This window comes from Chroicocephalus ridibundus, chromosome 8 (assembly GCF_963924245.1).
Source record: "Chroicocephalus ridibundus chromosome 8, bChrRid1.1, whole genome shotgun sequence".
NCBI lineage: Eukaryota > Metazoa > Chordata > Aves > Charadriiformes > Laridae > Chroicocephalus > Chroicocephalus ridibundus.
The window spans coordinates 53,673,921-53,781,527 of NC_086291.1; the positions used below are offsets into that span (position 1 = coordinate 53,673,921).

General features: G+C 49.6%; 3 protein-coding genes across 8 annotated transcripts; 1 reads left to right on the top strand and 2 right to left on the bottom strand.

The window, feature by feature from the left end:
• The first annotated feature begins 200 nt into the window (after positions 1 to 200).
• On the top strand, positions 201 to 27,348 carry RADIL (Rap associating with DIL domain). Of its 4 annotated transcripts, none has more exons than XM_063343332.1 (16): positions 201 to 300; positions 4,798 to 4,902; positions 7,961 to 8,519; positions 13,886 to 14,196; positions 15,274 to 15,939; positions 16,104 to 16,141; positions 17,255 to 17,415; positions 18,159 to 18,271; positions 19,192 to 19,429; positions 20,427 to 20,599; positions 20,855 to 21,005; positions 21,378 to 21,568; positions 22,425 to 22,824; positions 23,099 to 23,238; positions 24,014 to 24,153; positions 24,755 to 27,348. In XM_063343332.1, the coding sequence occupies exons 2-16, from the start codon at positions 4,867 to 4,869 to the stop codon at positions 24,858 to 24,860; spliced, it is 3,423 nt and encodes a 1,140-aa protein (XP_063199402.1). In that variant the 5' UTR covers positions 201 to 300; positions 4,798 to 4,866; the 3' UTR covers positions 24,861 to 27,348. The 4 variants fall into 4 exon arrangements, with proteins under 4 accessions (XP_063199402.1, XP_063199401.1, XP_063199403.1 ...); XM_063343331.1 differs by having other exon boundaries at positions 213 to 349; XM_063343333.1 differs by having other exon boundaries at positions 213 to 349; positions 15,274 to 15,933.
• A 100-nt stretch (positions 27,349 to 27,448) lies between these two features.
• Positions 27,449 to 37,974, bottom strand: AP5Z1 (adaptor related protein complex 5 subunit zeta 1). Of its 2 annotated transcripts, none has more exons than XM_063343336.1 (17): positions 37,837 to 37,974; positions 37,520 to 37,657; positions 36,955 to 37,141; positions 34,695 to 34,839; positions 33,860 to 33,972; positions 33,198 to 33,366; positions 32,614 to 32,754; positions 32,180 to 32,217; positions 31,938 to 32,100; positions 31,490 to 31,668; positions 30,829 to 30,971; positions 29,839 to 29,988; positions 29,499 to 29,610; positions 29,005 to 29,102; positions 28,608 to 28,740; positions 28,214 to 28,428; positions 27,449 to 27,884 (listed from the first exon to the last, which is right to left on the bottom strand). In XM_063343336.1, the coding sequence occupies exons 1-17, from the start codon at positions 37,875 to 37,877 to the stop codon at positions 27,614 to 27,616; spliced, it is 2,436 nt and encodes an 811-aa protein (XP_063199406.1). In that variant the 5' UTR covers positions 37,878 to 37,974; the 3' UTR covers positions 27,449 to 27,613. The 2 variants fall into 2 exon arrangements, with proteins under 2 accessions (XP_063199406.1, XP_063199407.1); XM_063343337.1 differs by having other exon boundaries at positions 37,454 to 37,657.
• Positions 37,975 to 38,966: 992 nt separating this feature from the next.
• On the bottom strand, positions 38,967 to 96,507 carry FOXK1 (forkhead box K1). Of its 2 annotated transcripts, none has more exons than XM_063343122.1 (9): positions 96,128 to 96,507; positions 69,998 to 70,195; positions 59,308 to 59,464; positions 57,948 to 58,094; positions 55,999 to 56,192; positions 54,702 to 54,868; positions 53,721 to 54,002; positions 51,584 to 51,808; positions 38,967 to 49,298 (listed from the first exon to the last, which is right to left on the bottom strand). In XM_063343122.1, exons 1-9 carry the CDS (start codon positions 96,505 to 96,507, stop codon positions 49,078 to 49,080), a joined length of 1,971 nt encoding a protein of 656 aa, XP_063199192.1. In that variant the 3' UTR covers positions 38,967 to 49,077. The 2 variants fall into 2 exon arrangements, with proteins under 2 accessions (XP_063199192.1, XP_063199191.1); XM_063343121.1 differs by having other exon boundaries at positions 51,584 to 51,811.
• Between the last annotated feature and the right edge of the window lie 11,100 nt (positions 96,508 to 107,607).

A 107,607-nucleotide genomic window follows, 5' to 3' on the forward strand; every position in this document is an offset into this window, starting at 1 on the left:
CCGGCGCAGCCCTGCCTCTCCCTCTCCCTGCCGTTTTAACCGGGCACCGGCGGGGAGAACCGGCCCGTTCACACCGACTGCCTCTCCCCCCCGCTACCCCGCCTCCCCCCGGCCCGTGTCGGGGTGCTCGGCGCTGCGCGTAGCGGCGGGCGGCCGCGGGGGGGCGCCCCATCGCCGCTGGGCTCCGCTCCGCCCCGGCGGCGGGACGGGACGGGACGGGACGCGCCGCGCAGCCCCGGCGGCTCCGGGCGCTGCAGCCGCCGGGGGCCGCGCCGAGGCCGCCCCGCCGAGCCCCGCACGGTGAGTACCGGCGGCGGGGGGCGCGCATCGCGGACGGACCCTACCCCAGGTAACACCCCCCCCCCCATATTTTTTTTTTTGGGGGGGGTGGTGGGGGTGGTGGTAGGGGGGCAGATCACCCCGGTAGCATCCCCGGGAGCCTCTCCAGGCCCCCCCCGCCTGCTGGGACGGGAATGTTTGTTTCTCGTTCCCTGGGGAAGGGGAGGCAGGAGAGAAGCGGCGGCGGGGGTTGAGGCTTCTCCCGTTGCCGTTGGAGACCCGACCTGCCCCGCAGCACCGGGCGGGCAGGGGGGGCTGCGCTGGGGAGAGGCAGCGCCTTGGGATCCCTGTCCCATTTCACACCCCTGGGGGGTCCTTGAGCCATTGCACGCCCCTTGGGATCCTTCTCCCCATGGTGTACAGCTTGGGATCCTTCTCCCCGTTGCATGCCCCTTGGCTCCTTGTCCCGTTGCACGCCCTTTGGAATCCTTCTCCCGATTCCGTACCCCTTGGGACCCTTCTCCCCATTGCACACCCCTTGGAATCCTTCTCCTTATTCCATACCCCTTGGATCCTTCTCCCCATAGCACACCCCTTGGATCCTTGTCCCGTTGCACACCCCTGAGGGTCCTTCTGCCCATTGCACGCCCCTTGGATCCTTGTCCCGTTGCATGCCCCTGGGGGTCCTTGTCCCATTGCACGCCCCTTGGGATCCTTCTCCTGATTCCATATCCCTTGGGATCCTTCTCCCCATAGCACACCCCTTGGATCCTTGTCCCATTGCACACCCCTGGGGATCCTTATCCCATTGCACACTCCTTAGGATCCTCATCCTCATTCCATACCCCTTGAGATCCTTGTCCCATTGCACAGTGCTTGGGATCATTCTACCCATGGCACATCCCTTGGGATCCTTCTCCTGATTCCATATCCCTTGGCATCCGTCTCCCCATTGCACGCCCCTTGGGATCCCGCTGCCATTCCACACACGCCATTTCACCTGTTTTCAGCTGCTTGTGATTGTCTTGGCATCCCAGGCCTTGGCAGGGAGGTGCTGGGATGCTCCGCATCCCCGCGGGGCTGGAGCAGTTTCATGCTGAGTTGTAACTTTAGCAGAGAAAACTCAGGGGAGTTTGCTACTTGCTCGGGAAGTGCTTATTTTCAGCACTCTCCAGGATCAGTTAATTATCGCTGAAAAAAAAAAAAAAAAGAAATTATTGCTAAGATCTTATAATTAGGCAGCCTACGGAGACTCTGCTGCTCGGAAGGCAGCAGAAAGCAAATGCTCTTTGTGAAGTGTTTCTTGCGTGTGTGTGTGTGAATAGAACTGCCGGGGCAGGGGGCTGGCGTTCCTACTTGCGCATTACCGGAGAGCTGATGCACGCTGGCGGCTCAAAAGACCTTGCAAAAATAACGAGAGGGGGGAAAAAAAAAAAGAAAAAAAAAAGCAAGAAAAGAAAACCTGTTAAAAGGACTCCTGTTGTCCTCGTAGAATTGGGTCCCGAATCATTATAATGTGTTTGTGGAGCTATAGCTGCCTTTAAGACAAACTGTTAGTCCATCTTTGCAGGACCGGGATTGCCTTTATGTCCGGTTTGAGCGGTCCCTGGGCCGTGGGGTCCAGGGCGCTACCTCAGGGTGCCTACTGCTAATAATAACGCGGTAAGGAGTTTACCCGCTCCAATCCGGCTAAAGACGGCGCCGAGGATGGCATCGACATTTGCAGCCTCCAATCTGTCCCTAGATTAGACGGATAAAACTCACACAAGAAAAGGTTGGGCTCTGAAGCAAGGATTTGATCCGGAATGGAAGGGAGTGGGGGGCTGTGGTTCAGAACGGAGGGGTCTGGGCTCTGCCCCGGCAGCCTGGGCGGAAGGGACGGGATGTGCAGAGGGGCAGGATTTGGAGGCGAGGAGCGCACGTCAAAGCCGCCGCGTCCAGGGTGTTCTCATTTCCTTTGCTCTCCCGCTTATAATTTGTTCCACATTGCAGTGCCGGGGCGGCCTCTCCCTCCGTGCGCAGCATCCAGGCTGCGCTCCTTGCCATTGCACCGAGGCTGCGACGCCAGTGCTTTCTGCCTCCCCCCCAGCCAAAAAAAAAAAAAAAAAAAAAAAAAGGGAATTCTTTCTTTCAAATAGAGGTCTGGGGAAATGGCTTTGCTTTTCTGGTTGCTGTTCTGGGACGGCTACAGCTGAAATCTCACCGCCCGGCCGTGCAGAGCTGCGTCTGCTCCGGGACGAGCCCTGGGGAAATTCCAGAAGATTAAAAAGGGTTTTAATAGCGTTGCTGCTCATCCCAAAAGGGAGTAAGATGACCTGGTAGCTACAGGTTGATTGGCTTGATAGCATCCCCCCGGGGAGAAGAGGGAGAAACCTGGCTCAGGCTTTAATTGATTAAAGACTTCACCAGGAATAAATCCCTGCCATCCAAGGCAGCTATATGGAAAATAACTCCTGGCAAGTCAAAATGATTTCAGCCTCTGATGCGAGAGGTGACTCTCTGGCTGTAATACACTTTTACAAAGCATTTGAGTTATGCGAGGTGATATTCTTGTAAAAATCTGCAGTTTCCAGTATTAAAAGAGTCAGTCCAGTCCAGTATTTAGTGCCGACGTTGTACAGTGTCAAGAAAGCTCGTATTAAATAAACCTGCTCCATTTCAAAGGCAGTTATCAGAGGAGATTATCACCGCTGGGCACTGCTAGCTGGTAGCGTGCCCTGGGTGTTTCAGTGCTTTTATCGCTAATCTGGAAGGAGATAGAAATGATTTCTGGAAAAACCTGGGGCTGACCCAGAGCTCGTACAAATCCGGCCGGTAAACCGGGCGAGCGAAAGGCATCCTAACTGGAACGGAATGGAAAATGGAAATCTTCTCGCACCCAAAAATAATAACTGGAGTTATACGTGTTTTCCTGTCCCTCATCCGGACGATAAACTGACCACGCACCGTTTTCGGCCGAAGCTGCTCGCAGACGCTGGGAGAGGCGGCGCAGGGGCTCACCGGCTCCCTTCTCCATCGGGAGCAGCCTTGGGGGAGACGGGGGGGCAGGCGGCTCCGTGTCTGCCCCCATTTCTGTGCTGGAGAATTGAAGACGTAACGGGAAATTTGGCGCCGGAAAAAAAATAGCAGTTATTCGCATTTTGAGTCAGGGCGCTCTCAGAACTGCATTTGGGCTCACAACAGCCAAACCCAGTCTCTCCGTGTCGGCGGCGGCGATGTGGGAACCGAGGGGAAGGGACGGAGAGGCTGCAGAAAATGTCTTAACGGCGAGAGAGGAGGTGGCCATCCAGTTATTCTGCTCATAAATCACCTCAAAGAGAAACAAGGGGTGGGGGGGCTTGGTTAAAGCGTCTAAATACTCTCGCAGAGGAGAAAAATACACGGTGGCCAAAAGCTCGTTAATTGAGCAGAGAAAAGCGTGACAAGAATCAATGTCTGGCAGCTGGAGCCAGACACATTGGAAATAAGGCATAAATATTTAACCGGCGGGAGCGATTAATCACTGGAAGAAGCGTGGAGCAGCGGAGGCGGCTTTAGCGTCCCTTTGCCTTTCGCACCACGACCCTGTTGCCCGGCAGAAAGTTTCCCCCGTAGCCCCAGCGCTGGGCCAGCGAGAGGGGCTGGACCCAGCCCACGCCGAGGCCCTGATTAGGTGATTTAATTAGGTGGCGTGTTTGCTTTTAATGGCGGTGGAGCCATGGAAAAGCGTATTTCTTGTGCCCTGCCGGCTCGTTCTGAGAGACGCCCGTGAAATCACCGCAGGCGCTTTGCGGGTGCTTCTTTGCTCTTTCGGTTATCGGTGGTCGTGTTCCCGCAGACCGGTGCCGGGAGGTTGAGGGGACGGTGCTTGGTGGCTCTCTGTGATATCCAGCAAAATAGACTGAGATTCAGGAAAAACAAATCTCGGTGAGCATCCCAGCGTGTTGCGGCTGCTGGGGGGAAGGAGTTGGTCTGGGACTTGCTGTCCACCCATGGGCGAGAGGGTCCCCAGCCTGGCATCCCCTGGGACACGTGCGCTTGGGAGACGGAGACGAAGGTCATGGGGTTGTTTCTGGTCCCATCTCCTCCCCTTTGCCTTTCCTTTCTGATAGCGTTTCTTTTCCTCTAGCTATTCTCTCCCTGCCCCTGTGCGATGGGGTAGGTGCTGTTGGTGGGCATCGCCGTGGCTGGCTTTGCTCCGTCTCCCCCATGAGGCTGCCGCATTCCTGCTGGGACGGAGCCTGGGCTTGGGGTTGGGCTGGTCATTCCCATCTACAGGCTGTGGCTGGATGAACACGTGCAAACATGCCCGTCACCAGCCACGCGTCCCCCGGGGGTCCCCAGGGGTCAGCAGCCCTCCATGTTTAGTCGGAGGCAGGGGGATATAGTGAGGTGCTGGGCTACAGGGGGCATCTATGTGGCTCGGTAGCCCGCATGTGAATGCGATGCACTTCGGGAGCGGAGTCGCAGCATCTCCGAGCCCTCCAAAGCCACCGCAGTGTGAACGGCCCAGGACTGCTCCTCCTCTTCCTCTTGCAGAGACGCAACAGACACCCACCTGGGATGATGCACGACAGAGGGGAAGGCCCGTTTTGAGGAAGACGATGAATGGAAGGAGAAAAGGCACGTGAGAAGGATGGCAAGGTAAGGGGAGGCTTTGCTTGGGCGGCTGGGTGGGGGCAGCGGGAAGGAGCTGCTCATCCGCCCTGGGAGCAGGAACCTCGGAGCCCGCAGGAAAGTCCCTGGCGGTCGCAGAGTCAGTTGTGGTGATGGAAGGACATGTGGTGGCCACGTGGATACCAAAAGCATTTGTCATAGCTCCGCAGAACGAATACAGACAGTGCCGGGCAGGGAAAATAGGTTTTGGTGTGGCCCGGCACAGCGTGCGAGGAGGTGGAGGAAACCTGATAGAGATCCCGCCAGGAGGCAATCACGGGGTTTTGGCTAATTCCTGTATAGTTGTTAGCGGAGAAGATGTGCTGAAGTGCTGAGTGCTGAAGAGAGGGATGCTTTGGCAAGTCTGGTTCATGTCTCCGTAGCCACAGGCGTTTGTCCTCCGATGGCACAGCCGGGGAGCTGGTCCAGGAGCATATGTCCCACCAACCTGCGGGAAGATGTGCCCAAACAGTCAACGCCTTTGCCGGCTTGTCCCCAGGTAGCCGGCTCCAGCTGGAGCATCCCCGCTCCCGCAGCAGGACCCAACAGCATCGCACCTACCACAGTTTTCTCTTCCGGCTCCTCGGAGATGCCGGTGACTGGTGTGCCCGAGCATACAGATGAGCCCGTCTTGTTACCGTCTTACCCCACCCATTCGAGTCCTCCACATTACGCTGTTTTTGGGATAAGGCTGCAATTTCTCAGGTGGCCTGGGCTGGTGCCTGGTGAAATCCCACCGGTGTTGCTCCAGATGTTGAATAACAGGGTGACCAGGTTAGAAGCGTCTCTCAATCCAGTGGTCTTATTTTCCCCCCCGCCCCAAGAAAAGCCTTTGCCCCGGCTCTCTGTAGAAGTTGCATTTGTTAGAAAGAGCAGGAAAATGGCTGAGCTATAAATAGCATATTCAAAACCAGGCAGGGACCTGCGAGAAGCGAGGATGGTGTCTCCGTCTGTGATGTGGGTTTGGAGGAACGATTTTACCAGCAGCAGACGTTTCCCTTTGTGCTGGAGGTTGTTCAGGGCGGAGGAGATTAAATCCGCGAGTTGAAAACAGTGATTTGATGACAAAGTTTCGTCTTTTGCATCCTTGATGGCGAGGTCTCGTAGGGACACTGGGGTAGTTTTTCGTCTGCCCGATGCTAATGAGGGCTGGCGGGGCCCTGCTGGCAGCCGGCGGAAGCCGTTCTTCAACCCGACTGTCTGCCAGTGCCCTGACCTGCTCCCCAGGTCGGGTCTGCCCGGCGCTCCTGGGAGATGTCACACAGCAGACGCAAAGGGTTGTCCCCAGGGATGTCCCCAGCAGCAGCGTGGGGGGGAGCTGGAGCCTCAACCCCATCCCTGCCTCAGTTTCCCCGGTTGCAAGGTGGGAGCAGGAGCAGCCTTCCCCAGACCCAGGGGGGTTTGGTGAAGCTGCTGGGGAGCCAACACTTGGCTCGGCTGGCTGGGTACAAAACATGAGCCGCTAAGCCCTGCTTTTTGGGCTAAGGCCGGTTTCAGCGATGTGCCAGGGCGGCTGCCGGCTCCCTCCCTGCCCCGCAGCGCCCAGACGGCCGCTGTGTCCTCGCTTTTGGAGCCAGCAGGTTGGCAAGAAGGACAAACCCCAGCATTGTCACAGTCCTGGTGGGAGCAAAACCCCCTGAAAAAGGGATGACTGGGGTACAGCAGGGTCGCACAGCTCCCAGGCACGGCCTGCAGCCTTAGCGCTTGCTGGTGCCTCAGTTTCCCCATCTGCGGCATCCAATGGGCCTCCAGTCCTGGCTGGGGAGGTGGGCACCCCGCAGACATCCCCCGTGCGCAGCAGGGAGGCTGTTTCTGGGTTAGGAGGTGACCTCTTCCATTAGCAGCAGGGACGCTTTTTCTTCCTGGATGAGATGGTGGTTTGGAGGCTTTCCAGGGCCGACATCATTCTGCCTGATGGCGCTGGGTTTGCTCCGGCGCCGAGATCCTGTCCGGGCGAGGTGGGGCTGCGGATGCGGAATGCTGCCGGCACCCCACGTCTCGCTGGCCACGCACAGCTGGATCACGCCGACCCCTGCCCCACGGCGCTCCCGTAGCTGCGGGCGGGACATTTTGGGGGTCCCCTGTGTATGCACCGAGTCGCTGCCTGTTCCCTGCACGCTATAAATCTGGAGGTGAGGGAAATCCGCGTCCTGTCCGAATCAGAAACGCTCAAATTCTCTTTCCGGACCTTCCCCGGCGGCGGTTCATAGCGCAGCCGGCGGCATTATCAGCGCCGTGCAAGCGCCGGGTGTTTGCGCATCCAGGATGCGATTTCACAGCCGGTCCCAGATGTCGGCGGTGACATCGGGCAGGACTACTATCCGTCTAAAGCCAGAAGAGCGTTGTGGTTTCCAGCCCGTTCCTGGCGACCAAGGTGTCGCACGGCCATGGCCACGTCTCCTCCGGTCACTGCCACCCCGAGCAGCCTTGGCCCTGGCTAACGCGACAAGGGCAGCGTTGTCAGCGATGCCACCGCGTGCTTTAACATCCTCCGCAAACTAGCAGCAGCCGAGAGATTTGCCAGAGTCAGGACATTTTTAGAAAGGCTAATTAAAGCCCATTTTCACCCTGTGCCTCTCGGTGAGCAAAAGCATTTAGCGGTGACCTCAGAGTGATTGAATTTGCACTTGAGCTTTCTGTTTCACCTCTAAAAAATGGGATTGCTCCGTAAACTCGTTAAGGAAAGTAACTCTTGATGCCTTGGCTCCTGACCAGGATGGGCCCCGCTGAGCTCTGCTCTCCTCCCGCTGCATTTTGCTTGGGTGAGAGGGGCCTCTTAATACACTTGATGGAGAAATTTGGGATCACTCCAGGCTCTGTTTTCAGGGACAAATCCATTCTGGGCTAACTGTGCTGATGCCAAGGAGCCCGGCTGAGCTCGGCTGGGTTGCACAAGGGAAGCAGCCCTCCCTCACTGCTGTCTCTTTCCACCTTGGAGGTGACAGTGGTTCCTCCACAGCCACCGGCTGGTTCCTGCTTGCACTTCCCTGCTGCACATCCGTCCTGCAAACTGCTGATCTTTCTCTTTGTCCTCTTCCCTGCCCAGCTGTGCCCCATGACGACCTCACGCACGATGTTTTATGGGTCCTCCTCCACCATGGCTCCACCATCCAAGAACCGGCTGAAGCGCCAGAGCCGAATTTTCTCCCAAGTCTTGTACCGGACGTTGAGCTACAAGGACCGGAGCTCGACCTCCGCTTCCCCGGCAGCTGGTGAGGATGACCCAGCCGAGCTCTCCACCCAGCTCTCGGCCCCTGGTGTCCTGAAGATCTTTGGGGGCAACATCTGCGCGGGCACCAACTACAAGAGCGTGTTGGCGACGGGCAGCTCGGGCGCGCGGGAGCTGGTGAAGGAGGCCCTGGAGCGCTACGGGCTGAGCCAGCTCAGCGCCGGGCAGTACGCCCTGTGCGATGTCATCGGGAAGTTCGAGGGCCCCGAGAAACGGTGGCAGACGGAGGGCCTGAGGGTCCTGGGTGACCACGAGAAGCCGCTGCTCATTCAGGACCTTTGGAAGCCCAGGGAGGGCTTCTCGCGGCGGCTGGAGCTGCGCAAGAGGGCAGAGGTGGAGGAGCTGGCGGCCAAGGATGTGGACACCACCACCGCAGGTCAGAGCCGGGCGCGGGGCAGGGAGAGGGTCTGGGGAGCTGCCACCCACCCCCCCCACCCCGAGTTGCCTGCGGGAGATGCACCCCACACCTTTTTTCCCCATGTTTTGGGCACGGGGTGCTGGTGCAAGCGCTGGGTGGGAGGAGAGCTGCGTTTTAGCTGCAGAGCTCTTGGGTAGAGTCGGTACTCAGTGCTCTCCTGCATAAATTTGGTACTTGTGACCTCAAATATTTACCCCAGCCAGTCTAAGGGTCCACACCAAATCCCCAGGTGCAGCTGGGCAGCAGCAGGCAAGACCACCGGTGTTGCCCGTTCCTCCCATTGCCATGAACCAGCATCCCAGCATCCCACGCCCCGGCGCAGCTTCGTGCCCGGCAGAGCACTGCCCTGCTGCCCCATCTCCCCAGGGGCGTCCCCCAGGCCAGACACCAGAAGCGATTAAGCAAAATGAAAAGCTAATGAAGAGAGAGCAATGTAGGGCAGGAGAGCCCCCCCTACCCGGAGGTGCCTGATGGAGTCCAGGGCTGGCAGGAGGAGATAAGTGCATCATTAGGAACCGGCAGGTTAATAAGTGACACCAGCGCAGAGTAATGAAGTTTCCCTCCTTCCACCTTCAGCTAAAAGCCCTGGGAGGACGAGGGCTGAAAGGTTTAAAACCAGGTTTTTAATTGCATGATGCCCTTGATGGGTCTGACCTGCTGATGGAAGGGTCTGTATCAGGCTCGGGAGGTGTCGGCCAGGGATGGGCACCAAGTGGTGGAAAGGGTTGTGATTGTCAAAAATAACCTGAAGAGAGTGCAGGATTACCCCAGGCGCTCTGCAAACAAGAGCCAAGGTTCCCCCATCGGCAGCAGAACAAATGACCTGACCTGTCCCATGCCCAGTGGGCTCCGTCTGCTTTAACGAGGGCTAGACGGCGTGAAGGAAACCAGCTGTGGGCATTTTGGGGGAAGGCAGAGGCTGCTGGAGCCCCACCAGCTGCAGTTCGCTGTTGCGATTTTGCCTGGGTGCCCCAGAATCTGAGCGTGGAGTTTGGTCCCCATCAGCGCGGGGAGCTGGGGCTGGGCTCACCTCCTGCCTGGAAATGGGAAGGATGGAGGAGCGGTGGAAAGCAGCCCCTGCCCTCATATTAACGCTGTGCAGGGTGGTCCACTGGCACCCGACGGTGAGACAGGGCACCCTCCATCCCTCGCCGTGTCCCATCCTTGTGTCTGCTCAGGGAGGGGACGCTGCAGGACCGGTCCCAGCTCGCTGCACGGGATGCAGAGACAGAGGGGCTCGGGCCAGGGAGGGAGCAGCGAAGGTGGATGCTCTGCTCGTCTCTTTGGCTTTCTCCAGCCGGGATCAGAGAGCAGTTAAGCGCGTTGGGAGAGAGGTGACTCTAAAAACAGCTTCTTTTGAACAGAGGAAAGGGCAAGAGCCAAGCGCGATGGTTATAGCACACGGCGGGGAGGGCCACGTGGCAGCTCCCTGCCTGAGCCCAAGGTCACTTCAGCTCTCAGCCTCAAATTCTTCCCCTCGGCTGCAACGAGCGGCGTTCCCACCCGGGGAACCTGGATCCTGGGTGGGCTGGCAGCCGTGGGGAGGGTGAGGCTCCCACCCAGCTCCAGGCTGCCCGGCGCGGGAGCCGGCAGTGCCAAGCCGGCCTGGGCTTGGCACCCTTCGGTGATTTCTGATGGAGGAGAAGTTCCTGACCGGATCGTGTGCCCTGGCGCTGGAAATAAGCCCATTACACTTTCAATGTGGATATCGCTTCATTTGTTTTAGCACTCCTGGGCGGGGTGGTGGAAATTCTCTATTTTTTTTTATTTTTTTTTTTTTTAAACCTTCAGGCATTTTCCATAGCTGACCAAGCTCTTCCGAGACAGAAAAACCTACACCCACGTTTGTTTAGGCTGTCTGCTCTGCAGACTACACAGCCCTCATTTGTCTCACCGTTTAGAAGCCGCACTCCCGCGGCCCTTTATTTTGGTGGCAGGCTCTGTCACCAGTCTCTCCTGGTGGCGGTGGCACTGCCCGGAGGGATGCTGCGGGGCTGGGACCACACTTTCCCACCCCATCCGCAAGATGCCGGAGATGGATAGGAGCAATGCAGAGCGTCTGGGGGAAGGCACCTGCTTCCCCCTCATCTAGCACCTCAAAGAAACACAAAACTCCTGGTGTGATGGGGACTGACTGCGAGTCCCCTCCACCGGGGTCACCCTTGTCACCAGCCTCGAGCTGGCAGAGGTCCCTTTGCCGAGCGTCAGCTGCCTGCCCAGGGTGGTGGGGCGCTGGTGTGGAAAAAATGCAGCATCTGTGCAAAAATAAAGGGACTTTGGGCTTGCAGCTCCCTAGCGGGGGAAGAAAAAAATAAATAAATAAATAAAAAAATGCACAGGGGTGCTGCAAAGCAGGATCCCCAGGGAAATACCTGCGGGGCCCTTCCTGGCGCAGGGCATCGCCGGAGCCGCACGGCTGGGACCGCTGGCGTCGCACAGGCTGGTGCGTCGCGGCCTGCCCCGCTGCTGAGCAGGAGGCGGGGGGAAAGGCTCCACAGCCACCCGTGACCTGTTAGCAAATAGCTTAGGAGTTTTATCTGCTCAGTTACCCATTATCCTAATTAGCTGATTAGCTGCTTCCCACTGGGGAGGAAGGCACTCGCCCCTCGTGCCACTAATCAGCAGCACAGGTAGAGCATCTCCGCAGTAAACGAGGCTGACGCCCTCTGTCACTGCTGCCCCTGGCCCCGCTCCTTTTCGGGAGCGACGAGGCAGCGACTGGGGAAAACACCCGCAAATTAAGAGGTGCTGGGAGACGGGTGCGGCACTTGGCATCTTTACGGCATTCAGCTTCCAAACCAGCCCCATTTCGCACCGTGTCCTGAGCTTGCAGGGCCTTTCCCGGGAGGCTGGAGGCTGAATCGCGTGCACGCCTTGAGAAACTTAGGAGTTAAGCTTATTGTAGCGAAAGATGCTCTGGCAGGTACCTCTGCGGGTCTGGCTTTGATATACCTTAGCACGACTGCATCCAGGGAGGACTCCCTGCGGGGCCTGCGTAGCAATTACATTAGGAAGCACTAGCCCGGCATTAGCCCCTCCTGGGTAAATTCAAAGCATTTCTCCTTTCCTGGGGCCTGGGGAGTTATTTATTGACTGATCTATTTCTCAACCAGGAAAAGGGAACCTTTTTCCTAGGCTGAAAAAGAAGCAGATCCCAGGTGCCAAAACTGGCAGGTTTCCCCCCCTGGGATGCAGGGTGGGTTTAGAGGCAGCAGCTCGGCCGGGGGACGTGCGATGTCCCTGCCTGGGGTGCCCAGCTCTCCCTACGGGACGGGGTGCGATCCTGCCCCGTTCCCATCCGCATCGCCATGTGGCTTCGGCAGCTGCCAGCTCTGCCCCGGCCGCGCTGTGTCGGGGACGCTCACGCAGCATTTTGGGTGGGATAACCTGCACACGCTCGGGAAGAGAAAACAGTACCAGCGGACTGAAAAAAAAAAATAACGCCGTTTTACGGAGGGACTTTGTTATGCTCAGGAAAAGAGCTGTGTTTATCTTTCCAGCGCAGCTCCGGGGTTAGCGGGGAGCTTGTGACGGGGGCTCTATCGGCAGTAAAAAAGCAGCTTTTTCCTCCACAAAATAAATACAGAAGCTTCCTTTCCCCTAGATAAGGGACCGCTGATGGCGTGTCTCTCGGACGGCGGGACCCCAGCCCCGCAGCTCCCGCTCCGTCCCAGTGCCATGAGCTCCAGTGGGAGCTACTCCCCAGGATCCGGCCCCTCTCTGCCCCCACTCCCGCGGGCCGGATCCCTCATCCCTTTGGCGCATTTCCATGCTGTGGGGTGGGGACAGGGCTCCTGGGGGGAGCCAAGGCCTCCTGCAGACGTGTTTGGGGTGGCTTTTGGCATCCCCAGTGGCACAGTTTGTGCGCTCCCCCCCCAAGCAGGCGTGTTGCACCCCCTGGATTTCACATCCGCGGGACGCAGGCGTCCTGTGCCATCTTGCTGGCCGCGATGGGGACGAGAGCGGGGCCGATTGCCTTTTTAAGAAGGACGCAGGGCACTGGACTGTTCGGGGCTGCTTGGCCGTGCCTTGCCCTAATCCCAAGGCATGTAAACAGGAGGGGCTATTTTCTCCCTCTCCCCATCCCCATCTCTTTTATTTTCCCAGCAAAGGAGCGCTTGACTTAAAACAAACAAACAAAAAAAAATGTATTTCAGAACCTGCAGCCCATTCCTCACCAAATAAGGCAGATGATGGTTTTTTTTGGGTCTGAGGTTGTGAGTGTCCCTTTAAGCAGCCCTGGGCACTGGGCTCTCCGCTCTGCCGTCCCCAAATCCCGCCAGCTGTCCCCAAATCCCGCCGGCCGAAGCCTGCTCTGCTCGCTGGCCGGCCGAGCCGTGAGGGGGGCTCTGCCTCCGTTCTGCACCGCCGCTGCCCCGCTGCTCCCGCAAGCAAAGCCTTTAGGGTTTGGGGTTTTTTTTTTTCTCCCCTTCTCTTCGTCCTCCCCGAATGCCAGCGACCTGCTCCCAGGAGGCTGCCCACCCGAGGTACGAGCATCGCCCGTCGCACCCGCAACTTCTTATTCCTCCTGCAGAGCTCAAGCCACGCTGGCAGCATGGAGGGGCCCGTGGGGACCCCCGCCTCCTCCGGGGCCGGGGATGCCGCAGCAGGGGCTGCTTTTGCAGCTCGGCCAGGCTTATCCGTTCGCTCCGGCTCCCCTTCATCTTGCGGACGGCTCTGCCCGAATTGATGCTTGGGAGAAGTTAATTCCAGCTTGCTCCTGCGGCAGGCGGGCTCCGCTGCAGCCCCCAGGCCTGGCTGATGATGCTGGGGAGGGGGGGGGGGGGGCCGGCGGTGGCTCCCGCTTGCTGCCGGTCACCGAGTGCTAAAGGCCTGAAGGCGGCATCCAAGCGCCCCCCCCCCCTTTTTTTTTTATTGCAAAGATTTCAAAGATTGAGCTGAATTTCTTTTTAGCAGCGATTTCCTCTTGCCCCCCCCCTCCCCCCCCCCCACTCCCCAGCCCCGGCAGCGTGGCCGGGGGCGGATGGGGGATGCTGCGGACGCTGAGCCCGGCTGCCCCCCGGTCAGTGGGGTTTGGGGGCTGGGGAGGGCTGGGGGACCCCCTTTTCGGCGGTGGCATTGGGGCACGAAACTCCCCGCGTTGGTGTCCTGGCGTCACCTTTCGAGGAGGGCAGGGGACCGCGTAGTCCCGTGGAGCGGGGAGGGGGGGGGGGGGACGGGTTCAGCCGCTCCATCCCCTCTCCCTCGCCGCAGCATCCCCCCAGCCGCGGGGCGCTGCGGCTGCGGGGGTCCCGGGGAGGCGGCGGGGGCTGAACGCTGCTCTTCCCCCCCCACACCCCCTCCCCAAAATCAATTCCCCGCAGGCATCAACGCCCAAGCGCGGAAGCTGCAGCGGCACCGGGCGCGGGGGGCCCGGCGGGCGCCGGCGGGGGCTGAGCGCCGCGGTCCCCCCCCGCCGCTCCTGCGGCGCAGCCTCAGCGAGACCAGCCTGGGCTGCCCGGTTCGGCGGGCCGGCAGCGGGCCCGGCAGCGGGGCCGGCAGCGGGGAAGGGCTCCAGCGGCACTGTTCCACCCTGCCCGGGAGCCCGGCGGCGGCGCGGAGCGGCGGCAGCATGCGGTACTCCCTCTACCAGTCCCCGCACCTCCTGCTCCTGCAGGGCTACAGCCAGCAGCATGTAAGCACCGCGCCGCCCCCCTGCTCACCCCCACACCGGCACACCCCCCCCCACCCCCGGCTTTCCTCCTGCTCCCCCTCCCCAAACCCCCGGGAAGGCGCGGGGGGGGGGAGCCGCTTGCATGGCCGGAGCTGCTGGGGTTGGGATGGGGGTGAGCGGCGTGGAAGAGCATCCTTTAGAAAATGAGCGGTGCCAGCTTGGGACTTGAAGCCTTGTCCCCAAGGCTGTCCCCAAGCACGGGGTTGGGGGGGGGGCGCGCGGAGCAAGGAGCTGTGACCCCCGGCACGGGGAAAGCCGCTGGTGCAGCATCCCTGCCTTGGCACAAGGGAGGCCCGGTTTTGCGGGTGATGGCTGAGCCACCCCGGCCACTGTCTGGCTGCTTCGTTAGTGGCAAACGCAATGGGAGGCAGCCAGGAGACAGCGCGTCTGGGAGCGCCTGCTCCCCAGTGCTGGAGGCACTTGGAGAACTGGAAAGGACTGGGACAGCTCTTAAGTTAATGGCTACCTTGTCCCCGTTGAGTATCTGGGTGTTCCAAGCTTTCCGGCAGGGTGGCACTGGCACTGGCACTGCAGCCGCCACCCGTTAGTACAGCTGGGGAAACTGAGGCACGGGGGGGCGTTATGTGAGCTGCCCCGGGGCATGCGGGCAGGTGGGGGGACAGGCAGGGCAGGGAGCTGCTGCTCTGCCCGGGGTCCCCCCGCCCTCCCCCGGGCAGGGGGCTGCGGGCACCCCTGCAGGCTCGGGGGAGAAGGTGGGAAGGAAAAGCAGCTGCGGGAAGAGGAGGGGGTGAGAGGTGGAGAGAGGGTTCCTTCTGCCTCTGCCCAAAGCAGCTCCGTTTACTGCATGTCCAAAGTTACTGTGCCCGTTTATTAGGGTGGCCAAAGCAGGGATCGCTGCTGTCCTGCTCGGCAGGAAGGAAAATAAAGGGAGGAAGGTGGTTTTGCCGTGCAAAGGTGCAGCAGGCGGGTGGGCGGCTTGGGGACACAGGAGGCTGCAGCACCCACTGCATGGCGGTGGGGAGGAGGGTCCCTTTTTTCCCCCCTCCGCGGTTCATGCCGCCTCTCCCCGCTCGGCAGGACAGCTTGGTTTACCTGCTGAACCGCGAGCAGCACACGGTGGGCCAGAGGACGCAGGCGAGCAGGCCCAGCATCAGCCTGTCGGCCCCCGACATCTTACCCCTGCACTGCACCATCAGGAAGCTCCGACCTTCCCGGCATCGCTCGGAGGAGAAGCTGGTGCTGGAGCCCATCGCCGGCGCTGGCATCTCCGTCAACTTCGCCGAGGTGGCCCGGACGGTCGTGCTGCGGCACGGGGACCTCCTCTCCCTCGGTCTCTACTACCTGCTCCTCTACAAGGACCCCATGAAGGCGCAGCCGCTGCCGGCGCAGACCCTGCTGAGGCTGCGAGCCCTGCACCCCACCGTCCCCGAGGGCCCCCCCGTCTGTGGGGCGTGCGGCAGCCTGCTGAAGGAGAGGGACCCTGCCACCAAAAAGCACGGCCCCTCGCCCGCCGGCGGCCCCAGGGCACCCCGCAGAAAGCTGCTGCTGGAGTTCGAGCCGGCAGCCGAGGATGTGCTCCTGCGGCGCATCATGACCCTGATCGAGCCGGGGGGGGACGACCACAAGCTGACACCCGCCTTCCTGCTCTGCCTCTGCATCCAGCACTCGGCCACCAGCTTCGAGCCGGGCGACTTCGGGCAGCTGCTGCTCAAAGTGGCCAAAATGATCCAGAGGACGGTGTGGGTCAGTCGGCGGTGGGACGGGGGCGTTGGTGGGGCGGGGGTGTTGCTGGATCTCCCCCCGGCGGTTTCCCCCAGCCTGGCCCCCGCGGCAGGGAGTGCTGGTCGGGGTGATGCTCGTGCCACCCTCTTGGTTTTGATTTTGCTTTCCCTTCTCTTCCTGCCCAGGAGCGGACCCGGGAGCTGGCTGAGAAGCAGTCCCAGCAGTAAGTGCGACCTGCCCCCCTTCCTTGTTTTGCCCCAAAACGGGGAGAATTCAACCCAGTTTTTCTCTCCATGAGTGCGGGAAATCCGTGGCTGGCTAAAACCACCCTCCCAGCCTGGCACCAACGATACAGACTGGATTTTCCTGCTCAGTCCCGTGCATTCAGCTCTCTGGTCCATTCAGCACGGTGCCTGCAAGGCCGCTGCTTGGGAATGAGCGGGGCTGGAAAAGCAGGAGAGCTCGGGGGGGGGTGGAGCGAATAGGACCTGCAGCAGCTCTGGGGTCTTCTCCAATCCAGGACCAGGCCAAGGCTTTGCACATGTGGCTTCAGCATCCTCGAGGGATGTAGCGGGGATGTCCCCGGCGGTGGGGGGGGGTCGGGTCTCACCCCCTTCATGCTGAAGACCCCCCTGCGGAGCGCGGAGGGGGCTGGCGTTGCACGTGTGCATGCAGGGATGGTGGCACACGGCGTCCCAGGGTGGGCAGCACCACGCTGGGGCTGTCACAGCAGTAGCGGGGGGGGCTGGCTCCGGGCGGGGTGTGAGGCTGGCTTCCCAGCCGTTTCCAAAATCCAGGCTCCAAAGCAGCATCTGGAGAAACTGTTGGTGCTTGCTGTGAGCTCTCCTTTAGGACAAGTTCCGAGGATGCTTCCCAGGCCTTTCCTAGAGCGGGAAAAAGCAGTTCGGCAGTTGAGAAACTTCCCAGATGCTTTTTATTTATTTTGTTTTATTTTTGAACGGCCCAGCGCAGGCGGGCTGGATTTAACCGACCGGAGCTGGCAGGAGCAGCACATATTTCTCAGGGAAAGCTGCTCTTCAGCCACGAGTATTTACTGCAGTTCAGCTGCATCAGGGGTAATTCCCCCCCCCCAAAAAGTGGAACCCCGCAAAGGCCAGGTGGCCCTTGGCCAGCCCGGTCCCCGTAGGGTCCCCTCTGCCATCCCACAGAGCAGGAACCGCCAGATTTTTTGTTTACAAAGGGTCCTCCTAAGGGGGTGCTGGGCTTGGGGGTGAAGGGACGCCCCGGCATTGCCCCAGGATGGCTGTTCTCTCCCCAAAACCTTGAGTGGGGATGCCGAGGAGCAGCAGCCCTAACACCCGCTGTGTCTCCCCAGCCAGGACCCCGCCACCCTGTCCTGCTTCTCCATCACGGACCTTCTCCCGGACCTGCAGCACATCCTCTTCTGGATGGCCAACGCCATCGAGGTCCTCTACTTCATCCAGCAGAAGTCGCCCACCTACATCCAGAGCATGGAGGAGGAGCTGGATGTCAGAGGTAGGGCTGGAGGCAGCGCCCTGCTTGCTTCTCCGGCCGGAATGACTTTACTCCACTAACCCCTGCTCACAAGCCCCCCGAGATGCTCCTTTAACCCCCCCATAATCCCCATCAGCAGGGACATCTCTGGGGTAATCCGTGCGGGAGGAGCAGCCCCGCGCTGTGCCGTGGTGCTGCTCGGCGTCGGGGCAGGGCTGTGCTGCGTTGGCAGCTGAGCATTCCCTTTCCACGTCCCTTTTCCATCCCCTAACCACGGCAGCTCGCGGTTAATGCCTCGGGGGTGGCTTTTTGCCCCCCCCTCGGCTGCTGTGGGGGTGCTGGGATTTGCAGGCAGCCCTGCAGAATTGCTGGCTGGTGAGCTCGTGTTCGTGCCAGGAAAAAAAAAAAAAAAAAAAAAAAGGAAGGGGAAAAAAAAAAAAAAAGAAAAAAGGGATTAAATCAGCCCCAGAAACGTTCTGGTCTATGCAGCAGGTTAAAAAGTCCGTCGGCCAGAGGGGCTGCTGGAAGGAGGGGAGCAGCCGCGGGTGCCTGCGGGGCAGCAGAGCCCACCCTGTGAGCCCCGGGAGGCGGCAGGGGGGTGCTCCGGGATGGGGGGGAGCCTCCTGGCCCCTCCTGGGGCTGCCACGGTGGTGCTGCCAGCCCAGGAGCACTAATAACCCCCCCAACCCCGGGGATTTGGGGAGCGGTGAATTCGGCTTTGCTGCTGCAGGTTTGCTCCCCCCATCCTCCTCTCCACCCCGTAGGCTCCAAGGAGTCCCTGTTCTCCTCGACCATCACAGCCAGCGAGGAGGCGATGACGGTGCTGGAGGAGGTGGTCATGTACACCTTCCAGCAGTGCGTCTACTACATCTCCAAGGTACATGCTCCCCGGGAAGGGCGGCAGCATCCCATGGGGCCAGCACAAGCATCCCCAGCAGCGTTCTCGGGCCGTGCAGGAGGTTTTGGTTTTTTTTTTTTTTTTTTTTTTTAAGCTTTTACTTGTTGGCAGTTGCGTCACACCGAGGTGTTTTCCTTTGGGCTGAAGCGCCCCGATTTTTGGTCGCAGCCCAGGAGAAGTATTGAATTACTGCGGCGTGTTTCCCTGCCTGCAGTGCAGCGGCTCGTTTGGGGAGAGCTGCTTGGCTGCGGCCGGCGCGGCATAATGGTGCGATTCAGGGCGCGATGGAAAGGGGCCCCTGGAGCGTCGCCGTTGGACGGCGAGAGCTGGGCGGCATCGGGAGCGGGGAACAGAGCGGGCAGTGTGAGGCAGGAGAAAGGCTGCTGTGTGCGGGACGGACCTGCCCCTCCGCTGGCGTGTCGGGATGCAGGGACGCAGGGGATGCTCCCGCTTTGCCGGAGCGGCACCCGCCTCCCCGGCACCCTCGCCTCGGCGGAGGTGGGCGCCAGGAGCTGCTCTCCCGTTGAAGCGACAGGGAGAGGCCGTCCCCATCAGCCCTGGTTTTACTTACACCCTCGTGCCCAACCGAGCAGCATCGGTCAGGTCAGTTTTCAGATCCCTGAGCTGTCCCACGCCGTCACCTCCGGCTGCTAAAAGCGATGGGCACGTTCATATATATATATATATATATTTATTTATTTTTTTTTTTAAACACTTGCACAACACCGGAGCGCGTGGAGGCAGGGGGTAAGCAGGATCAGCCCCCTGCTGGAGCAGCGCCAGCGGGGTTTGCTGGGTCAGAAGGGTTTGGCTCATGGGAAAAAAAAAAAACCAACAAAAAACCAAAACACCCCCCCCCCCCCAATCAGTGTGCTGTGAAGTTGCTGCTCTCCCCGCAGTGTCTGTACGTGTCGCTCCCTGCCCTGCTGGAGTGCAACCCCTTCCAGAATGAGTGCCGGGAGAGCTGGCGGGCGTCCCCCCCGCTGCCCGAGGAGCTCCGCAGGGTCGTGCTCATCTACCAGGCGGCGCTGGACCTGCTCCGCCAGCACGAAGTGCACCCGGAGATCACCTCCCAGATGTTTGCCTACCTCTTCTTCTTCTCCAACACCCTGCTCTTCAACCAGCTCCTGGACAAGGGTCAGTCCTGCTCGAACACCAGCCCGGACTGGGTAACCCTCGGGGAGCTCCCCCGCTCCCCAGTCCATCCCAGTGCCACCTCGGGGGGGTACAGGAGGGAGGGGGCTTCAGGCAGCTTGAGGGGGCTGGAGGTGGGCAGGTCTCAGCACTGCTATGGGGGGGGCCAGGTGCAGACCCAGCTGCTGCCTCCGGGGTCCCCCATTGCCAGGAAGGGTTTAACCCCGCAAGTGTCCCATCCTCACCCCTGCGCGAGCACTGCCCTTGTGAGCCTGAGCAGAGGCGGCTGAGAGCAATTCAGAGGGGCAGCTCGTTAATAAACGAGTGCATCCTGCTTTGTAATTGAGGTGCTCGTTAGCCCTCATTAACTCAGTGGCCCCATTGCCTACTGTTAGTGCCAGGCGAAGTCCAGCCAATACCAGGGATTACAGCTACGGGATTATAGAATCCCAGAATGGTTTGGGTTGGAAGGGACCTTAAAGCCCACCCAGTGGCACCCCCTGCCCTGGGCAGGGACACCTCCCACCAGCCCAGGTTGCTCCAAGCCCCGTCCAACCTGGCCTTGAACCCCTCCAGGGATGGGGCAGCCACAGCTTCTCTGGGCAACCTGGGCCAGGGGCTCACCGCCCTCACAGCAAAGAATTTCTTCCTAATATCTCATCTAAATCTCCCCTCTTCCAGTTTAAAACCGTTCCCTCTTGTCCTATCACTCCCCTCCCTGCTCCAGAGTCCCTCCCCATCTCTCATGGAGCCCCTTTAGGGACTGGAAGGGGCTGGAAGGTCTCCCCGGAGCCTTCTCTTCTCCAGGCTGAACCCCTCCGGCTCTCTCAGCCTGTCCCCACAGCAGAGGGGCTCCAGCCCTCCCAGCATCTCCGTGGCCTGGGGACATTAACCTGGATCTATTTTGCTGCCCTGGGGCAGGGTCTGGGCTCCGGCTGGAGGATGGGGGGAGCAGGGGGCTGCTCCCCGGCACGTGCTGACGGGTGTTTTGCCTCCGCAGGCTCCTCTCTCGGCTGCTTCCACTGGTCGCAGGGGGTGAAGCTGCGGGCCAGCGTGCGGCTGCTCCTGGAGTGGCTGCGCGGCGCCGGCTTCGAGCAGCTGGCCCAGCAGTTCTTCGCCAAACTCGCCAGCGTGGCCAACCTGCTGGCCATGCCCGGCTCCCAGCTGGTCCAGGTGAGCGGTGCTGGGGGCTCGCGGTGTCGAGGCGGGGCACAGGCAGGAGAGACCCTGCTCAGCGTTTGGGGGTCCCTGCAGAATGGGGTCCTTCTTCTGCCACCTGTCACAGGGTGGTGGGTCCCTGAGTGGGCAGTACCAAGGGGATGCTCAGGCACACTCCGTCTTGCCCGGCTTCTCCCTCCCGTCCCCCTCGTGAGCCCCTTCCCCTCGGAGAAAGCGGCTGCTCGCCCCATGCTCTGTCTCCTCGCCCAGATGACCTGGCCGTCCCTGCGAGCCGAGTTCCCGGCGCTGAGCCCCGCGCAGCTCCACCGGGTGCTGAGCCAGTGCCAGGCGGTGATGGACATGGGCTGCATTGCAGCGTGGCAGCCCGGCGAGGAGGAGACCCCCGCCGCCTTCCAGCCCGGTGAGCCCCTGGCATCGCGCAAGGCGCTGCTCTGGTCACCACACTCTGGTCACCCACCGGCTCCCTCCAAGGTTTTTATGTACAAACCAAACCGGCAATTAATTCCCTTCCCCTCCCTGGGGCTCCTGGAGTAACTGCAGCAATGGGGAATAACCACGGCCCCGCCGTTCGGGTATGGCAGAGGATGCAAAGCGCGCTCAGAAGGGTTTGGGGCCATTTCTGTGTCCCCAAGTGAGGGATGCTGCTGCCTCGCAGCTCGCCGTGTCCCCTATCCTGGCTGGGAGACCGCACGTGGCCGAGAGACGGGGTGCAGGAGCGGGGTGTAGCCCGGGCCAGCGCTAGCCTCCATCCCTCCTTCCCTCCACCTTTCAGATGAGATGTTGGAGTCCTTCGACAACCACCCCCCCATCATCCTGCCCAGCGGGGGCTTCAAAGTGGACCTGGAGGTGGAGACGTTGGATGACAACATCTACCGGCACCTCCTTTACATCCGCCACTTCCTCTGGAGCCTGCAGAGCAAGAGCCCCCACGCCGGCGAGGGGCCGGGCTCAGCACCCCCAAAGGTAACCTGTACCCCACGGAGGGGCTGTTCCTCTCCTGGGTGGGCAGGAGGGTCTCGGGTCCCTCTGGAGCCCCTCCAAGCCTGGTGAGAAGGGCTCACCGCCCTCTCCTGCAGCCCGGGGCTGCGGCCATGCCCTCACGTCGAGCTGCTGGAAGGATTAGTGCTGCTAATCCCCCAGCCTGGGGGTGCGGGGAGGTGAGCGGGAAGGACAGGCTTGTCCCGGCAAATCTCGTTAGTGGGGAGGAGGGAGGAGAAGGGGATGGCGGCGGGCAGCGCTCCCCTTCTCCCCGCGCGTCCCACCGTCCTCCCTGCCCTGCGCCCTGCCCGCGTGGCCAGGCAGGCTCGCACTAAAGCACTAATTAGCTAATGCCTATAAAGCACAGGGAGGGCGAGACGTGCTGCGGGTGCCAAGCTCAGCTGCCGTCCGTCCCCAGCTCCCTGGGGAGGATGTCCCTTCAGCAGGGCCCCTTCTCTCCCGCCCTGTCCCCATCTGCCGCAGCACCCACAGGCACCGCTACCTCCTCCTGTCACCCTGGGGCCACGTCACCCAGCTCTGGGGCCACAGGAGGAGCCGTGCTCTCTCCGCGTCCCCCTCCAGTGACATTCCCCAGCAGGGACATGACCAGCAGTCCCCTCCTGGCTGGCTGTGACTGTCTCCAGCACGGCCCTGGCTGCAAACCTGGGGTGCGGGAGCTGTGATGGGAAGCCAGGACAAGCCCTGGTAGTGTCCCAATTTCCAAGGCTTTGGCTGGAGCTGGCAGCTGTCCTGCCCACGAAGCAGACGGGGTGGTGGGGTGCAGGCAGGGTGTGAAAGGCACCCGTTGGGGGTCCCACAGAGGATTTTTCTCCTTCTTAAGAAAGAGGCACGTGCAACGCCAGAAGCCTTGGAGGTGAGCGAGAGCCCGGCCGCTGCCCTGGGGAGCATCATCACCCAGGAGGACTTCTGCTCCCTGGGGGGCTGCGCCGAGCCGGAGGCAGAGGGGGCTCCCCCGCTCTGCTTGGCCACCAACGGCTGCCCCTGCGAGCCCCCCGCCGGCGAGCCCCAGCTCCAGGAGAAGCTCAAGCAGCTGCAGCTGGGCAGGGGTCCAGCCCCCAAGGCCGGCACGGCGCCCACAGACCCCTCCTGTCTGCTGACACCCCCCACCACCCCCCTGAACTTTGACTCCGGGAGCCCAGAGTCCCCGCAAGGCACTGGCAAGGGGCTGCAGGACCCCCGGAGGAACGGGATGAACGGCACCAAAGGCAGCACCCCTGAAGGTACCGAAAGCCAGTGCTGCCCTGCTTTGGGGGTGCAGGATTGGGGCAGGGGGGTGTTTGCTGCCGTTCCCCTGCGCAGCCCTCCCCGCACACACGGTTCCTGCAGGGGACGGGGCAGGTGAGAGCAAACAGAGCATCTCACCCACCTCCTGCCCCCGCAGAAAACCGGCTCTGGGTGGGCTTTGATGGGGTTTTGGGGGACAGCTTTCTGTGGGAGGTCGCGAGGCTGGGTTTGGGCGATGGCAGAGCGGTAAGCTGGTCTCCCCGCTGCCAGGATGCTCACCGACCCCCTACGACTACCCCACGCCAGAGTCTTCCAGCCGCAGCTCTGCCACTGATGACTTCTGCTACGTCTTCGTGGTGGAGCTGGAGAGAGGACCCATCGGGCTGGGGATGGGGCTGATCGACGGCTTGGTGAGTTCACATCGACTGCGGGACGGGGCTGATGCCCTTCCAAATAACTGGAGCGGGACGTGTTTTACACCCCAAGAAAAGCCGGCAAAGAAGCTGGTGGCTTCCCACGGGAGCTAGGCTGCTTCTCCCGGGGAACATGAGGCACAGTGATCTCTAGGGAGGAACAGATCCCCCGCTCCTGGGTGGTGTGCTGTGCACGCACAGCTGTCCTGCAGCTGGAGAGAACAGGCTCAGCGCTCTTGTGGAAGGAAAATGACTCAGCTGAGGTCTTCTCTCCACCCTTCGGCGGGTGGCAAGGGAAGCGGAGGGGAGCAGGGAGGCTCGCAGGGTGCCAGAACGGCTCCACCAGTGACGGCGCTTGCTTGGTGCGGTGGATCGTCCCACTGAGTGGCCTTTCACGGCAGCACGTTAGTCAGGAGGAAACAGGGCATCCCCCAGCCCCTGGGACAGCCGTGAGCAGGGCGCTCCCATCCCGAGACGGCTGCAGGCTAACACTGCTTTACTCTGAATGGAACTGAACGAGAAAAGATTGCCCCCACCTCTCCTTTCTGTGTATAAATAGATATAAAACTGAAGGTTTGCGTTTCCTTCCCGGTCCTGTTAGTGACACCGTCCCCAGCCGTCGTGTTCCCCAGGGTCCTGTCAGGCACCCGCTTGTCTGTGAGCCGCGGGGCAGTCGTCCTGCCTGGGGAGCTTGGCCCTTGGGAACCGCAAACCGTTCGTGTCCCCTCGCCCCAGCCCTGGCTGCTCGCTCACGGCCTTTCCCTGCCAACAGCACACTCCTCTCTGCTCCCCCGGGATCTACATCCGCACCCTGATCGAGGACAGCCCGGCGGCTGCCGACGGCAGGCTCTCCATCGGGGACCGCATCCTGGCTGTCAATGGCACCAGTCTCATCGGGGCAGACTACCAAAGGTGAGCGGCACCTCGCCGGAGGGCCCGGTCTGGTATCAGCACCGTGGGAGTTAATGTCAAGTCCAAGTTTTTAGCTGTTTGACAGCTAAAAAGAGCTGCACAGGGTCTCTGAGAGCCTGGTGCTACTCTCCTGGACAGTAATGCAGAGGATGCTGTGGTACGGGGGAAGCCACAGAGAGAGGAGGGACCTGCCCAGGCCACTGGAAACAGGGGGAAAGCAGCTGGGTGGAGGGGTTTGGAAGAGGGAGCAAAAGCTGGAGAGCATGTCTGGGAGACGTGCTCCTCTGGAAGGTGGCGGGATGGAGCAGCTCGCACCCTGCCTGGCTGCCCAGGGCAGAGCCCAGGTGCCCACGGGGCAGAGCTTGTTTGCCCTCGTCCTGGCAGCACTTGGGTGAAAGCCGGGCTCCCCAAAAAGCTACATGCAGGAGAGAAACAGCCCCCGCTTGTAACACCAAGCAGGCGCGGGGCAGAGGGTGCAGGTGTTTTGTAAATGGGGTTGTTTTGCAAAATGTCTGTGACCCGGCAAGGCTCCCATGGCGGGGGCTGCCAGCCCGTGGGGAGCCAGAATTCACCCCTCTGTCGCTGTTGCCGCTCTCTGCAGCGCGGTGGACCTCATCCGCTCCGGAGGGAAGAAGCTGCGGTTTCTGGTTGCCAAGTCGGACATGGAAATAGCCAAAAAAATCAGTTCCAGCTCCTCTTCCTCCTAGTCCTTGTGGTACAAGGGTCCTTCTGCAGCGGCTCGGGGGTGCAGCTCTGGTGAAGGCTGACCCCGGGGAGCCTGGAGCGCAAGAGGGAGGACCAGGACTCCGCAACCGCCCTCGGTTTGCTTTTCGACGCCTTGCCCCTGTGCTGCAGTGGATGAAAGGACATGGAAGGGTGGTGCACGCTTCTCCCACCGCACTGGCTGGGAGCATCATTCCCGACCAATTGCCCGGCCTCATCTTATACCCTGTGTCGTCCTTCCGAGGAGCTTTCCTGTTCCTTCATCCCCTCTGGCAGGGGGCAGGAAGGGGGTGCTCCCTCCGCGGGGGCTGTAGGCAGACTCCTCCGTTCCTCCAGGCCGGCAGCCCTGCGTGATCTCTCCCGTCGGCGGGCAGAAGGCTTGAAACACCTTTGGGATTTAAAGATGAGCGTGTGGGGCAGGCCTGGGCTTCGCTGTGGCAGCGGCCACCTGAGGTGCTGGCACATCAGGCTGGAAAAGGGGTGCCCAGCTCTGGGGGTGGTAGGCACAGCACAAGCACACCCAGGAGCGGGATTCCAAGTGGGATGCATTGCTAGGAGTGAAGTTCCCCGGTGCCATACCCTAAGTCAGGTGCCTTTCTGCTGCTGGGCTGCAAGCACGGTGCCCCCAGCCCTGCTTCAGGAGGGGAAACAGCCACAGCAAAGGGCCGACACCACCAGCAGTTCCCCGTAAGTCCTGGGGGGAGCCCCTTGAAGAAAAGGACTCTCTCGCCCTTGCTCATGCGGCAGATTTATTGCTTCGGCACCACCATCTTGGCAGAAGGCCCCAGGGCTGACCCAGCAGCGCGGGACGTTCACCAGCGGAGAATTCCCCCGCGCAGGAGCTTTGCCAGGCCATTGTACGGCTGCCCTCTTTCCTGCCCAGCTCAGAGCGGCTCAGAAGTCCGCGCTGCTGACGTGCCGACGGGTGATGACGGGCAGCAGAGGCTCCCTTTGGACGGTCAGGCTTCAACGTCCCAGAAAAAGCTCTGCCATCTCCTGCCAAAGGCAGCGGAGCCGAGCTGGCAGCTCCACCGTGCGGCTGGCCGTTCCCTGCACACCCGGCCTCCTGCCTGCACAGTCCTCCCTCTGCTTTTAGCAACATGAACGGGATAAAACCAACCTGATTTCCACATATAGAGAGATACCGAGACCTAGTTTAGCCAAACCCTATTAAAACAGCCTGCTGCAAAGCCCCACATCGCACCCTGCGCTTAAACCAGCACGGGCTAGGCTCTGGCAGCAAATCAGGTGTTCACACGGCATCTCAAAACAGCAGCGCTCCGAGGATTGTGATGCTAAAAAAAGGGATGCTTAACAGGGTTGGCCTTAATTAAACCTCGGATACTTCACTGCTGTAGTTTTGGTTTCTGTGCTTAAATCTTGCACTTTGCGGAAGGAGAGAGATGTCGGAATAATCCACGCAGGGGAAACACTCCGCTACTGGGTTTCCACGCAGCCTGGCTCGCCTTTTCCAGGGCAAGACAGACCTTCACCTGAGACACTAGTGCCTTGCTCCTCTGCTAGGCCGTGCTCACGCCAAGGGGCCTGGGGTGCCGCCCCAAGCAGGGACTGTAAACCACGCATCCCTCCCGCCACCGACTCGGCTGCACCAGGCAGGCCGGCAAAGGCTCAGGGCCCCACAGGGCTCCTGGGGATTCACTCCACTTTGAATCAAGTAGGTCCAGTGGCCTAACCATCCTCCATGGAGCTCGACGGGCTTGTAGGGCAGGAGGCTAGAGCCCCGTGGCGAACTGCAAGCCCTCCTCGCTCCCCTCTGCCCGGGAGCCAGGGCTCGGGGGAGGCTTGGTTTGCACTAGACAGTGTTGGGGCTGCACCCTGGCAAGTTCCAGAGGTACCAATGCTCCCCACTGCGCCCAACTCTCCAGGCACCCCTGGAGGTGGGAAACAGCCCCGGAGCTGTGCGTTGCTCACGGTGCAGTCAGGTATTGAAACAGGTTGTAAATAAATCCAGCTATTTACTAGTGTGCATGAGGGCTTGCTTCTCCTGGGAGGAGCAGTGGGACGTGTTTACTTGCCCCGTCTGTTAATACTTGTACAGCTCGAATGTGTATAAACTTCTCATGCAGATACAGAACACAGCATGGCGCCTGTTTGACACGGGGCTGATGTATGTTAAGAAACGCTCTTGGTGTCAAAAATAAACCGGATCAATAAATCTCTCTAAGCTCCCGTCTGGTAGCTGTCTCTTGGATCTCGACACGTTCGCTCTGATGGTAAGACAGAAGAGCGGCGAGGGCTCACAGCAGACTTAATGGAGTCGCTTCTGCTTTCTCCACCTCGCCCAGGCCTTTGCTTGGCTGATCCGCTGCGAGCAGAGAGGCAATAAAAGCAGCACATGCATAGCCAGGGCGTAGCGAGGGCAAAGGGGAGGGAAGAAGTACGTCTCCAAAGGGGCATGCTGTGCTGGCAGGGTATTAATGCATGCACTCACTCTCCCGTCACACTCACACAAATCCACTGGGATTTTCAATCCATACTGGCCAGGGAGAGAGAAGACAAGCTTAGGAGACAGAGAAGCAACGGGCGCAAGGAGACAGAAATACAAACGGCCTCAGACCAGAAGAGCTGCCTCAGCTCTACTTATTCCTGTTTTCTGCTTCATTCACACAACCACTTGTTCCTCATTTCCAGTTCAGAGCAGGGCCTCAGCCTTGAGCCATCAGCAGTGTCCAACGAGTTACAACAGAGGCTGGAGCCTCTCAGAAACCTCGTGCCCTCACCCTGGCACGAAGCCAGGGGCCGGCTCTAGGAGCCGGGTGACTATTCTCAGGGCAAAAGGGAGGGAATCATTCACCTCTCTCTGAAACCGTGTACTGGCCACGTCCACAGGCGGCGTGAACACAAACTGAGCCACACTCGGCATTTTCAGTAGGTTCATGAGCTCAGTTGCCCGGATAAGGATCTCCTCAAGGTCCTCCTTGGAGTAAACAGAGGTGACAGCAGGGCTCTGTACAAATGTCCTCATCTTGGACAGGAACATGGACACTCTGCAGGAGAGAAGGACATGGACAGCAGTTGGCAGGACCTCTTCATCCAGCAAGGTCACTACTTAAAGCCTATGTGCTCCAAAAGTCTCTGTTGTAGGTGAACACCAGATGCCACCCACCCCCTCCTCCTGATGCGCAGGGTGTTAGTCAGGAGATGAATCCCACTTCCCCAAACCGGGCTCCTCCACAGCTTGTTTCCTCTGTCCTGTTTCAGTTTCAGGTTCAATCGGCTGCCGAGGTTGATGATTTAACACTAGCAAACATCTGTGTTTGGAACCATGAGATCTGCACATTTCAGCCCTTTGCCCTTCCCCACCACCCCTCCTCACCTGGGGATCAAGTCCTGGCTGCGAGCTGCCAACTTGGTCAAGGTAGCCATAAGGACACTGATGGCACGGGGTGCGTAGCTGGGGGTGCTGGCTAGTGGCCGGAGCTGGGTGATTTCGAACAGCATGGCCTCTAGAGTCTCAAAGAACCGGCTGATCTGCTCCACAGTGCAGCGCTTGTCGTAGGACACAGACATGTACTCTCCAATAGCCCAGACCTGAAGCAAAAGCAGATGTGCTCAGGGCAAGCAGAAGGAAAGCGAATGGAATAATTTTTAGGGAACAGCAAATCAGATTAGCTAATACTAGGACAGAGGAGATGAGGAAAGGGAAGGTGACCAACAGATTGCACCGCAGTTGGAGCAACCTGTGGCAGAAGCAGGCAGGCCCCGCTTACCATGTGGGTGAAGATGGCCTCCTTGTTCTGGATGTTGCTGACTGCTCCCGAGAACTCCAAAATCTCTGTGGACAGTTCCACAACGAGCGCAGGGCGCAGCCTGCAGAGCATCACCAGCTGAGAGCTCAGCACCCTGAAGGAGAGAGATGGGCAGAGCTCAGACCACGGGCAAGGCGGTCGTCACCAAACCGAGGAGGTGCTGGCAGCACCCAGCCATTGGCACAGCGGCTGTAAACTCAGGATGCTTCCAGCAGGGCTGAAGGTGCAGTCCCCATTTTGTACCCTCCAAAGACCTGTTGCAGCAGGGACTGGGCCACAAATGAAAAGGCTCCTGGGCTGCCAGGCTGCAGCCAGCAGAAGGGCTGGGAGCTCGGCTGCGCCCTCTGTCCCGTCTCACCTGTACACGTCATCTTTAAATGCTGGGATCTCGTAGAGCTGGTCACTCCTCTGCAGCAGCAGCACCACCAGCTGGTTTATCAGCGTGCCATCTGCAAACTGAAACACAGCCCTTGCTTCAGCAACACCCGGGACTTCCAGCAGTCAAAACCCAAACTAACCAGCCAGATAAATCGCCTGGCGCAGAAACAGCCCGATCTGGCACAAGGGGAGCAGCGTACAAAGCAGGTATCAGGCACTCGTTCTGCTCTCACCCACCTGCTTTACAGATGGCTGAGAGGACAGTATGTGCCTTGACACTGCACCACGGAGCTTTTTTCTCCAGATGAAGTAGCCAGCTCAGCGCCGGTTCATGCCAGTATTAGACCATCCCACCCAATGCACCCCTCTGTTGAAGCTGCAGTGTCTTAACGCTTCTGCTTCTACGACTGTTCTTCACATAACAAGAGATCCCCATGGCACGATTGGGAGCCAAACTCCCCCCAGTGGGCCTACCTCTGCCACCACCCTGAAAAAGAGCTCCAGTAAGACAGGGACAGTCTCCGCACACTGCATGACCCTTGGGCTGCTGGCCAGGGATCCCAGCAGCTGCCGAAGTGGAATCAGCCTGCGGGCAACAGAAAAGTTACTGCTGAAGGCTTGTTCCCAGCTACTCTCCCGGCTGCCCTTCCCTATCCCTCCACCACAAGGCCTTTGAGCGCTTGGCAAAGCTAACACAGGGAAGATCAAATCCACCTCACCCCAGCTATGCCTTTCCCAGCAAGCCCAGTGCTGCCTCCCAGAGCTGGATGGCTGAACCAAACCGCCGTGGCAATCTCCTACAGCAGCCTCCTACCTCTCTGGGGCATCCTCGGGAGTAGACTTGGTACGGAGAAGATACTGGAACATGCTCTTGTATTTGGGATGGCGAAAGGCTTCCAGACAGGTGGTGGGCTTCACAGCTGGGTCGCAGGCAGCCCTCTCGGAGGTAGGAAGAGCAGCTGACCTAGCAGCAGGCACACACAGAACATGCTGTATTATGAGAATGGGCCAGGGCATAGTTGGAATCCTGAACAATGGAATAACTCCCTCTTCACTGAAACAGGGACAGCATGTTGATCTAATCCAGGTCCTCTGGAAGCCAGAGAACCAGGATGACAGAAACTGTAAACTCAGACCCCCTGGGCTCAGGCAATAGTTCCAGAATTGCTTCTGTATCACTCCTAGGAAAGGGGAAAATGGCACTCTCTATCCCTCCGTCACTGAAGTCTACCATCATCTTGCCTCTAGGATGACTCCCTTTACTATGCACTCCAGAAAAAGCTGCTAGTGTCTGCGAAGACAAGGAATAGCAGAGGTACAGCAGTGAGAGTCAGTCCCACTTGTGTCCCACCTTCCTGGAAACTCACAGTTCCTAAAGACCTCAGGAAGGAACCTCTGTATGCGTCCAGGAGAACAAAGTCAGAAAAGAGGAGTCAGACCAGGGAGGGAAGACCAGGTAGCCCACACCTCTGTGTTGCGGTGGTGGCTCACGGCAGACACTCCAGCACATGGCAACAGTTTGGAGCTGGATATGGAGAAGGGAACAACAACAGCTCCCTGAGCCCCAAAGACAGTCCAGTACTGAAGTGCAAGAGCCGGTCACCTTCTCTTCCCATGCACAGCACGCTACTAGAAAACTGGGCTGAGATCTGTGCAGCTTTGTGTTAATGTGGCTGTAGCAGATGTCTCTCACTCTGTGACAGCGGCAGCCAGAGGGCAGCTGAGGCTCAGAGAAGTGTGTACTAGGGTATGGTCAATGTCAAGACTCTGATTAGCAAACGAGAGGAAGGGAAGCTAGTGTTACCTCAGCTGGATGTCCAGAGCTGCTGTCAAACAGGGCAGGTCGAGCAGCAAATGGAAGATCTCAACGGCTGTGCCTGCATCCAGCAGAAATGGGAGAAGGTCCACAAACTCCGAGATAAGGGGTGGGCTGTTCCACGCCAGGAACTGCAAGGAACAAGCACAAACTGCTGTACTGTCCCTGCTACTCCACCACACACCCAGACAATTCTTACACCGTGCTCAAAAGGGACAGGGAAGGGAAAGTCACTTCTGAAAAGCAAAACCAGAGAAGTCTGAGGGTTTGGTCAAATCCTGGGAGGCTGCTTGGAAGCTCAACACAGGCATCTGGCAGCTGGTTCAGTGGCTGGCAAGCTGCAACTTATTAAAGTTTTCCAGAAACAAAGTGCTGTGTTCACTGTGCTTCCCAACCCACTGGCAGTAACACTAATGCAGACTCTCCTCTACTGGCAGTGCTAATCACACTCAGAACCCTCCTCCCTCGTCAAACACACCTGCTTTTATAACAGTCCTTCTCGCCCATCCTTCTTGCCTATGCTCTCCCTAGCACTGCCATGGAGGGACACGGAGGGCTCTGGGGTGCACTGAAAGGCAAACAGAAGGTTCTGGGGCACAGAAAGGAACACGCAGCAGGCTCTCGCCTGTGCTGCTCCAACAAGCTGTACCTTGAAGAGATTTGGGAAGCTCTGCCTGAATATGCTGGAGGTCTCGGTGAAGAGCTGGGTGTTGTCTTTGCAGAACTGGACAAATTCAAAGGCCAGTGACGGGTTGTGGAAGAGCTGAGCCGGGATATCAGTGAGTAAGTGTTTGTAGATTGCATCGGAGTCCACAGCTGCCATTTTGCCTGGGACGACACAGCACGTTGCTGAATGCAGCCCACGCAGGAGCCCCACCAACAGGGGCTCCAGGGGCTAAGCTAAATCTGGGCTATATTTTTCTAAAAAGCACAGGACAGCCCAGCTCCTGGCTGCCCTGGAGCGGGATCACCCATCCTAGAATACAGCCGATGCTGAATTACCAACTCAGGCAGCCAGCAAACTGCCAGGACAAAATGCTGTGCTCAGAGTATGCAAGGCTAGACCACGGAGGAGGGGGCGAGAGCCGATGACTTACCGTGGTTCACAAAGAACTGGGCAATGGGCAGGAGTGCCCTGGCATAAGTGGCATCCCCACTGATTCTCCCGTGCAGGATTTTCAGGAAGGAGACTGCGCGGTACACGTAGGAGGAGTCCTGTTTGCAAATGACGTCCATGATTGTCACCGCCTCAATGAGACACTGCAGGAGAGCAGAGAGTCAGATCAGAGTGGGGGAAGCCACAACTCCCAGAGCTTCAGCCCCACCTCTGTGCACTTACAGCTTTCTGCAGGTCTCCATCATCTTTCTTCAGGGGTCCTGCCAGAGAAAGGAGTCCAAGTTAAACTTTGAGCCCAAACAGGAACATTAGGCTGTCAGTTTGAGCACTAACCCAGATTTCAGGATAGGTGGGAACACATACTGATCCCGATTTCATGCTAATGAGAACCAGGTTCCACAGCCCCCCCTGCAAACCAAGGGTAGGAAGCAGAACACGGGCATTGCCTCCAAATCACTCCCAACACAAGGGAGCGTGTGGGATTGACCAGCTCGAGACTGGTCAACGACTTGCACCAGCAGCTGCGACAGGTCCCATGCATAGAGCCTGACTTGCGGACTCTAGAGAGTGAGATCCCAGCCCAAAGAGGCAGTGAATCAGGAACATTTTCAAGAGTGCTACCAAGAGGGCTCCAAGGAGTTCATGGCAAGACTCACGCCGGTTGCTCTGCTCAATAAGCCGCTGGCAGTACTCGAAGGCTTTCTCCCGCAGACGGTCCTTTGGGGGAAGCAGGCGACCAGGTGTGGATGTAGTTGAGACCATGGCCATAACAGACCTGTCCGTTCCTGATTTGTTATCTACAGAATAAAGTTCACCACATATCAGCTCATGGCATAGGCAGTGTAGCCCAGGCAGCTGCCCAGCAACAGCAAGGGAGCTGTCTGTCCCCAGGCGCACTGCGAAGAGAAAGAGTCTGGGGAAGACGGGAGTGTTACAAGAACACTAAGGAGATGCTGTCTCCCACCACCCAGGCCTTTTTTCTCAGGGATCCATGGGGTTTAGCCTGAAACCAGGGGACTCAGTGAACATATAATTCCTCATGGAAGGGTCAGTAAGGATAAGTCAGGAGCTTTTGTGAAATTCCCTCCCAAAGTTTCCTGCTCCTAGTCCAAGAGCTCTGAACTCTTGCCCATATTCCTGCCACTTCTTGGGCTGCTGGTCCAGCCACCTAATCATCTCGGAGCACACCCCCCCTCTTGGGGGTGCAGCCCACACTGGCCTGCAGCTCTTCAGTTCGTACCCGAATTAGGCGCCTTCAAGCCCTTGGCCCCATAGCACAGCAGCCAATTTCGCAGCATGGAGAAGGCTTGCATGTTGAGCCACTGGTCCTCTGTGTAGTACTGGCCCACTGAGAGCACTGTGAAGAAGTCTGTGGCAATGGCACCATCTATCTCTGTGACAGGACCAGGCTGTGAGAAAAGATGCAGCAGGTCAGATCCCCAGGGAGAAGCTAAGTGAGAAGGCAAGGAAAACTCCACTGAGACAAGTAGCCCTTGTTTATATGGGGCCTGCAAGTGGACAGTCATCCAGAGAGAGAAAAGCCAACTGTGTTGGGTCCTTTTCCCCAGCTTTCCCACACTCCAAGCTTTCCCCTCCTCTCTCTGACACAGCACTCACTTGCAATCAGCTTTTACTCCGAGATACGTGGTCACTAAAAGACTCTCCCCCACAAAATTACTTCAAGGATCAAAGCTCTGGCTTTACAGCAGAAGTCCTAAATCTTGGAGCTATAAATCCCCCTACTTTGCTTTCCTATGTGTCTTGACCACTTATCCACAAAGTGACAAAGAACAGCAGCCTTTCTAGGTTACCATTTCCCAAAAAAAGCTGACTCTGGGAACCTGAAACAGCAGGCAACTAACAAATGCCCCTGTGAGATGACGATGGCAACTCAGCACTCACCTGTCTGGTCCTGGGATTGGAGAAGAAGCCTCCAGAGGGTTGAGCGACTCCTTGTTGAGTACTCGCATACCTCAGCCAGTCGGCCATCTTCTTACTGACGACACTGGTCTGCTCTGTACAAGGCAAGCCTCAGGGTCATTGCTGGACCAGGCAGAGAAGCAGCCTCTGCGACACAGCCCTGCTGCCCCTCAGCTGTGGTGCTTTTCCTCCAGCCTATATCACTGGATCCAGCAGCCAGCAAAGAAATGGGCACCCCAAGGTGAGTGCCCTGCCCTCCTCATACTACTTCAGAGTCCAAGGTTGCTCACACTCATTTCAGAGCTCTGCGTGCTTTTCTCACTCCTAGCCGCTGCGTCAGGCTTGTTACTGTTTTGCCTTTTATGTTTCCTCAGACATAAAGTCAAGGAGCGAGTGCTAGAACCAAGGACTTCTGGTACCAGATCAGTCCAGATCTCTGGTTTTGCTGCTCTCTTGAACACATCCACAGGCACATCTCTGGTTCCATCTCTCACTTCGCTTGATGCCCTTCAGGACAGCTACAATTTCACGCTCTTGCTGCACGTGCAAACCTTAGCTCGGGTACATTTTACTGTGATCCAAATCCATACAGAACAGAGACTCTGGCCCCCAGAAGGGGTCAAAGCAGCCAAAGGCCTAGTTCCATTTTTGAGTGGTGAAATATATCTCGCCCAGTAAGTTCATATTCCCTGTGGCAAAGATGTCACTTTTAACAGCAGTTTCCAAGTCCTACACCTAGTCAAAGCCTTCAGAGAGCCTTCTGATCACTATATGGCTCACAGCGAGACGGTAATCTCACACCTTCCTGTATATTTACCTTCAGTTAGAGATTCTGGAGAAAGACTGATGACATTTGACAGGATGGGAAGAAGGTACCGAGCACTCTGACTCTCAGGCACTCTTCTTTCAAGGACTTTTACAATACGCTGCCCCACAGCAGACACTTCACCCTTCTTATTTCCCTTAAAAACAAAGCAGAGGTGAAGATAGGCCGATAATCTTCTATTAATGCTAGAGACCAATACCATACAAACTCTTCCATCAGGCATCAATAGCAATGTCAAACATACAGAGAACTCGCAGCACGGGCTATTTTACCACATTTCACAGAGGTCTTCCGCAATGTGAATTCAAAGACCCCAGGAGGGGTCGACTACTCTGATGGAGCAACAGGTTTGTGAACAGCCATCACCTGAAGTAGAAATTAACAACTGCAATAGATGTCTTCAAATTAAACACTAAAATCCATGAATTCTAGAGCAGAAAGTACTAGGACTAAGTACCCGCCATGTGGTCAGTTTGCTAGCTCAATTGTTAAATTAGAAATTTATGAACAAACTGTTGTAACTCGTTCTAGGATTCTCTGGTTAGTCCATATCCTCCCAACGTGGAAAATAAAGCAGTTTCCTCTTTGGGAGGCTGTTATAGCTGTGGCTCTGAGATGCTGCCAAATCCTCCTGTCCAAGACAACTTCGTTAAAGACGACAGGTGGACCCAGACTTTTGACAGGTTTTCTTTCCCCATGAATGTCGTCATGCCAAGAAAAAGCAAACCTTCTCTGCTGCTCACAGTTTTGCACAGCTGGCTGCTGAAAGCAGCGAACAAACACCAATCTCTGACACCCCACATCTAATAGTCAGATTTGCACCAGATCACTAGAAGCAATCAGGTGAGCTTCCAGTGAGGAATTTCATACAGGAACCTCACCCGTGACTGGGGCTGCTTTCTGTGCTTCTCTCGTGGGCAGATGTGGATAAATTGACCAAAGCAACATACAGAACAAGGACGTTAAGGTTTGGGGATGTGGATATGTGCAGTGAAGGAAAATGGAAGAGACAACCCCGCTGCAAACGATGGGGCTGCTTACGTGTGTTGCTGACACCTCTCCTGTTGCCCAGACTGAACTCAAATCAACGGCAGGTTTCCAGCTCCTAATGCAACACCAAAGGCTGTGTTTTCCAGAAAGCCAAAAGCTTTACATAAAGAACATCATCTTTGCAGAACCAAGCCCCCCCTTGCTTCCCTGCAGGGGAGGCAAAGAGAGAAGGAGGATGATTTCCACCAAAGCGGCGACAAATGAAAATACGCAGAAGATGTTTTTAAAGGCTCTGCTGAAGTGTGGCTGCTGCTTGTTGTACCCCGTGTTACAGAAGTGATACTGAAATGGCTGAAATATAACAAGTTTTAGCAACATCAAAAATTGATGAAAATCTCTTCACAGCTTTAGCTGTGATCTGACAAAAATTAACACACAGAGTATGTTTTTGCATTGTAGAACTGCGAGACAGTCTCAGGGCTGGATATGGGAGAGAGGTGCCTTGTAAGGCAGCACGTAAGTAATATGTCACTGTTTTCTGTTTCTGTTTTTCGTTTCCTCTAGCTAAGTAAGACTCAGAGGAGTAATCAGAAATGTAGGAGGCATTTCTAAGCACACAGTGAAACTCAGAATGAGAAGTTTCAGAAGGGCTCAGAAAAGTATTTTATCTTTAATAGGCACTATAATAGTAAAAGAAGAAGTAGAAGGGAAAAAAAGTTTCCAGCTTACTCCCCAGAGGGCAGTCAATGCAGGCTGCACTCAAAACAGGAAGGTCCTCGTATTTTCTTCTCCAGGGAGAATCTAGATCTTGGAAGCCCCATCCACATTTATAGCCCCATATGTTTTATAGGTTCTGTGTATATTTTTTTACATTTGAACTTGAAAACCGGTACCATAAAGAGTAGTAATAGTAAATTCACTCTCACATCTTTTGCTCTACAGTTTCCAGCAGCACTGACTTGAAGCCTGTTGTAGCAGCTAGCTCTAAAATGTTCCTTTCTACCTGCAGGCCCTCAGTGTGTACACAGCACAATTTTAAGCAGTCTTTGTTATCAAACACTAAACAGAAACAAGTTACCTTTTTTTCCTACAGAAAGCAGAATAATTAGGTCCCTTAAACAGAAAACAAAAGAAATGCTTCTGTTTTTTTCCTAGATACTTTCAATTGACTTTCACTCTCCTTGAGCTCAGCAAACAGGGAACAATCAGAAAGCAAACCCATATCAACAAGGGAAGATTTCTGACTCGACATGTCATTTACCTGAGCCAAAAGGACGGAGGATACCAGGCTCAGGAGTTTTGCATCTTGAATCTCATCACAGGAGAGGATCAGATCGTTGCAAGGCGACATCTCTCTCAGGATGGCAGCACATAACAGCTGGATCTGCTCAGGGCACTTGGGTGAACACAGCAGGGTCTGCAACAGTTCCACGAACTTGCCATCTAGCCTGCAAGAGTCACAGTAAAGCATCACTGCAAGGCAAGAAAAGGTTCCAACATTTATTTCCTTGGTCTTGGGATGATCTCCCTTGACAGTGACCCTGACTAAGGCCATCTTATCGTCTCCACTTCTGAATTTTCTTCTTTAGCGCAGCTTGAAAGGGCGCTCAGTGACACAAACACCCGTCACCCTCGCTGCAAAAGGAGGCAGGCATCATCTGCTTAGGGGGAAAAAAGGCAAAGAGGGGCTTTACATTTATATCAAGCTCAATGTTTTCAAAAGAGGGTGTTATTTTAAAGCGCTAAGCCCCAGCCCTTGCCCTCTCACCCCCAAGAAAGTAACGCTTTGCTTCTTGCCAACATCAGAGAGACACAAGGCCACTCACTTGCGGGGGTACTTGGTGGCGGCGACGGTGAGGTGCAGCCTCTGGAGACAGTCGGCGGCCTCGGGGCCCAGCTCCGGGCCCTGCAGGACGGCGGCGACGCGGGAGACGAATCTCCGCAGCTCCTCCTCCTGGATCTCCCTGCCCGGGGAAAGAGGGGAAACAGCAGACGTCGGGACCCCGCTGAGGCGGCACCGGGGCCCAGCTTCCCCCTCTGCCCCGGCCCTAGCCGCGACAGGCCCGGTACGTCCCACAGGCCGCCGGCCCGCCCCAGGGGGCCCTGCCGCCCTCCCCCGGTACCCCAGCCCTCCTCCCGGTACCTCGCCTGCTTGAGGAAGCTCTCGGCCGTCGCCGTGAACATGCCGAAGGCTCCGCCGCTCGGCGCGCGGCCAAAGCGGCCCCCCTGAGGCGCGCGGTCCGGCCGCGGCGGCCCGGGGGGACGCGGCTGCTGCGGCACCAAGGTTCCGGCCGCCGGGAAGTTCCGGAGGGGGAAAGCCGGGCAGAGCCCCCGGGAAACTAGGCCCGACCCTGTCCGCGGAGAGGAGGGGAAAAGGGGTAAGGGCAAAATCCCCTCCATTAACAGTTCACTGATTATTTGAGACGTTAGTGCTTCTATTCTCCACGTCAGGGCCCTGCTCGGGAGGTGAAGCCTGGCTCTAAGGGCAGCCCGTGGGGCGCAGGCGAGAGCCCCGCTCGGGACTCACCACTGAGCCGCGGCCCCATGGCGGAGTGGGGACATTAAGGCCAGGTGGTAGAAGATGTCCTTAGCCTCTCCTGGGACTTCTTCAGAACCAAAAGGGCAAGAGGTGTTAGAAATACCTGCTCGGCCGACGGTCTCCAGCACTTCCAAAAGCTTAAAAAGGGATTAACGTTTCCCCATCAGAAATGTCGCTCCTCCTGAAGACCTTCCTGCCGTGCATCACCCCGCAGCGTGGAGAAGATGCCACGGGATTCTTGGCACATCACACCCTTTGGTACTGCTCTGCCCTATGCCCCCCCGGCATTAAAGTTCATTAAGAGCGTGCCTTGGCAATTAGCCACAGAGCTAATCTGCCCTCCGAAGGGGCAGCAGCGTCCGTCACCTCAGCCGTCAGCACTCAGAGCTACCGCAGGCAGCAGAGGGACCAAGCATCCAAGCACGGCCATCGCCATTTTTCCCTGCACGCCTTCTCCTCTGGCTGCGTCACAAAACACGCACGGGGGGAGCCAAAGGGACAGCAATTCTAAAAGATGCCAAAAAAAATATATATATATTAAGATGGCCCTGGCTGAATATCTTTGCTACACTGTGTACGATTTCATTATTGTTTCTCAGTTTTAGTTTCGCTTAGTTAGTCAAATACAGCTACTTTATGTCAACTGAGGTCTTAAAAGGTGCCGCAATTCAGTTCTGGAGCTCAGAATGACTTTGTTTAGTCAAAATAAACCCTAAGCTTAAATTGTAGCTCTGTTAGGAGGACAAGGGAGGAAAAACCTGCACTATAGGGCAGGTGGATAAAGAACTCTTTTCTGACCTCATATGCTTAAATGAAACAATTATTATAAATTACGGGGAAATACCCTGAAATAGTTTATCTTTCAAAATAACAATGTTTCTCTTCATGACAAAATGAAAGCTAGGGCTGGAGGAAGAGTTTATAGAGCCCAGGGGAAGCGTTACGCCTCTCAAACATACACATGCACATATGTTCACTCTGGTGCGAGTTAACAGCTGCCCGAAGAACTGAGAAGGGATCCAAAGTGGGATATCTGCGAACTCTAAAACAAACAGCGCAAGGTGTCCAGATATATATTTCCCTCCTACAGCATTTAAAGAAAATAATAAAAAGGGAAAAAATACTAAACCACCCTGTCCCCTCACATTCTAAGGAGGGGTAGGCTGTACAACACAAACTGCTGCAGGAATATTAACCCCCCTACGATACTACACCGAAGAACACAAGTCTGTCACTCAAAAGCAGCAAGCGATTTCAGGGAATTTTCTCTTTCATATATAATTTTATTTCTGGTTATAGAAACAAATGCTAAGAGGAGAAGCAACATTCCCCAACCACATACATCAAATTAAGGTAACAGAACAGAACAGTTAAAATAAATGAAAAAAAAAAATAGTAGAAATTTAAAACTTTGTTATAGCTTTAAAATATTAACGTTCTTGATACATTAGAAATCACATTCAGATCTCAAATTACTTAAAAAAAAAAAAAGTATGGCTCCGTATTAAAAAACAAACAAACCCACTGTATCCCATTTGATGTGGAAATGCAGGTCCTGCTCCTCGAATGCTCATATTTTGCCGTCTCCCCTGGTGGGCAGCCGCCTCCCCCGCGGGACCAGGACACGCTCCCAGCCCTCGTGGGATTCCCGGGCTGCCTGTGCAGCGAAGCATCCAGCAGGAGCGGGGCTGCAACACGGCCAGGTAAAGGTGATGAACTTCACATCCCTCGTCCCAGATGGAGCTTTCCCCACTGGGATACACACCTGCTTTTTAAAAAGCACTGATAATGAAAACGAGTCACAAAAAATACTTTTGATATCAGCTGTAAAAAAAAAAACAAAAACAAAAACAAAAAAACAAAACCCAACAACCAACCACGAAACCCAGAACATCTGGCTGGAGGTGTCTTGTACAGGCAACACCAGGAACTGAAATGCAAGCATGGCTTTAGTTCCCCCCTCCATCCCCATCTTTAAATTAAGTGCCAAATCCAGGTGAAAGGGGTAAGGCTCCTCCAGGTCTCTGTAGCAAAACACTTCTGTCAAGCCATTGAGGTATTTCAGGTCCTCGTCTCACTGCAGCCTTCCCCCAAGGATGCCGTGGGAACGCATATATGCGGAACAGGGGGAGATACAGAGTCTTTTTTTTTTTTTTTTTTTAAAGCAAATATTCGGCATTGGATTTGAATTTCCAGCTTTTCATTGCTCACATACACCTTTTGATTTATCTCTAAACCAGCTTTTAACAGCCCTTTGGGTAGCTACAGAATCCTACACGCTCTTTTAGGCTCCGCGGAGGTTGGCCGCCAGCCTCGACAAGGCCAGTCTCACCACGGTACCAACGGCACGTCCAGAACCCAAGACAATATACGGTCTCATAAGATTTTTGTATTTTCACGCCATTCTGTTCTCCATATCACTATATTTGAATGAGATTTTTTTTTTTTTTTTTTTTTTTTTTTTTTTTTTTTTTTTTTTTTACATTCTCTGTTTTCTTTTCCATTCAAGACAATAAGATCTTGCAAACAACAATACTCTGGTTCCCTCCCTCCACTTCAAGCCCATTTGGGGGAGAAAAAAAAAAGAAAAAGCTAAAGCGAGTTTAGGTTTACAGCAATTCCTTTGCTACGGAGCCAACTTGCCTACTTAGCAGCCTGTCCACCCCCGAAGAGCGGCACAGCAATCAGCAGAACATCAGGATGTTCTGCACCAGACTTTTAGCAGCAAGGCAGTGACACAGAAGGAAATTTCACTTTTTCTGCTCCATTTAAGTCTCATTTTTCTTCAGCTAACAGACATTTCTCCTCAATGTCGCCCTTCGCTTTAAGTAAGGCTCCATTTCGGACTGCTTGAAGTGAAACTGAGGTGGGGTAGAAGCAGGACTGGAAGGTCTAGATCACGGCAGAAATGCCACAGCCTGGGCTATCGGATGCATTGCTTAACTCAGCAGCGGACACAAAGCAGTAACCAAATGCTAGGGGAAGCCTGGTTTTCACAAGGGCTGTTTTCTGCTGAGGAGGAAAGCTGTTTCCTTTCACCGCTCCTGCTCTGGTTATTCTTCTTACCACCAATCTTGTCCTCCCTTAAGCATCAAAGCCCGACCACCGGACAGTAAGCAGAAACCACGGTGAAGGGTTCACTCGGGTCCTTACGGAGAAAGGCATTTCTACTTCTGGAAGAGCAATTAGGATTAGGAAGCCAAGTATCACCTGCTTTTAAGATTAACTCGCAAAAGGCCCAAGTAGCTCAAAACACAGGCTTCTGTGGATTTAGTGATCCTTGTGGACTTAAACCACCGCTGAAATTTGGCCCGTCAGGTAAAATTTACTCCCTGTGAATGGGAGCATTAGAAAAACACTTACGCATTTGTTTTCAAGGGGATATACACACCTCGCACCCCATGAAGAGACAGAAGCATCATAAAAGGAGAATAACCTCACCACAGAGGAAAAGAAACTACTTCACGGTGCCCCAGTGTTAGCTCAGCCACCTGACGGCCAGCCAGGAATTTCTCAACCTTACAGCATCCTCACGGACCCTCCATTAGCCTCCTCTGTTATAGAATGAGGTCCCATGACTTACAGAGCAGCATCTCTAAAGTACTCCCTGATACCGCATCCAGAGATAATCTGAGGCGAGAAAGGATTCCAGCTTTCATTAGTGCCACCTGGGGGATTTTCTTGCCAGAAAAGCAGCACGGGCCGGGGTCGCTGAAAGCGTGACAAAGGCAGAAGCAGGGCTCCTACGCAAGGAAGATGCAAGTACCAAGTCGTCTCTTCTGCTCTGCGAGAGGAATGAAAGCAATCACTGAAGTAAAGCTGCTTCTACCGGCTGCCCACATTCGTTACAAAAATAGGTACATCGGTCTTTCAGAATCAGTGCCCGGTGAGGGAATTTACCAACTTGCTGTATAAAAGTCTGTGTAAAGTACCATTTAAGAGAAAGAAATAGTCATGGACCATTTATATATCTATATTTACACACACACTCACTCACACACACATTAATAAATATAAATTTTATGTTTACACAGATCTAATTTAATATTCTCTGGAAAAAAAAAAAATATTTAAAGGGTTTCTTCCTTAGCTGCCACCCATGAATTGTCAATGGTTTCTTCCACCTTGAGAGCCAAGGGGTAGATTTGGCACAACTACCCTCAGGCTCCGAACCTTAAAGTGACACGTAAGGAGAGGACCAGCCATACATTCTGAAGGGTTTTAATTCAGTGTTGGTAAATTGAAAAAGGTATCAAAAGAGTTTTCCGAACATATAAATACAAAGGTTAAAAGTCGATTAAAAATTTGGAATTTAAATATAGTGCTCCAGGAAAACCAAGTATTTTTCGAAACGTCTTGCTCAGTCCAAAGCAAAACGCTCGCTGCTGCGTTACTGCCCTGGGAAAGACAGCCCAACGGAGAAAGCCCACCATCGCAGCTAGGTGTTTCCCACCGATTGTTTTACACGCATATACCCACCGCTGCGTGCACAAACACGTGCACTGTCCTGCAAATAACCCACCCAGCAGAGAGAGAGACGCTGATCTGACTAATCGCAGCCGCAGAGAGGGGAGCGCTCCAGCACGAAGCCACAGCCACGTTTTGATCGGGTCCGGATCAAAATGCAAGAAGGCACCACTTCCCAATCCCACCGGTTCCAGCAATCCGGATGACCTTGTAGTGTCACTGTTTTCTGCAGCACAGCTGGCTCCATTGTAAGCTACACTTCACAACAGTAGTGTATGCTATAGTAGTAGCAGCTTTGGCATAATTTTTCACCCAGAAGGAAACAAAAAGTTCCACGACTGAACAATCTGTTGTATAACTGCAAGCTAACAGACTGATTCTCACCAGATGCAGACCTTCGAGCAATGGCATTAAATTAGGAGCTGGATTAAAGGGCTCTGGAATTGACAGAAACGGCTACAGAGGGGAAAATCCGTGATGGGGAGCAGAAACAGGAGCTGCCCCAGAGACCGGCTGGCAAGGGAAGACGGATCATTTGCTGCAGGATGGCATTTGCAAACTCAAAAGCTCAGAGTGCAGCAAGGGCAAAATTATGAAGCTAGTCATGTTCCTTTGGAGGCTGACTCCTAATGCCCAAGTCCAACTTAATAGCAGCAGGACTAAAAAACCTGAAAGATTTTTGTATCGACGTAGAAATTCAAGGTAAATTCCACTTTGGATTGAAACTATCATTTGATAAGGTAAAGCACAGCTATTTTTAAAAGTAATGAGGATCATTCAGCCCTGTCTCCTGTTCAAAAAGCTACAAGACCCAATCTGGCGCTCTTCCTTGGGAGAGGGGGACAAGATGGCTGCATACGTACGAATGCAATCCAGAGTATTTCTAGTTCACTTTGCTAGTGAACCAGAACTTTGCTCCAGGTTCTCACACTATACTCCAGACGAGCCAGTAGCGCTTCTTGCAGTAAAAGAGACCAGAGAGGTACTGGGCTGTGCTTGCCAAGTGTAGCCAGCAGGCCAAGGAAAGTGATTCTTCTCCCACTCCATCCAGCATTTGTCAGATCGTATCTGCAGTATGTTGTGTTCAATTTTGGGCTCCCCAGCACAAGACGGTGAGGGACCTTCTGCAGCAATTCCACCTGAAGCCCTGGGAGCTTGAGCACGTGATATACAAGAGGAGACCAAGACAAACAGGTTGGTTCAGCCTTAAGAAAACGAAGCAAAATGGTGAAAATCTTACTGGTGTCTTCAACTACCTATTTGGAAGATACAGAGAAGGCAGAGCTAGGCTCTTCTTGGAGATGTGATGTGACAGGACAAGAGGCAATGAGCACATGCAGCTGCATGAGAAATGCTCCTTAGATAGCTGTGAAAGTGTTTTCACCTCAGGGGTGGTCAGAATGGACCAGGGACCAGAGTCATGGAACCTCTATCTCGTGAGACATTCAAAGCTCATCTGGACAAGGTCACAACAATGTGGCCTAGCTGGATCTGCTCTCAGCAGAAGGTTACAGCAGAGACTTCCAAAGGTTTCTTCCAACCCAAGTTGTTCTAAACAGCTACAGCTGGCCAGTGGCAAAGACAACAAATAAAGACTTGATCTTTCCTAGTACTGCAGTTTTATGTGATTTATGTTTATCATAGTGATAAACTATAATTTGTAAGTCATAGTTTAAACTTCAGAAACAAAGAAGGAACAACCAACCAGCTGGAACTTAATCCTTGGATGCAGTAAGCTTGAAGAAACGGCTTTTGATCCTCTGTGGGAAAGTACAGAACTGTATAGAACTATTGCTAGATTAAATCCTGGTCATCCAAGATCCCCAAATCTAGGTATAGCAGGGGAACGTTCCTCCTTTCACCCTACATTTTCACATCTGTTTACATGCTAGCACACATCAGAGCTATACCAAATATCTCACTGGAAAACCCCTTTGCTAACACAGATGAAAAGCTCTAACATCAATTTAACATCCCCAGCAGACAGTGAAAAGCGTCCACACCACATTGTATGAAAGCTCAGGTCAGATGCTCTCACTTGCTTAGATATAGGTCCCTAGCCTTCTGTGCTTCAAGTTTTATTTTACTGCTGGCATTCCCCTACTGAAAAAGGGGAAAAATGTGGAAGTTAATTCTGAATGACAGTTCTAAGTCAGTACACAAGACAGATGTCTAAAACACGCAAAACCAAGTTTACTCCCCGCTAAAACCTGAAGCCAGACCATGGCATTGATTGCAGAGGCACTGTAAAGGCTTCAGCTGTTATTTAACTATTTCTTTCCTCTTACAAAGCTTTAATACGTCTCTGAAAACACACTCCTGAACAAACTGTGGCCAACAGTAGCATGTCTAAAACACAGCATGAAAATGAAATACAGGGTGACCAAATGGGCCTTTCTCAACCTGCTCTGGAGCCTCATGTATCCCACAGGTATTTTCATCCTTGAGTCCCTGGGCAGAGCTTAGTGCAAGGTGCCGCTTCCATCAGTGGATAAAAATGGCTGGATATGCTACAGGGGACAGCCGTCATGGTACGGGGGAGGGATACGGGAAGAAAAAGGAGTTGAAAAGAATACATGAACTAATCATGAACTTCAATTCCGTGCTCAGCACTGTGTTGTGTTATCACTAAATCAGATGAAATTGATCTCACTGTAAAAAGCTTCCTGTTTCACAAGAGCCAAGGTCAAGCCAAAACAATAACTAAAGAATTCCAGCGGAATAAACCCAAGAACAACTGCATTCAGCTTTTGCAAACCGAGGCAACAAAAGTTGCTATAAACTGACTGCGATCAAAGTAAAATTAGCCTCTGTCATTGCCTAAGATAAAAAAAATAAATCAATAGGGAATGGTGAAAAGTGAATTCACACATTAAGAGCTTAAAGTTTTCCCAGGTCTAAGTTATAGCAGGTTAAATATTCAACATGCCTTGACCTCTGTTATACAGACAGCAGAAGAGGCAATGAAGCATCCTACTCCTCTCCCCCTCAAACCTCCCTCAGTTAATATAACTAATTAAGGACATGAGATGCAACTTTCTGGACAATAAGAACAAGCTAGGTGATCAATTTAAAAATAATCTGAGTTCTGCATATAACCGTTAAGGTAATATTTTCTTTCTAGTTGAAGGCTTAATTCTACCATCACATTAATTTTCATTCCTCTGCAGTTCTCAAAACTGCAAGCCTGGGGAATCAGGACTGATGGAAAAAGAGCGGTGCTGTCTCCCAGACTGAGCAGCGTGTTGAAAGATTTGATCTGGAGGCCTGAAACAAGATGTCCCCGATCTCATGTGTTCCAGATGAAGACCACATTTTTGCAGAGCGCTCTCAACAGGATTGAGTAAGAACCATTATTTTACCTCGTATCAGCCAATGATACAGGCAAACCTAAAAAAAAAAAAAAGTAAAAAATTCAAGTGCTGCTTCCTACAGTAACAGGGGATGCAGCAGACTGATAAAGCAAAAATCCCGATAGGATGAACTGACAAGTCCCAGACACCTCAAGCAGAAGGGGTGAACACGTCAAAGATATTTGCTTATCCTCAACTCACATTTTAACCAGCAGGCATCGTGTGCCACAAAAGGAAGAGTGGGAAAGTGTTACTCTGTTCTAAATAGTGAAGAGGCAGATCTATGCACACAACCTGAGGATGCACTTTCAAGAGGTATCTATAAAGCAGCAACTGGTGTGTGAAAACAGTCATTCAGCTGATGTATTTCTATAGTGCTGGACTCCTTTACAGAAGTTTAGGGCCTGATTATTTAGACTTTCCAAGAGAAAAGCAGCAGTAAAGAAAAACCCACAAAACTTTGGCAGCTTCGCACCCTGAACAGTATTCTTGTTGGTTGCTCATCTTACGCTGACTCACCCAACGTCCTGGAAACCTAAAGAGTCCTCTGCTTCAGAAAGCTCCGTGGCCTCAGGGCTTTCAGAGGCGTGCCTGTATCTGAACCAGCAGTCACCCGAAAGTAATGACTAACAGATAAACTAGCTGCACTCTCACTTGTGCGTTCTTCCTTGAAGTCCATTTTATTGAATTCTGGCTTTGAAAAGGCTACAGAAAACAGAGCTAATCCGAGCGCTTTTCCGCTATGCCGCACCTAGCGGGAAAAGTGACAGCTGGAGGTCGGCCTGCTTCAATTACTTTGTGGTCTGTAACAATCCTCCTTCTCAAAATCATTTCAAAGTACTAAAAATCCAATCTAATAACTTGTCACCAAAGGGACACCCCTAAATTAAGAAAGCCTAGCTGTAGATAAATGAACTGTCCTGAATAGTCTGTGTGCCTCTAACTGCAGAGCCCAACCGCAAATCACGAGACCAAGAAATTCTTTCCTTCTTTCAGAAATATTTCTCACAAAACAATCGGCTGGAGAATAAAACACGGCTGGGTTTTATTCAAGCGGCGGGACTTGGCTATTGAATAGGATTTGGCAAAGAGAAAGGAAAGCTAGAAGGGAACAAGTGATGCCAGCTGTTACCTTGCTGATTTCCTCCCCCTCCCCAAATTCCAGCAGACATTGAACGGTTGTGCTTTACCCCTTAATCCCCACGGACATACTGACAGTATCATTTACTGCACAGTGGGGAAATCTTTTTCCAACATGTTTATGCAGTGGGTTTGCCTCTCTGTTCCGCGATAGCCCCGTCAGACCGTACAAGACGGCAACCTGACAATAAATCAGTACAGACAGGGATAACTACCACAGGCATATCCCAGCCCTCTTAAGTCTCTTTTGCCATTACAAAAACCATAACATTTCCTAAATTAAAAGATGTCTGCTGTGCTGCCAGAAGACATGTTAGCCAAGGGGATTGCAAACAGGCATAAAACCAAAGGGGTTAGCTGGAGGCTACGCAGAGGATGATTTCTTTGCTAGTCACAAGGTGTCACACCCCCCCCGCCCCCCAACTGCTCCGCGTGGCTGAAGTGACTCAAACCTGCGTTACTCGTACTTGGAGTACACGAAGAGCCTGGAATACAGTCTGAATAGAGGCCTCTTCCTACTGGGCAGCCCAAATGGTCCTCAAGGGAGGAGAGATGGGAGAGGGAGCCAGGCAATGGAAGGAAACCTCCAAATTCCTTTTGGAAAACCTGTTTTAAGACCTCCAGTGACTTTTGCCACATAGAAAATAAAAGGTCTCTTTTGCCTTGGTCTCTACACCCTCACAGAATTTGTATTAAACACTGTATGAACTCTGCTGCCTCTCACCCCAGCTCTCAGCTCCCCTCAGAAGAATAACACAGCAGCTTTGCTGTCAGCCATGGCCGAGGGTCAGTGACAGACCCAGCCCTGGCCTCCTGACCATTGTCCATCTAGTTGAGGGCCACACTACCAACCGGAGGTGAAGGCAGACTGCTTTAGTGCAGAACACCAACGAGTATTTTTCTCAAGTTCACAGAGACAGTGGCAGTATCTTCACCTACGGTGCTATTTTGAACAAAACCTGGTGCTCCAGCACAGGATGTGATCAATCAAATGCACACAGAACCTTTTGGAGACACCCTTCCCCATGTGATCCTCAGTCATCAAGATACTTTGGCTGTTGTCCAGAGCAAGCGATGAATAATTGTAAGAAATCACTGAAGGTACAAAACCCTTTGTTTTTAATATCTTTACAGGAACCAAATTAATACCGTTCCTCTGTTATCTTATCCTCCCTCAGAGGGAATGGAGAGAAATTGCATCTGGAAATCCAGGTGGTTGAGTCCTGTAACTCTTCCTCCTGAATCCCCACATAAATAAACATTCGTTCATATTCAGAATTTTTCTATTTTAAAAAACAAAATCATTTGCCTTTTTCTTTAAGCTTGGTACCATGTTTCTTTAATGCTGTTGTTATGAGATACTGCACCCATCTTTCAGCATTTGATTGCCTTAGGAGGCCTTTTAAAAACGGTCCTATGGTTCAAAGCTCTGAGAAGCACAGTATTAAGGCATAGAAAATGAGGAGTTTTCTTTCCAGGGAGCAGACTGTATTTGTGTTACATTCCTTTAGATGCTGAACTGCAAATCCCATCCCCTTGGAGCCAAAAGGGGAAGAGACAGTTAAAAATATCCCAGCAGTCATACAATCAGTTGTCTGTATTTTTTTGAATATTTTTAAAAAAAAAAAAAGGAAAAAATATCCCATAGGTAAAGACAGAACAGAGTTCCAGGTATGGGTTCTTGGGAGGGGTTTTCCATTCTTTTTGGCACCTTGTGATTCTATCAGCTGTTGATCTCCCATTTAAAAATCTGACTTAAAAGAGAGCTCTTTATCCGCTATGTTTTGAGCTGTTACAGTTGTGGTTTGTTTTCTTTGAAAGCTGCTTTAGGGCTCCTGCCATCCCATGCCCACCCCACATCACTCCAGCTCCTCCCACTGGTTCTTCATTCACTGGTTGCCTGTCCTTGTGGCATCGTAGACGTGATGACTCCAGTTTGGGCTGGAACCGCTCCACTGGCCTCTTCTATCCGGGGTCTTTTGACTTCAGGTTCACTGGAAGAGGTTGCTGCTGTCTCTTCGGTCCCCGTCTCACATACCCGGCTGACTACAACAGGAGTGGATGAGCTGGCCTGGGCTGCAAGAAGCTGCAATGGATTTGTAAGAGCTGGGAAGGAGGATGAGAGAGAGAGAGAGAGAGAGAGAATTAACGAGATGAAGTAGCACAAGTGTTTTGATATTCCACAAAACAAGAAAACAAACCAGTCAAATGCGATAATTGGCACGTATTCAAGTGTTGTTTTCAAGTCCACTTTGTAAGGCTTGCACAAAGCTGCGATTGTGGGAGGAGAGGGAGAGACACGGCTAGCAAGTTCACCAAACTGGTAATAACCCCTTTCATGGGAGAACTTCCTTCTTCCTATCTGTTGTCAAACAAGGCATTGGCAGCTAAGCATTCATCTCCAGAAGGGGAGGATCCATCCCCTGTTAAAATTACAGTACACCTCCTCTTTGAGAGGTCATTCTCTGGCCACCTACAGTCAGAACTTCTTGGAAGCTACAACATCTGTGTGCTTTGCCTTCAATTTAGAGGGCCCTCTTTAGCCCTGCTTGCACAGTAAGAACAGCCAGTCTGTTGGGAAACTAGATTACAATCCAAATATTGTGTGTACTGACATCTCACTTGTAAAATGGGCAGGAAAGAGCTTACCCCAGACGAACCAAACGTGTTCCCATCAGAACTGTGATCAGACCGTAGGAATTTCTGGCTCCCAATCTTGTATTCCAACACTGACAAAAAGCTCTCACCCTCCCATTAATAAAAGTGGTGAGAAAAAAAGACGATTTAAGTAGCAACTCTCCATAAAAATGTCTACAATTCCTAGTTCCAGACAGAGAATGTGCTTACACACTGGCTTTGGCATACAACACTGCTTGGAAAACAAAACACATGCAGTTTTTGGACTCTGCATCAATCAGAGAGGCAGCCAAAGGGGACTCAGGAGACAGCACATCCTCTGCCCTCCAGACTGATTTGCAAAGGATGGAATGACAGAACATTAGTGGTGTGCTCACTGCTAAATGCATCAAAAAGGAGCCCTAGGATAAATAAACAAAGCAAACAGAACAAAGGCCCTCAAAGCCCAGTAACTCCTACCAAGGCATGGGAAGGAGGCTGCAGAGCATCAAGAGGATGAAGGAAAAAACAGGGCAAGGATAAGGGCAGTCTCCAGTTACAGTTCAGTGACTTCGAGAACCTAAACCATGCGGTTAAGAGAAGCTAACTTCATTCAGACGAGAGTCAAGAGACCTGGGCTCTGTTTTGCCAACCAGAAAACTCACTACCACTTGCAAAAAAACTCAGATGCAACTGGAATATTTTCCAATTTGCCGAGAGAGCTAGAAAAGTTTCGGTGAGATTAGAGTATCTTAACATAAAACTGTTAAATAAAAACCTGTCTGATTCTCCATGAGACGAACGCTACTGTTGGGTAGCAGCAAGTCCACCTCTCTGATCTATTTCACATCGTAATAGCTTAGTTACGTAAAACCCTTATTGTTATCATTTTTTCATTCTTGCAATTCATTTGCAAGCCAGGCGATACTGTGAATAGACATGGCAGAAAATTGTGTAGAAACATTCCTATTTTTCTTCATGAAAGCTATCAAAATCCCACCAGTGTCCTTCATTTCGAACTCCCTGTAAGCACTGGTCTGGACAGCAGAGGTGCTTAGCATCTCATTGAAAAGGGCTGTAAGAAACCCGGATTTCCATCGCGTCGTCATCCTTAACTGGACAAAACCTGGAGGTGCTGAGCAAGCAGTAAGAGGAGGCTGCCAAGACATAGCTAGCATGGGATTTTAGAAGTCAGGCTTGACAAATGGCTGTAACACATCCCGCATATAAAAGAATCCTACATTCTTTCACCTGATGAAATAGATCTTATCCTTCTCAGGCTCTAAGACCTTAAGATGGGAAAGTATGTTATTTTCTTAATACTCTATGGAGCCATATTTCACAAGATCTAAAGAGCGCCATGGAAATTTCATTATTTGGCATGCTGAAAGCAAAGGCTGTCTGTCAGAGGAAAAGAAATGAAAAAAGAGGCTCAACACAAGAATCACTGACACTTTCAACAAGTAACCCTCAAAAGGTAGACACTGGAAGTAGTAATAAACGCATAGCCAAGGACAAAGGAAAGACACTAGACGTTTCAGACGCAATGGTAGATAGCAAAACTTTTCCACTAGGGGAAGGGAGCAGAGGTGGACAGGGAGATATCTACCACTGACATTTACAGCCACAAAAGTTGAGGAATTCACATACCTTTGCAATTGGACACATGGAATAACTTCATATATAACTAAGAAGTGAAAACCCTTACAGCCTTACGACCTAACTGCTAAGCTCAGAAAGCAATCAAAGACCAGAAAGTGACGAGAACAGCCTACCATAAGCGCTGCCAGTGATGCTGTTGGTGGGCACAGCATGTTTCCCGTTCTGAGTGACTGCGCGCACAGGAAGCTGATGCTGCCCAATGGTCACTGGAGCTGCCTGCTGAAGGATCGTGACCGTCTGTCCTGGAACACCCTGTGCCATTTGACTGGCGACTGTCTGAATAACACGGCTGGCTGTAGGTATCGTGGCAAATGCGATCGTTGGCTTTTCATCCATGCCTGCTTAAAAGTAGAACAGACAAAAATCATTTACTACCTTGGCTTAGGAGCAGGCTTTATTCTCATTAACATTTTAGCAGTGATACATACCCCAGCCTTACAAATGTGAAAATACCTCAGCACCGCAGAAGGTCAGGGATGAATATTTGAAACCACTAAAATATTCTCTATCGCACATATACTCTATTGCATATATACTCTATCAATATTTAGAATATTTTTCTTATAGCATAAGCCACTCGATTATAAACTTGACCCTTTGTCCTAAAAAGGCATCATCTCCCTTACTGGCACATTATAGCTGTGATATGGACAGCAATCACTGCAAATCTCATAGATTATTTTGTAATTAGAGGCGAATTGGCCTAACTCTCAATACCACACAGCAGGAGAAGGCATTAACATCTTTCACAATGCCTGGAGCCAAAAGTCTGCAACAGCTTGCTGTCAGGCCTGCACGTAGGTTGATTTACAAGGAGGTCTTCCCAAAATTGCAAGATTTTGCCAGCTACGGAAGTATAGGAAGAAAACATGAGGCAGGAAAACAAAATAAAAAAGGAAGGCTGCGTTCCTGCATCAAGATAACTGAAAGCACTCAACCACCGCTCTCGCAAGCGAGGGGTCAATTCAGCAGGTATGAAGAAATATGGGACAGCCTCCTGCTGGGCATGCAGGAGAGGACAGCCACCCTCTTCCAGGGGCTCTGTGGGTCTGAATGCGGAGCAGGTGGGCAGGAAGCACAAAAACTCATCAGTCCTGTAGGAAGAGAGGGCTTCTCTCATTTTAGCATTAGAAGACAACAAGTGTGGAGTTGGATGGGACACAAGCACTGAGCTGAGACCTGCAGGCAGGCTGATGGGAAGCAGGGAGAGAAAAGGCAAGGGAAGCTGGGAGATTAGGAAAGAAAATGGAGCAACCAGGAAAAACAAAGGGAAGGTAGAGACCATAAAAGGATAAGAGTGGGAATAAGAGAGGCACAAGTAGGGAAAGAACAAGTGACAGCAAGAACTAGTGAATGAAAGAAGGGAGCAGGTGACAGATAGGCAGCTGCAAATGCAAGTGCTTCAGGAACATGTATGGGATCCAGACAGGAATTTCTAGAGAATGTGAGTGAAACTCAAGCAGGATAACCAGAGCTGAACTAAAAATGGCAGTGGTCCTCCTATTGCTATAGGGGAAGGTTTTTGTCATTTTTTTCTTTCCCTTAGAGAAGAACCATTGCCCCACTGCCCACATAAAAGCAATCGGAGTAACTAGTCTTGCTGCTGGTCCAACACCCATCTATCTAGCAGCACCAAGCCCTTCTGAAATGGTGAGCAGACAAGGTGTTGTCTAGATCACAGCAAGAGAACGTTTAACTCACTAAATCCCCCAAGGCTGGAATTTCCAGCTTAGGAAAAAACGAGGCCTTTGATGTAACTGGTTTTTGAAGATTGCGCTAATGGGACACTGCCTGCCCTTTCAGAAGCACATGCTTTCTCTAGGAATCCAGGCCTGTGGAAAAGAAGGGCTCAATCATTTACTTACACAGCCCTCCTGAAGCAGAGAGTTTCAGCCTTTCCCAGGCCATCTCTTTGGCTAGAAAGAGCACACATTTCCATAGCACATCCAGCTGACCAATACACTGGCATGGCACTGATAATACAGTGGGGATAATACAAATATTTAAAGCACTGCATTTTTTTTCAGCTTCCAAAGTCTGTTAGGTTTGTTCCCCACAGGAGACAAGGGAGCACAGTTGTCCTGCTCACCGGTGGAGACATCAAATGGATGAACTCTTACTTGGTTTAAGTTTTACCTAGAGAAACATCTTTTAATAAGGGCTAAGCACCCGATGAGTGAAATGGTATTTGACCACCCACTTCCCCAGGCCTGCTCAAGACTTATTAAAGGAATAGCAAGGAAAAGCTACCTCTGTGGTCACCAGCTAAATCCAACACTGCTCCTGCAGCTTCATGAGCTCCTCCTGCTGTGCCCTGATTTGTGAGGATGTATCCGTTTGCAGAGTTTGCAGAGGAGGTCACAACTCGGACCATTGTAACAGTCGGAGCTTGTTGAACTACGTGAATTGCATGACATGAAGGCTGTTGAGAAGTCACTATTGATGCTGGCATGTACGCGACTGGTTTTGCCACCAGAGTAGATGGTCGGGGAGGAACAGCCATAATCACTGGCTGGGCACTGACTGGAGATCCTAAATGGAAAAGAGAAGCATGCATTAATAGGAGAGGCAAAAAGGCCTCTGCTCATTTCACCTATGCGCTTCTAATCTGCAATACTCAGTCCTTCAGCACTGGCAGGAGTAGGGAACAAAACATAAGGCTTCAAAAATACCACCTTCAATCTTTCCTAACTTACTAAAACCTTACGTGCCATCTGAGCACATTTCTGTGAACAAAACCCACCATAAGCATAAAAAAAATGAAGCTTCACTTAATGAGTTTTGCCTTCCAGCTTCACCAGGAACACTCTATACATCAGGCCAGTTACAGCACAGCTGACAAGCAGATACTCACCAGGGCTTAAATTACCAAGGCCCCGGCCACAGCACCGCAGAGCTCAGCGTGGCCAAGCTGATCTTATCCAGAAGGCCAGTAAATTAGCGCAAGTGAGCTACGCACTGTCATGGCTACTTTGCTGTCAGTTCTTTAGAGCCATCTAATTCAAGGTTAGCTCATGTGTTTCTACACACTCCTTCATCACCTGCCCCCTCATCCAAAGACTAGCAGGAAAAATGGTCTGAAGTTGCATATGCATCATCAGGCTCTAACAACAAAGTGGGAAGAGATCTAGATCCTCCTGTAACACACCGGCAGAAGCATCCCTGCTGCATCCTCAGGACGGCACTTGGTGCAAGTGAACGGTCACCCTCTGTGAAACAAGAGCTACTCACCAGGTGCACTCTGTGAATACCGATACTCCGGAACTGAGGCTAACTTTGACCCAAAGTCGTGATCGTGCGGAATGGGTGAGCCCTCCCGTGACAGGCACTCTGGAGTCTGTAGGCCACTAGAGTGAGGGGACAGCAGGCCAGGGTGAGTAGGGGAGGCAGGAGCACTCCTGAAACACCAGAACGTAGTGTTGGAAAGTGTAGATGCATTTCAACCACAAGACAGCAGCAGAGACCAAAAGTTATCTCCAGTATAGGATTCCCGAGGAGAAGTACAGCCTTTCTTCCACACTACCCACTACAGTCTTGCCGGGAAGAGTCAAAAGGTACACCGTAACCTCACAAATGCTCTAGCACCAAATACTGTCATATTATTCCTTGCTGGAGGAAACTGGAACCTTCAGAGTATGCTTTACATTTCATTTGAAGGCCCAGTGCTGACAAAGAAGCTGTTAAGTACCTCATATTCAGATCAGTTTATGACTTTAGGCCATTCTCAAGGATCTTTGTCAGTGTTTGAGAGAGACGGGGAGAGGAAGAGGAAGAAAGATGCAATGTAGATGCAAGCGTCTGGCCCTGCATATGCTTACAGAGTACTTGCTCCCCCTTGTCCCCACTGCCTCCCTCCCCAGCCGCTTGGTTCTTCAATGACGAACAAGATACAGAAGCTGATCAGTGAAAAAACCTCTCTTCCTGTTTCTCCCCCATTTTAAGAGACAGAAAAGAGGGGGTGTGGGAGGAATGTGACACGAAACTGCTCCAGCGAGTGTTGGATTGCAAATCTTATCCTAACAGCTACAGGGCTTGGAGAAAGCTGTCACTGCACACAGCTCTTTTGCAGTTACATCGCTGACTGGACCGGCTACAGAGAACATCCCCCATTGCTTCACTGCTGACAACCATGATCAACCTGATCTTCCCTATAGGAGAGTGTTTTAAATACCACAAAAGTTATTTCCACTACAATCTAAGCCACATTTAAACACAGCTTTCCTGAAATGAGAGATTGGCATCTGAAAACACTCACTCCAGTGATAACTGCTTTGAATTTCTTTGAAATGATGCCAAAAGAGATATATCATTTGATGCATTTTTGTAGTTTGGTTCTGGATTTTTTTTTTTTTTGGGTAAACACTTAATAAGTCACAATAATTTTCAGATTATGCCTCAGGACTATCTAACTGTATTACCTCTCAAACTATAAACTGAAGTAAAGTTTGCTCGCTGTACTTCAGGAGAAGTTTTTGTTTGTTTTTTTGGTAATGAGATTGGCAGAGAGATTAGAGGAAGCTGAAGTTACCTGGAGGAGAGAGGCCCAAAAGGTGTTCGGAAGCAGGACACTCCTCTTTGCCTTCGTTTTCTAAATGCTTGCTCTACTAGTTTGGCTTCAGAGGCAGGGTCAATCCGCCAAAAGGAGCCCTTTCCAGGCTCCTCCTGGGAGCGTGGGACTTTAATAAAGTAACGGTTCAAGGAGAGGTTGTGCCGAATGGAATTCTGCAGGAAGGAGAGGAATGAGATGATTATTTTGCCATGAGGAAGCACATAACAAAGACGAATGGGTTTTGCCACACAGCTTAGAAAAATAAAATCCACACCGTCAGAATCAGCGTTGAACACAGAAACAAGTCACTCAAGTCACACAGTTCCAAAGTCACGGGAGAGCTGCAAGAGAAAACCTGGGGAAACGTGTCAGATTTGCTGCTAACCATGCTGAAAGATGGGTTTGCTTGGCACTGCACCATCACTTAAATACATCTGGAGCCAGGCAGTGCAGAGACTTTTCTGTGGAAAGCAATGAAAGCAGATCTTTTGCTGAGGCACAGGGAAATCACTGTAAACCACATCAGAACTCTGTCAAAAGACGGGCTTTATTCTAGGCAAGCGGAAAAAATTGCCTGAGCCTGTGCTAACTGCTTACCTGCCAAACAATCACCGGGGTGCCCAAACATGCCCTGAAGGACACTGCACCTCATGTAATCATAATGCAAACCAGCCAACATGCCCTCAGACAGCTGTCTCTGAGAAGAATCCACTAGCTATGTGGCACTAGTCTAGCACTGCACGGCTCTCCAGACGTTGACAAAACTATGTACCCTTTTCATTGCAAAAGCCCACCTCGTACTGGGTGTAGTGCTGTCTTCTGGGCTTGGGGAAAGGCTCGGTAAGCCCAGGTGTGCACAAGCTCATTCCTCTTCCACTTTCAAAACAAAACGAGAGCTTTTGTAGATGAGCTCTTCACAAATAAAGCCTTACAATGCCACTGGTAGGGAAGGGGAAAAGGCAACTTCACCCTCCACTGAAATGCAGCTCTCTTTGAAGCAGGACGCAGCAACTGGTTCACAAAGCACGGTTCTGCCGAGCAGGTTAAGGCAGGAAGTGAATTCCACAACTAATTACAACTGCAGGGAAAAGCCAGGGAGGCAGAAATGTATTTATTCCAACTGTACTCAAAGTGCACCAAGCAGTACTGCTCCTGCCAGTTGAACACAATGAAATCAGCAGCTGCAAGAGTCTTTCCAGCTGCATTAGTGTATTATATTCAAATGACAACACCCGTTTCAGAGGTGTGATGCCAAGAAAAAGTCTGAATGCAGGTGGAGCTGAGGTTTCTGGAACTTTGAAAGCAGCCCTTGAGTGAACATTTAAGCTTGATTTAGCATGTGTTAACTACATCCAAACTCTCCGATGAAGCTGGTCAGATTTCCTTTAATACCACAAAGAAGGCACAGACTCGAAGTTCCCATTCTGAGATTCAAAACATGCAAACTGTGACTTAGGCAATGCAGTTGATAATCTGGGGAAACAAAACATCTGTGATGACTTAAAGTATTACTACGATTAAAAACTGGGACCTTAGTTTTAGGCTTGACATCTTCCGCTTGGGCAGATCATGCCAAAAAAGACAAGGTGAAGGATAAAGCAAAATTCAGGCAAGCATCTGGGCAGAGGAGTGTCTGATAGCAAGAATGTGGAAGAATAAAACCAAACAAATATGAAAGACACATGACTACGGAATTAAAAAGGTTTCAGAAACCAGCGAGCCCAATGGTAACACGCTACATCGCCCTAGAAAGTATTTCAAAAAACTAATCACCCACAAACAAACTAGTCAGCTTATGTTAAACAAATTCACTCTGGGAATAGTCAAAGCAGCTCTATTCCTAGTGCCCCAAATCTTTAATAAAAGCATTTCAAAGCAGATAAGCCCTGTCAAAGCAGTTTAAAAGCTTGTCAGTGTCAAGAACTCACCTGCCAGCCTTTGTCAGCAGTCCTGTAATATGGATAATGCTTGGTAATGTGGGCATAGATCCCACTTAGTGTTAATTGCCTGTCCTGTGCTGAAGATATAGCCTGCACAATTAGCTGAGCATAAGAATAGGGTGGCTTGGACTCATCCTAAGGAAAAAAAAAACACCAAAACAGAAATTTAGTTACTAACAAAGAATTTCTACGCTAGAGCGTACTAACAACCCAAGCTAAAAGAGGAAATTGGGCTGTAGTTTTACAAATGCTAAGAGAGCATAAGAGCAGCATCACCCTCTTCCCTTTCACTCCTGTTTTATCCATATTAAAGTATCTGCTTCCCTCTCCCCACAAACACACACAAAAAAGCTAACTTTAATCTGGTTCCGTTCACCCCTGAATTTACCACACGTGCTTATACCAGCACAGGAAAACAATCCAGGACAAGCAATTGGAAGCAAAGAGTTAGAGGGTGCAGGGTACGTTCACTGCTTTCAGTGTTCATGAAACCAAAGCCTTCAATTCTGCCCAGCTACGACTAAACTTTGTTAGAAAGGTTTCATGCAAGTATGCTACCAGCTCTCCTCCCAGCAACAAGCCCAATATGAAACTTGATCCTGTTCCTTCCCCTCTCCAGCAGGATTTGTTTCATTCTAGGAACTTTAATTTGTTTGCCAGATCTCATATTCCCAGCTCTTCATATTACTCCACCAAGAACAGCCCTTCCTGTCTCAAGGGAGAATTCAACCTACAAAAAAAGCCATTTAGTATTGTGTTCCTCCACCCAATCCCAAATCAGGTGGTTTTGGATCTAGACCTTTAACTTTGATCTGAAGATCAGCTCACCAAAATTAAATTTTATCATTATAACCAAGTTATTTTTTAATCTAAATTCCACTTGCTACTCTCCTCATTTAACACTCGCTTGACAGGCCTTTGTTTTAAAGTCAGACTACAGATTTCTCATGGCAAGGATCTGGTTTCTACCCCTGCTTCCCCTTTCTCCAACGGTGTTTTGCAAAATAGTATTAATTAACAGGAGAAAACAAGACTCCAAATTTTAATGCACCTCTTCTTTATGGGTTCTTGATTTAACAAACAAGCAGAAAAATTCTGCTCACTTAACGCTTTTAGTGAATGACTTGAATACATTTTGGGTAGCTAAGCAAGCAGATTTGTCTTCTACCGCTAATAAGATGCTGGTTTTAAGGCATGGTCTCAAAATCCTGGAAAACACTGCATACGGCGCCCTTACGGCCAGGGTATTCTTACACCCCTTTTAACTAAATCCAGCACTTGTGATAAACTGCCAGGTCTTAATAAGCCTCCCAACGAGCACTGCTGGGTAAGTAATGTTTCTCTGAACCTTTGGGCTGTCCCCGCCAGATGCATCTGCCTGCTGTTCTGATGCTGCTTTTGCAGCATACTCTGCTGCCAGCTGCAGATCCGAGGTAATATTGTGAACAAAACGATATCCTGAGGATCCAGCACCACGCGGACTGGCCGGGCAAGAGTTGGGAACACTGGAGAGGCAAAAAAGAAATACAGTTATTCGTTACTTCATTTATTAACAAGACACATAGTTCTTATTCTCTAAGGTACAGTAAAGCTCCCAGGTCACTGAGAAGCAGAAATGCATTGGACTTATTTTTGCCCCTGCGGCTTACCCAAAGCCCAGACAGATTGAGAAAAAAACCATCAGAGATAAAATTGGAATTTCTACAAAATCCTGACACCCCTCCCACTTTCCACAATCGCAAGACAGTAAAATCTCAAAGTATTAAACAGCTCCTCTGTGATTAGAGAAGCACGTAAAACAACACACACTGTGTCTGGGATGAATACTTAACTAAATAAATAGCCTGCTGTTGTAACTTGTGAATGAATGAACAACGCCCCACTCTCCTTATAACACAGGTAATACTTAATTAATCCTTTTAACAGATACAGGTTACGTTCTTTTACAGTGCCATGGTTAAAGCACCCAGTGCAGGCATCTGCCATGAGGGTCCCTTTCTATCCCAACACCCGAGCTTCAGAAGATCATACCCTGACCAGTGTCACACAGTTAGAGACAGGGATTTCCTTGACTCACCAGCACACAAACGCAGCTACCAAAAGGGAGCTGCCATCACTAGCATACCACACAGAATGCAGCTCATCAGCTCTGGCTGGCATGGGGAAAAAGACACGTTTAGAGTCCCAGGGCCACCACAAGATGGCATTACAGGCACAAGCACTGAGCAGGAAACCCATGCTAAAGCTGATTAAAAGCTACAAACAAATAAAAGGTCGCTATAATTTGCAGCACCACTCAGGCACACAGAAGCGAGTGCTACAAGATGGGAACTAATCAGAAAGGCTTGTCTAGGGATCACACATCCTTGATTTGCGGGGTCGGGAAGACGGGAGGAGAGGGATGAGTCTGGGAATCTGAAGTTCCCTTTTTCTGTCTCTGCTCAGCGTTGAGGGGTGCAAGGTCAGAGCGGCATGAGGCAGAGCCAAATCCCAGGATTACATATGTCTTATGTGAGAGCAGAGAAACAGTGAACAAGAAAACAAAACAATACACAGAAGATTCACACAGCCAAACATCAGTTCAAATGGTACGAAGATGCAAATGGAAGCCCACAGCTGGGAACCAGAATTCAGTAGAACTGGCATAAACAATCCCCCGACCAGTTGAATGCCCGATGGCAGTGCTAACCCTGACACAAATAAACGCAGTAACCGACACTCATCTAAATGCTGCACCAAAGAACACAGAGCACAGTCCCTTCCTCAAAAAGACGATGGTCTAAATAGCTTCCCCCGCACGCATGTGCACACGCAGACGGAGAGGAAATAGTGAGACAAGCCTTGTTTGCTCAATGGGCAATACCTTCAGCGCGCAAGCCATCTGACAGCATAAGGAATGACCGTTTCCTACCGCAGTCCCGCCTGTAAACTGAGAAGTGCTGCTTCTCCTTGTGGCTGTCTTTGCAAATGGCTGCAGTGCTGAGCTCAGCACAACCCGGACTGGTTTCTTTTAAAAGTGAATTACAGGATGGGGGGGCCGGGGCAGAGGGGAAAAGGCAACAGAAATACCCAGCCACAACAAACCCTTGCAATCGGAAACCCAAGCTCAGCCATCTCCCATAGACCAGCCACGCAAAGTGTTGCTCAGTGCTTGCTCATATTTTCCGCACCCACCGACAGTCCTTTGCATTAATGGGTGATGCTATTTAGAGGCGCAGCAGGAGGTGAAGCTTTCAGGAGGTGCAAGGTATATAACGTTGGTAAGCCCATACCTATAAAACTCCCTTTGCCAGAGATAGAGGCATTTCTTACCTAGTCTTTCAAAAAGCAGAGACCTGTTTGTACAGGAAAATGAATCAAAGTTCGCTATTCCACGCTTTGAGCCTGCTTGGGAAATGGATAATGCTAAACCACAGAAGACACTCTTGATGTCTTACTGTTCACATGGGGAGCTGCTGTGAATTTAATTATTCCATTGTCATTTTTCAATAGCTTCTCCACATACGCACTTCTTATAATGTGTAGATAATTACAAATTAAAGCCATTTTCATACATGAAACAATGACAAACCAAAAACACAGCAGTTTTATCTTTGTGTTTGGCACCCGAGCAATTATTGTAACGCATGGACTAGGAATGGAATAGGATGAAATAGAGTTTTCTGATTTTATTCTTCGTCTGCAGAAATGCATGAACAGCAAACCACAGAGACAGCAGCCAAAATGCAGGTCAAAGATACGGACGAGAGAAAAGTTATCCAGTTAATCCATGCTCTGCACAGAGCTGTATTTTTTTGGTTTGTTTTTGGTTTTTAACAAATGAATTAATTAATTAATTAGCATGGCCTCAAAGATTGTTCCATCCAGTTCAGATACAAGAATTGATTTGATTCTTCAAGACCAGCAGAACAAGTAGCCCAGTTTTTGCTGTTCAAATTTTAGCTTCTGAGGCTGATAATGAGTTTTAAGTACCATCTCTTGCCTTTATTTTTTTTTTTTTTTTTTTTTTTTTTTTACAAACAAACAAACAAACAAAAAGGCACAAATCCTTATCCTGCAGGGCTGTGATTCTCTTGAGTGCCGACAAAGCTCCTCCAACCTCAAGTGCTGTTAACTTTTAGAAAAGCCGGTCTCTCCCAGCAGATAGTCACTGAAGAACGTGACAGCCCCCTAAAGCAGCAGCTGCCCCGTGGGACAGCCACAGCAGTAGCTGAAGATTTGGAAGAGGTATTATTCTTCTACCAACATGGAGCACTTCTGCGCAGGCAGACCTCCTTCCTTTCAGCCTGGATCAATGATCAAATCAAGAGATGTGGGTGCAGAACAAACACCATGAACTTTTAGCTGCTCCCTGTGAAGAGACAGGCTAAAATGTGCTGCGAAGTGTCCAAGCTCTCAGTCAATCATCAGAGCGCTCTTCAGAGGGAAGGGAGAAAGAGCTGACTACTGGGAAAAACAAGGAGGTACAATCTGTTCCCCCCCCCCAACATGGGACGGGAGGAGTGAAGAAACAGTTTTACTAAAAATACCCCTCTGAGGGTTAAGTTAAAATTAAACATTAGTGCAGTCAAAAGAAAACAAGCAAACACAATGCAGTGACATCAGTTTCCTGTAGTTCCTGGAATTCTCCTCGCCATGCAGAGCCGGGGGCTGGCCGGGGACGCTTGCACTCACACCCCCCTTAAAAATATTACGGAACAAAAAGACATTTCCCTACAAACACTTGTTTGTGCTATAAAACAAAAATCAAGAGTGCAGACAGTGATTACGATTTGTTAGATACTAATATTGCATCAATACTCGGGAGATAACTTGATCCATTTTGATACTATAACCTTTTACTGAGAAAAGCACAGCTAGGTCTGCAATTTCACCCAGCTCTTGGTCATCCTAACTTACTGCTGTGATCCGTGCTTACTGTCCATGCAGGCAATCTCAGCTTACAAGGAATCCAAGCTAATTTGGGTTAAGCTTGACTGTTATGGAAGAGAGCATTCTGCAGAGGAAGCAAGTGTTCTATACCATTGAAAAACACACAGAGCACGTAAGGAAACCAGCTGCAGTTACCTACAGTCTCAATCCTGCGGCACCACGGTTAATGCCGCAAGTCCCAGAGATCTTGGATATCCACTGAGGATTCAGCATCTCAACTTGAAACACTGACTGCAGGCAGCCATTGAGCCACAGTTCCCCAAATACCACACTGAGACTCAGCTTTAGAATCAGACTACAACCACGTGCTGAATCACGTCGGTCCTTTGCAGCACATTTTCCATTTAATACTTAACCCTGCTTTGGCTGGAAGGCCAGAAAGGTGAGGGCTGAACGCAACGCCTGTAATACACTCACCGTGTAATGAGCAGAAAGCCTTTTAAACACAGGGCTTACTTCTGGCTATTGAGAACGTAAGAGGTCTTGTAGCATCACGATTCACTTTCAACTCCTGCCAACAAGAACCTAGCCTCTCCAGTTCACAGCACTTTCTAGCAACAATTAAGTCTTTCAATGCCAGCTATTGGGGATGTACATCTTACTGCATTTCTGCTGGAATGTCCAAGATCAGTTTGCTTCAACTGAAGAATCAGAGTGCAAAAATAGGATGGACCACCATGTGCATGGTGTGTCCACGGCCAGGACACTGTGTGTTGCTCTTCTCATTTCAAAAAAAGAAGGATAGAGCAGATCCAGAGAAGGTACTGATGGGGGTAACCAGGATGATCAGAAATAAGGAACGGATTTCATACAGGAAACAAATAGTTTAAGACTATTTGTCTTAAGGTGCAAGGTGACAGAGCCTATAAAAATAAAGGCAAGAGAAGGTGTTCAGCTCCTGGCCTCTTCCAATAAGGGAACTAGTGAACACAAAACAAAAGTCAGCGGCATGTCCAAAACAAGACAAAGTGTTTCTATGTTTGTAGTTACACTATGGAACGACACACTGTAAGACAGGGCTGATGCTCAAAGTCTGTGTGAATGCAAAAGGCCGTTATACAAGTTCTTGGGGAAAGGAGGAAGACAAGGAATCCATCAGGGGCTTTATTGTACAGATGGTCAGGAAGTCCCTGCTCTGAGGCAGCCTCTGATCCAAGAAAATGGTGGAGGCAGACTGCACGTTAGTTAGCATTACTTTATATTTTCTGTGTTCATATACTACCCCAAAGACACCTGTCTGAGGCAGAATATGGGGCTAGAGGGGTCTGTTGCCTGAGCGCATACAGCGATTCTTATGTAAAAATCTCCAGACTCTCTCAATACCAGCCACATTTTACAGACTGGGAGAAGAAATATAAAAACGAAGCAACAAGTGGTTAAATGATTTATTTATGGTCATATTACAAGCCTATGAACAAACTGGGAACAGGAACACTCACAGACTCCAGTGCCAATTTCCCCAGAAGGAGAAGCAGGACGAGAACGCGGGAAAGCTGCCCTATCACTTAATTTCATTCGTTTCTGCAAGAAAGATATCTGTAGGGATCAAGCTATAGAGGCTCAAATTAAGCCAGGTATATGGAATGGATAAAGCCCCTACCCTCTCCATGCGAAAGAGGAAAGATTACCTGGGATCCCACATAAAATTCTTCACCTGACTTGGAATCTGCATTACTAAAGAGGAAAAACCCCATCTCTTCCACGTTGCGGTTTAGGAAATGGTATGCACATGGGCAGGGCCTTTGAAAAATGCCTAAGTGCACTTTTGCGAAGGGGGTACAAAAGACATAGCAGTGATAAGAGCTACAACCTTGGCCACACTGCTGATATACAGACTCCTGTCCAAGTAGGCAATTCTTTTAAGCCCCTATTGAGTAAAAAGGAAGAACCCCTGTTTCTTAACAAAATCTTCCCCAGTCTTCTCTTAAAATGCACGCTGGAGGTGCGTTGCCCTGCACACAGTAACTATGGTTAGAAAAATGCCACAAACCTCAGAATACCCCTATATTTCATTTCGCGAGCCTGCAAAAAGGGGCACCAAAAAATACAGGGACGCTTTTTACATGCAATAAGCAAGAATCAGGTCAAAGTACAGCACTCTGGCTTGCGAAACGGGCATTTCCCCGATACACCAATCAGCAATAATGGGTGAGAATCCTCTGCCGCTCGCTCCTTCCCCAGCCTAGCCCAAAAAACATAACTCAAAGAAAGGCAAGTCCTTGCACGTTGCGTGTTTCAGACGGGTTTCAGAAACAATCACAAGTGGTGAGGCTGCCAAACCAAGCCAGATTTTGATGTGAAAGGAGAAATCTGAGAGCTACCCTGCCTACTTAATGCTGAAGAAAAACAAAGCTGTCGAACAAGCCACAGCGAGAGAAAGTCAGCTCTCCGCAAAAGTTGAAGTTCTTATTACTTGTCTCTGCTCCAGTGGTTCCCCTCTTCGAAAGGAAGTGAGCTTACTCCGACCGTGGACTCGGTGAACGTTTTATGCTGATCAGGGGAAGAGGAAGTGCTTGTGTAGCTGGTGACATCTGCAACCTTTCCTCCAGCACATGGCTTGGCACAGCTCCTCTAGCACATGGTCCATTATCTGAATTAAACATGCGTAGGAACTCCCAAGCCCAGTATAGATTGTTGCTTTTCTTACACGATGCATATGCATCACACTAGTTGGCTTGTGGTTTGGAGACAAGGGTGATTAAAAATAATCACCGGTCTGTCCAATTGTGGGAGTCACCTGAGCTGTATATTCTGCCCGAATGCAGGAAGTAATGGATAACCAAGACAATGCAAAAGAGCCTGGAAAAAACCTGCCTCGGAGCTTTTCACCGGCTTTTCAGCTAGACGGCTAATAGTGCTATAGGAAGAAGGAAAGCCTGAATGAAATGGAGCAGACAATATTTATGCATCCTGTTCCAGTGAGGGAATGCAGCCACCGAAGTCAGGGTTCATTCAGCTTCCCACTACATCCCTTAGAGGAAACGTGGAAATTCAACATTAAATCCTGAGTGTTCTGAAACGGTGTTGTACAGCTGTCCTCAAGTCTTAATTAGAAAGCACTCCCTTTTTCCTAGCCAAGCCTGAATCAAAGCACAGCCAGCATTTGCACGCCTACTATAACGTGGCTCACACGCACTCTTCTGTTATGCTTTACGGAATGAGAGCTCAATACATAATTTATCTACTTCACGCTCTTGGAAAGTAGTAATTACACTATACATGCATAAAAATCAGACAGTGTATTTAAATGACGTCTTAAAGGCCACAAAACAAGTTGGTGGCTAAGCCAAGACAACTGCAGTTCCTGGAGTGCAGGCCTCTGAGTAATCCGCTATCAGAACATGCAACGTGTTACTGAGCTAATTTTGCTTAGCAAAAATATGGGAAAAAAGGAAATAAGGTTTAAAATATATAGCTTCTGAAACCATGGCAATTCAGCTTACATCTTCTGGTTTAGTAATCAAGCTTATAAAACAAAAGATGCAGAAGGATACCAGCTGATCTTCCATTATTCACGCCACTAACTTCATTATAAAATAGGTATTGACCCTTCTAACAATGGCCGAACATGGGCAGGCTCGTTAAGTACTAACAATTCTCTAAAACACAAATTTGGGTCCACACACAAATATGAACCAGTTTCACAGCACAGAACCTCAGCAGACGCTTTTCAAGCAGTGGTTCTCACAGGGCTCTAAGGGCTTTTCCTCCTACACGTGAAAGAATTTTTATACCGATAAAGACTGTGGATGTGAGCTAACTACCCATGCCCTTTCAGTGAAAAAACAAACAAGTACAAGACAAAGTGTTCAAGCCCACAGTGATTCTGCTCCAGAGATAAGCCAGAAGTAGCAGCTGTAAAATATGAATAACGATACTGACCTCTGTAGTACAGCAGCTGATATTTCTTTACTGTAGCTTTTTAGAAAATATACATCAGTGAGAACATAATTGCTGTTTAGAATAGGGAAGCACGTAGAGAGAAATAATTTCATTTTCATAAATACTAAAAAACCCAACCCTGAGGGGCAGTGCCAGAGCGAGATGCTATTTGGAAAACAGAGCTAAGATACTAATACAGGGTCATTAACAGCAAGTGGATGATAATAAAAGGAAAACTAAAACTCCCAACTCAGCATGACCTTGAGACCAGGAATAGGCTCCTACATCACACCTTGTCTCTGTGCAACTGTTTATAACCCAAACACAAGCCACTCTGGGGACTAGATTACAGCACATATACAGAGTCACATTCATGGAGGTATCACGGATTTTCCAGCAAAACCAGGCAAAGCTAAGTCTTTGCAGCACAGGTGAGGAACTTCACGTCACCAGTAAGGATGTCACCCAAAGAGGATCCTCCAAGTGCAAGCTGCATAACCTTAAAGCCACGTACCAAAAGATCGTCCCTTAACTCCTGAAATCGTGAATCAGTTCTATCTCTCAACAGGCCCAGCTGAATTTAACCAAACTACACATGTTTTTCACACAGCTTTTCGATGCCTTGAATCTGCTGAGAAAAGATTTGGTGCTGCTCTGCCCTTTCTTATGTTGTGTAAAACGGACAGGCTGCTTCTACCAATTTCTTAGAACCACAGTGGCCTTTTCCTTTTTGGAACACGCAAGTCTGACTTTTTTAAAAGGAATTTTGAACTCAAAGCAGGAAGAAATAAGCCATGCCTATGTGTAAGCCTCACAGCATGCTGCCAACCAACATTTTCCCTTAAAGCTGTACAACAGCATTGAAAACCCATCTACAAACGGCCCCTCCTGGAGATAAACCACCTAGCTAAGAAAACAGTGGACACATTTCTCCCTAGGAGTAAGCAGGAATCTTGCTTTGCAAAGCTGCTGAGGGTGGCGGGTTTGGTTTTGTTTAACTAAAACTCATTCCCTCTCTAGGCGGTGCAGTTCACAGAGGGAAAATAAATAGGCTGAGAAAAAAAAAAAACCCAGAAGCTTGCAGGGGGGAACCTGCAGGGAACCAAGCTGCAATGTAAACAGGGAGGCAGAGCAGGGCTGGGGGTCAGGAGGGCAGGGCTGGAGCTGGCGGTGGGAGCGCAGGTACGGCCCCTGCCCCGCAGTGGGGCGGAGGCAGGAAAAGGGGGCCAGGAGCCACTTTTCCAAAAAGGAAATTTCACCCTGCCCAGGATTTCCAAACTGCAATAATTTTCCACGGGCCAATCAGGGAGGAGCGAGGCAAACGCACCAAATTAGGAAAGTAAATACTGGAAGGGGGAGAGGAAGGAGGAGGAGGAGGAGAGCCCAGCTCATGCAACCACCTCCCAAAGGCACCGATGGGAGAGGGGTGTGGGTCCCATGCTGAGCCCCTGCCAGCCCTCCCGGACCTGCCCTCGGCAAAGGGGAGAGGACACTGTGCCAGCCTCACCCACCACTGTGAAGCCACCAAGATAGCAGAGAGCTGCCTGGAAAGCCAGATGGCCACAACGCATAGCTACACGCGCCCTAAAGAGCATTCCCTTTCTCAGCCAGAAACACCCAAATCACTCCCTAAAGCATGGCCCGCAGGGTATGAGAGCTTCGAGACCCTGTGGAGGGAGAGGGGAAGGTCGAAGGGGCTGAGCAGGGATGTTTACAAATGTGTCAGCCCCTCCTCTGTAAGAGGAACTCGGAAACGAAAGGGGTTTGGCAAGTGAAACCTCAGATGTCTTTTGAGGTTTTCTGAAGACTTGGCTGGATTAGCTTCTGCTCAAGACAAACGGATGCAATCATTAATCATCCTTAGTAAACACTCCGTTAGGGGCCGAGCACAATTCAACACTACTATTTCCACTTTCTCCTTATGCAAAAGAAACATTCTCGGGGAGTCAAATATCAGTTGCAGGCATATGCCAGAGTCAAAAGATACAGCCTCTGTTAGTAACACAAACCACACTGTGCTGCTTTGCGCAAGATGACTGAATGGAAACTAACTACCATATGTTGGCAAAGAAACCATCCCCCTCCCCTCCCAGCAACAAGCTTCATCTAAAAAGAGAAGGTTAAATATAAACTAAAAGCAGTGCCTGAACAGAGGACTAAAACCACAGCTACCTCCAGCCCCCTCTTTCTAGAATATCTGCACTGCACATCTGTGCAGCTCTGCAAGACCGGGGGAAAAACCCAAACAAGCAAGCGCCTCCAGATCTATGCAAAACCAAACTGGCTTCACTGTGACACTGAAGCCGTTCTCAGCCATGTAAATTTGAATACTACTCACTGAATTAGCGCTAACTGTCAGAAGATGTTTGGGTATTATACCTTTTTACAAACGTACAGACAAGAAAACAAACCAAAGGCTATTACTGTTACCAGGTACACTATTGCTACACTGAGGCACGTTTTAAAACTCTAATGCATCATCCTATACCACGAGACTACTTCACTTTATAAAATTTATTATACTTCAATAACAGCTTTAATGTAAAAAGAGATTACACTGCAACTCCGTAACATCAACTCTTTACTGAGAAGAAAGAAAATATTCCAGACAGTAACTTGATGTGCAGGTTATTTGTACTGCACATTCATGAATCAGATAATTTACAAAACAGGATACTCGCACAGATGTACATTCAGATTGCTACAGCCCCTCAGTACACGGTCAGCATCCTACCCTCATTTCCTTCTATTCCCAGGAAACCACGTGCCAATGGCCACCCTTGTCCCTAACTTCAGATAACACCGGCACCACCCAGCAACAACAGAATATTATTGAGATAAAAATAAAACAGGCAGTCCTAACATAGAAAATATTTACCTGCTTTCTTTTCTCCATGCTCTTGATAGATATTTCTAATTCCACTGCCAAAGATAGACTAGTAACTCTATAGTTATAGAGTTATATATATAGTTATAGTCAAACTAATACTCAAGTTCCCCCCCCGAATCCTTTGAGCTCTTAAACAAAACCCTTCTGCCTTACTTCCAGCTACCATAACACTGATCTTATCAGTCTTCCATCATTCTGAACATGAGATATTTAACTAGTTATTTTTAAGACGGCATGTCATGCACCATATATACCGAACAAAACAGGGCTGACAGACTGGTGTCGGAGAACATGGAGTTTCCAGAAAGCAGACTTTGGATAGTTAACGTCTTACCTGATAGTGCCTGTGGGGGACGGGAGGGGACTGACCACGCTCCGGAGATCCGGCTCCGGGATGTGGATCTTCAGAGGCGATATTTGAGGGTAAAGTGGCCGAAGGGGAGGCGATGAGGCTTCCTCTTTTGCTTCCTCTTTATGGTATAAAGATGTGAACTGGATCTTTATAACCGTGCTAGGGAATCGGAAAGTACATCTGTAAGGAAAAGAAAGGGAAAGTCAGTTTCATACATAGTACTAAACATAGTTAAGTGTTCTTGTATGCAATTGGCGAGTCATTAATTCATTCATAACATAGCCCACCATTCTCTGTCACATCTTTCTGTCCAGTGTCCTGGGCAGAATTACTGATCATTTATAAATCCCTGTAAATGTATCATATTGTATCATGTATCCCTTCCAGATTAGATGCAGGCTGAAGGTTTGGGTAAGTCGAGTGATTTCCCCAAGGCCATGTATTCATTCAATGACTAACCAAGATGCAGAACTATACTGACAAACTCTTGGGTTCCTGCTATACCAAGGATTAGGATTTACCTTTTATTAGTTGCATGCACATAACTCAGGAAGATATAAGTTACTAGAAACTATCAAACCACAAGCAACATGGACCAAAGAGCCATAAAATCCAGACAGAGCAACAAACAGCCTCCAGGTAAGACCAGTCAGCACTATTTAAAGACTGGCCTCTACATATTGTATAACTAATACCCATTTATATCTCTGCACATGATGTTAAAGGACATGAGGTCTAGCAGGTTTCAGATTAGAATACATTCATTTAGAAGCGCCTCCCTTTAGACAGCATGGGTTATAGCTGACAGGGCCCCTGCAAGCCTACAGGGCCTCATTTCTTCTCTAAATAACACTTCTTTCCAATTGTTATTTAGGGAAAAAAAAAATAATCCCACATCTACAAGTGTAGCCTTCAGGAGATGCTGGGAAATTCAAAAGGAAATAAGCACTGACATTTTCCATATTTGAACAGAAAGCTTTCTAATTTATAGTGTCTACAATAGGCACAGGGCTGTAAGAGCGAGTGTTCTGCAATTCTTCTCATTGCGCTTTAATTAGACAATAATGTGCAATCAATACAAGCTTTCCAGGGATCATTTCACTGATAGTAAGGTTAAAGCAGCAGGAAATAAAAACCAGGTTTCACCGTGGGAAAGGCCAGCAGAGCACAGTAATTGTGCTGCCTTCCAGCATCTTGCCTGTAGAAGGAAATGAAGGGACTCGGGCAGTGTCGTTCCAGCAGTAAGTGCCGGTGTAGGCTGAATGTAATTCTTTTAACCACCGTGTTATTGAATCCTGCCAGGCGGCAGGCAAGTAAATATGTATTTGTGACCACCTTATCTTAATGCCGCTATCGATAGAAATGCAGAGAAACATCCTATCACAGCTCTAAAGACATACTCCCTTGCTCTTGATTCTTCCCGCATAAGCTAGTTCTGCTGCAAGGTAGCGTTCAGAAACCTGCCGTGAAGAATGCAAAATTATCATTCAGGCATGGGAAGCTCATTCCCATCTCCCACCTCACCTCTCAAATGAGCTGGCTCAGCATTTAGCGGCTTGGACTCACAACGGCTCTGCAACATACAGCCGGAGTTTGCATTGCATTTCATTCACTTCAGAGGTCCTGCCACCTGCACTCATTAATGCATTAAATAAGAACATCGTTGCTGGCAATGCAGCCTAATTGCGTTTATCTAACCCTTCTAAACATGGGTCCCTGCAGACTCAATCCAAATGCACAATTCAAAATAGCAGAGTGTCCGTGCCTTGCAATGCCTGCCGGCAGCAGGCACGCAGCTTACCGAGACGAACCTGAAACAAGGCCGTTGAACCGCTACCCTGGATTTTAAGCTTTCACACTGCTACATAGATTTGCTCATAGAAAAAAGCAGAGAATGCACAATTTTGCACCGAGCATCACATGGACTAAGGATCAATACCAGTATGAGCAAAGCCTCATCATTTCTCAAGCCCTTACTGGGGAAAAGCCGAGCTTTCTTTCACAGGGGGATGGAACTCCCTGCTGTAACAGTAGGTGCTCAGCATTTTTCAACATTTGAGTCGAGGACAAATCAGTCCTTGTTTAACGGCGTTCAATGCAATCCCAACCTGCTGCTGATCTCAACAGCCCTGGCTGCACAGAGCCCCGAGGCAGTTTTGCGGCACCGTTGAGGCCAGAAGATCCCCACTGTAGCTTCATACCAGTAAGGAGCTCTGTCCCATTGCCATTAAGTCTTCCTTTTCAGAAGGACCCAGTAATTCAAGATCCACATCTCCTACACGTTACTGCTTCCAGGTGATGGTGCAACTAACTCCTCAGCTCTATCTGATGCTGTAAAGATAAGAAGCTTATACCAGCACCCAAAACACTGTAAGGCAGAACCATCAGTCTGCGAGCATGGGCAATTTTAACAAAATCTGCTACTTTTCCAAAAACATGAGTCAACCTGAAATATGAAGTCTAAACTAACACAGTAAATGTGGGCTGAAAAGGCCCGTTTAACATTGCTTTTCCTTGAGAGCCTCCCCAAAGCTATCCCCTTCAGCCACGGGACTTACCCGCAATCTCAGACTGCAAGAAGGGAAGAGAATCAGAAAGGCTGGGCTGACTACACAAGCAAACCATTTGTTGTCTGCTGTGATTTCATTTTTAGAAAGACAGGCTTCCCAAGCCCCTGAAACAGAACCCAGGACATACAACTAGCTTTTACACATTACGCTGGCTAGCACGTACATGGCCGTTTCGCTAGGAGCCAGTCCCAGAAAAATCAGAGTGGATATATGCAAGGGTGCTCACAGTCTGTCCCAGCTTCCAGTATTGACACAGCCCGCAAAGCCGGGGTGGGGGTAATTTATCCAAATTGATAATTTTACTGCTGTAAAAACCTGGGACCCAAGAAATGGAAATACAATGGAAAATAGATGGTAAATTCCTGCAGGACTCCTCCCCTCCCTCAGGGATGAGAAGGTGCCTGGATTTAACACTATTGTTCCCGTCCCTATCACAACTACCACACTAATGCCACTGCTTCAAATCAGCACACACGCACTAATACTGGGGCACTGTGTCAAGGAGAAATCAGAAAAAGCATTTCTGAATCATCTTGTCACAGGAAGATCACTTTTCATTACACTGAAGCTGAATGCAGTTTTAATGAGCTTTTTCTAATTGTTCCCTTAATTAACCTCCTTCCGACCAAAAGAGGATAAACTCAAATTACATCAGGTAGTCCTGTTTAGGAGCGAGGCCCATGAGTGCAGGATTTAAGCATGTGAGAATTGCACTTCTACAGAAGACAGACAGCCCAAGCTGTACTGAGCATGCGTTCCTTAAGATTCCTGTATATATTTCAAGTTATTTAAACTGAGTGATAGCGTTTGATTCATGTTGCATGATTCCTATCAAAGATGCAAAGCAATTACTACTACTGCTTAACAGTTCCATCATGAGAGAAAGATCAATCTGAAAGCACAGATTAGACTCAACATAAAAAGCATAATAAAGTTAACTGGTATTTCCAAGGGTGCCCAAGGGACGACTCTTAAGCACCTCTGAAATTTCCAGCTGATTACAAGGGGTAAATTAATGGTCTGCAGAATTTCTTGATCTTGTTACAGACAGGAAGCAACCTGCTTCAATGAAAGAACCGCCGAGTTTTACCTGATAACCTGCTACAGAGAGGTACATCCTGCAATCCCTGGCCATAAACCCCATAAATATTGTACTCATACCCAGTTGCAGCATGTTGCATACATCTCAATTCCTTGTGGGAAAGGATTCCTATTTCTCTAGGATGCCTTGCAAGGCAGAGGGAATAGAAAGTTTTTTTATAGCTTGTGTTCAAACCGAAAACACACGCACAGGCCCCCCAACCTCCATAAACTGCATAGAAACAATTCTTGCCTTATGAGATTACAGGCAGGAGAAAGTCAAAGAAAATGGATTGCTGGCTCCCTGCTGCATGCTCCAGCTCAGACTCCACAGCGCTCGCTGAATGCGTGCTGTATATACACCCGAGACCAAGGGGAGGAGGAGGAGTGCACATGCCACACATGGTTACAGTGATATGAAAGACGTTGCTAGAAGTTTTGTTTGCTTGTTGGTTTGTTTTAAATAAGACACGTTTTCCAAAAATTTCCTGGACGAGCTCCTCACGCTGACAACACAGCGCCCATGCTATTAGGCATCCTTCCCTGTGGTGAACCAGTGACAGTGACCACAAGCATTTCATCTACGTAAGGTCTGCAAATAAATGGCTAGGGAACACTAGACTTTACATGAACAGTCACCCTCAAAGCAGACTTCAGGAAAGACGGTTAGGTAAAAAACCTAACCAAACGACTCCATACCCTGTGTGACTATAAAAAGCAGACATACTCTCCCACTCCTCAAAGCACCTTTTACTCACGGATGCAAAGGAAACGGAGATGCATTTGCCAAAACACAGTACCAGCTTCAACAGAAGCCATTACAGCCACCGATTTCTTTCTTCGAGCACCCTGAGTGCCGTTCAACACCAACTGACTCCTGCTAAGATCTGCTGCGTAACAGCAAGAAAAAGGTAATTAAAGATTGTAAAAGGAGACAGGAAACTGTGCTGGATTTGTGTTTTTACATTTACGCTGTGGAAAAGCACACCGACAAAATGGAGAAGACAAATCATGAAAAAGCCAAGGTGAAACATATATATATAAATATACAAAAATGTATATATGAAACCTGGGACGATATTTATGTGTATTATGCAATATATATAAACAGAACATAAAATATCATATGTTATGCCATATATAAACATCATTCCAGTTTATTATGCAAAAGGGAATAACCAGAAAAGTAAGTTGGAAGACTGTTATACATGAGTTGTCATCAACAAGTTGGTACTATCTTTGTCTACTTTATCTTGCCATACTTTATGAAATCCTGTTATTCCTGAATGTTGCAGGTATAAATGCACCAGTAGCATCTGCTTTACAACAGTTCCGAGACACAGGTTGGGTGAGGAACATTTTATGAAATGCTTTGTTAAAAATAACACTTTTCATCATTTGGATCAGAACAGTAACACAGTAATTAAGTTAAGCAGGATTGTCTCCCTCTGTTGCAAACGCCGTTTGTTTTTAAACTTGCAGGTAGTGTTACCACACCAGTGACTCTCAGTATCTAAATCTTTCCCTCTGCCACATGATGCGAGGGGACAGTAGCCCAGCTCTTAAGGATGAGGCGATTATCTCTACAATCAGTAAATTCCTTGGATTCAGCAAACACGGACAGGCAGGGCTCTAGTTACAGCAGCACATGTTGCGATAAAACAGAACTATGTCATTACTAGCTAAAGTTTGACCAAGGATGCCCACAAAAGCACACAGAAAAGAGAAAAAAAAAATCCCAAACAAGCCCCATGCAATAGCTGTTCCTCTATCTCCTATAACTTCTCTGAAATCAATTTCTTTGTGTCAATTACATATAATTCACCCGGCAGAAAACGGTATTATTCCCATGCACAGAGTTCCAAAACCATGTTGGGTTTCTCAGCTCAAGTGAGAATTTGCCGTCAGTCATCTTTGTCAGGCTATTACCATTACCAGTTATTTCAAGGTACTTGACATGATTTTACCAGAGGGCAAGGTGGGTACTTTTCACTCTTTCAGTCAAGGTGTAGGATAAATACTAAAATTCCAGGCCACGATCAGTGGGCAGGTACTGTACTGTGGCAGCCGTTACAGAAAAGCGCCCCAATTACCTCCTGTAGCTAATTTTCTTCGTCTTCTGTAATCAGCTGAGAACCACATGCCTCTACCTATGAAAATCAAGTTCCCATTAAGTCATAACTCCACTCCCTATTCCCATAATACTTTGAAGCAGCCTGAAAGGAGGTGGTGTTGACAACATAAAAGACTCACTGGGAAAGTTTAGGCACCAGTGCACCCAATATCAAAATAAATTTGGTTAGAAAAAGATAAGAGTTTGCTTCACTTAACTATATCTAAGCCCTGAAGGTCTGCCCAGGGAGAGATAAGCAAAGTGAGACAAGAACAACTACCTCAGATTCCCATTTCTTCAAAAACAAGGCTCTGATAATTGCCGTGGCCACTGGAAAACAGCTGAGCTGGGAACATTTATTGACCAAGATTTGTTGCTTTGTGATGCTGGGGGACGGCAACACTCTTCCAACCTTCAGCTTTTCTACAGCAAGGCTCACTGCACTGCCCAGCGCGAAACGAAACACTTCAACTGCAAAATATTTAGAAGAATATCCCCCCATTTCAGTAACTAAAACAACCAAATCAATTCTCTCCATCTTCACAAAAATAAACTGGACCCTTACCTTCCTGAAAAATTATTATTTTCTGGAAGTACGGCTGTCTGAAGCAGCAAGGTAGGCAAAAACATGAGTAGCAAAGCCACCTTTCAAACACAAGGGAACTGAAATAAATATTAGTTTGAACGAATGTCATAAAACCGTACAAGCAGCTCTGAAAGCTGTCTGAGCTGTCACAGGAGATTAGGTACAATTCACCCCTCCTTTATAATAAAATAATAATAATAAAATCATCTAACATTTCCTGTTCCACTCCCTACCCTAGAATTTTTTTCCCCTAAATAACAGTTTGTAAGCAATACCAATAAGAAACCAGTTATATCATCCACTTGGCTAGTGCTATCTGCATTCCAAATGAAAAAGTTAATTGTGCCGAGACTGCAGAAAGAGTTCTGGAGGAAATAAGACAAATACACGTTATTCTCTTAAGTCTAAATACACATTACAAAACAAGCATGCACCTATCACCATGGTAATTTGAGAGTCATTATAATTCTTTGCTTTGCACATCTCTTTAGACTAAGAGACACAGGCAGCATAACTGCCATGTTTTTAAGAGTGCTTGGTTCGTTTTGGAAGTTACCGGTCTTAAAGTAATTAGTTTTCAGCATTTGCTAGTTCCTTTTCAATTGTTCTATTTAACACAGAAATCCTATTGAAGGCCTACCCATATAGTCCTTTATCAAACACACATCAGAGAAATGGCTGTAACGTGATGGTAAAATCATTTGTTGCATTCAAGAACAGATAAGCAAAGGGTCTGCAAGTAAATGGTGACGCTCAAAAACCACAATTGTTCTTCCTGGAATGAATCAACTCAATCTGGAGACAAGCACATTGTCAGACAGCAAGGACAAGGAAATAAACTGCAGAGTTCCCTGCAAAAACACCTCTGGTATTAGCCACTATCGTTTAATTCAAGGAAAAGCTATAAAAGTCAGCATTAGCGTTTTTAACATAACTGGATAAAAACTAGATTTAGAAAGTATTGAGTTTATCAGTAAATAAAGGAGTATAGAGGTCGCTGTCACTGCTGAACAGACAGAGCAACCCACTGCAACGTTTGGTCACAATTATTCTGGAAGTCCCAACACGGGTTTAGATCAGGAGGACTGGTTTCTAACCTCACAGTTACCCTGAGCTCACAAATCACTTGCCCTGCGTGCTTTGTAACACAATTTAAGATATACCGTCACGCTTAACATTACAGATATACAAAGAAGCACATGTATCAGCTGGGACTGAACTATAACTGTCTGTGCGCAGATGCGAGCGAGCACAGGTTTGAAATAAGTAGTCAAATTCGCGAGAGGGTGGTCTTACTTCTACTTTTTTCTTCTGTTGGGAACATTTTCCAGAAAAAGTACCAGCAACTATTTCCATTGCGCTGTTACGCCAGATGCAGAAGCAGCTCAACTCGAGTGCTCTGGGGTCCCTGGCATTCACGGCTGCGTAGGTATCCTTCCTGCACTAGAGCGAGCATAAACCTGGCTTTAGCAAAGGCAAATGCACACTAGAATTCCTCATACCTGATCCAGTGGAATTAGTATCAATTAGCCTATAATTCCAGATTACTGGAATGATTTTTTGTCTTTCCCCTGAAATGCATCCCACTTAGCTGGAAATCCTCCTCTTTCCATGGTCAACCTGGACTTGCTGGGATAAGTAGCTGGACAAGCGGGTAAAATTCTCCAGCTCACGTGGATGGCCCGCTGGTTTCTTCTGCCTTAAAAATAACCTTTTCCCCAAAGAGATATCAACTATACCACTCAATCTTATGCAGATTTATTTTAACACAACCTAAATCTGTTTCTCTGCTTAAGAGGCACTTCCCTTACCCCCCCCACCATTCCTTACCCCTAGCTGTTTCCTCTCAATGTCACCCTCCTGCCAACAGTCCGACCAACTGCACAGCAAGTCAAACCAGGTAGCTGAAATAATAATTAATTTCTTTTTCTGTTGGAGTAAGTTATCAGGCAGATCAGTTCCCTGATCTTGCCCTCCATGGCAACACAAGCACCAACACAGAGGCGGCGGAGGGGACAAGTATCACGGGGAGGAAGGAAAGGAGGAGGTACCAGCAGAAATATTGCAGATTTATGACAGATCATAAAGAAAAAAAAGAGCATGTAACCACAGCCTCAGATTTAAGCATCACATGATGCAAACTTCTCCTTTCAGAAAATGAAATGCAATTCATTCATTTTGAGAAAAGCTCTGGCCTTTATCAGGTAAGTCACATCAGCCACCACGCCGACGCTCTGAGGCTGGAAATTTTCAAAACTTCCTGAAACAGAAAAGTCACGATTTTCTTTGATTCAGCTTAATTATTTCATACCTAAAGTCACTTGGCTGTATGCAAGATGACCAAACAAAGACCGAAAATGTTTTCTGCATTACAACAAGTGCTTCCTGCGGCCCCATACCCATGGCAATTTTCCCACAGCAACCGGCAGGTCACGTCTGCAGGAGCAGGAGTGGGTTTGTGGTCATCTAAGATGGGATATGCTGCAAAATAAGTGCTTTTTATTACCTTTGTGCTTCCAGAGTTTATTCACTGATTGTCCTTGAGAAAAGCAAGTGCAGTAAAATGGCTGAACAAGGACAACACTTCAGAAAAAATTAAAATTGCGATTTCTCTTTGTCACAGACAAGACCTTTTCCTTATGCTCTTTGCCGCTGTTCAGCTGGAACCATACACATGGTCAGGGATTTTTTTCCCTTAATGAGAAGGCACCACAGGTTACATTGGGATTTGCCTAACACTGCATATTACCATGTTTAAAACAAGGTTTCCAACACAGCCAGACAAGATTTCAGATGGGCAAAGAGCGTGTGCAGGCAAGTATATCTATTTAAAACAAATACTACCAGCAGCATCAGGCAAAACCACAACTTATGAATAGCTATGTCTCTTAAAAGCACCAAGTAAATTAGCTGTAATGAATGTTTCTATTGAGCTCGGTTGCACAGGGCTTCCCTTTATGCCATTTCATCAAGGTTCAAACACATTGAGAAACACTTCCACACACCGGCAGATTTTCAAATAAGTATTTTAGCAAACTCCTTTGAAGCCAGCAATATTCACAGGAAAGTTTGGGCAAACTCTGGGATTCCTCTCCCTGCCAGCACCATGCACACACACACATACACAAAAGTTATTTTTGTTTCTTCAGTCCCTCCGGTCTCCGCAGACATCCCACCTCGGCCACTGCCCGTCCCGGGAAAAGGCAGGGAGGGAAACTGAGCCAAGCAGGTGGTGGAGGGGGAAGAGCGTCAACACTCCCAGGCTGATCAGGAAGGCTAAAAAGGAAAAGAGATACCAGAAGCCCAACCCAAAGAACATCAAAATGCTGCTTTGGTTCATAAATATATTTTTAAAAAGTGCACAGGAGAAGGTGAGCGCTGGTTTTTTTCGGGGTTTTTTTTTTTTTTTAGGCTCCAACAACTAGGTATTGAAAGTAAAACCTTCAGGAGAGTTTACACTACAATACCATGCTGTAAAACTTCATCATTTTATTCTAAACATCTTCCGTACAATTTCTCATCTAGCGAGCCTTTTAATTGCTGTCACAGAGCAAACCGATAAATCCAGCAACACAGCCGACGCAAACGGTGGCAGTTAATTTTTCATGCAAGTGAGAACATTCGAGGCTGTTTCACGCTGAAGAATTAGTAGTGAAGAATCAAGAGCTGTATTTTTATTTTTACATTCCTTACATCTCTTTAATAGCATTTTGATTTTACTCTTTGAAAATTATTTGAGACATCTTGCACAGCTTCCCCTCCAGATGCTCCCCTTTGAGGAGTAAAGCACAGTGCAGGAAAGGAGAACACACCACCTAAGATAGTGTAGTCGACATTTTTTCAGTAATGAAATACCACAGCAAGGTCAGGGAATAAGTTCACGGAGTATCAAAATAGCATCTCGTAGAGGAGCAGGAAAGAACATCACCGAAACTGCTGAGAAGGGTGTTTCCATCAGCTAATGGAGAGCCAGCAGGAACGGCAGGAGGTTTCCTCTGGAGTCACCACCCTGCCTGGGAAGTTCACATTATGGATGGGTCTTTTCCAGATTCTACTATCCCCAGCTTTGCAGGATGGGTCTTACAGTAATCCTGCTCAGCCTGATGCCAAAACACCTACCAGAAGCTGCTCCAGTCTCCTACAGAAAGCTATCAGAGAGCAAAGAGCCAGGAATGTGCGGTTTCAAAAACGATCTTTCTGGAACTTTTCCAGAAAAAACCACTGGAAGCCAGCTAGTAGACTCTCTTCAGTCACTTCAACGCCTGCAAAAAAAGCTGCAGGATATTCTTGAAGTACCATCGTTATCATTACGTATTTACCAACTCAGTGGAACACCAGTCAATCTGCACCTGACTAGGGATGAATTCACTTATCGATTTAAAACAAAGAAAATCCCAACTATAAACACTTACATTAAAATTAATCCAGAAAAATCCTGACAATTATTTCCAGATGGATTATAAATATGTCAGATGATCTCAGAAACCAAGCCTTGGTATAATCAAAAGAATATCAGTAACCAGCTTTTATAACAAATACCATTAAGGCAGATTTTTGGGACTTGGGTCAGAGACTCTGTTAAAGCCCACCACAAAGACCACCTTGTTAAATATGTATGCTAAGAACCACCTCATTAAATATGTACGCTAAGACAAGATGGTAGTTACTTGGTGCCCATCCACCAGGCACTGAGAAACAAAAAGGTGGTGCTATAATTGTACCTCAGTTAGTTTCACATTTCAAAACATTGGAGTCAGCTTCAAAATATGCCATTCACTCCAAAGCAGAAGTGCTGGGCACAGGGCTCGCTATCAGAAGACAAAGCCCTCTTCCCCTCCTAAGTGCTCCTATTCCTTTAAAAACAAGCAAGCTGCAGTTCAGCAGCAGGAGGGCAGATTACACCGAGTCCAGCCAGCCTGAAGCATCGCAAGATCTAACTCCAGCCTGCCAACGCGCCCAACATCTGAGCCTAGAAGGACTTACCTACACCCACAAAAAATCAGATGCGATTTTACATCAATAGAAATTAATCCACAGCATCAGTGATCTGTCTTTTAATCAATACTGGTTGAGGGTTTTCGTTGTCTGATTTTTTTTTTTTAATTAAAGTCTCCCGAGGGTGAATTCTACCACAGCATTACAGAAGCTGCTCTGTTCCCTTGTGTAGTCCTTAGTGTAAACAACTTCATGTCTCTGAGCAAACTGTTAAGATACAGTGAACTTTCTTCTGTGTGTTGTATGGTAAGCCGCGTCTTAACCCAACGCTACTCTGCCAGTCAATTAAAATCACTTATCATGCCTCTCAGTGTAACGACAACGGAGAAAAACTTTGCAGTTGCGTTCCCAGGGACGTCAACAGCTCGCTACCTGCGGAGAACATTTAGTAAGCGGTCCTTAAAAATCTAAGATTAACCATAAAGCTGCTATTTATTTTGAAGCTTGGGAATCAGGAGGTGTTCTGAGTGTCAGAATGAGTGGCCTGACATTAAAAACTTGATATGAAAGTTTGCCACCGAAGAAGTGGGCTGGCACAAGGAGCCGACGATGCTTTTATTTAAATGAGGTTGGCTGCCAGCACCAGAAAGTTTCGCTATCAGCACTGCAGACGCCTGATATCATCTGTAACACATGGCAAGCCTGTTATGTTATTTTGGTGTGTGTGTGGTTGTATACATAAAAATAACGATAGTTAAGAGGCTGTATATAACACACAACAGCCTGTGTACCACTGCTGCTCTAATCAGGTATTCTAGCCTGATTAGGATTCTAGATCCTATCTTAATCATTTCTTCACCAGCAAATAAATATTTGCTCTTCACAGAAAACGTAAATTATGTGCAACATTTGTGTGTGTGTATCTCACTTTTATCATCAAGTCTTATAACTCCCAAAATCCCTCTCCTTGTTAGGCTGATCAATCTGTTAATTTTTTTTTTTAGTATATTGTCAGCACTGCATTTTAATTATTTTTTTTTCCTAAAGCCTGAAAATTACCAATATCTGTGATTTTTAAATAAACAAGCAATACCCAACATGCTACATACAGCCTCCTTCAAAAGCTAAATAGCTATTTAACACCTCCGGTTCGTATGCAGCTAAGAGGGGCCACGAAACAAATTGTTTTAGCTTCAGAAAAGATTTTTTTTTTTTTTAACTTTTTAACTCTGATATTTCTGTATTTTCATTTGAATTTGTTTTCCTAAAGAGTGCTCACCTTCCAATCTTCTGTTTTGAGCCTCCTCGCCTTCCATATAACGGCATTGTCTTTTAAGGGTATGCGTCTTTTTCAAAAGGATCCCTGCTTAAAACCCCTGTAGGTCATAACCCTATTAGCACCTTTCCAAGCCTGATCTCTCTCCTCGGAGGCATGCAAGCCTCTCCCACCGAGGGAAAAATAGCGGTCCCCTGCTCAAGAGCCATGGGATGGTTTCAGAACCCCAAGCTCAAGAGGAAAGAGTGCATCACCTACATACACTTCCTTGCTTGAGCTTTTTCTGTACTGTAGGAAGGAAAAAAAGACTGTGCTGACGGGTATCAGTCCCTTACGACCGTGCTTTTAGCACAGCACAGCCGTTGCACAGACACGTGTACAACTCCAATAACATCACTATCAGCTGGAAGTAGACACAGATGACCAGCCAGCCGCTCCCTCCTCCCAGCCTCCTTTATGTCAATAAATCTTAACCTGGCTGTTTGAGCAATGTTTAATCATAAACAGTTTTGAACATGCTCCAGGATATAAACAAAGGTGCGTAGGAGAAAAACTGAGAGTCCAGTACTGAGAGTCACTTGCCACTTGCTGCTGAACCAGGTAACAGAGAGCAAAGAAACAAGGAACTGCTCAGGAACAGAAAACAAGCACTTAGTGCTCATTTAAAACAACCACCACGAACAACATTAAAGTATCCAGAATTGTGACCACAGAAGGATTTCAAGGACCAAATGCATTAACATTCTTGGTTCTCTTAAAAAAAAAAAACAAAAAAACAAAAAAAAACAAAAAAGGGAAAAAATAAATTGCTTAGAACACCCACTTAGATGCATGAAAATAAAACCCTCGTTGATCTCATCCCACTGCCAAAAGATGACTGCAGTCATCTTGATTCCCTTCTGTGTTGCTAATCAAGCTAAAATTACCTCCTCTCCTCCTGCTTACCTCACATGCTGGTGCCACAAAACTGAACACAGGGGCAGGATCAACTGTCTCTCTCCACAAGCACAGCCCACCTTGCTTAGGTGGTAAATGTATATTTAGGACCTACAGAACTTCTTGTGGGATTTTAACCACATTCATCGTGGGGCTGGATGGCTGTTTAGACTGGGCGACAGAATAAGGAGCTCTTACAAACCTAGTAAGAGGTTCTGAACACCTTCTAGTCATTATTGGCCTCTGCGGACCTTTGTAAAATGGGCTGCCTGATAGTGGGGATTTCAGTCCTGTTAAGCCAGTGTCCATCTCAGAAGAATCAAGATCATACTTGTCACTCCTGCTTTGACAGAGAGTGAAAATACGTCTTATGCCAGCACTTCCACAAAGCCCTGGAGGACTCTTCATCAGCACGGCACTCAGGGAAGTTTGGGGCATATTCAGAGGACACAGAAATTCATTTTATATGGTTGCCACTCTGACAACATTGGCAAAAAAAATACATACCATCCTATTCTTCGGTTTTAAAGCAGCTCCATTTTAGATCCCAGCGCGATGTTTCAAAGGGAGAAAAGCCAAATCAAAACAAAATCCCAGCCCTACCAGATAATACCCATTAAACAAAGCTAAAGTACAGATCAAATTGGCAGAACTATGGAGTGGAACAGAAGCTTAAAAGAAAAAAAGCACTCTGCGGAGATAAATATCCTTCAAGCGTATGCCTGACAGCAGCCAAGGTTTTATGCTATTAAAGAAATACAGTACACACCACAGTGACAAACAAGGTTATTCCATCCACCCCCATGCTAACTTGCTGTCCCACGAAGTTAACTGAAGCGCACAATGAAAGGAGACTTGTATGAAACAAAGCAGGATGATACTTATTTCTGTGTTCTGCCTTGGCCACCCTTGTCCTACACCCTTCCTTCATGAGGCGGTGGCAAACCCTTCACTGTTAGACTGAAATGGTGTTAAGTTTTGCTCAGCCCTTGCCAAGGGCTCAGAAGTAGGATGCATCTCACCTTCCTGTAGGATCTCTCACACCCCACTTTCCCCAGTCCTAGGCGAGCACTGCCAAACTGGCTGCTTCAGGACCCCTTGGACCACGGCTGTTCTGGCAGCACCAGGCAGTCAGTGGTCAGTCTGACATTCCATTCGTTTTCCAGAGATGTCACAGAAATGACGAATACTAGCTCTGTAACACACACGTTTGCCCGCGGTGTTTCTCCACCAGAAAAGGCTGCCGAGCCCCCATTCATGACGTGCTCAGTTTTTCCTCCCTCCACGACAAAGTTTAAGATAAGAGCCTAAGTCTGGCTTCCATTCTACCACAGCAGAGACCACAAGAAGTGACTCAGCAGGGTATGGCTACCACCAGCACCTCTCACTCCTTCCCTGCTTCTGCGAAATTCGAGAGCCCTTCCGAGAGGCTTTCCAAGCCTCTGCTGCTCACACTGATCTTGGTTAAAATGAAAAAGGTCAATATTAACTGTTTTCCTCCTTTGCTCATCTTGGCAGAAACGCTCAACTAAGTACGTTCCTCCCTCAATCATAAACCACAATTAACACCTACCTTGGTGCCAAGAAAAGCCCCACCTGCACCCACACTCTGGGGAACTTCCCTGTAACAGCTTCTACAAAGACTTCTGTTTTGAATAAGAAATTAAGCAGTACACTGAGAATTAAATACGTAGTGACAGCACGGAACTAACTGCAGTGCCACAGTTGGCCTCTACAAGTAGCGCTGGTTATTCATTTCCATACCTAACTCAACACCAAGCATTTTAAAACTTTGCTCAACTGCTGGGGAATTTCCAGCTTGCCGCAGATCCTGCCCCTTTCACCACAGAAATCTGGCCACGGCTGCCACAGGCAACTTCGATTCTACCCCTATTTTCATCCTACCTCCCATGTTCTTGGGCAGACTCTTCCTTTATTACCGCAAGTATCCAGATCTTTGGGAAATTTTTATACCCTGGAGAAGGAGGAGAAACTAGCTGTTTGAAAAGATCAGTTCACAAAATCTCCTAATAACCATCAGAGAGAGGCACTTGTTTCAGCATCTTTGTTGGATACACTACAGCAGTTTAATTCTCATGTAAATCTCATTTGCAATGCCATCAACTTTCTTCTAATGGGCCATTCATCATTGCAGGGTTTGCTTTCGAAGAGCCAGCCCATCTCCTTGAAAGGTCTCACCAGCCATCTAGAAGACTTTTCCTTTCAAATATAAAGAACTACCTATAAACACATTAGCAAAGGCTGTGCAAAACAAAATAACCTCTGTAAAGCTCAGGAAGAGATCCTAATTCCCACATGCGCATGCCAGAAAAAGCTTGCGTGTGGGATGTTACTAACCTTTAAATTCAATCAGACTCTCTAAGAGGGCTCTAACAGGCAGAGCATGACTATGATGTATTTTCCTTTGAGGCTGGTTCAGTTCATTTAGAAAGTGATTTGAAAGAGCTAATGTACTATTTATGTACATTATAAAAAACGATCCATATGGAGTCAGACTTTGCAAAATGTTCGCTCAAGTCCGTTCCACTCCCTCTGAAGACATTTCACAATCCATTCAATACCCAGTAGAGGAAGCCAGGATTACTGTTTTAAAAGTGGCTCTGAGGGTAATTTAAATGTTTTAAAAGCTGACATCTTTTAGACTCAGAGCCAAATAAATGTTTGGGGCAACACAGAGCATCTCTCACACAAATGTCTACAAAGTGACACCCACCTGCAGCCTCCAAAATACTGACACTGAAAATAAGGGTTAGAAGAGAATGCCAGGCATAACCTTCCTTCCTACTAAAAAAGAAGAAAAGAAAATAATTTTATTCTGACTCAGGAGAAGGAGCTGATGTACTGGACTGGCCTGTGAAAGGCCACCTAGCAGGACACAGCTAAGATTGCAAACAATGTAAAACAATCCCAGGATTATTACGGTATTTTAAATCCTGCCAGCATATATGACTGTGCTGAGGGGTTTCTTCCTTGAAAGGAGTTTAACCAACTAAAGTGACAATGACTCTTGCAAAACGACAGCACATATGTAAGCTGCTGCCACAGCGGTTCCATTATTTTTAAATCAGGAAATTTTAGAGAGTTAACTTGTCATATTACTGGCATATTCTAATGCTCTCTTTCCTTTGCTTCAGTATAGTATACAAAATTAGGGAAACACTTTAACAGATGTATCTTAGCTGGAAGCTTCATACAAACTTCATAGTTTACAATATCAGCTTTTTGGGGAACAGGATTCTAGTCCTTCTCTGCCACAGTTTTGGTTTTTTTAATAAAAATTCTCATACTTGCAATACTATCTGGTGGAGCACAAAGCAGGAGGAAAAAGAGAAGAAACTATGAACCACTTGGAGAAGAGGATGCACCACTTGTCACCAACAGGCCTCAGATTCGGAATCGCCGTCCATCGAAACAGTTTTGTTTCCCAAGTTTATTCTGTGGCTCTGTTTGCAGCGAAGCGCTGATCTGGGACAGTCAATTGTAAACAGATCATGTGCAAGTCTAAACTACTTGATTGCGCTCATTTCTAACAGCCGGTTTGCATATGCCGTGTTTACACAAAATACAAAAAATGCTAGCAACACTTTTATTGAACCACTACACACTAGGAATTTTCTCCTAAGAATTCCTATGCCTGAAGAAAACTTCAGTGTTTGCCTTAGTAGTCCATTAAAAAAGAAGGCATTAGCAGCAAAGCACGTGCCAGCCTTTGACTTCCTTTGCAGGTTTTTGCAGTGCTAAAACAGTTTCATTACGGCTTGTCTCATTAGACAGTGTCTGAGGGAGACATGGTAGAAGAAGAGAGATTGTAATTATACAGCTGAATGGACAAGAGAGAAGGAGGCAAAGCCACCCAATTGCCAGGCTTGTTGACAGTCAACACCCCTTTACGCACCCCGGGCAGGCAGCCAACCCAAGGTACACCACGTTACACAGGCCATGAAACAATTAAAAAAAGAAAAAGATCAATAAATAAATAGCAGTTGGCACATCTCCCACACCAAGAGTCAACCCTTACCAGTTTGGGCTACACCTCAAACTGAATATGAAAAGCAAAGACATTTTTGGTCTACCCATCAGGTGGAAACAAAATTTGCTTTCTGTGTCTAGTCCTTTCCTCCTCCCACACAATCAGGATTTTGAGTGTTTAAGAGTCCATAGTTCTTATGCCCTCGAGAGAGGAAAGGCCTTAAGTTGCTCAAGAGCAATTCCTTTAGCAAGTGCACAAACTGGCTCTGCAGGGAGTCCAGTCCTGCTTAGTCAAAATGTTGGTGGCTTCCGTATGTGGCCTTAAGGGAGACAGAAGATTAAAACAGTTTGTGTGGGAACACTTCCCAAGGTTCTCTTTAAAGTAGCACAAAGCAGAAAAAAGGGGTACAGCTCTAATGTGATATTTCAGAGAGAAGGGGAGGGACGGCCTTTTCCACAGCGCTTAGATCACCCCTGCAAGCTTTTTTGTTTCCTCATTCTGTTCTAGAAGATGGAGTGGTTTGCACTTGTACATGAAAATAGTCTCTTATGCTAGAAGATTCTTGAAACAGGAAAATAAGTGCTTAAAGTTTTCTTCCGCTTATCCTCCTATCCTAATCACACAGTATACATTAACAGAACCAGACAAAGACTGTCCATCTTTGCTCCCTCAGCTAAGGCAGAGCTCCCAATTAATTTCTACATTATTTCTCCCAAACTGTCAAGATGTCCTCAAACAACATGAAAATTACATATCTGGTACATTTAAAGGAGGGAGGAAAACCAAAGTAAATTGCGCATACATAACAAACGACAACCCAAGAAATTAAACTTGCTTTTAAATCACGAAAAATAGATTGGGTAGGGAGGGAAGGGACTATCAATCAAATCTTACTGAGAGTTGCTGAATATTCAAAGAACAAGCTTCTAATGGAGTGCTCTCTCAAGACTGCTTGAAATTTTGATGATAAAAAATGCACGAGGACATGAAAAAAGGAGCAGTAGGATAACGAAGAGCAAAACACACAAGACAGAAGTGGATACAGAGTATTAATTAGGCCATTAAGATCCTTTAATGTTTTACCATCCAATAAAATATGTATTTCATAAAAATTAAGTGCCATGCAGAAGGAATGCACACATGCATTTTATTGAGCTGTTCTGAAGAAACCGAAGATGTGAATTACCAGTAAAAAACATTTGTGGACAAGAGTGAATAGACATTAGTAAAATTCTATCTCTATTATGAAAACAAAGAATATACTGTTGGATAGAAATTTTCACTCACATTTACCTAAGTGAGAGATTCATCTGCACTATAAGCATCTTATCAATCTGCTTTTATAAGGAGTCTGCAGTCAACTGAAATAGGGAGACTTCTAAACACCTGAAAAAACTATTCAGTGATTAATACTGAATTATTGACTGAAGTGAATGCATTAAGACCACACAATAATTTGTACTCACAATTAGTCGATTAACCAAGTCTAGAAGTACATTAAGATGTCTTTTCATAGCCCACATTCAGGAGACAAAAAACTGCTTCAGCTTTTTCATCTTACAGATTTGTTCCAAACATCACTGCAAAGCCTCTGGCTCCCCGCGTTTCTTGGTGTCAATCTTGCAGTCTGCTACATCAGGGCCCACCAGCCACTTCAGATACATAAATCAACGTTTAAAAGCTACCTAAGTTTACCAGCCAGAAAGCACCGCACAAGCTCAGCAGTCTTCTTGCTGCATTCACTGCCTGCCCTAGACGTACACAACTGTAAGACAAGAAAGACCTTAACCACCCAATACACTGTGGACTAAGCTCCACAGCATATTTAGCTTTCACACTTTTTTTTTTTGTTTGTTGTTGTTTTAAAGTAGTAATCCTGAAGTCAGTATCCCAGCCATGAGTCTGCAACCTTAGGGATTCCTCAGAAAACTTACAGATGTGTGGGGACAGAATCAAAGAAACGAAAACAAAGCTGCCGTTAGGTATGGCTACGTGCGAGGGAGGCTTCTGTGCTCTGGACTGCTATTAAGAAAAAGGAGAGGAAAGAATCCGTACTAAAAGCAAATGAGATAATTCCTCTCCCTTTTCATTAACATCGCCAGCTCAAAAGCACATGATTTTTCTTTTTTAAACCACATTTCCACTTGGCTTGGGAAGGGAAAGCTGGCTCATCCACGTCTAACCAGCAGTACGGTGGAGCTTGGTCTGTTGAGCATTTCTGGTGACGGTGCCCCTTGGCTCTGGCTGCAGAACACCCAGCCGCTGCCCGCTCACACACTTAGTAGAGCTAGGAGGAGCTGAACGTGGATGAGCACAAGCCACAAGAACTGATACGGAGCCGAGTGCTAGTAGAGATCCACCCCGAATGAGAAAACCAGCTGTCAAATCTCAGTGGTTTAACTAGCACCTAACCAGTTACAGCCCTTTTGTTACCCCACAGTAGCGAGTGCCACCCCCAAAGCACACAGCTGAACACCACACTCCCCAAGCTCCACACTCTGCAATTCCTGCAAAAACTTCTGTCAATAGCAGTCACTAATTACTATACATAGGCCCGTAATAAGACTTTATTTGCATGGCATAAGTAGCAAATTCAAGTAGTTTCCTGTTCTTTACCAACATCCTGTTGCCACATCTCCTCCTCCAGGAAACTGCAACACCGAGCAAGAGAATTTGGCATCCCACAGAACAGCTCTGACGCTAAATGGCTATCGGAGCACGGTTACTAAGAGCTTGCTTACAAAGAAAACAATCACATTAATCTGGTTGTCATTTATGCTTTCAGTTATTCGGTGCAAGACTGCGTGTCCCATTTTCTGCAGGGGGAAAAAAAAAAAAGCAAAAAGCATTATTTTGATTTGTTACCAGAAGTCAAAAGAGACGCTCTGCAGTGAGGATGCTCACACAGCTGCCACCAAAATAACTAAGATATGAATTACTACAGATTTCATCATTTTTATTCCTGTTTCTGTAAAAGCAAAAACTCTCACACTCATTCATCCCCTAGATTTATATAAAAACACAACACCACCAACTGGAAGAATTCCACAGCCAGCTAAGCATACGTGTCAGGATTGGGAGTTTGTTAACACAAAGAAGTTACACCAGCACGACTCGAACCTACGTGTAAGCCTTTATAGCTTAAAATTCTGCACAGGAATGTACAAGACAAGTGTGGCATGTTCTGGTTAGATTAATCTTTTCATAATCAACACATCAGCTAAACTGAACCAAGCTTGGTTTAAAAGAATACATAAGAGAACACACGCTGAGTTTTGCATGGCGTTACTTCATATTCACAACCTGATTTACGGCACAGCTATTTTTGAATCAACAAATCGAGCAGTAGTTTCACATAATGAGAGAAACTTTCCTTAAACATTTAATATAACCCATGACAAATTGAGCTGCCTAGCCAAAAATTATTACTTGACATAAATTCTGTAATTAAAATCAAGTAATCCTTTATCACCATCTCGCTGTGCAACAAAAAAACCTGTTCTCAAAGACAGTCTTTGAAATCAAATAAGAGCATGAAAAACATAAGACGAAGCACTAAGACGGCAAGTCTTTAAAGAGTTTCTAGTGAGAGTGAAACCACCATCCACAAGTTGTGGCAAAGCAAACGACGCATTTCAGACAAAGAACAAAAAAATGGTTGCAAATGCACATTACGGAATATTTTAAGAAGCAAAACTACCTGAGGAGTTATCAGAGTCAACATACATATGCAGCATTTCAGAAACAGCTAGCTCTGTAGTCGTGGTTATGTGGTCAAAGCATTTCCTTCGTATGCGTACGTACGGCTTGCAGTTCCCTCCGAGATGTAAGGGCACCCGCGCTCATACACACCATGATGGCATCGTTCTAACCACAAGAATGGAGGCCGAGTGGTTACTGAGGTCATCAAAACACTGCGATACGTTGCGTATATCTCTGTTTTTCTCGATTATGTCAATTGTTTTTACTTTAATTAGTGCCTCATACCCGCTAACAGGCTGTACAATCTCCTTTAGAAGGGGAAAATGAGAAGACTGTTGTATCCGGCTCTTAATTTTCTGCTTGGTTACTAAACCCCAATTGCGGAGACACTGAAGTGAACTTGTGTACTCACAATACAGAAAGATTAATGCATGCATAAAATTTTGTAGGATCAGCACCTTGATATGTGCTCAGCGTATTGGACTATTTATTTTTGTCAAGTTTATTAAGTACCTAGGAAAATCCCATTATAAATAAAGCAGCATGCTCTTAATAAAACTTCACACGCACAGTGAGTTTTAAATTTATAATGGGGCTTGTATACGTACTTTTTTTTATTTTAACTCCATGTTTTAATTTAATTTCATACATCCATATATTTACTTGCCTTGTATCTTATGCTCAAACTAAAACCCTCCACCATTTATTTCTTCCATTTCCTAAATGCTAGAAGAACTACAGGTTTAAAGACTTATTTTTATGCTTAGAAATCTCATACTAAAAGTATCCATTTACACCAAAAAACACAAACTTCAGGCTCCATTAATAGCACTACTGCAAAAGTACAAAACGGTCACAGAGGCAATAAGCAAATATCCCATGAAATATTCACAGACAAGCACCATTTTCCAATCTATTGAGCTCCCAGTTCAGAAAGCTCAAGTGCTATTATCAGGCTACGCTCAATCAACGTTTGCAGTTTTTAGTCAACAGAACTTTTGTACTTAGGAGCATTTGAAAACCCGACCCACAGCTGCTTAAAATTTGGGCTAGCGAGCTTAACTTTGAACTGGTTTGGTTCCTTCAGTTCTAGGGGGGGCTGGAGGGGTTAGCGGAATAAAGTAAATGCTTGTTATACTTACTGCAAGTCTCTAACTTATTATTGTCACTTCTTTTTAAAATGGAGTCAATTTTGAAGATAACAAATAAAAAGTTAATAATTCAGCATTAACCTGATACTGTAAACACCTGATTACACTGTAAATTTGAAAAAATTACTGTCGCAGGAAAAAGTACTCCAGATTATGGGTCCTGATGTATCTTATGTTTTTGCTTGTATAAATAGTTCCAAAAATCTAGCATGTACCCCACTGATACTCTTGAGTTTCTCTCCTTTTTTATAGAAAAATACCCAGGTATTTATCCACAGATTTCCAGCTTTCATTAGCACAGATGAGTTTCTAGTAATCCTTAATTTGATTTAAAGCACTTATTTTTGATGTAAGTACTTCCATAATTTCATCTTGATTTACGTTTGTAATGACTGCTGTAGTGTGGCACTCATGTTAATTAAATAGATTAAGGGGTCTTCAGCTGTACCGTGGGCCCTCCGCTCTTCCACCCACTTTGTTTCTAACTGTCATTAACCTCTAGGAAATGCCCTCCTTGTTGGTCATTACTGTTTAATTATACTTCACAGTTATGTCATCACATCTGTGAAATACAATCTTCCATAACAACACAGCTGTGAAATATGATACTCCCGCCCAGCAGTGAAATTCTGGTTACAGCAGATTACACAGACGCGTGATGTCGATGGATGAAGTGATAGGGAACTTTTCGAAGGCCCTTGACTTTGAACAGTTTTGAACAGCGGTAGGAGGTACCTCCAGTCACCGAGAAAGGTCTCAGAAACTCTTCCTCTGTCCTCCCTTCCCCACCCCTCCTGACAAAGTCTTCCATAAATTTTAGGAAAAACTACTTCTGAACTTAGAAGAGGGCTTATAACAGAGAAGATTTATACAGAAAATGCGAGGTGAGAAGAAACCTCAGAAACAGAATCTATGAGCCCACAATCTATTTTTTTTAAACAAATAGTATGGATTGCACCTGAAATACACCTTTTATTCCTGGGACCCTCTATCTCCATTCATGATACACAACCACCTCTTTTGCCTGAAATATAACAGCAGCAGTGATTGCATGGGTCCAAAAGAAACAGGACTCTGCATATTTCTGCTATCCTTTACAGGTGAAAAAAAAAAAAACCAAACCAAGAAAGAGGACAACCATTCAAACAACTGGTTCTTAGAAGATTACCAGCAAGAGCTCCCCACATCACAAGGACCTCCCATCTAAATCATTGAATGGAACAGCCATTAATTCCTGGAATTTAACCTAAGCTGTACATTCTGCTGGTACATGGAATAGCTGTGGCCGTATCAAACAGGACAGTAGTGTTACCATAAAATAATATAAATCAAAATAATGTACAGTTTGTACCATAAAGTCTGTGTACTAAGACTTATCTTCACTTTGTTCTATTTTTGATGGTATTAGTTGGCTCGCAGTAAGCACACAGGCTTCTCCACAGAAAAGAAATGGCACCAACCAGCACTTTGTTTTATTTACTGAGGGAGGGGGGAAGATTTGTCTACGTGTGTGTGTGTGGAGGGGGGTGGCTGGGGGGGAACTGTCTGATTTTTCAAGAGTGGAGATAACAGTGGACAGGAGAACAGCTGTCCATCGAGACTGTGTGTAACAAGCTCCAACAGGATTTTTTTTTTCCCGATCTGGGTTAAAAACCCTTGACTGGCCAGCAGAAGGCAAGGAGTTGTTTACCTGTTAGAAGCGAGGGGGCAAATTCCTTTAGATTGATGCAAAACATTTTCCTACTCTGGAAGTCAGAAAGGGAGGAGCATCAAGTTTATTTATGTAGCTCACACAGCAGCCAAGCAAAGAGGATGCCTTATTGTGCAGAGTTCACAACTGTACATTAAACTCCTCCCTTTAAAGCGATGAAGAAGGAAAATTGCCAGTCCCACTCCAGGAGTCACGAGAGAATGGAAGGGGAGAGAAATAAGCAACAAAGTCGCTGCTTGAGAGAGTTTTCAAGCACAATGCTTATGATTAACCAACTGAAGAATCAGAATGACAGGGAGGAGAGAGCTCACACAGATAAACCCAGAGCCAGAGGGAGCGACAACAGAAGTGCCCTGGGCTTCGGGTGGTCTTGTTTTACAAAGCAAGATTAATTAAATAGACACTAAAGGACATCTCTTTTAGAAAACGAAACATGTTACAAACCAAAACGCCTCAGAGAGCAAGCAGCTAGGGAGTTATAACTAAATTACTAAGTACAAAATGAAGCAGCCTGCAGAGGAAATGAGTAATTAAAAAACCCTCCCCTGAGCAACAGGCTGGCGAGAGAGGGATAACTCCAGGACCCTGGTGCTGGAGGTAACTGGTACCAAAGCCAACAACTGCCAGATGAAAACAGATGTTTTATACAAACAACAAAAAGCCTAGTGGAACATCATAAAAAAACCCCAATCTCCTGCCTTTATGGCATGTTTTCACTCAGAGGTGGCATTAGGCACAGTCTGTTTAGTACGACCTGAAGAGATGCACGCAGGAATTACATCACCCACCACTACCACGCTGCCGCCCCCGGGGTGAAGCGCTGCAGTCGTTGGACAGTGCTCAGCAACCATAAACAATGTTTTCAGAGGAAGAAATAGATCAACCTTGTTCTTCTTTCTGCAAGAGAGTTCATCTAAAACACGGCATAGGTGACCACCTCCCTGCTAGCACAGAAAACCCTCCTGCTGCTCTCTCCCCTTCCTCAACGAAGGAAAGACACCTTGGGCGCCTGCTCTCCGGGGGTCCTGGTCCAACTCCCCCTTTATTCCTGTTGCCCCAGAGAGACACCAGGAACAACATCCAACTTGCCAACCCTAAAATAAGCACCCTGCCAAAGTGGTTTTCCAACTTTTTCCACTAGATCTTTTCCAGGGAAGACAAGACCTGGGTGTAGCAAGTTTCAGAGCACTGACAAGAGTCCTTCTCTCATTTATCTTTTGGAAACTTCTTAACCATCAGCAGTTGAACAGGAGCCTGTTGGCAGGCAGGCGTGGAGGACAATGGCCATAGGGACAGCCCGCTAGAGGAGCGCCCTGGGGCGAGGGGCTCACACTTTCTCCCCAGACGTGGTTCTCTCAGGGGGGAGCAGCCCCAGCCCTGACAAACATGATCCCCTTTCTCAGTCGTGGATGGCAGCAAGACTGGGAAGGTGAGGACATCCTTTGTTGACATTGGGGCAGACCTGCTGGTTGGTCACCAGGTGGACATGTCTCAGTGCCATCTCGGGACCTCCACTGGGTGGGGGGTGTCACTCTGTCATTGCACAGAGGGTCCCTCGCCCGCTGTGACCAACTTCAAGCGAGGAGACCCTCACTGTCCCCTCAGGCTCTCTGTGGTCTGGGGAGGGCCTCAAGACCACCTTCTTCAGAGACAGTCCCTCACTGTCCCCTCAGGCCCTCTGTGGGCAAGAGGGTCCCTCACCATCCCCTTCATCAGAGGTGGCCCCTCACCATCACCTCAGGCCCTCTGTGAACTGGGGGGGTATGTGTGTCCCTCAGCCTCCCCTTCCTCACAGGCAGCCCCTCACCATCACCTCAGGCCCTTCTCCCGTCTCCTCGATGGGACCGAGGGACCCCTCACCGTCCCCCTCCTCCTCCTTGGCCCCTCTCCACCCAGCCCCACGTCCCCTCCCCGGGGCGGAGGGGTCCCTTTCCGCCCCCTCAGGCCCTTCCCCGGCTCCCTCCCCGCAGGCCGCGGGCTCTCCCTCTCCCTGCGGAGCGGGCCCAGCCCCGCGGGGCCGCCGCCCCCGCGCCCCCGGCCCGCCTCGGCGGCGGCACTCACTGCGGCGGGAGCTGTAGGGCCGGGCCGCCGCGGCGCTGGAAGGCGCCGTCCACGAAGACGCCGTTCTTGCCGAGGCAGCGCAAGTAGAAGTGCGGCTCCTGGAAGCTGAGCTGCAGGTGCCGCCGGGAGATGAAGCTGGAGTGCCCCATGTTGACGTCCACCGAGCCCTGCGAGGAGTTGCGGCCTATGGTGACGGCCGGCTGCCGCATGAGGAACTCGAACTCGCGGCCCTGCAGCCGCGCCAGCACCGGGCCGGCGGCGGCGGGCGGCGCGGCCGGGGGCGGCGGCCCGGGAGGGGGCGCGGCGGCGGGGCTGCAGGGCGCCGAACGCAGCGCCAGCAGAGCCCGCGCCCCGCTGCTGTCCTCCCCGACTTCGGCCATGTTCCCAGGCAGGGAGCGAGCCAGCGTGCCGGCCTCCGGGGCGGAGCCGGCGGGGCGGGGGTGGGAGGGGATGCGGGGCGGAGCGGGAGCCGAGCCCGCCGCCACCGCCTTCCCCGGCCTCCCTCGGCAGCAGCGGCGGCGGCGGGCCTGGCCGCCCCGCTGCGGTGGATGGGCTCGGCGGGGGCGCGGCGCCGCCTGCAGGTCCGGGCGGGCCAGGCCCCGGGCCCTTCCCAGGGCAGGTGCTGAGGGAACGGCCCTCTCTGAGGGGGCGGCCGCCACCTCGCCCCTCACCGGGCGGACAACCCACCTTCTGCCGGGTCCGTGAGCTGAATCACCTCAGAAAGAACCTCCCCCCATCGCTGGAGAGGCGCCCGCACACCGAAACCGGGGCTTTCTGTGGAGCAGGGGCACATCCAGCCCCCAGGGCATCGCCCGCCTCCCGGTCCGGGGCTCCCCTGTCCCCAAACCCGCTCACGCCGGGGGACGTGGTACCGAAACGCGACTTTAATAACCCTGCACGGCTCGCAAAGGCTTGCCGAAGGGGGGAAATTCATCCCAGGCACACAAGGTGTGAGTTTAAAAAACACCTTAATACACTTTTATAACCATAGAGTGTACATATATATATATACACATGCACACATACACGCTCATATATATGTGTATATACTCATACAGTGGTTTTATACTCATCCAGTTTTTCATTATAAGGGAGTGTGTGTAGGTTCTTTAGTTTGCATTACGTTATTTCTTACTTCAAATTACTTTTTATATTTTTTTCACAAGAGTTTTTTATATTATATGTTACTTACATGAATAATAAAGTTCACGTACTTTCCAACAACGGCATGTATGTGCATCATGTATACTCCTGTACTGGTTAGATTATCCAGATTAAACAGGTAAAACTTTACTGTATTGGTGAGCCGGTGATACTTTGCAGAATCCCAAATTGTTAAGTAACCAGAAAATACAACGAACTTGAGAATCTTGGGAGCGGGAGCAGCCGTAATTGCTTATTGCTTCGGCTCACGTGGGGAATGCGGCAGCTCGCAGCGAGGCTGCTCAGCGGCTTAGAGGAGACGGGGAAAAAAAATATCCCATAACTGGTCAAAAGTGCAGAGCAGATTTCAGCTATGAAGGCTGTAATTAAACGAGCTGGAATCAGTCCAGGACCACAAGGTTAACATCCAAGTTCCTGGAACACCTTCCCTGAGATGTTTAATGACTGCTGAGCAGTCGGGACCTGAGTTAGACATCTCACCCGAGACATCATCTTCAGAATGAGTGCTCTTTGCCACTGCAGTTCAATACCAACCGAGAGGAAGAAAGAAAAGCACCATCTAACAAAACGCCGATACCACTTTCTACGCAGCAGCATTTGCTCTCCAGGAAGACTCAGCTGAGCCGGGCAAAGCAAAAGGTTGCAGAGCCCAGGGCAGGAGAGGGAGGAAAGGCATCCCTGGAGGGGACGTGGGGAGGACGGACGTGGACACAAGAAGTGGCTACTCTGGAGGCCTGGAATTAAATTATAGATGAAATGGTGCTCTCAAACGGCGAGGAACAAATAAGTGGGGTCACGGCACACAGCAGTGGCATAACCGGTGGGGAGCTGCTCTGCTCGCACTCGTCTGCCTGAGCTCCTCTCCTGCCCCAAATTGCTCAGCATCAGCAAACAAACGCTTGTGGCCAGAATGCAAAATGTGGGCAGCTGGTAGGTGAGAGCTGGAGTCGCACACTGCCTGACGGGAGAGCTACCTCATGCCTTTTGCCCGTTCACACCGGGATGAGAGTGCTGTTAAGTGTGCTTAAAAAGGCACCCGAGCTGGCAGGCACGTGTGTGGGAGCAGGCAAGGTGAGACCTCATGTGAGCGCAGCGTTTGACCTGCCAAAAAAAAAGAGAAAGAGATTTTAGTTCATGTCCAAGGCTTTTCTAGAACTCCAAATCATGTCATTTGACCAGAAGGGCCCCAAAGGATCAGAAATCGTGTGAGGCTTTTACCAGACATTGTCAGTGAAGGTTTCCACGGCTGCATGGGAAAACGCGTTGCCGGCAAGGCAGGAGCCAAACCCGGCATGGGCAGGAGCGGGGCGGTGGTTCTAAATACAGGAGTCGCAGGCAGCCCTGTGGACCTGTCTGATGTGGGGCCAAGAGGCGTGTCGCTGCCAGGGCTGGGTCCCATTACCTCTCCCACACTGGATACAGGCTACAGATTTCTGCAGCTCCAGCCAGGGAATAACCCCGGGGCTGGCACGTGAGGCCGGCTGGAAGATCCTTTTGCTGCTCAGAGGCTTCCCGAGCGCCTGGGGCGGACTCGGTGCGGCATCGCTGCTCCAGGGCTGCGGAGCTGGGGATGCCGACGGGCACGTCCATGTGTGTCACGGTCACGCTGCAGCCACCGAGACACTCCCGCCGCACCAATCGGTGAGATTCTTTTTCTAACAAGTCTTTTTCTTTCCGCCAGGAAATTTCTTCTGGGTGGAATTTGCTGCTTAAGCCAGCGCCGCTGCTGAGATAAATCCTGGCTTCATGCAAAATGTGATCAAGCAATGTACAGAAACAGGATTCCTCCAAGCTGCCTGATGGGGTGTGCTTAGCATGACGTCTCACCAGCCTGTCTGCCTGCGGCATCCGTTCCCTAAGCTCCTTGCGCTGTAAGGAACAGAGGGCTCCGCTCGGCTCTAATCCACCCGGCGACAGCATCGCACCAAGGGCCCTTCAGACAAGGCAGCGCTTTGCGCTCCTCCAGCCAACTAATCCTGCTTAAAGTCAAGCCGGCTGCCCCAGTGTAAACGCCTGATGTAAATGCACTCCAAAATGTTTGAATTAAATTAATCTCATCCCGTATGGCTGGATTGACTTTAAAGTGGTTTGTTTTCCTCGGCAGGGTTTTTTTGGATGGATGTGTCTGCAGGTGTGGCCAAACTTCCTGACTCTACAAGTTGCCTATCAAAATATTCAGATGGCCGGGAGCCGCCAGCCAGGAACCACGAGCTGTGGGGAGCCAGAGGGTGGGAGCTGGGTCTGGGGAGGGGGACAACACGGTGCTTGTGCCACCCCTGCGATGTGCCCAGGCACCGGTGCAACGCTTGGAAACAGGAATGGCACCTTGGCCATCCCCAGCCATCCAAACTGGCCAGCTGTGGGGTCGCTCCAGCTGGGAGCATACTTGGGCACTAGCATGGTGTGACGCTGAGACCCTGTCCAAGCATGGCTGCCTGGGCACGTACAGAAATAATCCCTCCTGGCACTTTGGGGAGGCACCCTGAGCCATTTCGAGATGCTGCCCTGCTCTGCTGCCTCTGTGCAATTGAGCAATGTGAACCAGGAGGAGAAATGAAACATCCACACAAAGCAGCTGGGAACGGGGGAGCGAGAGCAGAAAGGAGCTGGGGCAGAGTCGGCGTTACTCAGAGCGCGGTGCAAAACCCGACTGTCCTTTGTCAAATATTTGTTTGGCAGCGAGTCATCGCTGACTGTCTCAATACAGACATATAGGGCAGGAATCTGTCCTGCGTTATCAGTTGTGGGCAAATGAATGTAATGGGTTGTTATGGTCACCCAGATACCACCGCATTGGGCAAACACAAATCTTGCAAAAACAGTGATAAAAGGGTACATTTCTGCATATATCTGCTGACTGGCGTCTGCTTAAAACCACTTAATTTCTGTAAGTGAAATGCTGCATTTCTATAGCATTTTGTACGGCCCTTGCTCGCTATTCTGATGCATGAGAGTGAACACACATTTATCAAGCCCCAATTCAGCAAAGAAGCTGCCCGGCTTCGACGCTGCAGGAAATCTGTTCTACCCCCAGACCAAAGCGTAATTGAAAAGCAGCTTCGGCAGAAAGGAGCGATGTGAGCTGCGCGCTGGGCGTGAGCCGCTTGATGCGTTTACCCAGCAGCCAGACAACACATCGATGCTCACAAGGAAAGCTCGCCTAATGCGCACAGCCCTGACCCAGGGAAGGAGGAGGAGAAGAGTGAAGGAAAGCAATTACTCGAAGGAAAAGAGACTGCTGGCTCCATGTTAGGCCAGTCCAGCATTTCTCCTGAGCACGGTGCCCATCTGATGGGGTTAAGGGCGATAGGGCTTCCACTGATGTAAAGTGCGCATCATTAGCAAGCGAGCAGGAGGCTTCGGGACCTGCGTAACACAAACACTTAGATAAAATACAAAAAAAGAGGGCAGTGCTCCCTCAAATTCCTGCCCAGCTCCCTGCAACCCTTTTCCCTTTCCCGTTCCCTCAGCCAGCAAGTAGGTTTTAAACACTGTTGTGGGGTTTTGTCCAAAGTGATTTGAAGCCATGTAAGTGACGTACAACGTGCCCCGTATCTGTCTGAGCGACTTCCCCCAACGCACCTGCGCTCGGGAGCAGCCTCGCTTCTTTCTCCAGCTGGGTGGGTTTTAATTCTGCTTTCTGTCTCAGGGAAATCACCGCGCTGTGACACAGGAGCAAAAAAGGGGTTTGCATTTATAGGAGTCTGGTAGGGTTTTCTTCTTAACCAAGCGGCTGCAAGAAATTAAATAACAAGTCATTGTTTTGAAACATATTCAGGCGCATGATAGTATCTGTCTCACGGACGTGCACTCGCACGGTGTCTAACCCAGCCTCCCATGGGATTTCTACCTGTTTTCCCGATTCTGTTGCATGATCTGTGCTTTTAACCCTGATCCTTATGTCTCTCCAGTGACAACCCTCGGCCCTGATCTGGGACAACCCGTATAAATCTGCTGGCCTGCAGAGGCCACGTCCCCGACATGGGTCTCTGAGCAGGAGAGCACCCACGATGTTGAGGATACGACCTGCCGCTGAGGGTCTGGGGAGCCCAGCGGAGCCCTAATCCCCTCTGGGACACCCATAAATACCCCTTCTCAATCAGAACAGCTTTGCACATCTTGCACAGCAGCTCTGAGCCAGGTTTTAATCCAGATAGCCTGATAAGAAAGGGCTTGCCTGTAGAGGAGGTGATATATCGATAGAGGAATTCTTTCTTTTCCCGCACAGCCTGTAATCAGCAGAAGGCTGAAGAGAACACCACCAGTGAGTCAGAAACGTGGTGGGAGCACTCATGGTGCCCAAAGCTCACAAAGGATGCAAACCCACCATTTCTTTTCCTGCTGCCAACAGGCTGCTACGCTGAAGGGAACGGTGCCGGGGACAGAAAAGGACATGCAGACAGGGGGACCTGGGCATCGCTTAAACCCTGCGCGGTCCGGGCTGACTCCTGCAAGGTGCTGGGTGCTCTGCGCCGGGTGCTGAGCAGCAGCCTTGGTGCCTGGCGAGAGAGGGCTGAATGAGATGCTGCATCTGTTAGCCCCCCCCGCCCCGCCAAGAGCAGCACAGCCTGGAAAGATTGTTCTTGCTCTAGTAATGATTTTTTTTCATTTTTAAATCAGCTGTGATGCTGTTGACTGTAAACGCCAGTATGCTGGAAGTGTTTCCGTCGCAGTTTATTTAGGTTTCACAGGGAATTTTTTTCAAATCACACTTATCAAGGATATATTTTCACAGCAAGTTCTCTGAAATACAATAAAGACCCAGGAACATCTGATGCCCAGACTCTGCCATTCCCTAAGATATTATATGATCTGCTCATTCCCCATGCAGAAATGCTGCCGCTTTTCTAGACTCCATGCCAGAGACTGTCTGATGTATGATAGCCCATTTTGGAAAGCCTCGAACAAGACCATTTGTTGTAGAGATAATGTTACAAAAGCAATACCATTTCACGGGTTGCAGTTAAAATAATTTGTAAAATTTACACTGGTGTGTGTGCTTCGAGCTTTAAACCCGCTCAGCTAACTTTCTTTTCTTTCAATTTGGCTTGAAACTTAGACCTCGGTGAAATACATAATATAAGCGAGGCCTGAATTAGTTGCTTTAGTCATTTTTGAATGAGCTCATTTTCTCACTTTCCATTGATGTAAACCGAGAAAAAAAAAACCAACCCTCACATACTTTTCAACAGCTCAACTGAACCAATAAGTATAAAATCTCATATCAAACACGAAGCATTTCAGCCCAAAAAGGAATATGGTTTTGGACTTTTATGAGCAACTGTAGCATATACTGCCTGTCGCTGCTGAAAACAAGCTCCATGTGTTGTCTGGAGGGTTGGAAACAGCTGATCTTAAATATCTTGCTTTACAACCTGCCTGAGAAGCTGGAGGAGCCACTAAAGCTACAGATTTTGCCCTGTATTATTACAAAACATTCAAACAGAAAACACAGGACCCGCATGTTTACTGTCCCAAACCTTCTAGCGTGATTCACACAGTATATATCATGACATACAGCCAGCGAAATGGGCTGCCAAGGCCACCGTGGTCACACCTGATCCCGACTTCCTTCCTATATTTTCACAGGCAGAAACAACACAGGGAAGGTCGGGGCAATCTGGAATCAGATCCAGCACCCACGGCGGGTTATGCGTGTAAACAACCCCCTCGCTATGTCACCTCTATGTCGTGACCATCCAACCCAGCAGCCCAGACCCCGCGTTATCCTGGGCACCGGGGATGGCTGCCTTCAAGTGCTTCTTCAACAAATTCCCCCTCCAGATCCTTTTCTCTTTTAACCAGCTATCACCTATCAACCTGCTGGATGGCAAAAGCTTTCCGTCCGAATGGGAAAAGAACTCCACTGGGCCCAGCCATGCCAGGAAAAAGGGAAAAGGAGAAGGTCTGGATTCAGCCTCACTCGCCCTGCCCAGGTCTCCTGGCTCAGAGCATCCCAGGGACGCAGGTACACACCGGACACCCTCCTGGCTGGGTTAGACCTAGAAGAAGGATGGGGTGGCTGGTCTTCATGAGGCTTTGGTTTTTCTCAAATAAGGGACCAGGGACGAAGGGCAGAGGAGAAGGGAGCAGAGCCCCAACACGGGTGCCCAGGGACCCATGCGGGAAAGCCCCGGGCTTCGCCTGCTGCGTAGCATCCCAGCAGAGGAAATCTGAAGTTTCTGTGACCTGTTCTTGGGTTTGGCTGTCTACAGGTTATCCATGAAGTAAGGACTAGCAAAGGCTCTTGTAAACCATATTTGCTTTCAGTGAGTCCCGAGCATCCTTCGGGATCGCTGGAGCATCTCAGCAGGGAGCTGCTGGGGGAGGCGCCCTCCTGCAAATGTCCTGCTGTTTTCCAGACACCTCTAAAGCACTCGGCAAACCTAACCTTTGATTATATTTCCAGTAAAATCCTGGATTAAGTGTGAACTCTCTCCTTTCCCCATTACTGCATTCCCCTTTTCGGTTGGTTGCATTAGTTAGACATGTTAGTGCGATAAGGACATTTGCTGTAAATGCTGGAAAACCGTGGATTTACAATCATCAGGCGTCACTTTAAGGGCGCACTGTCAACTTTAGAAAAACATCTGCTATAAACAGTTTTACTTACATTACTATATAATACCATACAGTATTAAAAGTGTAAGGATTTAAAAAGTTCAATTTACTTGTCCTTCAGCTTGGCCAATGAAAAAAATCAATGAGATGGGTCTCACTTTTGTTTAGAGTAAACCCGTTCCCTTGTGCTAATGCTCTTGCTTTACAGGCAGGAGGGGACGTGTTTACCTGCTTAGAAAAAACACTTGTGCACCCTGGATATTGAAAAAAATTAAACCCCTCCAAAACCAGGGAGAGAAATAAGAAAGCATGAAAACATGTCCATTGATTTTTTTTTTATAAATACATGTTTTACAAAAATGAAACGGTTGCTGAATTTAACCAAAGGTCATTCTTCATCAACAAAATAATAATCGTATAGGAGTTTAATGGTTGAATTGAATTCAGTTTATGTTAGCAAGAGATTACTATTATGGAGTAATCTTTGATGAAATTAAGGGCTTTATTTTTAAAGGTAGGATTTAAAAACCCCAACCACTAGAAGTAACATATAGAAAGTTTGGGTCTTAGACAAAGCTCGTATTAACCAAACTAAAGGATAAAAATGGGAGCTCTGTAGCCTTCAGAAACATTGAGTGTCACCCCAAGGGCTCATTTATGCCTGGGTTAGAGGTTTGTTTGGGGTTCAGACCTGGGCTCCGCTGCTGCAGGACCTGGGAGCACACAACCCTGAACTTGCTGATTTCGGGGAGCTGCTGAAGGCCTCGCCGGGGTGACCAGCCCAGGCAGCAGGGGACCAGTGGTCAGGAATCATGGAATGGTTAGGCTCGAAAGGAAGCTTAAAGCCCATCTAGTGCCACCCCCTGCCCTGGACAGGGACACCTCCCACCAGCCCAGGTTGCTCCAAGCCCCGTCCAACCTGGCCTTGAACCCCTCCAGGGATGGGGCAGCCACAGCTTCTCTGGGCAACCTGGGCCAGGGGCTCACCACCCTCACAGTCAAGACTTCCTTCCTCATAACTCATCTAAATCTCCCCTCTTTCAGTTTAAAACCACTCCCCCTAGTCCCATGTCTCCCCTCCCTGATCCAGAGTCCCTCCCGGGCTTTCCCGGAGCCCCTTTAGGGACTGGAAGGGGCTCTAAGGTCTCCCTGGAGCCTTCTCTTCTCCAGGCTGAACCCCCCCAACTCTCTCAGCCTGTCCTCACAGCAGAGGGGCTCCAGCCCTCCCAGCATCTTCGTGGCCTCCTCTGGACCCGTTCCAAAAGGTCCATGTCCTCCCTGTACTGAGGACTCCAAAGCTGGACACAGTACTCCAAGTGGGGACTCATGAGAGCGGAGTAGAGGGGCAGAATCATCTCCCTTGACCTGGTCACAGCTCTCCCCAAGCTCTCTGAGCCGTGCTGGAGCCCGCCATCCCTTCAGCCCATTGAATTCCCAGCGTCGGTCACCCTTAGGCATGACCCCGGGTGATGGAGGCAGGTTTCCCCAGAGATGCCCTACATTAGGATGGCAACAGCTGGTTATACCGAATCCTTTCTGTCGCATTCAGCCAGGAGTTGCTTTCCCTCATCGCTTCTTCCCATCAGACATTTGCTTGGAAACCTGCACTGGGCACGCTGGATGCTGGCAGCTGGTTCCTTTTGGAGGTGCCTGTTTGGAGTCTCGGCACATTCCCAGGTATGGGGTTGTGTTGCTACAGCCGGCTGATGGCACGGAGACCACCCCCGGCAGCGCGCTGGCTCACGGGGTACGATGCAAGAGCTTATTGCTAAATGACCATCACGATAATTTGCTATATTATTTTTTTTCTCCTGGCTGTAATAAGTCGGAGTGATGCTACCTCAACCTTCCTCCGCGCTTCTCCTGGAGCTTCTAGCTAAAATTTGGCATTAGCAAAATGTGCCTCTGGAATAAGGTCTCATAAAATATTGTTAGGATTGCTAGGCAACCTGGAGGCATGTTGGGAGCTGAAAGGAGCCTAAGTGGGTGTAGCGAGCCTGCGCGGGAGTCTCAGATGAAAAAGAGAGGGCGTTCTTTGTGTCTCCGTGCTGGCAACACTGTGCCTTTGATTTCCTTTTGGAAAGAGGTTGAGATACACCGCTTCCATGCGCACAAAGGTACATATCTACGCAATCGTTGGTACGGTGGCCTCTAACCTCAGATTAATCAGCTGGATGAGAAATGCACCTATCCAGGGCTTTTCAATGTCAATAAAAGTAAAACGGAGTTTTTATGGTCATGAAAATACACACATTGCAGCTGCTCGCATCTTCCAAGGGCTCTTTTTGTGAGAAAGAGGGGCCATGTTCAATAATAACTTGTTTTATGCGGCCACCAAGGCATTGCCTCAAGCCCTTCTGCACGCTGCGGCGGTACTTAATGCAAACCGACTGCGGAAGGAAGGGAAACAAATAAAAAGCATACAAATTATTGGCAGGGTCTAACACGAGTAATCGGTTATTTGCAGATACATGCACAAGAATAAAAAGAAAATTGAACTGGGCTTGCAAGAACAAGGGGAGGAATTACTGTAGGTGTAAACAGGGGAGGTTTACTGATGATTTTTTTAGGTAAGATGCTAAAGGGAGTTTCTGTTTTACCCCTTCCTGCCTCCCGCTCAAGAGCAGGAGATGCTGCCCCTTCACGAGGACACAGGAATCTGCATCTCAGCCCTCCAGGGACATCTTGGCTGGTCCAGAGGACTTTAGCCACGCAGGCTCCAGCCCTTCCCTGGGCAAACCCTCTGCTTTGCTTCCTCCCCGAGCCAAGCCTCCAGCGGGCAGCTGCCCGGCGTACACTTTCCTTAGAGGAAAACCAGGAAAAATACACGACGCAGGGAAAAAAAACCAACCTTTTGCCTTTGAGACTCCAGCTTTTGCTCCGGCCATCCAGCATTGCTAAAGGCAAATCCCGGCAGCAGGTCCCTCGGGAGGCGGTTGTGCCTCCATGGAGAAAAGCTGTGTGTGCCAGGTGCTGGCCTTCCAGCCCAGCTGAGTGTGCAATTTGTTTCCCAGTGCTTGATTTAGCATATAATTTGCTGTTAAAACAGCTAGTGGCCAAGCTGACTAACGCATCCACATGCACAGAGCCTGTCTGGCTCCTCCGTGCGAAGGGCTGCTCTCACCAAACCCTTCCCAGAGGGGACGAACGGCTCCCCCTCAGTCTCCAGCTCTCTTGGGTGCCTGAAATCCCTTATTCGAACACCGGAGGAGCCCACCCCACTTCCCTCCCGTACCAACACAGGGCTTCGCCTGCTCCGTGTTCAGTCTGGGAGTAGTTATTCACGCAAAACATTTCATCAGCGCAAATGGGGGTCACTGAAAATCAATGGTGAGAGCAGGAGCCGATGATTTTGGCTCATCCTTTGTCAATGAAAACATTTCCCAAGCGTCCAACGCTCCTAGATATTCCCTAGATATACAGAAATGGACTGCAGTAAGCTGGGTACGCATTTCCCAAGACCGTTAATGAATATTAGCATGAGGCTGTTGCTGGGATCAGCCATCCTGCACGACCTTCCTGTTGGAAGCTGCTCTTGAGCTCGATCTTGAAAAACAGAGAACCGATGGGAACAAACCTCAGATTTCCGCAGTATTACAAGGTTTCTTAGATAACTACATGTGGTACGTATATGACATAACTACACCTTAGGTCAGGAAAGCTGCCTGTATTTATCCATTCCTGCTGGTGGACTGGCTGTGCTGTTTTTCTGCTCTGCTAGCATTGCGGGTCTCATGGTACTTATTTCAACACCA

Bases quoted from the DNA above. Each gene is read 5' to 3' on its own strand.
- RADIL (XM_063343332.1), top strand. From the start codon at position 4,867: ATGGAAGGAGAAAAGGCACGTGAGAAGGATGGCAAG. The intron at 17,416-18,158 runs GTAGGGCTGGAG...TCCACCCCGTAG, and splicing joins GGAGGAGCTGGATGTCAGAG to GCTCCAAGGAGTCCCTGTTC. The intron at 21,006-21,377 runs GTGAGCCCCTGG...TCCACCTTTCAG, and splicing joins CCCCGCCGCCTTCCAGCCCG to ATGAGATGTTGGAGTCCTTC.
- AP5Z1 (XM_063343336.1), bottom strand. From the start codon at position 37,877: ATGTTCACGGCGACGGCCGAGAGCTTCCTCAAGCAGGCGAG. The intron at 31,669-31,937 runs GTAAGTCATCGG...GTGTCGTCCCAG, and splicing joins CCAGTTCTTTGTGAACCACG to GCAAAATGGCAGCTGTGGAC. The intron at 30,972-31,489 runs GTACAGCTTGTT...TGTTCCTTGCAG, and splicing joins GCTTCCCAAATCTCTTCAAG to TTCCTGGCGTGGAACAGCCC.
- FOXK1 (XM_063343121.1), bottom strand. From the start codon at position 96,507: ATGGCCGAAGTCGGGGAGGACAGCAGCGGGGCGCGGGCTCTGCTGGCG. The intron at 54,869-55,998 runs GTAACTTCAGCT...CTGGTGTTTCAG, and splicing joins TTTGGGCCTCTCTCCTCCAG to GAGTGCTCCTGCCTCCCCTA. The intron at 49,299-51,583 runs GTAGGCTGTTCT...CCTCCTTCCCAG, and splicing joins CATCACTGGCAGCGCTTATG to CTCTTACAAATCCATTGCAG.